The sequence below is a fragment of the Lampetra fluviatilis genome, chromosome 40, assembly GCF_964198595.1.
Source record: "Lampetra fluviatilis chromosome 40, kcLamFluv1.1, whole genome shotgun sequence".
In the NCBI taxonomy this organism is placed as follows: Eukaryota; Metazoa; Chordata; class Hyperoartia; order Petromyzontiformes; family Petromyzontidae; genus Lampetra; species Lampetra fluviatilis.
Window position 1 is genome coordinate 9,401,238 of NC_136314.1, and position 127,766 is coordinate 9,529,003.

General features: G+C 53.2%; 1 protein-coding gene across 1 annotated transcript; it reads right to left on the reverse strand.

The window, feature by feature from the left end:
- Window positions 1–48,474: 48,474 nt before the first annotated feature.
- On the reverse strand, window positions 48,475–107,553 carry LOC144946227 (ras-related protein Rap-1b). The gene is made up of 7 exons (XM_078875089.1): window positions 107,228–107,553; window positions 68,112–68,206; window positions 64,085–64,153; window positions 55,645–55,701; window positions 54,135–54,275; window positions 53,364–53,507; window positions 48,475–52,783 (listed from the first exon to the last, which is right to left on the reverse strand). Exons 2-7 carry the CDS (start codon window positions 68,166–68,168, stop codon window positions 52,694–52,696), a joined length of 558 nt encoding a protein of 185 aa, XP_078731215.1. The 5' UTR covers window positions 68,169–68,206; window positions 107,228–107,553; the 3' UTR covers window positions 48,475–52,693.
- Between the last annotated feature and the right edge of the window lie 20,213 nt (window positions 107,554–127,766).

The following is a 127,766-nucleotide window of genomic DNA, read 5'->3' on the forward strand; positions in this document are numbered from 1 at the left end:
CCCCGTTTCCCTTCGATGGAGGTCCCTGGAGGCGACGGCGATTGGCGATAACTTTGAACAGAATCGTTGAACTGGGAAGACCCCCACCCCCCGTCTCGAACGGGGCAGTTCGCCTGCATTGGGGGTTTGATGGCGTCTTGGCGAGATAGAATCTACGTGCGGCTTCGAGTGTGTTTGGGAGTTTGTGTGTTTGTCTCTCTCTGTCTCTCCATCCCACTGAGCCACGTTGCTTTGTTTATCAGAAGCGACCTGGCCATCACAAACGATAGCTCAGCGAAGCGTTTTCGGCTAATCATCAGCATCATCGTCATCATCATCATCAGCATCATCATCTTCGCGTGGATATTTATAGCAGCAGACAAATGATCTGAACGCGTGACGTTGATGAAAAATCGGAGGACCAGGATCGACCACGTAGAGAGAGACACGCAAACTCCAAACACACAGCAGCAGGCGTCACGGTTGAACCCACGACCTCCCGTATGCCAGTAGCGTCCTTCACGAGCCTCCTCCACAGAGGCCGATGTTGACACCGCTGGTACCAGTCATCGGCAAGTCCACTCAGCTCCACGTCCTTCTGTACCACATCACTCCATCTCTTCTCTAGCCCGTGCCGCGCCCGTTTAGCCCCCTCTATCCGGCCGAACAAAAGCTGTTTAGGCATGCGGTGGCTGGGCATGCGGGCTACATGACCCAGCCAACGCAGCCTTTCCTGCCGGATGAGCTCACCAATGGGACTTTGCCCAGATCTTTGAAGGATTTGTGAGCGCTCCTCACACAATCCAGCCTGGTTAAACCCAGGATGGATCGTAGGCAGGCCAGCCTAAATGTTTCTAACCGGCGAAGATGCTCCATTCGCAAGCGTAGAGAAGGGAGGGAATGACTGTGGCCGAGAAGACCTGAAGCTTCGTGCGGAGCGACAGAAAAGGCAGCTTCCACACAGCGTTACGCAACCGATGAAAAGATATTGCCGCTCGACTGATTCGGAGTGAGATCTCCGCTGCCAAACCGGAGCCGGTCATGAGCATACTACCCAGGTATGGGAAACTTTCCACTAATTCTAGATTTGAAGCTTTCGTGACTGCAAGGATTCATATTTTTAGTTTTTTTCCGGTAAAGTCACGTAAGTAAAAATGTTTGAAAAAATGTTTACCTACGTGACTTTACCGAAAAAACCTAAGAATATTAAACTTTCCACTCTCTCCACAACTGCCCCACACGTACACACACATATATATACACACAGACACACACACATATATACACACAAACACACACAGAAACGATGTATCGCTCAGTTTAACACCGAGTAGTAGTAGGAGGCTATCGTGACCAATATCATCCATTATTGAGGTCTTCAACCCACCACCAACCGACACAGCCAACTAGTAAGGGTTGTCACGTAAACAGAACGTGGTCAGTTCGTCACTAGTACAACACTAGTGTGTAGTGTAGTGTGTAGTGTATAGCATATTATACTAGTACAGCAAACCGGTGTGTTGGAGAGCCAAGCCACAGCATTTACAATCCGAGTCCGACGTTTCGCCAGTAATTACAACCGGCCTCATCAGGCGGACAGCAGCCAGATGTGTGGACAATGCCCCATGTTTCATCCCTTAAATTAGCGCGGACAGATGCGATGGCGTCCCTCACGATGCCTCTCCTCCATCTCCGGTTCTCCATCCTCTTCTCTCGCCCCCTCCACCGTGTCCCGTCCCTCCCCTGTAGCTCTCCCCCCACTCCTTTTAGTGACTCCCCCCCAACCCCCCAAGTGACCCCCGTCCATGCACTGCTGCCACTCATTCCTTGACAGCTCGTAGCCAGCGGCATCGTTCACAGCTTAACACGTGACAGCAGGAGGAGCGGCTAGCAGGCGGAGGCTTTCACAACCAACAATATCCACGACAGAGTTTGTTTTGCAGTTAGATCGCGTAATTGTGAATGCGTCGTTGAACCCGACCGCCATCCGATGCAGCCAATTAGTTGGGTGAGTATGGAATTGGCGCGTTCTGTTGACGTGACGAACCCTTGCCAATTGGCCGTGTCGGGTGGTGGCGGGTTTGACGACACATTCACATTTACGCGACCTCAGCGCAGAAACTTCGACTGTGGACATCGCTTCGCTCTGCGTGACCGCGTCGCGAGCTCAGGCGTTCTCCGTGAATATACAATAATGATGATATTCCATTGGACCCGTGGTTCTTAACCTTTACTGCAGCCTTGCACCTCCAATAAACGTGTCATGTTAAGTGGAGCGAAGTAAGTTGTAACGTACGTGCCCGCGCCTAATTTGTGTTTTCGATAATTGCCCTGCTGAAAATAAAAGTGTGGCCGCGTCTCGTAGCCCCAGGGGGTGGCGTGCACCCCGTGGGGTGAAGAAGCACCCCGACAAACACCCATGGCCCTGCAGAGGTGCGGTGGAAGCTGCCAATGCCCCTCCGCCTGCCCGCTCGCCCGTTGTCCCAGGCGGACGACGCCTTCCACCGTCGGGAGAGGTGGAAACGCCGACCTCCCACCATCACGACCATCACCACGACCACCACCACCACCACCAACTCGCTCGCTCGCCCTGCAGGGATCGTCCGCGCACAGCGCACAGCGGAAGAACAATAAAGCCACCACGGGCAGTGGTTTCTGTTGTTGTTGTAGTCGTTGTTGTTGTTGTAGTTGTTGTTGTAGTCGTTGTTGTTGTTGTAGTCTTTGTTGTGGTAGTCCATCTTCACAGTGGCGCAAAACGATCGGCGGAGACGCGGGGCAGAAGACGAACACCCCCCCTCTCCACCCCCCTCTCTACCCCCCTCTCCACCCCCCTCTCAACCCCCCTCTCCACCCCCCCTCTCCACCCCCCCTCTCCACTCCCCTCTCCACCCCCCTCTACACCCCCCTCTCCACCCCCCCTCTCCACTCCCCACTCCACCCCCCTCTCCACTCCCCTCTCCACCCCCCCTCTCCACCCCCCCTCTCCACTCCACTCCCCTCTCCACCCCACCTCTCCACCCCCCCTCTCCACCCCCTCTCCACTCCCCTCTCTACTCCCCTCTCCACCCCCCCTCTCCACTCCCCTCTCCACCCCCCTCTCAAACCCCCTCTCCACTCCCCTCTCCACCCCCCCTATCCACTCCCCTCTCCACCCCCCTCTCAAACCCCCTCTCCACTCCACTCCCCTCTCCACCCCCCCTCTCCACCCCCCCTCTCCACCCCCTCTCCACTCCCCTCTCCACCCCCCCTCTCCACTCCCCTCTCCACGCCCCCTCTCCACTCCCCTCTCCACCCCCCTCTCAAACCCCCTCTCCACTCCCCTCTCCACCCCCCCCCTCTCCACTCCCCTCTCCACCCCCCCTCTCCACCCCCCCTCTCCACTCCCCCTCTCCACCCCCCTCTCAAACCCCCCTCTCCACTCCCCTCTCCACCCCCCCTCTCCACCCCCCTCTCCACTCCCCTCTCCACCCCCCCTCTCCACCCCCCCTCTCCACTCCCCTCTCCACCCCCCCTCTCCACCCCCCTCTCCACTCCCCTCTCCACTCCCCTCTCCACCCCCCTCTCAAACCCCCTCTCCACTCCCCTCTCCACCCCCCCTCTCCACTCCCCTCTCCACCCCCCCTCTCCACTCCCCTCTCCACACCCCTATCCACCCCCCTATCCACCCCCCCTCTCCACCCCCCTCTCCACCCCCCTCTCCATCCCCCCTCACATAGAGACCCATGGACTCACACAAAGACCCATAGACTCACACAGAGACCCATAGACTCACACAGAGACCCATAGACTCACACAGAGACCCGTAGACTCACGCAGAGACCCGTAAACTCACACAGAGACCCATAGACTCACACAGAGACCCATAGACTCACACAGAGACCCATAGACTCACACAGAGACCCATAGAATCACACAGAGACCCATAGACTCACACAGAGACCCATAGACTCACACAGAGACCCATAGACTCACATAGAGACCCGTAGACTCACACAGAGACCCACAGACTCACACAGAGACCCATAGACTCACACAGAGACCCGTAGACTCACACAGAGACCCATAGACTCACACAGAGACCCGTAGACTCACACAGAGACCCATAGACTCACACAGGGACCCATAGACTCACACAGAGACCCATAGACTCACACAGAGACCCACAGACTCACACAGAGACCCATAGACTCACACAGAGACCCATAGACTCACACAGAGACCCGTAGACTCACACAGAGACCCGTAGACTCACACAGAGACCCGTAGACTCACACAGAGACCCGTAGACTCACACAGAGACCCATAGACTCACACAGAGACCCATAGACTCACACAGAGACCCATAGACTCACACAGAGACCCATAGACTCACACAGAGACCCAAAGACTCACACAGAGACCCATAGACTAACACAGAGACCCATAGACTCACACAGAGACCCATAGACTCACACAGAGACCCATAGACTCACACAGAGGCCCATAGACTCACACAGAGACCCATAGACTCACACAGAGACCCATAGACTCACACAGAGACCCATATACTCGCATAGAGACCCGTAGACTCACACAGAGACCCATAGACTCACACAGAGACCCATAGACTCACACAGAGACCCATAGACTCACACAGAGACCCATAGACTCACACATAGACCCGTAGACTCACACAGAGACCCGTAGACTCACACAGAGACCCGTAGACTCACACAGAGACCCGTAGACTCACACAGAGACCCATAGACTCACACAGAGACCCATAGACTCACACAGAGACCCGTAGACTCACACAGAGACCCGTAGACTCACACAGAGACCCATAGACTCACACAGAGACCCATAGACTCACACAAAGACCCGTAGACTCACACAGAGACCCGTAGACTCACACAGAGACCCGTAGACTCACACAGAGACCCGTAGACTCACACAGAGACCCGTAGACTCACACAGAGACCCATAGACTCACACAGAGACCCATAGACTCACACAGAGACCCGTAGACTCACACAGAGACCCATAGACTCACACAGAGACCCGTAGACTCACACAGAGACCCATAGACTCACACAGAGACCCATAGACTCACACAGAGACCCGTAGACTCACACAGAGACCCGTAGACTCACACAGAGACCCGTAGACTCACACAGGGACCCATAGACTCACACAGAGACCCGTCGACTCACACAGGGACCCATAGACTCACACAGAGACCCGTAGACTCACACAGGGACCCATAGACTCACACAGAGACCCATAAACTCACACAGAGACCCGTAGATTGTTGTCCTTCCCCCTCACCTCTGATTATCACGGTTGGCTACGTACGGTGCGAAAGAAGCTACATGCATGTGGATGCGTGAATTGGAAATTGTTGTGGATATCTCCAAATATATAAACATACGAAAATATAAGGCAGTGTTAAGAAGGATTACACACTAAGTGTCTCTAACACAGTCCTGTCGTACCGATCACAATGATGAGGAAAGTTATAATTGGTGTGTTAGCGGTTGTTGCAGTAGAGATGCGATCCCACCTGATGATGGACGCTTGTGTTGCGCCCGAAACGTCGTGATTTATTTAATTTTTCTACCCACGTGACTTTACCGAAAGAACCAAAGGTGTATGGATTCCTGCAGTCACAAAAGCTTCAGATCAAGATAGTAGAGAAGTTATTTTGTTCAGGAAACGCGCCACCTCAGCCAGGAGTCGAACCTGACTGGGAGGTCCGTGACACATCATCGGGAAACTTGACCAGGCACACATTTTTCGATTTAAAGTTTTCGTGACTGCAGGGATTCATATTCTTGGTTCTTTAGGTAAAATCACGTGGAAGGGAAATCATAAAATAAGAAAAATGAACAATAAAATTCTCACGACGTTTCGATTGCAACACAAGCAATCGTCATCAGGTGTGAAAATCACAGCAATAAAAATAAAATTTAAACGCCACTTTATTTCAGATTTTCTTGCTGTGGTTTTCTCACCTGATGATGATTGCTTGTGTTGCAATCGAAACGTCGTATTTTATTATTACTTAATTTAATTCCCTTCAACGTTACTTTACCGAAAGAACCAATAATACAGGTACACATTTGTTTGCGAATTGTATTTGAGTTGCTCCGGTAACCAGGATTTCTACGGTGTAACCAGGTCCACAATAAAAAAAATGAGCACGTATTGCCCAATGGGTTTATTTTTTTTTACCTGTGCCCAAAATAAACCAAAATTAACCAACACCGAGGGACATTTGCACGCACGCACAGCCGCCTTTGTCTCCCCAGGGGGGCTCCGTGCTTGTTGTCGTTTCCCCACCCCCCTCCCGCACCTCTGATGGGCAGGGTTGACTGCCGCCTGATGATGCTGATTGTTGCTGTTTCTGCTGTTGTCATTACCGGCGAAATGTCACGGCATTCGAACTGTAAATGTTGCGGTGGGTTTATTCTCCAACACACATGCACCAGTGAGTGCTGTACGAGTATACGGCACTCTACACTCTACTATACACTACACTATACACTACACTATATACTACAGTATACACTCCACTGTACACTACACTATACACTACACTATATACTACACTATACACTATACTATATACTACACTATACACTACACTATACACGGCACTCTACACTACACTATATACTACAATATACACTACACTTAATATACACTACACTATACACTACACTATACACTCCACTATACACTCCACTATACACGGCACTCTACACTACACTATACACTACACTATATACTACAATATACACTACACTTAATATACACTACACTATACACTACACTCTACACTACACTATACACTACACTATACACGGCACTCTACACTACACTATACACTACACTATATACTACACTATACAATACACTATACACTACACTATACACTCCACTATACACTACACTATACACGGCACTCTACACTACACTATACACTACACTATATACTACACTATACAATACACTATACACTACACTATACACTCCACTATACACTACACTATACACGGCACTCTACACTACACTATATACTACACTATATACTACACTATACACTACACTATACACTACACTATACACTACACTATACACTACACTATAATTGTAAATGTTGTAGTGGGTTTACTCTCCAACACAACAACCGGTGAGTGCTGAACCAGTATACTACACTATACACTACACTATACACTACACTATATACAACACTACACTACACTATATACTACACTATACACTGCCCTATACACTGCACTATACACTGCACTATACACTACACTATACACTGCACTATACACTGCACTATACACTGCACTATACACTGCACTATACACTGCACTATACACTACACTATACACTGCACTATACACTGCACTATACACTGCACTATACACTGCACTATACACTGCACTATACACTGCACTATACACTACACTATACACTGCACTATACACTGCACTATACACTGCACTATACACTACACTATACACTACACTATACAATGCACTATACAATACACTATACCCTGCACTATACACTACACTATACACTGCACTATACACTGCACTATACACTGCACTATACACTGCACTATACACTGCACTATACACTGCACTATACACTGCACTATACACTGCACTATACACTGCACTATACACTACACTATACACTGCACTATACACTGCACTATACACTGCACTATACACTGCACTATACACTGCACTATACACTGCACTATACACTGCACTATACACTACACTATATACTACACTATACACTGCCCTATACACTGCACTATACACTGCACTATACACTACACTATACACTGCACTATACACTGCACTATACACTACACTATACACTGCACTATACACTGCACTATACACTACACTATACACTACACTATACACTGCACTATACACTGCACTATACACTACACTATACACTGCACTATACACTGCCCTATACACTACACTATACACTGCACTATACACTACACTATACACTACACTAAACACTGCACTATACACTACACTATACACTACACTATATACTACACTATACACTGCACTATACACTACACTATACACTGCACTATACACTACACTATACACTGCCCTATACACTACACTATACACTGCACTATACACTACACTATATACTACACTATACACTGCACTATACACTGCACTATACACTGCACTATACACTACACTATACACTACTATACACTACACTATACACTGCACTATACACTGCACTATACACTACACTATACACTGCACTATACACTACACTATATACTACACTATACACTGCACTATACAATGCACTATACACTGCACTATACACTACACTATACACTCTACTTTACACTGCACTATACACTGCACTATACAATGCACTATACACTACACTATATACTACACTATACACTGCACTATACACTGCACTATACACTACACTATACACTACACTATACAATGCACTATACAATACACTATACACTGCACTATACACTACACTATACACTACACTATACAATGCACTATACAATACACTATACACTGCACTATACACTACACTATACACTACACTATACAATGCACTATACAATACACTATACACTGCACTATACACTACACTATACACTACACTATACAATGCACTATACAATACACTATACACTGCACTATACACTACACTATACACTACACTATACAATGCACTATACACTACACACTACACTATAATAGTAAATGTTCTAGTGGGTTTACTCTCCAACACACATGAACCGGTGAGTGCTGAACTAGCGACGCATTGCCACGTTCTGTTCCCGTGACAAAGCTCAGCAATTGACTTGCGCGCGGCTCGTGGCGGCCTTCACGCGCTAGAACCCAACAAAACCACCTCGATGTTGGATAATATTGGTCACGAAATCATTGCTATGTGTTAGCAAACAAAGCTACCCCGTGTAGCCTATAACAGACTGTTGGGGCAAGTGCTGTTAGAGAGTAGCACCTATGAAGGCCGGCACGGCACACGAGGGGGTGGGTAGTCAACACCACGCCCGACCGCCTTTGTCTCCCCAGTGGCGATGTTTACACACCGCACCAGGTACTCATTTGAGGCTGAGTCGACTTAGGGGAGGCCCTGGGACCGGTTTAAATCATCTTCACCGGTGTTGGTTGCCCTGGGCAGGAATCGAACTCGGGTCGCCGGGTTCGTAGCGCAGCGTAGCGCTAACCGCTGCACCACCGCTCCCCACTACGCATTGTAGATACGCAACAACAGCGTCGCGATGACGCTCGTGCCAGGAGGTGTGCACGTTAAGGTCACGTGATGTGTCACGGGACGGACCCAGCAGGTGCTGTCGGTTGACTGACTGATATGACTGGCCGATGCACCACCTGTGCATATAAGGGGGGAGCGGCGGTGTAGCGCTGTGCTACGAACCTGGCGACCCAGGTTCGTATCCCCATCACGGCCTCCCCTAGGTCGACTCAGCCTCAAATGAGTACTTGGTACGGTGTGTAGTAAGCATCGCCACTAGGGAGACAAAGGCGGCTTGGCGTGGTGCTGGCCACCCACCGAGCCGCCGGCCTTCATAGGTGCTCGCTAACAGCACTTGCCCCAACACTCTGTTAAGGCTACACGGGGTAGCTTTGCCTGCGCACATGCACACGTACAGACGAACGACTTCCGCCCGCGGTTGGCGCTAGGGACCACTTAGCCACTGCTGTGGAATGACCGCCGCTTAATTCCAATTAATTGGCGACGTCTCTGTAATTCTCATGCGGACGGCAGCTTCCAGATGGAGGCTCGCCCCAGCACGCCCGCGGAGCACCTCGATGCCATCACACCGTGCGCGCATTTCTCTGCGTACACGCGCGTCTGTCTGTGTGTGTAGGACGTCTATGTGTGCACAGGGACTCCTCTACTTACGAGCAAGTTGGGTTCCAGAGGTGTCTGTTCGCAAGTGGATTTGTTCGTAAGTCCAACTTTACTCATGTCGATTCCAAACGTATTGTGCGGCGTGTACACTAAACACGGGTTATGTCTTTAAGATTTGTATAATCTCCTGTAGATGTAGATACCACTGGTTCTTCATGTTCTGTAGATGCCATTGGTTCTTCATGTTCTGTAGATGCCACTGGTTATTCGTGTTCTGTAGATGCCACTGGTTCTTCATGTTCTGCAGATGTAGATGCCACTGGTTATTCACGTTCTGTAGATTGAGATGCCACTGGTTATTCACGTCCTGTAGATGTAGATGCCACCGCCGCCATCTACTGCGCGGCGGTTGAACCTACGACTCGCTCCGTATGCGCAACTGGACGTACGGACGAGGTCTGTTCGTATTTCTAAATGTTTGTAAGTCGAATGTTCGTAAGTAGAGGAGCCTCTGTATACGTCCGCGTTGCACAGTAATGGGGCGCACAAGCTGACGCATCTGCCGGTCATCTCAGTCAGTCAACCCATAGCACCTGCTGGGTCTGTCCCGTGACCTCCTGGTCAGCGAGCCTTTGACACTTCACGCTATAGCCTCAAAGTGCACCTAGCCTGGCACAGGCGCCGTGGGGTCGTCACCGTCACTTCGTGGCAAATGGCCGCGTATTGGTGTCGTCTGTATGTGGGGAGCGACTCGAGTTCAAATGCCGCTCACGGCTAACACCAGTGACGAATATCCTGGGCCTCCCCTAGGTCGACTCAGCCTCAAATGAGTACCTGGTGCGTGTATCAACATCGCCACTCGGGAGACAAAGGCGGTCGGGCGTGGTGCTGGCCCCCCACCCCCTCGTGTAGTACTGTGCCGGCCTTCATAGGTGCTGCTCACCAACAGCGTTTGTCCCAACATTTCGTGAAGGCTACACGGGGGATCTTTGTCTATTTTTACGGCTGCGTGCAATTGTGAGGAGCGGTGGCACAATGGTTAGCGCGCTGCGCCATGAACCCGACAAACCGAGCTCGATTCACACTCACGGCAACCCACACCAGTGACGATTATCTAAACTGGTCCCGGGCCTCCCCTAGGTCGACTCAGCCTCAAATGAGTACCTGGCGCGGTGTGTCAACATCGACACTCTGGGGACAAAGGCGGCCGGGCGTGGCTTGGCCACCGTGGCGGCCTCCATCACTGCTCCTCGCTGACAGCGCTTGTCCCAACAGTCGGCTGAGGCTGAACGGGGGATCTCGTGTCTTGTTGCGTGTCCACCTGTGTCCACCTGTGTCCACCTGTGACCACCTGTGGCCACCTGTGACCACCTGTGACCACCTGTGTCCACCTGTGGCCACCTCTGATCACCTGTGACCACCTGTGTCCACCTGTGTCCACCTGTGACCACCTGTGTCCACCTGTGACCACCTGTGACCACCTGTGTCCACCTGTGACCACCTGTGACCACCTGTGTCCACCTGTGGACACCTGTGAGCACCTGTGGCCACCTGTGACCACCTGTGACCACCTGTGTCCACCTGTGTCCACCTGTGACCACCTGTGACCACCTGTGGCTACCTGTGGCTACCTGTGGCTAGCCGCGGCACCGTGATCAGCGTACTGCAACAGTCTGCTGAGGCTCCGGCGGGGATCTTTGTGACTGCGGTGCCACGTGTTGGCAGCACGTACGTTGAACTTCTTTCGCACCCTACGTAGCCGACCGTGGCGAAATGGGAGGTGCGGTCGGTTGGTTAAGTCTGTACTTGTGTGACGCGCGTCATCTGTACGTCTGAAAGTATGTGCATGTGCGTGTGAAAGTATGTGCATGTACGTGTGAAAGTAGGTGTATGTACGTGTGAAAGTATGTGCATGTGCGTGTGAAAGTAGGTACATGTACGTGTGAAAGTAGGTGCATGTACGTGTGAAAGTAGGTGCATGTACGTGTGAAAGTAGGTGCATGTACGTGTGAAAGTAGGTGCATGTACGTGTGAAAGTATGTGCATGTACGTGTGAAAGTAGGTACATGTACGTGTGAAAGTAGGTGCATGTACGTGTGAAAGTAGGTGCATGTACGTGTGAAAGTAGGTGCATGTACGTGTGAAAGTAGGTGCATGTACGTGTGAAAGTAGGTGCATGTACGTGTGAAAGTAGGTGCATGTACGTGTGAAAGTAGGTACATGTACGTGTGAAAGTAGGTGCATGTACGTGTGAAAGTAGGTGCATGTACGTGTGAAAGTAGGTGCATGTACGTGTGAAAGTAGGTGCATGTACGTGTGAAAGTAGGTGCATGTACGTGTGAAAGTAGGTGCATGTACGTGTGAAAGTAGGTGCATGTACGTGTGAAAGTAGGTGCATGTACGTGTGAAAGTAGGTGCATGTACGTGTGAAAGTAGGTGCATGTGCGTGTGAAAGTAGGTGCATGTGCGTGTGAAAGTAGGTACATGTGCGTGTGAAAGTATGTGCATGTGCGTGTGAAAGTAGGTGCATGTGCGTGTGAAAGTAGGTGCATGTACGTGTGAAAGTATGTGCATGTGCGTGTGAAAGTATGTGCATGTGCGTGTGAAAGTATGTGCATGTGCGTGTGAAAGTATGTGCATGTACGTGTGAAAGTATGTGCATGTGCGTGTGAAAGTAGGTGCATGTACGTGTGAAAGTAGGTGCATGTGCGTGTGAAAGTAGGTGCATGTACGTGTGAAAGTAGGTGCATGTACGTGTGAAAGTATGTGCATGTACGTGTGAAAGTAGGTGCATGTGCGTGTGAAAGTATGTGCATGTGCGTGTGAAAGTAGGTGCATGTGCGTGTGAAAGTAGGTGCATGTACGTGTGAAAGTAGGTGCATGTACGTGTGAAAGTATGTGCATGTGCGTGTGAAAGTAGGTGCATGTACGTGTGAAAGTAGGTACATGTACGTGTGAAAGCAGGTGCATATACGTGTGAAAGTAGGTGCATGTACGTGTGAAAGCAGGTGCATATACGTGTGAAAGTAGGTGTATGTACGTGTGAAAGTATGTGCATGACGTGTGAAAGTATGTGCATGACGTGTGAAAGTAGGTGCATGTTCGTGTGAAAGCAGGTGCATATACGTGTGAAATAGGTACATGTACGTGTGAAAGTAGGTGCATGTACGTGTGAAAGTAGGTGCATGTACGTGTGAAAGTAGGTGCATGTACGTGTGAAAGTAGGTGCATGTACGTGTGAAAGTAGGTACATGTACGTGTGAAAGTAGGTGCATGTACACACGTTCATTGTTCGTCACACGTGCTTGTGCACCACTGCCAACACAGCAGCGACGTCGTCGTCGTCGTCGCGATCCACGTGGCCACATCGCCCGTAGTCGTGTGGGTGGGTGGGTGGGTGAGTGTGGGTCGTTGAACGTAGGTGGTTGAGTGTGGGTGGGTGGTTGTGGGTGGTTGTGTGAGGGTGGTTGTGTGAGGGTGGTTGTGGCTGGTTGTGTGAGTGTGGGTGGTTGAGTGTGGGTGGTTGTGGCTGAGTGTGGGTGGGTGGTTGTGGCTGGTTGTGTGAGTGTGCGTGGTTGTGTGTGGGTGGTGGGTGATGCAAGCAAGCATCGTGCTGCTGTTTTATTTTTCCTACGAGCACCGCCTGCCCAAACACAGCTGCCTCGCCTCTGCGCTCCTACATCAACCTCGCGCTCGTCCACGCGTGAAGAGCTGAGACCACGAAGAGCTGAGACCACGTGGAGCTGAGACCACGTGGAGCTGAGACCACGTGGAGCTGAGAGCACGTGGAGCTGAGACCACGTGGAGCTGAGACCACGTGGAGCTGAGACCACGTGGAGCTGAGACCACGAGGAGCTGAGACCACGTGGAGCTGAGAGCACGTGGAGCTGAGACCACGTGGAGCTGAGACCACGAGGAGCTGAGACCACGTGGAGCTGAGACCACGTGGAGCTGAGACCACGTGGAGCTGAGACTACGAGGAGCTGAGACCACGAGGAGCTGAGACCACGTGGAGCTGAGACCACGAGGAGCTGAGACGACGTGGAGCTGAGACCACGAGGAGCTGAGACCACGAGGAGCTGAGACCACGAGGAGCTGAGACGACGTGGAGCTGAGACCACGAGGAGCTGAGACCACGTGGAGCTGAGACTACGTGGAGCTGAGACCACGAGGAGCTGAGACGACGTGGAACTGAGACCACGAGGAGCTGAGACCACGAGGAGCTGAGACCACGTGGAGCTGAGACCACGTGGAGCTGAGAGCACGTGGAGCTGAGACCAGCTGAGACCACGTGGAGCTGAGACCACGAGGAGCTGAGACCACGTGGAGCTGAGACCACGTGGAGCTGAGACCACGAGGAGCTGAGACCACGTGGAGCTGAGACCACGAGGAGCTGAGACCACGAGGAGCTGAGACCACGTGGAGCTGAGAGCACGTGGAGCTGAGACCACGTGGAGCTGAGACCACGTGGAGCTGAGACCACGTGGAGCTGAGACCACGTGGAGCTGAGACCACGAGGAGCTGAGACCACGTGGAGCTGAGAGCACGTGGAGCTGAGACCACGTGGAGCTGAGACCACGAGGAGCTGAGACCACGAGGAGCTGAGACCACGAGGAGCTGAGACGACGTGGAGCTGAGACCACGAGGAGCTGAGACCACGAGGAGCTGAGACCACGAGGAGCTGAGACGACGTGGAGCTGAGACCACGAGGAGCTGAGACCACGTGGAGCTGAGACTACGTGGAGCTGAGACCACGAGGAGCTGAGACGACGTGGAACTGAGACCACGAGGAGCTGAGACCACGAGGAGCTGAGACCACGTGGAGCTGAGACCACGTGGAGCTGAGAGCACGTGGAGCTGAGACCAGCTGAGACCACGTGGAGCTGAGACCACGAGGAGCTGAGACCACGTGGAGCTGAGACCACGTGGAGCTGAGACCACGAGGAGCTGAGACCACGTGGAGCTGAGACCACGAGGAGCTGAGACCACGAGGAGCTGAGACCACGTGGAGCTGAGAGCACGTGGAGCTGAGACCACGTGGAGCTGAGACCACGTGGAGCTGAGACCACGTGGAGCTGAGACCACGTGGAGCTGAGACCACGAGGAGCTGAGACCACGTGGAGCTGAAAGCACGTGGAGCTGAGACCACGTGGAGCTGAGACCACGAGGAGCTGAGACCACGAGGAGCTGAGACCACGTGGAGCCGGGTAAGGGGGAGCTGGGACAGGCGTCTGGTCAACTGAAAGTGTAAAACAAACACGTGACCATCACCACACACACACAACACAGTGTTCACTCGATGTCACCCAGGTTTTCCTTGCAATGTTGATTCACGCTTCTCAATAAATGGGTTCATTTCAATCTCCTCGTTAAATTACATACACGCGTGACTGCGCGTGTGAACACACGCATTGTGTTCACAAGTCCACTCAGCTCCACATCCTCCTGTACCACATCACTCCATCTCTTCTCTAGCCCGTGCCGCGCCCATTTAGTCCCCTCTATCCGGCCGAACAAAAGCTGTTTAAGCATGCGGTGGCTGGGCATGCGGGCTACATGACCCAGCCAACGCAGCCTTGCCTGCCGGAGGAGCTCATCAATGGGACTTTGTCCACATCTTTCAAGGATTTGTGAGCTCCTCACACAATCCAGCCTGGTTAAACCCAGGATGGATCGTAGGCAGGCCAGCCTAAATCTTTCCAACCGGCGAAGATGTTCCATTAGGGTTTCACAAGCGTAGAGAAGAGAGGGCATGACTGTGGCCGAAAAGACCTGAAGCTTCGTGCGGAGCGACAGACCAGGTAGCTTTCCCACAGCGTTACCAACCGCTGAAAAGATAATGCCGCTCGACTGATTTGGAGTGAGACCTCTGCTGTCAAACAGGAGCCGGTCATGAGCACCACTGCCCAGGTATAGAAAACTCTCCACTGCCTCCACAACTGCCATCACCGATATGGAGTTGTGGGGGTGGAGTGTCTGATGCCACAAAATACCCAGGCAGGTGCTTAGTTTTGGTGGGGCTGATGGTAAGGCCCCACCTCTTAGTGGCACGCTCCAGGTTCAGCAGCAGCGCCTCCAACTCCTTCTCTGAGAGAGCAGCAATTACCAGGTCATCGGCATACATTACGTGGTTGATCAATAGGGAGCCATCCCTTGACCGTACTCGAGCATCGATCATCCTCCCATTATATCTGTACCAGATAAAAATTCCTCCGGTACAGCAATTGAATGCTTCTCGAACTACGTGGTTGAAATAGATGTTAAATAATGTGGGAGCCAGAGGAGGTCCTTAATGATCGTGAGCAGAGGGTCAGGGACTCTGAAAGCACGAAAAACAACCAAGAGCCCATGCCTACTGATTGTATCATAGGCCTTGACCAGGTCAATAAAGCAGAGATGTAGGTATTGTTGGAATTCCCTACATCTCTGCTGTAGCAGATGGACAGAAAATATGGCATCTGGGCAGGACCGCCCTTTCCTGAAACCACATTGAGGCTCTGCAAGGCTCTCTTCAGCGTGCCTGGCAAGGCGATGTTGAATAATCCTTGCCAGGACCTTTCCCAGCACATCGAGGAGTGAGATGCCCCTGTAATTGTTACAGTCTGTGCGGCCCCCCTTCTTTAAGAGGGGGGCCACCAGTGCATCCTTCCAATCCTGCGGAACCCGTCCAGTGGTCTGTACTGTTGTTATGATGTAATGTGCGTCAGTCTGTACACAAACGCCACCCTCCCTCAACATTTCGCTTGGGAGATCATCTCTGCCCGGTGCCTTCCCTGGTCTCAGACTCTGTACTTCCTCAACAGATGGCACCTCAGCCAGCCACTCACAGAGCGTGACTTATTCCTCCAATATTTGAGGCACTACAGCCTCAACAGGGCCATCCCCACTTTGTCCCACGTTTTTTTCCAGGCTGAGGGATTCCCCCTCCCCCAGGAACTCACACAAATGCTCAGCAAATCTGCAAACCTGTTCCTGGGGGTCGGAGTTTGGATCATCATTCTTTTCCCCAAATGATGGTAATAGGTGTGGCGCTGCAAGTTACTCTTTTGATGGAATTAAAGAGCGATTTGTGATCGTGCGCCACTGAGGCAGATTCCATCTCCTCAGCAACCCGCGAACACTAACCATCCTTGCAGCGCCTCACGGCTCTCAGAACCTCCGTGCGAAGGCTGCAGTAAGCCTCCTAATTCTCTGACGTGGGATGCTATAGACGATGAGAGTGGGCCTATCGATTTTTCTCAGCCAGCTTGAACACCTCCTCTGTCAGTCTGGGTCTCTGGAGAGGTCTGGACCGTGTACGCAATGCAGCCATTGCAGCTATATTAGCTACAGTCCTAAACCTCGCCCACTTTCCCCTCGACATCAGGAGGAGTGGGGGACGATGCCAACCCCAGCCGCAAACGATGATGAAATTTTCGCTTGCAACTTTCATCAGCTAGCTGAGACCAGGCCACTATGGGTTTGATTAGGGTCCTGGGTATACATCCACCACCAGAGTGGAACAATGGCAGGCGCATCTTACAGATGACAAGTCGATGGTCAGTGGGCAGATCAGCTCCACGGTAGGTCCTTGTGTTATGGACATGGGCCCTCATCCGCTGTTCCGTCACTATGTAGTCCAGCAGATGTTCTTGCTCTGACCCGGCTGATACCGGAACAGCGTGTTGGTAATTACAAGCCCATGGGCTGCACAAACATCGAGCAGCCTCCTACCGTTGGTATTGAGCTGATCTGGCCCATGCCTTCCAATCACTCCAGACCAGATGCCAGCATCATGACCAACTCGGGCATTAAAGTCACCCAACAGGATGACTCTATCCCGAGGGGCCACTTTAGCGAGCACCTGTGACAGGAGGTAATAGAAGGCATCTGACTCATCGGCATTGTCTGCATCCCTCCACGGATGTTCGTCTTCGGTGGGGGCATAAGTAACCACGACCACCACTCCTCGCGTCTGGTTGATTGGAAGGCGAGCCCAAAGTAGTCTGGGGCTTACAGCTTCCCACACCTCACCGCGACGCTCCTACGCCCCCTTCATTATTTTGTTCAGAAGAAGGACGACGCCCTGTTGTTTGGCAGTCTCCTGCCCTGAGTAGAGGACTGTCCACCCCTCATGGTGGCAGGAGCCAAAGCCAGTCCACCGGACCTCCTGAATACCACATAAATCCAGGAGGTACCAACAGAGGAGTGGCAGCCTCTCGTTCGCAGTGAGCGTTCGGACATTCCACGTGGCCATCCGTAGTGGCTTTTTGTTGTTTCTGGAGGAGCCCCGAGGGTAAAGATTAAATCTGGGGTTTGGCCAAGACACGTCATAGACGCCTGTCCTCCCGGGGCCTCCGGCACAAGCTTAATTAAATGTTTATTCCGCGGTATCGTGGTAATTAATTGAAGGTGGAGGGGTTACCAGCCCCTCGCACCCGTCCAGAGCCCCCATTTGGCCGCTGTGGTGACTACAAACGCCATGAGGGGAATGGTCAATCTGAATTGGCCCTCCCCCCACGGCACTGCCCACCACAGCGTTGCTGTCTGGCACCAGATACAGATACACAGATACACAAAGACAAAGATCCCCCGTATAGCCTGAACAGACTGTTGAGGCAAGTGGCCTTAGCGAGTAGCACCTGTGAAGGCCGGCACGGCACACGAGGGGGCCGGTGGACAACACCACGCCCAGCCGCCTTTGTCTCCCCAGTGGCGATGTGGTTTTTTTTTTACACAGAGCACCAGGTACTCAATTGAGGCTGAGTCGACCTAGGGGAGGCCCAGGACCGGTTCAGATATTCGTCACCGGGTTCGTAGTGTAGTGCGCTAACCGCTACACTACCGCTCCCCACACACAGATACACACACACACAGATACACACTGATACACACACACAGATACACACACACACAGATACACACGCACACACAGATACACACACACATAGATACACACGCACACACAGATACACACACACACAAATACAAAGACAAAGATACACACACACAGATACACACACACAGATACACACACACACGCACAGATACACACACAGATACACACACACACAGATACACACACAGACACACATACAAATACACACACACAGATACACACACAGATACACACACACACAAACACAGATACACACACAGACACACACACAAATACACACACACACAGATACACACACACAGATACACACAACAACAACAACAACAACAACAACCGCCATTCGCCACTAAGTGGCGGTGACGTCACCACGACGCTTGTGCCAGGCCAAGTGCACCTTGAGGCCACGTGAAGTGTCGAACGCCCGCTGGCAGGAGGTCACGGGGCAGACCCAGCAGGTGCCACGGGTCGACTGACCGAGATGACCGAGATGACTGGCTGATGCACCACCTGTGTCCCCTACTGTACCAACTTGCTGTGCTTTAACCACCCGGCGCTCCGCTCGTTGTTGTGAGCGTCGCTCCTCCGCCCTCCGTTGTTGTTGGAGGGCGACTGCCTCCAACTGCCCAGTAGCGTCCTTCACGAGCCTCCTCCACAGAGGCCGATCTTGACACCGCTGGTACCAGTCATCGGCAAGTCCATTCAGCTCCACGTCCTCCTGTACCACATCACTCCATCTCTTCTCTAGCCCGTACCGCGCCCGTTAAGCCCCCTCGATCCGGAAGAACAAAAGCTGTTTAGGCATGCGGTGGCTGGGCATGCCTAAACACTCAGATACACACACACACAGATACACACAGACAGATACACACACACAGATACACGCACACACTGCACGTGTGTAGTACCTGTCCAGTGGTGGGGTGAGGGTCATGGTGAGGGTAGACTGTGTCAGTGCTCGTGTTGACATGTGAGGGTGACTGTGTCAGTGCTCGTGTTGACATGTGAGGGTGACTGTGTCAGTGCTCGTGTTGACATGTGAGGGTGACTGTGTCAGTGCTCGTGTTGACATGTGAGGGTGACTGTGTCAGTGCTCGTGTTGACATGTGAGGGTGACTGTGTCAGTGCTCGTGTTGACATGTGAGGGTGACTGTAACGGTTGTGGCGTTTAATCAGCAAACTCACCTAAATCACATCCCTCGTCTGTCCCACCCACCTCACTCACCTCACCCTCCATTCCCCTCACCTCCCCTCACACCACTCCCCCCCTCCCCTCCCCTCCCTCCCCTCCCCCCTCACGCCTCCCTCACCGCCATGAGGCGATCACATTCCGCGCGATTTGAACGTCGCGACTTTCGTGAACCCAAAGCGGCGCTGCTCCCGCCAACGCCAAGCGGTGTGAGCTACTTTACAACTGTAATGTAGTAACTCCACGGGAGACGACTTCACGGGTAACACACTCTTTATTTTATCAAACTTGGTTACAGGTGACTAACACCTACTTTGTATCTCGGGTGACAAACACCCACTTAGCTACTTGGCGACTAACGCCCACTGAGCTACTCGGATGACCAACATCCACTTAGTACTCGGGTGACAAACACCCACTTAGCTACTTGGCGACTAACGCCCACTGAGTTACTCGGATGACCCACATCCACTTAGTACTCGGGTGACAAACACCCACTTAGCTACTTGGCGACTAACGCCCACTGAGCTACTCGGATGACCAACATCCTCTTAGCTACTTGGCGACTAACGCCACTGAGCTACTCGGATGACCAACATCCACTTAGTACTCGGGTGACAAACACCCACTTAGCTACTTGGCGACTAACGCCCACTGAGCTACTCGGATGACCAACATCCACTTAGCTACTCGGCGACTAACGCCACTGAGCTACTCGGCTTCACTAGGTCTTCAGCTCCGTCTTCGGGTCTTCAACTGGGTAACTCTTCCCGAGTGCTCTCGCGCGTCCCCCTTTATACCCCACCTGCGGACGTCGCTGCGAGCACCCACTTATTCGACCAATCGCCGGGTGCTGGCTACGATCCTCTTTTCCCACATCTCATCGTGCCTCACCACTCACTCCGCGCCGCCTCGTCATCTGTCACTCCCGGCGCGCGCGTCCACACCACGCCCACAACGCGTGCCCAACCCCGCACCCCGCGCCGCCCCGTGATCCATCACTGTCACAGTCGGCGCACGTCAATACCACCACTACATCACCCCCTACCACATAGCTCGCAGCCGCCCCGGCTGCTACAAAAATATACAAACCCTCCCTGTGTGCCCCGTAACACAACACAACAACAAGAACAACAACTACACGACGCGAACACCACCATCCGCAACCCTCAACCAATGCCACCGCGACAATAGAACAATATATACAAACCGGCGAGTGACAATAGCAATGTGTATACAAAAAAAAAATAAATGGAAATTTTTTTTTTTTCTTTCGACTCGTGCAGTGTCCCCTTTTCTTCCGAGCGTCCCTACAACGGGACATTACCCCGGCAGAGGGGAACACCGGGCGAGCTCGGTGTAGAGCACAAAAAAAACCGTCCTCATGAAAATTGTTGAGACCTAGCCCGAGTCCGCCTTGCCGGTCCGTCGTACGGCACCAGACGCGGTTGAACGTCCGGTGGTGCCGGCGGTTCAGGAAGACATCGGCCAGGCATCGAGGACTCGTGCGTGCCCCGGGGTTCAGGCTCTCGACGGTCAGCAGCCGTCAAGCCCGAGGCACCTGGGGGTGGGTCAGGTGGAGACACGTGAGGAGCAGCCTGCGACACCTCCCTCCCCGAGTCGACGGTCACATCACACGCCCGGTCGTCACGGCACAGAACGGGGTCACACGGTGCCGCATAGGGCTTCAGTCGGGAGGGGTGCACATACCAACGGCGTTTCCCCCATTTAATCTGTATACTCTGGGGTCGTGCAACCCGCACAATTTCCACCGGTCCCCTCCAAGGTCTCAACAACTTGGGGGACGTAGCCAACGGTGCATGTGGACAATGCAGCCAGGCCTTATCGCCTGGTTTCCAATCATGCGTATGCACCCTCCGCTCACGCAATTTCTCGTTTGCAATTTGCCGTGACCGCGAATTCAACCTTGCCGCCTCCCGCGCTTCAGTCAATTTGGCGATATTAAATTTGATGTGGTCTGCCAATTTAGATTTTGCCCGTGGCTGGGAAATCCCCAGTTGGACGTCCATGGCCGGATCGGCCTCCCGCCCATACATAAGAAAAAATGGGGAAAACCCTGTCGCCGCATGAGGGGCCATTCGATAGGCCGCGAGTACCCCCGGCACCTGTAAGTCCCAATCAACCTGATCGTCGCAGACCTGTTGGCACAACATAGACGTAATCGTTCTGTTCAGACGCTCAACCATCCCGTCAGTCTGCGGGTGGTAGGGGGAAGTACGCACTTTCTTTGTACCCAACAGGTCGCACACCTCGCGCAACAAAACGCTCGAAAAATTCTTCCCTTGATCCGTCAGCAAGCGTTCGGGGGCGCCCTTGTCCAACACATAACCCTGGACAAAGGCGTCCGCCACCGCCGCAGCCGACTGGTTGGCGAGCGGCCATGCCATAGGCCATCGGGTGAAGCATTCCACGCCAACCAGCAGGAACCTATTTCCCCTTGGTGTAACCGGAAAGGGCCCCAAGATGTCCAACGCTACCAATTCGTTTATACGCGAAACCTGAATGGATTGCAGCGGTGGATTAGCCGCCAATGGTGGCGGTTTCCTTTTGGCGCACTCTACGCATCCCTTAAGAATATTCGCCACGTCGTTACCCATCCCCGGCCAATAATAGTCCCGCTGGATTAGGGCGAGCGTTTTGTGAAAACCCAGATGCATGAGCCGTTCATGAGCTGCCAGAACAATCCTACCCCGCATAGCAACAGGCACCACGAGCACGTGACGCCGGGACATGTTGTCCCACCTCATCAACAGGCCCTGTCTGCACACCCAGGAACCGACCCGCGCCTCCCCTTGTTCGGGAGCGCCAACTTTCCGACGCAGCGTAAGTAGGGAGCTGTCGGACATCTGGAGGCGGCCCCACTCAATGAGGGGCAACGACAACAGCGAATCCCTCCCCGTGGGGGCGTCCTCTCCCGGGGTGTCAGTGGCGGCGAGCGCAACTCCCGGGGCGCCGGCGACCGGGGGTTTGCACCGCGCTGATCCCAACAAACATGTGCAGTCCGTGCACGGCGGCAACCGCGACAAGGCGTCCGCGTTTGAGTGCCGCAACCCTTTTCGGTAAATCGTCGTGAATTGGTAGTCTTGAAGGACCTCCAACCATCGGGACAATTGGCCCGATGGCTGCGCCACGCGCATAGCGTATTGTAGAGCCGCATGGTCCGTCCGGACCGTAAAATGACGGCCGTAAAGATACGGCCTGAATTGCTGTGTAAAAACCACAATGGCTAACAATTCACGACGAGTTACGCAATAGCGTTGTTCTGCGGGGGAAAGAACCCTACTACCGTAGGCGACCACCCGTTCAACCCCCCCGACCAACTGTGAGAGCACCCCCCCGATACCCGTATTGCTGGCGTCCGTGTCAAGCAAAAACGGTTGTGTGAAATCGGGGTAACACAAGGGGGGAGCCTGCACCAAAGCGTCACGGAGGGAGCAGAACGCATCCTCCTCCTCTGCCCCCCAGTGAAACCTCACACCCTTAGCCGTCAAAGCGTGCAGGGGCTTGGCTATGGTGGCAAATTGCTTGACAAAACGACGGTAATAGGAGGCAAAACCAATGAAACTACGAACCTCCGTGACCGAGGTTGGCGTTGGCCATGAGCTGACGCAATGCGTCTTAGCAGGGTCCGTCGAGATCCCTGAACGACTCACGATATGGCCCAAATACCTGACAGATTCCCGAAGCAGAAAACATTTAGCCGGTTTAAATTTTAGCTTAGCGGAACGCATCCTGAGGAACACCGCTCTCAGTCGCTGGAGGTGCTCCTCGAAAGTCCGACTAAAGACGATAATATCGTCAAGATAAATCAAACAGGTATCCCATTGGAGGCCTGACAAAACCAATTCCATGAGTCTCTGGAACGTGGCGGGGGCGGAATGTAAGCCCATGGGCAAACGGTTGAATTCAAAAAGGCCCCCAGGTGTGCGGAAAGCAGTTTTAGGTTTAGACTCGTTATCGAGTGGCAATTGCCAAAATCCAGAAAGCAGATCGAGTGTGGAAAAAAACTGCGCTCCCGCCAAGGCATCCAGCGACTCATCCATCCTGGGGAGCGGATACGCATCCGCCATCGAGATTTTGTTTAAGCGGCGGAAATCGACACAAAACCGCAAGGACCCGTCCTGTTTCTTTACTAGGACAATAGGAGCACCCCACGGACTAGAAGAGGGCGAAATGATATCGGCCGCCAACATATCATTAACCGCCGATTGCACATGTTCCTTCTCGGCCGGGCTGAGCCGGAAAGGATTCTGACGAATAGGGGCCGCGTCCCCTGTAGCTATGTGGTGGCGCAACAGGTCAGTGCAGCCGATATCGTACTTATGTTTGCTGAACACGTCAGCAAACTCGATGAGCAAACCCCTCAATGCTCCCAATTGCACCCCGGACAAGTTAGCAGAACCCGCACACAGCGAGTCCAACCACTCAGTCCCCTCATCACTTTGAGGATGCGACTCGACAGTAAAATCTGCTTGAGCCACGAGCCGTTCCTCAACGGGCAGCGGCGCGGCGTGAGCCAGCACCGTTCCCTGCGCAATTACGGCCGGCCGCGACCCCGTATTCAGGACCATTACGAACGGCTCACTGTCCCCTCTCACCATGGTTTGAGCAACCGCTAAGTCGAGGCCCTTACTGGCTCTGTTTGACGGCCCCAACAGCACCCCCTGTGCCTCCGCACCCACCTCGAGTGGCTTCCTGAACCGAAGGGGTACTAACATTTGCGATCCCGGGGGTACCCGTACAGTGTGAGTCGCCAGCGCCTGCACCGTCGCACAAACCGTGCGCACTTTGATAGGGCTCGACAAGAAGGCAACCCGCCGACCTGACGGAAGCTCTATGCAGGCCTGATCAATAAGAATTTTGATGGGCATTTTTGACAAAAAGTCCGTACCTAGCAAACAGGGAACGGCCAGCGATGATGATACAAAAATAGGGCCCGCTAATTTAATGTCCCCAATGCAAATAGTCGCCCGAATCTGGCCGATGATCCCCAGGGATCCCCCATTCGCCGCATAAAATGGCACGTCTACCGGCAGAAGGGGTCTACTTTGGACGGGAAGGATGTTATAAATAAGGTCCGAGATGATGGTGGCCGACGCACCCGTGTCAACAAGCACCCGGACCTCAACCCCGTCAATGAACCCCGTTACCACGGACGACCCGGCTGACGCAGCCACGATCCTGTGGGCCAATTCGGACCACTCGACTGCTTGCGGGCCGCGTACGGACCCCCCCCGCCGAATTGAACCCCCGGCACCCAGCCGCGAACCCCCCACCGCGAAGCGGCGACCCGAATGTGCCGTGTTTGTGGACCGAACGTGTGAGGTGCCGCGACTTGCCGGGTTTTGTTGGGATGACTTGTGGCCCTGGTCGTCGTCCCGACGTGGTCCTGCGGTGCGCGGACGCGGGGCCCGGCACCCGGCTGCGACGTGACCCCGAAGGCCGCAGTTGTAGCAGACGACGGACGTCGTAGGTTTCGGTTGCTCCAGCTTGCGGGGCGAACGTGTGGGCGAACGACCTCCCGTTCTCCACTCCCCCGGACACGGTGCAGCGAAGGCCCGCTCCTGCACCGCAGCTGGCTGAGGTTCGGCGATCGTGGCGGCCAGTGCCGCATTCCCCGGCCATTTGCAGACGACCCCCGGCTTGCGTTTGAGGACCTCGTACGCGTGAATGCTCGTGGCGATCGCCAGGGAGCAGATCTCCATCTCGTCTGCCACGTTGATGGGGACCCCCAACTCGTGGGCCAACACCAGCAGCTGCTCCGTCACCATGGCGTCCTTCCCCTCCTTATCCATGCGGGGAAAAGCCGCGTCCGCCAAGGCGAGCAGTGCCGTGCGGTAGGCTAGCGTCGTTTCCCCAGCCACCTTCCGCCGATCGTAGAACTGGTGGCGGCACGTGGAGGGCGGCCCGAACACCTTCGCCATCAGGTGTAGTGCGGCCTGGAGCGTAGAGCGGGACGACCTTGCAGCAGATGTGAAGGCTGCAAGCGCGTCGTCGTCAAGCATCGCTGGCAACGCACGCAGGGCAGTGGTATCGGACCACCCCGACATCTCCTGATGAGCGAGGAACCTTCGTTGGAAGGCTCCCCAGTCGCCCCCATCCGCCTTGAACGCCGACAGCGCGGGCAATCTTTGCTGGAGGACCCGATCGTCGTCGACGTCGGAGAGATTTTCCCGCGCTCCGCTGGAGTTGTGTAAAATGTCGGCTCGGTTGTCAGGCGCAAAATGGAGGGCTCCGGCGCGCGCTGATGACGTGGGCTGCGCTGCGCGGAGGTGTCCGGCCACGTGGCGTTCGTCTTTCCCGCCAATCAATGGCGGCCCCTCAAAAACGGCGGGAACTTCCAGGCTTTCGGCGCGAAGCGCCGTTTGGCGGGATCCCGCCAGCCTCGCTCCTTCCTCCAACCCCGCAGCCGTTTTCCCGCCCGCTGGAACGGAGATCTCGGCCAAGATTGCAGCGGCGGCGAGCAGCAACTCCGCCAACCGGGAGTGTGCGTCTTGGAGGCTGGTGTCGGAGGCAAGCAGAGCGTCGGCCATCACCGCGAGGTGCTGCATCGGCGGCCACTCCTCGTCCTCTCCTCCCGAGGTCGGTGTCCCCGGTACGCCGTCGTCATCCCGACCTCGCTCGTGGGTACGGGTAGTCTTCCTTGTGTCCATACTTCTTGAAGACAGGTTTACTTCTGACGCCAGTTGTAATGTAGTAACTCCACGGGAGACGACTTCACGGGTAACACACTCTTTATTTTATCAAACTTGGTTACAGGTGACTAACACCTACTTTGTATCTCGGGTGACAAACACCCACTTAGCTACTTGGCGACTAACGCCCACTGAGCTACTCGGATGACCAACATCCACTTAGTACTCGGGTGACAAACACCCACTTAGCTACTTGGCGACTAACGCCCACTGAGTTACTCGGATGACCCACATCCACTTAGTACTCGGGTGACAAACACCCACTTAGCTACTTGGCGACTAACGCCCACTGAGCTACTCGGATGACCAACATCCTCTTAGCTACTTGGCGACTAACGCCACTGAGCTACTCGGATGACCAACATCCACTTAGTACTCGGGTGACAAACACCCACTTAGCTACTTGGCGACTAACGCCCACTGAGCTACTCGGATGACCAACATCCACTTAGCTACTCGGCGACTAACGCCACTGAGCTACTCGGCTTCACTAGGTCTTCAGCTCCGTCTTCGGGTCTTCAACTGGGTAACTCTTCCCGAGTGCTCTCGCGCGTCCCCCTTTATACCCCACCTGCGGACGTCGCTGCGAGCACCCACTTATTCGACCAATCGCCGGGTGCTGGCTACGATCCTCTTTTCCCACATCTCATCGTGCCTCACCACTCACTCCGCGCCGCCTCGTCATCTGTCACTCCCGGCGCGCGCGTCCACACCACGCCCACAACGCGTGCCCAACCCCGCACCCCGCGCCGCCCCGTGATCCATCACTGTCACAGTCGGCGCACGTCAATACCACCACTACACAACAATAACACACTTTCCACAGGAGCTCAGCCTAGGGCCTGTACACAACACCGGCCGTCTAACGCTGACGGCGCTGACTGAGAGAGCCAACTGCTCTCCTTCGTAGCGGAGACGTTTAGGGACGACGACGACGACGAGACGAGTCCCAGAACCGACAGCCCCGAGCTCCCCTCGCTCTCTGCTCCTTTTTCACACTTTTATTTAACTCACTCTGTCTGTTGTCGTATCCTCAAATCTTGTAACTCAATTTTAACCCACTTCCAAATGTGGTATACTTATGTCATACTGATGACAATACTAAATTCTATCATGAAAAAAATTAAATATATTTTTAAACATTATTTTTTATATGTTATGTTTCGGCTTGGGTCTAATTGTCCATGCTCAACTCACGTTGGCTGTAAATCACCACGGCCACTTACGTTATGGCAAGCCTCGGGGCCACTTCCTGGAGTCGTGGAGTTCTGCTATTACTCGTAAGGTACATTTCATTAAAGCGTGTTTAAAAAAAAGTATTTTTAAATATTACTTATTATGCTCCCGGCTCGGCCTGGCTCCGCCCTGACCGCGCCTCCCTTCTTGAACCTCCCAGCAGATTCCAGGGGCCTCCAGACGGGGGCCTCCATGACCCTTGCCTCAGTTTCTCCGCTCTGCCAACACCACGTGCTCACACGCTCACCGGCGTGTGCGCTGTCTGTCCACCACAGCTGCCGCTGCTGTCCACCAGCCGGCGCTATTACACTACAATAATAATAATAATCATGCTGTGTAATGTGTAGTTGCAGCTACGACCACCAGCGCCAATGCAATTGACCGCCAATCCCATCGCAATCGGAACGATGTGCAGCATCAAAATCTGTATTTGTACTCGAGGAATCGGACGAGCTCGTTTGAACCGTCTACAAAATGTCTGTGTACTGCCTCGGTTGTACTGTCGATGTACTGTATTGTTTGTCATGTCGAGGCAGGACTACTTTTGGCGGGAGATCGCCTCAGTAATGCGCTTCGAGGATATACCCGAATAGCCTAAATCAATGTGTAATATAGGACTTCGCCACGCACTGCTTGGTCTCCGTCACAGCGCCACGGAACGCCACGAGTTATTCCTCCGGTGCCCGCTTTCTTTGGACAAATCTACGATGAGCGTCGTCCGGTGGCTCGTATGCTTCCGCCATTTCGTCGAAAGCCCCCTTTAGCGTCGCCTTTCTAGCAGCCGGGATGGAGCGGAAAAACTTCAAAGATGCGTCATCGAGGAGCGTCGGCAGGACCTCCAAGGCCTCCTCATCCGTCCACTTGGCGGAGCGGACAGCTGATTCGAAACGCCAAGTGAATGCGCTCCAACCCCCACCAACGGCAAATTCCTTTATAGTCGTCAGACAGTGGCTGCGGGTCCCGCCGCTGCTGTCACCCGAAGCGGCCGTCCCACGCGGCGGTGACAAAATGGCGGCTTCCCGCCAGTCTGTCGTGACCGCGCCCAAGATGGCGGCGTGTTGGCGCGTGTTTGGGAAAGCGGGAAACCTCGCAGAGGCCGCAATGGCGGACGGCCCGGGCCCACCCAAAGCTTCCCCCCTCAGAGGCCCGACGCAAGGTTGTCCCGGCGCCGTCGCTGGCGCGACCAGTGTGACCAAGTCCAGCAAAACGGCCCGCAGCGAATCAATCTGCTCCGCCACGAGCCGCCAGCTGTCCTCGGCGCCCGAAGATGTAGACGGCCCGGCTCCCGCGACGATATCTTGCACTCCTGCAGTGTCGCTTGCCGCCGTCCCGTCCACGCCCTCCGTGTCCGGGACCGCCACCGCTGGAGGAAGGTCCCCATCGTCATCCGAAGAAGGCGTTGGTTGATTCTTCTTTTTGAGATGTTTTGACATCTCGAACCGCTTCTGACACCAGTGTAATAAAGGACTTCGCCACGCACTGCTTGGTCTCCGTTACTCTTCAATCGGGTTGACACCCGCACCCCGCTGGTCCAGACACCGGACCAGCTGCTCTTCGCGCGCGCCCCGCACGCACTTTCTCGTCAGTCCTTGACGCTCCCGCCCGCTCCGCACACCGCTGGCCGACGGTGTGCTGAAGCCCTGCGGCCACGTGGCTGATGGCGCGGATTCCCTCCGGCCACCCAACGTGGTCCAGCTTCGTGACTCTACCAACTGACCCGGAGCCCTTCCGGGCTCCCACCTATATCCCCTTCACCACGTGACCCTGTTTCCTCCCTCTCAACACGCCCTTCCGAACCTTCCAGATCTGGCCTCCACATTGCGCCCTGCTGGCTCCGCCCCTAGGTTCCGCCCCCATTCACCTCACTTCCGATTGGACCTGAGGTGAACGGCGGACCTTCACATACGCCCCCATACTGGCTCCGCCCCCCAATACCCCGGGCCGTATGATTGGCCCAGAGGCCAGCAGCGAACCACGCTTACGCTCTTATTACAAATTGAACAAAACCCTCAACGATTTGAAAAACTCGACACGGGCGACAGTTCGGGTAATGTCCCTGCTTAGATCGTGTTGTGGTTGACCGGTTCTTGTTTGAGGGCGGTCCATATGTCTTGTGCCCCCTCTCCCCCCCCCCTGCACCAAACCCATTGCAAATCCCTAAAAACTTCATGTAATTTTAAGTAATGTTTAAAAAAAAAAACTTAAATGAATATGTAAAAGGAAAAGCGGTGTTAGGGATCAATCAATCTACTGGACATCAGTGAAAAAGAGCTTTATAGCTCACCAGATTCCTGCAGTATAAATAAATATGATTCTGATCATTGGTGGGGAGGGGCGGGTCACAAGACATCTGGACCTCCCTGTACATTATTGGGCTGCCAAGGGGGGAGCGAGAGAGCGGACTCCCAGCAAGAGCTTTATAGCTCATCGGATTCCTCCAGTACAAGTACATATTTTGACTCTGATCATTGGGGGGAAGGGGGTGGAGGGTCACAAGACATCTGGACCACCCTGTACATCGTTGCGCTGCCCCGGCCGGCGGGGGGGACGACGACGTTGCAGCATCACGCGTCGAGATTGACAACGGGGGGAGGAATCGAGGGGGAGGAAGGGGGCTGAGGACGATCCCCAGAGGGTCGACCCAGCCAGGGGGGGGGGAGGGGCGAGAGACGGTGGTTGAGATTGGCCTCGACACCGTGCGCACGTGCCCAGGTCTCGCAGGAACCGCGAGAGATGTTGGACCACGCCGTAGCAGCCTTGCACCCCCCCCCCTCTATCCCTTTATGGGAGCCAGCGGTTCTTAATTAGCTTTTTTACTCTCGATCGTAAAAGTAAAAAAGAAAATGTCATGTTAATGAATCACGGTGGGTTCGATGGACACAAAGTGAAGTTGTGAACTTAACTAGCCGGTGATTAATTTGTGTTGTTGAATTCGCTTCGAACAAAAACAATCTGCCCATGTTTAGCACTAAGAACCATCGTTATATATAAAAACCCCTGGTATATATGTAAGGCGAGTGCCATCTCCTGCATTATGTGGGGTGTGATGTGATATGCAGTTATGGGTTATCTAGGGGAAGGATTACATCTAGGCCAAAGGTGATGGGGCGGAGCCACCGGGGAAGCATCTGGAACGTGCCCGAAGGTTCCAGGAGGGGCGTGGCCAGAGGCGGGGCTTAGTCGCCAGGGAGCGAATATAAGCGGGGGCCAGAGCAAGGTGCGTGGTCGGTGTGTGAAGATCAAGAGGAGCTCCCTGTCGCTGCTGCGCTGCCATCTCCATCGGCCACGTGGCGGCTCGACCTCCAGCCGCTCAGCCGCTCCCGAGCGCGCCGTCAGCCAGCGGCGTGCTGGACAGTGGGTGAGCACCACGTGGTGCGGGGCGGCGTGCATCCGTAGTGCGAGTGGGAAGAGACGAGAGACAACCAACTGTACCGGAGATTTATTAATAAACTATTCAAGTTTTTATCGTGTCGGAGCCACTCATTACATATATAAGAATCACTGGTATATATAACAAACACTTGTATATATGAGCACCGCTGGTATATGTGTAATGAGATAGTGACATCTAGTGGTTGGGAAAGGAAAGCACGGGTACGGGCACCACTATAAACATCATCCAATCTCTAACGGGGAAGGTATCTGGGCCAAAGGTGAAGGGCGGGGCTGGCCGAGAAACTCCGAGAACCGGCGAGAAAGTTCCACGAGAGAGCGTGGCCGGAGGCGGGGCCTGGGCGCGCCCGCGGCTATATAAGCGGAGGCAGCAGAGGACTCGGGGTCGGTGTGTGGAGTCTTGGGTCCGCACTGCGTCGCAGCTTGCCGTCATCTCTCTCCGTCGTTTGGCCACGTGGCGGATCTCCTGCGGAGTTCCACTGCCCTCTCCGGCACGTCGTCAGCCAGCGGCGAGAGCGGACGGGTGGACGGACGGAGTCCGCCGTGTGATCAACCGTGTGTGTAGTCCGTAGAACGTTAACATCTAAGTCTGTACTTGAAGAGGAAGCCGATAACGTTGGCCTGTGCTGTGCCCGTACGTGGAATAAAGAAGAGTGCCCTCTACACGACATGTTGTGGAAGTCGCTCATTACATATGCAACAACCACTGGTATAAATGTGAACCACTGGTTTATACAACAACCACTGGTTTATATAAGAATAACTGGTTTATATGAGAACCACTGGTGTATATAGGAAGCATATAGGAACCACTGGTGTATATGTTGCGCTGTAGATGGGATGTGTGCATTCACCTGCATTAGCAGACAGGGCCCATCAGGGGCAGTAACTTGCACCGGCATGAGGGTCACTACATTCCCCAGCCCCGAAGCAGGAGAGGGCTGCGGAGTGTCCTGGGATCCCCCGGGACCCCCCCCCACCCCCGGAACTCTCTGGAAGGGAGGCGTGGCCAGAGGCTGACGCACCGGTGCTGGGTATAAAAGCCGGACCTCTCAACGAGTCCGGGGCCAGTCCAAGACAGAAGCCAGAAGACCGCTAGCCAGAACCCTGGGAACCCCCGGCCCGCTGCCCTTGTAAGGGCTTGACTCTGAGGGCCAGTGGTGAGACACTGGGACCCCTATCCACGCTTCCCTTGTAAGGGCCGGGACTCTGTGAGCCAGTGGTGAGACAATGGGACCCCTAGCCAAGCTGCCCTTGTGAGGGCCGGACTCTGTGGGCCAGTGGTGAGACACTGGGACCCCTAGCCACGCTGCCCTTGTGAGGGCCTGACTCTGAGGACCAGTGGTGAGACACTGGGACCAGTAGCCACGCTGCCCTTGTAAGGGCCTGACTCTGAGGGCCAGTGGTGAGACACTGGGACCCTTAGCCACGCTGCCCTTGTAAGGGCCTGACTCTGAGGGCCCAGTGGTGAGACACTGGGACTCCTAGCCACGCTGCCCTTGTAAGGGCCTGGAGTCTGAGGGCCAGTGGTGAGACACTGGGACCCCTAGCCACGCTGCCCTTGTAAGGGCCTGACTCTGAGGGCCAGTGGTGAGACACTGGGACCCCTAGCCACGCTGCCCTTGTAAGGGCCTGAATCTGAGGGCCCAGTGGTGAGACACTGGGACTCCCGGCTCGCTGCCCTTGTCTTGTAAGGGCCTGGTCCGAGTGGCCCAGTGGTCGGGACCCGCACCTTGGCTGGTTCGGGTCAGCGTAGCCTCCCCTAGGGAACTCGTAGCCGGAGGACCTGAGCGGTAGCCCGGCGTTGATACGCGCCAGTCCGGAGGCTGCACCTCCCCAGGTGATCAAGAGCAAAGGTTCTGTAGCCTTGGTGAAGGCTGGGACTGTTGATGTTGAGCGTTTATTGAATAAAAGCGTTGCCTCTACGAGCCGGACAGACGGACAGCCAGATGAACATGTCGATGGACTCACGGACAGGGAGACAGACAGGTCGATAGCCAAGCAGGCGGACAAGAAGTTGGACAGACAGACAGGGAGACAGACGGGTCGATAGCCAGGCAGGCGGACAAGAAGATGGACAGACAGACAGGGAGACAGACAAGTCGATAGCCAGGCAGGCGGACAAGAAGATGGACAGACAGACAGGCAGACAAACAGGCAGACAGACAGGCAGGTGGACAAGAAGATGGACAGACGGACAGGCAGACGGACAGTCCTGACGCATGAGTCGCCGTCACCCCGACGGAGTTGTCGTCCCAACGAGGATCGTCACTCGACCCTCGCCCCCCCCCCCTCGCCCCCCCCTCGCCCCCCCCCCCTCGCCCCCCCCCTCGCCCCCCCCCCCTCGCCCCCCCCTCGCCCCCCCCCCTCACCCCCCCCCTCGCCCCCCCCCTCGCCCCCCCCCCCTCGCCCCCCCCCTCGCCCCCCCCCCCAGCCATGGCCGAGCACCCGGCGCAGGTGGCCCTCTACGCTCTGATCGTGGCGATGGGCATCGTGGGGAACGTCGTGGTCCTCCTGCTGCTGCTCGGCTCTCCCACCGAGGCCCCCGCGTCTGGGCGAGGCGCCACGCGGAACGTCGACAGCCACCACCGTCGTCGCCGTGGCTGTGATTGCGGTGGTGGTGGTGGTGGTTGTCTCCACCTCGTCTGCGGGTGTCCCGCGCTGCTGCGGTCTCGCGTCGCCCGCCTCCCTCCCTGGGGGCTGCTCATCGGGAATCTGATGGCGAGCAACGCGCTCCTGGGGGTGACGCGCAACACGCTGCTGCTCGCCGCAGACGCCGGGTTCGATCCCCAGCTGGGGCCGGGCGCCTGCCGAGCGCTCATGAGCGTGTGGACGCTGGCACGCTGCGTCAACACGTGGAGCTGCCTGGCGCCCTGCGCCTACAGGGTGAATGGGTGGGTGGGTAGGTGAGTGGGTGGGTGAGTGGGTGGGTGGGTGAGTGGGTAGGTGAGTGGGTAGGTGAGTGGGTAGGTAAGTGAGTGGGTGAGTGGGTAGGTGAGTGGGTAGGTGAGTTGGTAGGTGAGTTGGTAGGTGAGTGGGTAGTTGAGCGTGTGGACGCTGGCACGCTGCGTCAACACGTGGAGCTGCCTGGCGCCCTGCGCCTACAGGGTGGGTAGGTGAGTGGGTAGGTCAGTGTGTAGGTGAGTGGGTAGGTGAGTGGGTGGGTGAGTGAGTGGGTGGATGAGTGGGTAGGTGAGTGGGTAGGTGAGTGGGTGGGTGAGTGAGTGGGTAGGTGAGTGGGTAGGTGAGTGGGTAGGTGAGTTGGTAGGCGAGTGGGTAGGCGAGTGGGTGGGTGAGTGGGTGGGTGATTGGGTTGGTAGATGAGTACGTGAGTGGGTGGTCGGTGAGAAGACATGGATAAGTGGGCGGTCAATTAGGTGGTCAGGTGGTGAGTGGATAGGTGGGTGAGTGGGTGGTCGAGTGGGTGGACAGGTGGGTGAGTGGGTGGTCGAGTGAGTGCACAGGTGGTCGAGTGGGTGTGCAGGTGGTCGAGTGGGTGGTCGAGTGGGTGGACAGGTGGGTGAGTGGGTGGTCGAGTGAGTGCACAGGTGGTCGAGTGGGTGGGCAGGTGGTCGAGTGGGTGGTCGAGTGGGTGGACAGGTGGGTGAGTGGGTGGTCGAGTGGGTGGACAAGTGGGTGAGTGGGTGGACAGGCGGGTGAGTGGGTAGCCATCCGTTAATCGGTTTGCTTTTGCTACGCCCATCTCCCCCACTGCGCCCTCTCTCCCTGCCCAGATGTTCAAGATGATTCGCCTCGGGCGCCGTGTCTCCCAGGGCCCACGCCTCAACTCCATGGGCGTCCGCGGCGCGGGCGGCGACCCGGAGCGCTGTGCCATCAAAGTCTCCCTGGCTCTCGTCTGGGGCCTCAACGCGGCCTACGCGGTGCCGGGCCTCTTCTTCACCACGGCCAAGAGGCTGAGCACCGCGCAGGGTGGCAACCTCATGCTCATCAGCAGCACCACGCGGCCGCTCCTCGGCTGCGTCTGGGACTTCGGGCCGGGCGGCCAAGGGGCCGGCTTCGTGTTCATCATGTCCTCCCTGGTGGTCCACGAGTTGGTGCCCATCGTGCTCATGGTGGTCACCAACGCCGCCAGCCTCGTGGCGCTCAGGCGCTTCGCGGCGGAACGGAAGCAGGGGCAGCAGCAGGGGCAGCAGGAGCAGGGGCAGCAACAGCAGGGGCAGCAGCCCGGAGCCGGGGCCGCCGTGGGCCCTCTGGCTCGAGGTGCGGCGGGGTTGGCTCCGGGGCAGGGGCTGCGTCCAGACTCGAGGGCGACGGCCCCGTGGGGCCGCGAGACGCCCGAGAAGGAGGAGGATGAGTCGTGCCGAGTCTACGACGGCGTCCACGACGGAGTCCACGACGGCGTCTACGACGGCGTCCACGACGGCGTCTACGACGGAGTCTACGACGGTTCGGACTCTGGGGCTGCCCGTGACCCCGCGGGGGGCGTCCGTGAGCCGGGCTCGAAGGTCATCGGCGAGCCGCCGGCTTCAGATGTTGGTGGCAGCGTACGCGTTGAGACAACACAGCAGCAACCACCACCACCACCACGATCACCACTACCACGATCACCACCACCACCACCACGATCACCACCACCACCACGATCACCACCACCACCACGATCACCACCACCACCACCACGATCACCACCACCACGATCACTACCACCACCACGATCACCACCACCACGATCACTATCACTATCACCACCACCACGATCACCACCACCACGATCACTACCACCACCACGATCACCACCACCACCACGATCACTACCACCACGATCACTACCACCACCACGATCACCACCACCACCACGATCACTATCACTATCACCACCACCACAATCACCACCACCACGATCACCACCACCACGATCACTATCACTATCACCACCACCACAATCACCACCACCACGATCACTATCACCACCACGATCACCACCACCACGACAACCACCACGATCCCCAACACTTTAACCACCACTACCACCAAGATCGCCACCACCACGACCACCAACACCGTGACCACCACCACGATCACTACCACCACGACTACCACCACGATCACCAACACTTTAACCACCACTGCCACCACGATCGCTACCACCACCACCACCACGATCACCGCCACCACCACCGCCACCACCACCACCATCACCGCCTCCTCGCCCAACCCGACCGCTCGTCATCATCAACATCATCAACGACGACGTAGATCACTGACCGAGGTGCAGTGACCGACTGGGACGAGGAATCGGCGCAGGAATTCTGTTAACACAGCGGGCACGAGTTCGGGCTATGGGCAATTATGATAATACTAATAATACTAATACTACTACTAATACTACTATTAATAATACTACTAATACTACTAATACTATTAATACTACTACTAATAATACTACTACTAATACTACTAATACATATGTGTCAACGGGCTGCTGTGCGATGTCAAGCTGTGCACTGCGAGGAGCTACACTTGCCATGTTGCTGCCGAACGTGGGGACTTGATGCCAACCGAGAGCGCGAACACGCAACGAGGCGTCGTTCACATTCGTTCACATCCGAGGACATCAAACTTTGTGATGAAACCGATTGATTTTTTGGAACTCCGATCACATTTGCAATCCCCCCCCCCCCACACAGACCGGAGGCCCCCGGGCCCTCGCCACGGACCGCCCCACGGGGCCATCGCCCTGCGGCCAGCCGGGGCCTACCGAGGCGGCACGAGGCCACGCGGCCAGCGGGGCCCACGGCGGCGACGGTGACCCCGCGGGTGCTTCCACCGCCGGCGTCCGGCATTCGCCCGGCGGCGGCGTCAGCGGCGGTGGCGGCTTCACCAGCGGCGTCGTCATCAGCGGCGTCGTCAGTGGCGGTGTCGTGGTCTCGGCCACCCCCGGGCTGGCTGCCGAGGTTCGCGCCACGAGGCTGGTGCTGGCGCTCGTCGGCTCCTTCTTGGCGTCGTGGGGCTCCCACATCCTCGCCGTGAACTTCTACAACTTCGGCGGGCAGCGCGAGGGGCCCCTCGCCGGCGCGCTGCTGGCCGTGGCGCGCTTCTCCGCCTCCACGTTCCTCGCCGTGTGCCCCCTCGTCCTGGCGCTGGGACACGCGCCCCTGCGGAGGCGTCTCAGCTGCTGCTGCGTCGCCTCGCCGAGACGGCGCCGCGCGGGGGCCGGTGGCGTGCGGGTCGTCGTGTAGCCGTGGGCGGGGGCTGTCCGCTCCGTCCCACCCACCCCTGCCTACCCCCCCTCACCACCCTCTCATCATCATCATCATCACCACCACCCTCTCATCATCATCATCACCACCACCACACCCATCATCATCACCACCTTCTCATCATCATCATCACCACCACCCCCATCATTATCACCACCACCACCACCACCCTCTCATCATCATCATCATCACCACCACCACCACCCTCTCATCATCATCACCACCACCTTCTCATCATCATCATCACCACCACCCCCATCATCATCACCACCACCACCACCCTCTCATCATCATCATCATCACCACCACCACCCTCTCATCATCAACATCATCACCACCACCACGACCCCCATCATCACCACCATCACCACCACCCCCATCATCATCATCATCACCACCACCCCCACCCTCTCTTTATCCAAGATCATCCCCTCATCCCCTCCTCTCTCCCTGCTGCCCATCTGGAGCCGTGCCGCCCTCCTCCTCCTCTTCTTTGTCCGTCTTGGAGACTTCCCGCTGCTGCTGCTGCTGTGTATGTGGCGTTTGCGGCGTCTCTCTCTCTGTAGAGATGTTAACTCCCTCGCCTGGTCTACAGGAGATCGTGGGTTCAATCCCGACCCTGACGCCTGCTGCTGCTGCTGCCGTGTATGTGGAGTTTGCGGTTTCTCTCTCTCTGTAGAGACGTTAACTCCCTCGCCTGCTCTACAGGAGGTCGTGGGTTCGATCCCGACCCTGACGCCTGCTGCTGCTGTGTATGTGGAGTTTGCGGTGTCTCTCTCTCTCTCTCCGTGGTCGCGTGGGATTTGTCTCGGGGTTTTCCCCTCCACATTTGGAATCGACATCACCACGCGTCTCGAGTATGTGGCTGCTACTCAACATGTCCACGTGATGCTGACGATGAGCGCGCTTCGCTGAGCCATCATTTGTGATCGTCAGGGTCGCTTCTGAAAAAGAGCTGCTGCCTAGCAGCTCAGCGGGGGGGCCTCACCTGGTGGCATGAGAACACCAAAACGTTTCATCTTCTTGGTTCTTTCGGTAAAGTCACGTAGAAGGGAAATAATAAAATAATAAAATAAAACATAATAAAATACAATTCTCACGACGTTTCGGCCACAACGCAAGCAGCCGTCCTCAGGTGAAGAACAGGGCTGTCGGAAAGACAGCGTCTTCACCTGAGGACAGACCTGTTCTTCACCTGAGGACGGCTGCTTGCGTTGTGGCCGAAACGTCTTGAGAATTGTATTTTATTATGTTTAATTTTTATTATTTTATTATTTCCCTTCTACGTGACTTTACCGAAAGAACCAAGAAGATGAATCCCTGAAGTCACGAAAGCTTTAAATCGAAACCAAAGCATTTGTTTGTGAGTTGAGAGCGTGTCCCTCGCCTCGCCAGCAGATGGCGGTGTACGACAACAAACGGCAAAGTGCGGCGCGTACGTTGAACTTCTTTCGCACCGCACGTAGCCAATCAGGAGGTGCGGGAGAAGTACGAAGATTCAGCAGCGGTGACAGCAAGTGGAGCCCGAGACATGGGTGCAGGAGACGCGGTGAGACGAGACGGACAGAGAGAGAGACAGGGAGGGAGGTTCAGATCGAGTCTAAAACTTAACTCGATTTGAAGCTTTCGTGACTCTGGTTCTTTCGGTAAAGTCACGTGGGTATAAAATAAAAGAAATCACGACGTTTCGGGCCACGCTTTCCCACCTGACGATGGACGCTTGTGCTGTGCCCGAAACGTCGTGATTTGTTTTATTTTATACCTACGTGACTTTACCGAAAGAACCAAAGAGTATAGAAAACTAAACTATTTTTAACTTTTTTTATTTTACCAGGCCAGCCCCCACGGAAGCGACCTGGCCATCACGGACGAGGTAGCCCAGACGAGGTGGCAGCTTGTCGTCGTTCATCACGTGGAGGTTTATCTCAGCAGCCAAATACTCAAATCGCCGTGGTGATGTTGTCGATTCGAAACGTGGAGAGAAAAAACCGGAGGACCCGGAGAAAAATCCACGCGACCACGGGGAGAGAGAGAGACACGCAAACTCCAAATATACAGCAGCATCCGGCGTCAGGGTCGGGATCGCACCCACGACCTCCTGTAGACCAGGCGAGGTAGTTAACATCTCTTAAGGGAGAGAGAGACACGCAAACTCCAAATATACAGCAGCAGCAGGCGTCAGGGTCGGGATCGCACCCACGACCTCATGTAGGCCAGGCGAGGTAGCTAACATCTCTACAGGGAGAGAGAGAGAGACACACACGACCTCCTGTATACCAGGCGAGGTAGCTAACATCTCCTAGCCACCCTGGAGCCCAGACACCACCATACAGGCAAATCCTCGTTTAGCGCTCGACAATGCGTTCCTGGAGGACGTGAGCAGCGATAAAGTCGCTCCATGAGGGGTCTCGCGACACCGCCGTGCACGGGGGGGGGGGGGTCCCGACAGCAGCGGTCGTCATTACTTGTGAGCATATTAGATACCGGGACTCCTCTACTTACGAACACGTTAGGTTTCAGGTGTCTGTTCGTAAGTCGATTTGTTACTAAGCCCAACTTTACTCCTGTCGATTCCAAACGTGTTGTACGGCGTGTACACTAAACACGGGGAATGGCTTTAAAAGTTGTATAATCTCCTACAGATGTAGATGCCACTGGTTCTTCATGTTCTGTAGATGCAGATGCCACTGGTTCTTCACGTTCTGCAGATGCCACTGGTTCTTCACGTTCTGCAGATGTAGATGCCACTGGTTCTTCACGTTCTGCAAATGAAGATGCCACTGGTTATTCATGTTTTGCAGATGTAGATGCCACTGGTTCTTCACGTACTGCAGATGTAGATGCCACTGGTTCTTCACGTTCTGTAGATGCAGATGCCACTGGTTCTTCACGATCTGTAAATGCCACTGGTTCTTCATGTTCTGTAGATGCAGATGCCACTGGTTCTTCACGTTCTGCAGATGCCACTGGTTCTTCACGTTCTGCAGATGTAGATGCCACTGGTTCTTCACGTTCTGCAGATGTAGATGCCACTGGTTCTTCACGTTCTGCAGATGTAGATGCCACTGGTTCTTCACGTTCTGTAGATGTAGATGCCACCACCGCCATCTATTGCGCGGTGGTTGAACTTACGTCTCCCCGTCCTAACAGGCAAACTGGTCGTATGGGCAGGTCTGTTCGTATCTCTTAAAGTTCGTTAGTCGAATGTTCGTAAGTAGAGGATCCCTTGTACGCGAATGGGGTTTATTGGGAGTGTCGGTTAAAAGTTTGAACAAAAATGCAGATGGTAAACATTAATTCGTGACTAAAAAAAAGATTAATATCTTGTCGTACTGACTTCGGTGTTACGTACGCGACTGTTGCTGCTCTTGCAAGGCGGCAGCGGGGGGGGGACACGAGGTTGCAGCAGCAGCAGCTGCTGCTGCTGCAGCTGTGGCACTTTTAAATCATCATCGAGACTGAAAATCTCATTAATCTCGAACTGCCTTTTGTTAGTTTCCGTCCTTCCTCACCACCACCTGCACCCCGGATTAGCACAGCGGGCTACGTACGGTGCGAAATAAGTTCAACATACACTGCGCTACACTATACACTACGCTGTACACGAGCCAGTGGTTCTTAAGCCGGGGTGCAGGCCACCCCTTGGGGGTGCGGGGCGTGGGCAGATTTCTTTGAGAAGGTAAATCATAGAAACACAAACTAAGCACAACTTATTTAGTTTCATCAAACCCCTGTGTAGCTATTGACCAGGGGCGGTTTCTTCATTAGGGCGATTGGGCGACGCACCACCAACGTCATTCAACCACAGAGTCACGCGAGCCGTCACTGTCAGCCTCTGGATATAGTCCAATCAGCGTCATGTCACGTTCTGTGGAGTACCGCCTCTTTTTGGGCGATTTCCCTCCGGCTGAGAATCGCCCCGAGTGTTCCCATAGACTTACATTCAAAGATGTTTTTTTTGGAACGGGGGGCGCTGCAATGCATTCTCTATGGCTTCCGGGAGGGCTCACACTAACGTGCTTACGTCATCATACGTAAGCACGTTTCATCCAACAAAATTATTTGTCGCCACCTAGTGGAATCTTTAATAAAATGAATTTGAGTGGATTGTATTAATAGTGAGTATAGAAACAAACAAGATGTATTGTAAGAGTCACTTTATTTTTCATTAATATTAAAGAAGTGAAGTTGCCTTTACACGCTTAAGCTGTTAATTTATCCTTTGCATGGGTGGACCTTATCCTTATCAATCATCCAGACATTTCCCCCCCCTGAGAGATTTTGCAGGAGCCGCCACTGCTATTAACATAACGAAAAACAATCACGAATGAGAAGCAAAGCGATGCAAGGCTGAAAGTAAAAGTTTAAGAACCACTGCTCTAGACATTACACACTACATGGTATGTGTATCGTTTATTGTAAAGTGTCAATCACAGTTCCTATGATCACTGTTACATTGCTTTTATAGCTTTATTTTGGTGATTTCGAAAACGTTTTGGTTTAGCCATATTTGTTTGTTGTAGTACAGAGTTAGTCTGATAACTTTAATCTAAATTGTCTTATGGTTGTTATTGTTTGACTTGCATCCCACTGGGATGTTTGCACACAGCCTTGATACGCGGTGCTTTTTCTGGAAGACTTTGCTGTTTTTTCCTGGACTTTTCTGTTTGCGTGTAGTCACTTCAATATGTTCCTTGTTTATGTTTTTGTTTGTTGCGGTTGCACCCGAGTCAAGAGCCGAATGGCTCACGGGGCAATACCTAATACATGAAACTGAAACACTACACACTGCACTACGATACGCTACACCACTATACTAAATTGAAGACGAATCTCTTTAGAACTTTTTCGATTTAAAGCTTTCGTGACTGCAGGGATTCATCTTCTTGGTTCTTTCGGTAAAGTCACGTAGAAGGGAAGTAATAAAATAATAAAAATAAAACATAATAAAACAATTCTCACGACGTTTCGGCCACAACGCAAGCAGCCATCCTCAGGCGAAGAATGAAACACCCCAAGCTTGGAGCGTATATTTAAGCTGGGTTAGAGGGGGGGGAGGTGGGAAGAAGAGCGCCTAAACAAAATAATTTGCATATCAAGAGGAATTCAGCATATGGAAAATGCGTAGGAGGTGGGCGGGGGGGGTTCCAAATCAATACTATGCCCGTGCATTATGCAGGATTAGCAGCATCAAAGGGGGGGGGGGGGGAAGGGGGGGAGCATTAACAAAGGAAAGGAATGTTAATAGTATGTAGCTGTAGTTACTAAACAACCACGTAAAAAACTACAGTATAAACTGCATGACAAACTAAAGTATAAACTACATAGCATCATCAGTAAACTTACTATACTCTACAATAAGCTGAGTTACTAACAGTAAGTAATACATGAAAAATTCTACGTTGTAAAAAAAATTATATAATATGCTTCCATCTAAACTTTATTCTCTTACATCACACGCGTCTATACCGTACTATATACTTCCATAGGCAAAACCAACATTAAATTACATACTGTATTGCTATAAACCACCCTATACCTTATACATTTTTAATATAACACTATGTATTATTCTACCCACCCTAATGTGTATCAAAATGGTTTATTACGTCCTTCCAGTGATTGCTAAGCCAGAATCCATCTTCTCGGTTAAAATTGTCTCTGTGTTTGTAAATGTGGATCGCCTCATGTACGAATCTCTCATGATAGCCAGATGGCTTGCAGAGAACCTCTGTCTTGGAGAAGTCAATGTCATGTGAGCCCACTGAGTTGTAACAGTGATCTGCCACGGCTGAGGTGTTTGTCCTACAGTGTTTCAGGTCAGCTTTATGTTCACGGATGCGGTCCGAGACATGTCGTTTGGTTTCCCCAATGTAACTGCTACCACAGAGGCAACTTAGTTTGTAGACACCAGGGTACTGTATGTCTGGAACCACATCTTTTACAGACGGTACCAGATCACGGATTTTATGTACTGTGTTGAATCGGACCTGGATCTTGTGTTTAATCAGGATTTTGGAGATCTTTTTTGTGACCCCAGCAATGTAGGGTAAGGTGATGGTCTTGAAAGGCTCCTCAACAGGATCTTTCTTGGTGGTTGGAGTGATGGCTTTGCGGATTGTGTAGTCGGAGTAACCATTAGCCTTAAGAGCTTGGCGTACGTGTTTGAGTTCACTGGAAATGTGTTCATGGTCGGAGATGCAACAACATCATTTCTGCTTCAACCGCATTAATTGATCAGACCAAACAGTTCTCGTTGAAACCTTCTGCAGCCAGGCCACCAAGATTGTACGGCTTGCCAAAGATACATAAAGAAGATACACCTCTTCGTCCCATTGTCTCTACTATCAACTCCCCGACTTACAAACTGGCTCGTTTTTTGTCCGAAATCCTACGGCCTTTCACTGGAAAAACCACCTCTGCAGTACTAAACTCTACTGACCTGGTATCAACAATCAAGGGGATTGCCCTGTCCCCAGACGACCTGCTTGTCAGTTTTGATGTGGTTTCCTTGTTCACCAAGGTGCCTGTGCCTGACACCATCGCAATCATTGAAGACTTGGTTCATCAAGGACTGAATGCTGGGGTACCCCCCCTGGTGAGACACTGCTTAACCAATACATACTTCACCTGGAATGGAACCTTCTACAAGCAAATTGAGGGCACCCCAATGGGCTCCCCCTTATCTCCGGTTGTAGCCAACATCTTCATGGAGAAATTTGAGACGGACGCCATCCAGACTGCGACTCTACGCCCGACCTTATGGAAGAGGTACGTAGACGACACTTTTGTCATCTGGCCACATGGCCGGCCTGCTCTAGACCAATTTCTCGACCATATCAATTCCATACACCCAGCCATCAGATTCACCATGGAAGTCGAAAATGATGGCAAGCTACCCTTTTTGGATGTCCTAATCAAAAGGAGACCTGATGGTTCAATGAGCCACTCTGTCTACAGGAAAGCCACCCACACGGATGCTTATCTAAAACCGGATTCCCACCACCATCCATCCCAGAAGAATTCTCTCATCAAGACTCTATATCATAGAGCCCAATGCATCTCCGACCATGAACACATTTCCAGTGAACTCAAACACGTACGCCAAGCTCTTAAGGCTAATGGTTACTCCGACTACACAATCCGCAAAGCCATCACTCCAACCACCAAGAAAGATCCTGTTGAGGAGCCTTTCAAGACCATCACCTTACCCTACATTGCTGGGGTCACAAAAAAGATCTCCAAAATCCTGATTAAACACAAGATCCAGGTCCGATTCAACACAGTACATAAAATCCGTGATCTGGTACCGTCTGTAAAAGATGTGGTTCCAGACATACAGTACCCTGGTGTCTACAAACTAAGTTGCCTCTGTGGTAGCAGTTACATTGGGGAAACCAAACGACATGTCTCGGACCGCATCCGTGAACATAAAGCTGACCTGAAACACTGTAGGACAAACACCTCAGCCGTGGCAGATCACTGTTACAACTCAGTGGGCTCACATGACATTGACTTCTCCAAGACAGAGGTTCTCTGCAAGCCATCTGGCTATCATGAGAGATTCGTACATGAGGCGATCCACATTTACAAACACAGAGACAATTTTAACCGAGAAGATGGATTCTGGCTTAGCAATCACTGGAAGGACGTAATAAACCATTTTGATACACATTAGGGTGGGTAGAATAATACATAGTGTTATATTAAAAATGTATAAGGTATAGGGTGGTTTATAGCAATACAGTATGTAATTTAATGTTGGTTTTGCCTATGGAAGTATATAGTACGGTATAGACGCGTGTGATGTAAGAGAATAAAGTTTAGATGGAAGCATATTATATAATTTTTTTACAACGTAGAATTTTTCATGTATTACTTACTGTTAGTAACTCAGCTTATTGTAGAGTATAGTAAGTTTACTGATGATGCTATGTAGTTTATACTTTAGTTTGTCATGCAGTTTATACTGTAGTTTTTTACGTGGTTGTTTAGTAACTACAGCTACATACTATTAACATTCCTTTCCTTTGTTAATGCTCCCCCCCTTCCCCCCCCCCCTTTGATGCTGCTAATCCTGCATAATGCACGGGCATAGTATTGATTTGGAACCCCCCCCCGCCCACCTCCTACGCATTTTCCATATGCTGAATTCCTCTTGATATGCAAATTATTTTGTTTAGGCGCTCTTCTTCTTTAGAACTTGTTGTGTTTCGTTTGTTACCACCCCCACCCCACCCACACCTCCGATGAGCACGGCTGGTCACGTACGGTGCGAAAGAAGTTCAACACACATACAGATCTGCCTCTAAGCCCTAAAGCGATGCCCTCCGTCCAACATTCTGTTGCGTGGAGAGCTTTCTTGCAGGCTGCAGCCCGAGACTCGATTCTACCCTCGGGAGAAGAAAATCGATTATTTAAAATAATAATCACGACTTGAAGCGTTGTCACCACTGAGTGTTTGTCGTGCGGCAAGGCCCCGCCTGAGGTGTCATCTCAACATTCACTCAGAGTGAATCCATCATTCATTCACACAGAGTGACCCCCCTTCCACTCACACAGTGAATCCTTCATTCATTCACACAGAGTGAATCCCCTTACACTCACACAGTGAATCCTTCACTCCTTCACACGGTGATCTACTTACACTCACAGAGTGAATCCTTCACTCATTCACACGGCCACCCCCTTACACTCACACAGTTAATCCTTCACTCCTTCACACGGTGAACCACTTACACTCACAGAGTGAATCCTTCACTCATTCACACGGCCACCCCCCTTACACTCACGCAGAGTAAATCCATCATTCATTCGCAGATGAGTCGCACACAGACTCGTAGAGACACGCGAACCCACTGAGACACACACACGTGACACACGCGTGTCACGTGCGTGTGTCACGTGTCGGAAGAGAAGTGGTGGCGAGTTCCCACACTTCACCCCGCCGCACGCGAACTGCCGACCGCATAGGGGCGCCACGGTGGCTAGGAGATGTTAACTACCTCGCCTGGTGTGCAGGAGGTCGTGGGCTCGATCCCACGGTGGCTAGGAGATGTTAACTACCTCGCCTGGTGTGCAGGAAGTCGTGGGCTCGATCCCACGGTGGCTAGATGTTAGCTACCTCGCCTGGTGTGCAGGAGGTCGTGGGTTCCATCCCAGACCCCAACATCACGGTGGCTAGGAGATGTTAACTACCTCGCCTGGTTTGCAGGAGGCCGTGGGTTCTATCCCAGACCCTGACGATGCCTGCTGCTGCTGTATATTTGGAGTCTGCTGTCTCTCTCTCATCGTGGATTTGTCTCCGGGTCCTGCGGTGTTCCCACTCCACTTTAAGAATCAACAGCAACATCACCACCACGCGTTTGGAGTGTTTGGCTGCTAGAAATGCCCTCGTGATGACGACCACGATGAGCCACTTCGTCGAGCCGCCATTCGCAATGGGCAGGTGGCTTCTGCAACACAAGTCGACATCTGAGTGGAGGCGCTCACCTGGTACAGTGGCAATCGTTTCAGTTGCCGGTCTTGGAAGATGGGGGGAGGGGGTGGCTGCGTTGACCATACTTCACCACGCCGGTCGGCGCGGGTCGGTGAAGCAGAAGGCGGGTGTGGGGTGGGTGAGCGGGGGGTGGGGTGAGCGGGGGGTGAGGGGGGGTGGTTGTGGTGTGGGGGCGAGGGGTGGGTGAGGGGTGGGTGACGGGGGGTGTGGGGTGGGTGTGGGGTGGGTGAGGGGTGGGTGAGGGGGGGTGTGGGGTGGGTGAGGGGTGGGCGAGGGGGGGCGAGGGGTGGGTGTGGGGTGGGCGAGGGGTGTGGGGTGGGCGAGGGGGGTGAGGGGTGCGCCGTGGCGCGGGGCGTCGCGCCATCGTCAGGAGCCCCACAAACTCGCCACTTTCAGGACGTAGCCACTGAACCCCCCCGCTACCCCAACCACCCTACCCCCTCCTACCCACCCCTCCCCTAGCCCCCTACCACCCCCACTACCCCCCCCCACTACCCACCAAACTGATAAGATTCCCGATCCATCGATCCGTCGGGGCGTTTGGGGTGGTCTCGAAGAGGAAAATGTTCGGAAATCTCGCAAGAGCACCGCGGGCTCCCCCCCTCCCCTCGTGCAAGTCACTGATGAGAGCCGCGGCAATCTCCGTCTCAACTTTGCTCCACATTTCCTCCAAGGAGTTTCATCTTTTGCTGCTGCCGCCGCTTCCGTGGACGCCGCGAGACCTCTCTTCACTTGGACGCGCCGATGTGTGCGGGGGAGCGGTGGCGCAGCGCTTAGCACCACGCCGCGAACTCTCGCAGCAGCAGCAGCCGCCGGCGTCGTCCGAATCTGGATCTTGAGCCCCCCCCCCGCCAGTCACCCCGAAACCTGGCACTGACCAGCGTGAAGTATGGTCACAAGTCCCCCCACGCACCAACTAGCCCACGGATACCCAACACGGCGTGCGAGTGGGGGGGGGGGGGGTTCCCATCCAGCAGTGGATGAACAGACTGAGCTCAAACACACCTCGTGACACAAGACGACAGGATGAATTTATTGCTCTAATAAATTGCAGACGTCTCTGTTCGTTGGAACTTTAAACCGGGGCTGGTCTCCCTCGCCCGCTCTCTCATCCCGTTAGCGACGAGGCGAGCACCACGGACCACTTTCTCCAATGTGACCCCCTCGGATGTAGCCCCCCCCACAGCCCCAGCCCCTCCCCCCCAAGATCTCCCGCCCCTCCACCACGCGACCCCCTCCCCCCCTTCTCTACATCTAATTCCCCATCTCTCATCCGGCATGACCACCACCACGACCACCGCCTGGGAGCGCATCTCAAGATTCAAATTCCTCCTATCCATTAATTATCCCTCCCCGCCCAGAATTTAATTTGTGCGCGCAATCAGCTTACTAATGAATGACTTAATTGATGAATATGGGGGGGGGGGGCGTGGGTTGGGTCGGTGGAGTGTAAAATGTAATACAATTTATTTGGCATCAAATGTATGTACGGTACACATTGTACGAATATTTAAGTAGTTCGGGGAAAGAAAAAAAGTATTATATCATCAGACATCTACAGTACAATCAGTAGAAACTATAAAGCGGGTTAACGTGTGTGGACTACAAGGCAGAGAGACTTGGGATGCACCAATGAGTTGGAGATGGGGAGCGAATGGATTTCCTGCGGCTGGGTTTTTAAAAATCTCACGACCCCCCCCCCACGCCGGCACCTCTGCCCACAATGGTTTGCCCCATAACCTGACCAACCGAGAGACAGACAGCTTCTCCTTTCAAGTCGGGGCGTTCCATTGCTTCAATGGGGAGAGGGGGGGGGTCAGACTCACGAGATACGGACACGCACACGCACACACATATATGTTTGTTTTTAATTCGGAGCATTCAATTTGTTTTTTTTTTCTGTAGGGGCTGGGGGGTGGTGGGTTGTGTGGTGAGGGGCAATACAAAGCATTTTGAAAGCCTTCGGGGGGGGGGCCTTGCTGGTAACTTTTTTGTGTCAATGTCACGCCTGCGAATGAACTCGACTTGTAAACACAAACAACGGAACACGCACGCGTTCGCTCGCATCCTCTCGTGCCACTGCCAAGCCGAAGTTCAACAGCTTATAACCGAGTTGTAATAAAGGATATTGTTTAAGAATAACGACGATGTCGATTGACGTTGGTGATGACGATGGCGAGAGGGGTGCGGGGGAAGGGCTAGCATCAATAAATGAATCTTGTAGTACGCACGAAAGCATCTTAAATCAAAAGTAAGGAAGTGAAATAAACCATGCAGGAGCGACCCCCCCCCCCAGCGCCGCGTGGCGTCACGCGCGGCCTGGCGAGCAGCAGCAGCGGTGGACAGAGGCAGAGGCAATCACGGCACCCGCGCAAGTTCCACAGCGTGTGAAGTTGTAAAGTCTCGCGCTGCTACAGCCCGGCCGACTGACCAATCAACTGACAGCCCGGCCGACTGACCAATCAACTGACAGACCGGCCGACTGACCAATCAAATGACAGCGCGGCCGACTGACCAATCAACTGACAGCCCGGCCGACTGACCAATCAAATGACAGCCCGGCCGACTGACCAATCAACTGACAGCCCGGCCGACTGACCAATCAACTGACAGCCCGGCTGACTGACCAATCAACTGACAGCCCGGCCGACTGACCAATCAACTGACAGCCCGGCCGACTGACCAATCAACTGACAGACCGGCCGACTGACCAATCAACTGACAGACCGGCCGACTGACCAATCAACTGACAGACCGGCCGACTGACCAATCAACTGACAGACCGGCCGACTGACCAATCAACTGACAGCCCGGCCGACTGACCAATCAAATGACAGCCCGGGCGACTGACCAATCAACTGACAGTGCGGTCGACTGACCAATCAAATGACAGCGCGGTCGACTGACCAATCAAATGACAGCCCGGGCGACTGACCAATCAACTGACAGCGCGGTCGACTGACCAATCAACTGACAGCGCGGCCGACTGACCAATCAAATTACAGCGCGGCCGACTGACCAATCAACCGACAGCGCGGTCGACTGACCAATAAAATGACTACATCGGTCGACCGACCAATCAACTGACTGCCCGGCAGAGTGATCAATCAACCGGCTGACCGACCAATCAATCAATCGTCAGACCGGGCGACCGATCAATCAACTGACAGAACGGTCGACCACCAAAATCGCATCTCCCTCCCCGTCTCACCTGCCCGCCCGCCCGCCCGCCCGGACAGACGGGTGCCTCCGTCTCACAACGCAAAGCGGTGCCGGGGGACCGGGGCCACATCAGCGATGCGAGCGAGCGGGAGAGAGAGAGAGAGGGAGAGCTGCGGTCTGGGGATTCTGGCACCGCCGGACTCTAGCCCCAACAAACCTCTGGCGCCGTCAAGGTCCCCCCCCCCCCCGCTCTCCTCTGGCTGCCAACGGAACCCGCCAAATAGAAAGAACAAAAAAAACCCCAAAAACAATCACTCGTGCGCCCACAAAAAATAATCGAACGCAGTCCCGGCGGCGGCCAGGACGATGTTCCCCCGGCGGCTCCGCTCACGAATCGCCCCCTCTGGGTAAAAAATAAAAAACGGCGAGTTGACAACTCAGTTTTCGTGTTCCGCACCCCCCCCCCCCCCCCCAACATTTGATGGGAGTTCAGGAGCGGGGCCGGGGGGAGTGGCGGTGGGGGGGGGGGGCGGGGGGAGAAGTCGTTTGGAGACGGGGGGCCGGCGGTGGAGGCCGGGGGGTTAATCGGCGGCGAGCGCAGAGAACCGGGCGAAATGCATCGTGCATCTGGAGAAGAATAGAACAGGTAGGGGCAAGGGGGGGGGGGGAGCGCCACCCAGCCCCCACCTGCCCCCTCACCCCCCCCCCCCTCCCCGTTATTTTCTGTTCTTTTTTTTACGAAGTCTCAGCTCCTGAGCCACCACTTTTTTTTATTCTTTACAGTAAAATACAAAAAAATAATGGAGAGGGAAAAAAAATGACAATACAGTATTTATAAAGTCTGAAGAGACGGGTCGTATGCAAAAGTCTCTGTACAAATATTAGTACGGGAGCCACAGGTTAAACGGGGAGAGTGTTAGTTGGGCGCCTGCCTGCACTGTCGAGTGGCGCTGTGCCACTCGCTTGCTCGGCGACTGTCGGAGCGGGGCAGGGGGCAGTGGGGAGTGGGGTGCGTGAGGAGGGTGAGGAAGAGGGCGACAGAAGCCCCAGACAGCCGCAGTAGCTCACAAGTTCGCTCACAAGTTCGCTCACAAGTTCGCTCACAAGTTCGCTCACAAGTTCGCTCACAAGTTCGCTCACAAGTTCGCTCACAAGTTCGCTCACAAGTTCGCTCACAAGTTCGCTCACAAGTTCGCTCACAAGTTCGCTCACAAGTTCGCTCACAAGTTCGCTCACAAGTTCGCTCACAAGTTCGCTCACAAGTTCGCTCACAAGTTCGCTCACAAGTTCGCTCACAAGTTCGCTCACAAGTTCGCTCACAAGTTCGCTCACAAGTTCGCTCACAAGTTCGCTCACAAGTTCGCTCACAAGTTCGCTCACAAGTTCGCTCACAAGTTCGCTCACTCGCTCGCACACGGAACGCACACACGGAACGCACACACGGAACGCACGCGCGTGCACTAGCGTGCACACTGACGCACTAACTCGCACACACTCGCGCGCGACCGCACACTCGTGCACACACACACACACAACGCATTAGCGTGCACATTCACACGCAAGCTCACACGCACTAGCTCGCACGCACAAGCTCGCACGCACAAGCTCGCACGCGAACGCACTAGCGTGCACACTCATGCCATAGCTTGCGCACGCACAGAGAACGCACTGGCGTGCACACCGACACATTAGCTCGCACAACGCACACGGAGCGCACGCGCGTGCACACTCGGGCACACAAACACGCACGCACGCGCACCTGGCCAGCCGCCTACCTGTCGATCGCACGGCGGAGCGGGGCGGAGGGTTAACCAACTCTCACGTGCAACACACGGACCGTTCGAAACATACACACACGCCGGAGGGATAACAAAGGGACAGAAAAAGACAAAAGAAATAACCAGGGAAGGGGGGTGGGGGCTGTGTGTAGGGGGGGGCACTCATCTTTTTCCCACTTCTCAATTTTTTTTTGTTAATTTTTTTTCCTTTTTTTCCCGGTGGACCGATTCCGCAGCCTTCACAAAAGGGCCCCCCCCCTCCACGGCCGCCCCCACCCACCCCCCCCCCCCCTCCCGCCGGCTGAACGTCGTAAAGGTGTCGGCGTCGCGACTCGGTAATTGGTTGCGTGGTGAGGCGTGGGTGGGCGCTCGGCTCTCGAACGCGGGGAAGTCGGTCGCGGTGAGGGACAGCGTCGGTGTCGCTTTCGTCTCCGCACGAATTTCCGACAGACGCCGGTGGGGAGGGGGGTAGCGGCCGGGGGGGGGGGGGGCAACCGACGGACAAAAACTGGCGGTGCGCAGACGGTGGGTGGAGGGGGGGTGGTAGGTTGGGATCGGATCGGGGGGACGTTTCCCTCCTCGCAAAACGCCGAGCGCGACGGAGGACCCCACGCCGGGACCCCCCGGGGAGTTTCAAGGCGTAATAGAAAAAAGGTGGCGGTGGTGGCGGCGGCGGCGATGTTGTTGGCGATGGGGATTGACGGCGGTGGTGGCCGAGGGCGTCTCACAGCAGCGTGCACGACTGCTTCTTCTTCGCCTTCCTCTTCTCAGGCGGCGCTCTCCTGTTGATCTGCCTCACCAGGTCGTAGAAGATCTGCGGCGGGGGGGGGGGGTCAGGGGAGGGTGGGAGGGAGAGAAAGGGAGCGTGAGAGAAGACGGAGGAGGAGGGTGGAGGAGAGGGGTGGAGGGGGGTGGAGGAGGGAGGGAGGAGGGGGGTGGAGGAGGATGAGGAGGTAGAGGAGGAAAGGAGGGGGGGGGGGAACCGCAGGGGGAGAGGCTGTACTTAATACTCGGAAGTATTCGGTGATAAAACGTCAAAGTGATTTCCTCCTCAAACAACAACAACAACGACGATGACGATGATGATCAAGTCGACTCGGGGCATCTGGCCACCGCGGGGTTGCCCCCCCCCTCCCCCCGACGTGGGAGGATATCGAAGCACCCAGAGAAATCGACGCGTGTGAGGGGTCGGGGGTGGGGTGGGGGTGTGGAGGTGGGGGGGGGGTGTGGAGGTGGGGTGGGGGTGTGGAGGTGGGGGGGGGTGTGGAGGTGGGGTGGGGGTGTGGAGGTGGGGTGGGGGTGTGGAGGTGGGGGGGGTGTGGAGGTGGGGTGGGGTGTGGAGGTGGGGCAGGTGTGGAGGTGGGGGGGGGTGTGGAGGTGGGGGGGGTGCCCACCTCGTTGACGTTGATTTTGGACTTGGCGGAGGCCTCCAGGAAGGCGCAGCTCTGCCACTGGCGCGCCAGGTTCTGGCCCTGCTCGCGGCCCACCACGCGCTCGTCCTCCAGGTCACATTTGTTCCCCACCAGGATCATGGGCACCTAGGAGGGCCAGCGGGACAAGCGGGTGGACAGGTAAGAGAGTGAACCACTGGACAGGTAAGGGAGTGAGCGGGCAGATGGACGCGCGAGTGGACAGGTAAGAGTGCGAGCGAACGAGTGGGTGATTGGATGGGCGAGCGAGTGGATAGGCAAGGGAGTGAACGAATAAGTGAGTGAGCGGATGAGCGAGCGAGTGTACAGGTGAGCGAGTGGACAGTCGAGCGAGCCGGTGGACGTCCCCCCGAGCAAGTCGTCCAAACGGACAGAAGGGAAAGAAGATGATCGGCCTCTGTCTACCCACGGCTCGCGAAGCCGTGCGTGACGCTGGCTCCTCCATGGCTTATTTCACTTCAGTAGTTTTTATTTAAGATCATTTCGTGCGTACTACAAGATCCATTTATTGATGCTAGCACTCTCCCTCCCCTCATCGTCATCACCAACGTCAATCGACAGCGTGGTTATTATTAAACAAGATCCTTCATTACAACTCGATTTTAAGCCGTTTCATCACTTCGGGCTTGACAGGGGCACAAGGGGAGACTTGCGAGCGAGGGGGGGCGAGGGGGGGGGCGAGGGGAGGGGCGAGGGGGGCGGGGCGAGGGGGGGGGGGCGAGGGGGGGGGCTCACGTCGTCCGTGTCCTTGACGCGCAGGATCTGCTCACGCAGGTCCTGCAGGTCGTTGAAGGTGGACTGCGCCGTGATGGAGTAGACCAGCACGAAGCCCTGGCCGTTCTTCATGTACAGGTCCCGCATCGCCGTGAACTGCTCCTGCACGTCGTTCCCACCGAGACACGAGCCCGCGCACACGCTCACCGGCACGCTCACCGGCACGCTCACCGGCACGCTCACAGACACGCTCACCGGCACGCTCACCAGCAGGCGCACCAGCAGCCGCACCAGCAGCCTCACACAACACGCACACACCCTCATCGACACGCTCAAGAACACGCACGCAAGCACGCTTTCCCCAAAACGCACACTCACCAACACGCGTGCACGCGCTCACCAACACATTCCCCAACAAAGCTGCTACTCTCGCGGCCGCCTCTCAACAGTTTGACTCCCGCTCACAGCCAACACCGCTGACGATTACCTGTACCGGGTCTTGGGCATCCCCTCGGTCGACTCAACCTCATACGAGCACCCGGTGCGGTGAGTAAACGTCAGCACCGGGGGAGCCAAAGGCGGCTTCAAGGATGTGGTTGCGGCCACACCGCCCCATCCCGTGCCGATTCTGGCCACGCCGCTCCCCTCGAGTGCCGTGAAGGCCTTCAGGGGGGCGCTGCTCGCTCGCCGCACTTGCCCTGAGGCTACACGGGGGACCTTTGTCTCCGCGCTTAGAGCTACGCTGAAGCATGTGTGACTGTGTGTGTGCTTTGTGCGTACGCACACAATGCGGGGCTGTGTGTTCGGCTATGAATGCCATTGTGTGTGGGAGTGCACAGCTGTAAATAACCACGCGTGTGTGCGAGCGTGTGTGCGAGCGTGTGTGCGAGCGTGTGTGCGAGCGTGTGTGCGAGCGTGTGTGTGCGAGCGTGTGTGTGCGAGCGTGTGTGTGCGAGCGTGTGTGCGCGAGCGTGTGTGCGCGAGCGTGTGTGTGCGAGCGTGTGTGCGTGAGCGTGTGCGCGCATGTGCGAGTGTGTGTGCGATCGTGTGTGTGTGCGTGTGTGAGCGTGTGTGTGCGCGTGTGTGTGAGCGTGTGCGCGAGCGTGTGTGAGCGCATGTGTGTGCGAGCGTGTGTGCGAGCGTGTGTGCAAATGCAGTGTACATAACGGGCGCGGCTGCAAGGGCATTTACACAAATTCCTGGAGTGGTGAAAATTCCACATTGCCATGGTGGGGGGGGGGCTAGTCTGTCCATAGGACAACCGCTGTTTACTTCCCCACAACGGTGGTACTCATTTTAGTCGACCCCAGAGAGAAGTATGATGGGCCGAGTCAATCCTTACCCCCCCAGGGTTTAAACTCCTGCTCTTGCGCCGAGCCATATGGCCGTACAGGTGTTAAGCTGTGAGATGATTGTAGGCGTTGCAGGTGGGCGTGTGGGTGATTGTAGGCGTGTGTGGGTGATTGTAGGCGTGTGTGTGTGTGATGATTGGAGACCCGTGTGTGTGCGTGCAATGTGGTGCAGCACTGACTGTGCCGGCTGTATCCAGGATCTCCAGCATGCACTGTGATCCATCCACTTCCACTTGCTGGGCGAGAGGAGGGGGAGAGAGAGACACACAGATTCACTCACTTTAGTCACAAAAAAGCAAAGACAAAGATTCCCCGTACAGCCTTAACGGACTGTCGGGGCAAGTGCTGTTAGCGAGCAGCACCTATGAAGGCCGACACGACACAAGAAGGGGTTGGGTGGCCAGCACCACGCCCGGCCGCCTTTGTCTCCCCAGTGGCGACGCACGCACACGCACACCAACAATACTAACAACAAAGTGGGCGAGAGCAATCTTGGCATGGTCTGCGCGCCGGCACCGCGCGGCACGCCACCAACACGTGTCCGCTCACGCCAACGTCCGCCCCCTTCCTCTCATCTCCCGACCCCCCACCGCCATACCCCACACACCCCCCACCACTCCGGGCACTATTTGTGTTTCCGTGTTTTGCCCCCGGCTAAGAGCGGCGTTTCCAACCCCGCTCGGTTCCTTCGCAGCACCCAACCCACACCGCTCGGGGCCAGCGAGGACCCCCACCCCCCTGCTCCCTCCCCCCTCCCCCCAGGCAGCCGTCCAAACTCGTCACTCGCCCGTCCGGCGAGCGTCGCGTACACACGGAGAACCGGGGGGGGGGGCAGCCTCATCCGACTCACGCCTGGCAAACCACGTCGCCGGGCGGCTACGCCAGGGCGTTGCCAAATGGGAGTTGCCAATGGGAGTTGCCAAACGGCATTGCCGATGGAAGTTGCTTACGAGAGTTGCCAACAGGAGTTGCTAACAACTGGAGTTGCTAACAACTGGAGTTAACCGACACATCGAACAACGCCTTTGTGCACCGCGTCGGCTTTCGTGCTCTCGACAACAACGACGGCACTTGGCCCCCTCGACGGGCCTTGGCCGCGCGTGCGAAACGGGCCACCCCTAGGTCGGCTCGGCCTCAAAAGGGGAACTCGCAGGCCGGCCGGCCCGCCCACGTGGTCGCTCGGACGGACGGAGTTCTATCGGCGGAAGACGCGGACTTCCATATCGCGGTCCCCACGCTCTCATTTCCCACAATAACCCCCACCCTCTCTCACTTCATTTAATTTAAACGCGACATCGGCACTTTCCGTCCGCCTCGCTCAGCGGCACGAGCCCAGCGGCCGCGTGTCGGGGGTCGCCCGCCAGGCGCGAGCCGTTGGCGCGAGCCACAGCGATGCGGACATACGGAGAGCGGGGAAACCCAACGGGCTCGTACCGTGCGAGTCGCACAGATGCAACGCTGTGGACTGTGCGTGCGCTGTGCGCAGACAGAGATATACACAGAGATACATAGATACACAGAGACACAGATACATCATTGCGTACTGTGTGTATGTGTATACTGTGTGCGTGCGTACTGTGTGCGTGCATACTGTGTGTGTAGTGTCTGTGTGTACTGTCTGCGTGTGTACTGTGTGTACTGTCTGCGTGTGTACTGTGTGTACTGTGTGCGTGCTGTGTGCGTGTGTACTGTGTGCGTGCTAGTCGGCAGGCCGTTGTCTCCTCGTGCGGTCCAGTGGTAGGGTGACTGTGCGCTTCACGTGATGGGATCTCGCTTTGTGCGCCCCCTGCTTTGGTACGCGTCCACTACTACTACGACCACCGTGTAGGCGAGTGAGACCAGCACAAGGATGTACCATTCATGCCAAACATATTTGCGTGGTCGATGTCCGCTCGCCATTCATCGCGATGTCTAACTGCGCATTGAAACTATTAAACTAAAATATTTGTATCTTTGACCAGGTAAGGACCCACTTGAGCTGTGTCGCTCTTTGTCAGGAGTGACCTGGCCATCACTAATGGCAGCTCAACCAAGTGGGCTTCTCGTCATCACGTGGAGATTCATAGCGGCAGCCAAATTCTCTAAAAACGCGTGATGTTGACTCTAAATGTGGAGGGGAAAACCCGGAGGAACCGGAGCAAAATCCCCACGATGACGGGGAGAGAGACGCAAACTCCAAATATACAGCAGGCATCAGGGTCTGGATCGAACCCACGACCTCCTGTAGACCATGCGAGGTGGTTAACATCTTTACAGGGAGAGGGAGACACGCAAAACTCCAAATATACAGCAGGCGTCAGGGTCTGGATCGAACCCACGACCTCCTGTATACCAGGCGAGGTAGTTAACATCTCCTAGCCACCGCAGAGCAACATGAGGGGGGGGGGCTGAGTGATAACGGTCGTCACTCAGCCGGCTCCTCCTTCTCACAACGGTTTTAAAGTCTTTGGGTTGTTTTTTTACGTGCTACACATGTTTCCAACCTAAGATAGACATGAAGTTCACTCAAAACTGCTCTAGAGGAGTTGTACACCCCTAGCTGCCAGTGCTATTCAGTGGCCTAAAATAAAATGTTTCGCTCCGGATGACCGCTACAAAGTATGATCTGCGTTTTTTATTTAGTGTGCTGATCTTAAAGGTGCATTGAAAAATTATAATACTCCTATTGATGCTCCTGCTGTTGTAGAGTGACTCATGCAGCCAGCTATGGCAGCAGGGTTTTGGTAGTACATGTTGTTTATGCCATTTATTGTGAAAATTACGTCACAGTTCCTATGATCACTGTTTCATTGCTTTCATGGCTTTATTTTGGTGATTTCGAAAAGTGTATTGGTTTAGCCATGTTTGTTTGTTGTAGTACAGAGTTAGACTGATGGCCTTAATCTAAATTGTCTTGTGGTTGTTGTTGGTTGTTTGACTTGCATCCCACTGGGATTTTTGCACACAGCGTTGGTGTACGGTGTTTTTTTCTGCAATATTTTGCTGTCTTTTCTTGGATTTTCTGTTTGCACTCAGTCACATAGTCACTTTAAGATGTTTTCTTGTTCATGTTTTTGTTTTTTGTTTGTTGCGGTTGCACCCGATTCAAAAGCCGAATGGCTCACAGGGCTATACCTAATAAATTAACTTGAACTTTCCTCAACTCCCTGAGGAAAATCTGTCACATCTTCCGGCCAAACAAGATTTCAAACCGGGACCTGCACATCGAGATCAATTCTAGACGCACAACGCAGGGGGAGGGGGGCATAGCGGAGAGACAGGAGACTCTGGTGTGGCTGGGACACGTGCTGAGAATGGAACCCGGGTCCCATAGCGGAGAGACAGGAGACTCGGGTGTGGCTGGGACACGCGCTGAGAATGGAACCCGAGTCCCATAGTGGAGGCCGCCCTACAGTGGGGGACACCACGAGAGAAAAGAGCACGGGGCAGGCCGAAGGCCTCCTGGCGACGCACCGCTCAAGACCAACCAGAGGCCATGGGGGGGGGGGGGGGGCGCCTGTGTTGGGGTGGAGCAGAGAAGGCCGCTAGAGACCGCACAGCACGGCGAAGAGGAGTAAGTAAAAGTGTTTCCAACCAGGGTCGGAAGCGTTTCAAAGCGTTCGGGGAGCACCGAGGACGACGTTTGCTCGTCGCCGCAACCCTGACGGCGCAAAGACGGTCGCTGCGTTGCGCAGCGCTTGCGGATGCGCTTGTGCGGCCATCTGGAACGCTCATCCCTTTCGATATGAGGAAGCCAATGGAGCTGTGCACTTTCAAATCATCATCTAGATTGACAAACTCACTTCAAGGCTGATTTTAGCATGTATTTAGTTTGTTGTCGTTTCTAATTATAACGGTTGGCTATGTACTGTGCGAAAGAAGTTCAACATACGATGCAGAGGGGTGGCTCGGTAGCGGAAGAGGGAGCGGCTGGCAAGAGAAAGGTCGTGAGTTCACAACCGATATTTGAGGGGGGCGGGCGGCGATGGGTGGCGGCATTTACTCAGCCAACCATCATCGCTCTCTCTCCGGGGTCGTAAAACCGAGAACTACTTAGCGGGAAAGTCTCAACGTTGTGGGGGGGGAAATTGTACAGGTCCGTGCAATGTTCACCACCGGGCCGAGAGCTGCGATCAGTAGAGCGCACTCTCTCTCGACTTTGTAAATCGCGACATTCGTATGGCACGAGGATGGCACACGCACACACACGCACACACGCACGCCCGCGCAACGCACACACATGCACGTGCACACACACGGCGGAGAGGGGCGGTCAAGGGCCCCGTTACTGCCCATGCCTGGGGACGGGGCACTGCTCAGCTGTAACCCCGGCGGTCGGCTGGCGCACGGCTTGCTTAGAATCCCCCAAAAGCCGGCACCGGCGTTTCTCTCTCGCTCCGTCTCTCTCCGCGCGTCTCTCTCGGCGCGTCTCTCTCCGTGCGTCTCTCTCGACGCGTCTCTCTCGACGCGTCTCTCTCGACGCGTCTCTCTCCGTGCGTGTCTCTCGACGCGTCTCTCTCCGCACGTCGCGCTCCCCTTAGGGGCGAGGCAAAACTGCGATGGCTCGCGGCTAACAGGGATACATTTACACAACGCCCCCCAACCCCCCATCACCTCGATAGGGCTCTTGCTGGGGGGAGGGGCTAAATAGTGTAACGGAGCTGCAGGGGGCACAGCGCACACGCGGGCCGCGGTATCTCCACAGCGCCGTTCGCAACTTGAAAATAACTCCACCCCACGAGCACGGAGCGAGACGACTCCGCGGGATTCCTGTCACACCCCCCCCCATTCACTACTTGTCCCCCGGGGGGGGTAGGCCATTGTGAAATTGTGAACCCGCCCCACGCACAAGCGGGGCCCAGTCAAGCACCACGCTTCCTTCACGGTGGCCAAGGGGGAGGTGGGTGGGAGGCGGCCCCGACACCCCCCCCCCCCCGTTCGGAGCGCGCCATCAACCCCGACGCACAGCAACGTGCGTTGCACCTTAAAACGACGGCACGGCGCTACAAAAACCACAAATTTAATTTACGCCGAGCCGCTGGCGTGCGTTCCGAGATTCAGCGGCTGAGCTGGGGAGAAGGGGGGGGGGGACCCCGCACCGTTCAACGTGCAGACGCGACGTGGGGGAACACGGGGTTTAAAAATAATAATCGGCGATCCCCAGCGTAATTAAAGGGGATTACAGCGGTGCTAATGTGCGGCTCAAACGAACAAAAAACTTTGAATTGTTGTCAGCCTCGGGGGTAAACGCTCCCACCCCCCCATCCAGCCAGGCGGAATGGCGCCCGCATGGAACTCGGCACGGCGAAGGCAACGGGAGGGGGGGGTGCCGACTCCCCCGCGCAAATCACTCCAGGCAAGTGGCCTCACTGAGATCCACCGGTGAGAGCTCCTCCCTCAACGCCCCTCGCCCTCCCTCCCTCGTCCTCCCTCCTACTCACTCCCCCCCCTCGTCCTCCCTCCAACTCCCCCCTTCCTTCCTCTCTCCTCCTCCTCGTGTGTGGTGACCGCAAGTCGTAAGTTTATCCAGCAGCGGGCACGTGATGGTGTTGACGATGATGTGGCCAGCAGTGGAGAGAGCATGGCTCGTGGTGGTGATGGTGATGGCGTGGCAAGCAGTGGAGAGACCACGGCTTGTGGTGGTGGTGGTGGTGATGGTGGAGAGTTTATAGAGTAGCTCCAACTTCTATCGCATCTTGGCTCTAGACCTGCCGACTCGCGCTCGAAGGAAATTTAAACTAATCCAGGGTGGAGGTTTTAGGGCGAATCGTTTCGGGATGAGGCAGTTTCAGGGCGAGGGGGTTTAGGGGCGAGGGGGTTTAGGGGCGAGGGGGTTTAGGGGCGAGGGGGTTTAGGGGCGAGGGGGTTTAGGGTCGAGGGGGTTTAGGGTCGAGGGGGTTTAGGGTCGAGGGGGTTTAGGGGCGAGGGGGTTTATGGGCGAGGGGGTTTATGGGCGAGGGGGTTTAGGGGCGAGGGGGTTTAGGGGCGAGGGGGTTTAGGGGCGAGGGGGTTTAGGGGCGAGGGGGTTTAGGGGCGAGGGGGTTTAGGGGCGAGGGGGTTTAGGGGCAAGGAGGTTTAGGGGCGAGGGGGTTTAGGGGCGAGGGGGCTTAGGGGCGAGGGGGTTTAGGGGCGAGGCGGTTTAGGGGCGAGGCGGTTTAGGGGCGAGGGGGTTTAGGGGCGAGGGGGTTTAGGAGCGAGGGGGTTTAGAGGGGCGAGGGGGTTTAGAGGGGCGAGGAGGTTTAGGGGCGAGGAGGTTTAGGGGCAAGGAGGTTTAGGGGCGAGGCGGTTTAGTTGAACAGGAGAGGAGACTAGATTGCCCAGCCGCTTCGGGGGTATTTATATATATTAGTGTTTTAAATGCGTTTACTGTGTGAAATCTGCACGGATAAACATACAAAAAGACAAAAATATCCTCCTGTAATAGGTTACTGTATTCACTGCACCGTACTTACCACTCCGATCTCGAAGCCTCTGCATGAGGCGATGGATACACGTGCAGTATTTTCCTTGTTTAAGTTGCATGTAGTGTATATAATATTTGACAGTGAAATCAAGCGTAACTACTTTGTGTTTTGGAACACACGCTGTGCCGATAGCCGGACTGGTTACAGCCTTTGGAGCGGTTTTGACGGATAGGCCCGGGACCGCCGGGTAACGATGGAATCAGCCGGATAATCGACGGTCAACTCAAGTGGCGGCATTCCTCCCGACACTTGGTCCTAACCTCAAGAGTTACATCATCGTCAGAGAGCATCGCTCATTCCACTGCTGGATGGCGGAGAAACCTCGCGAGGGAGTAATAAGTCCGCCCCAAGCACACGGATGGATGTCAGCAAGCCGCCCTCCCCCCCAGCCCCCCCCGCCAACGCGGATATGAACCCCGACGAGCGAGACGACTCCGCGGGAGGCTTGCTAATTATCACACGGCAGTGATATAGGGGGCGTCAGAATGGCCTGGCACAAGCGTCGTGGTGACGTCACCGCCAATTAGTGGCGAATGGCGGTTGTTGTTGTCAGAATGAACAAACAATTTACGGGCACAACCGAACGAAAGGGCGGACGAATGAAACGGTTTGGCACGTAGTAGTGGGAGGGCTTTCGCGACCAATATGATGCACCATGGCGGTTTGTTTTTGGTTAGGTGACACGAATACAAACGAGTCGTTAAACCCGCCACCCCGACACATGGCCAATTAAGCAAGGTTGTATACTCTTCGGTTCATTCGGTAAAGTCAAGTAGGTAGAAAAATTAAATAATAAATCATATATCGCGACGTTTCGATCGCAACACAAGCGGTCATCCTCAGGTGGAAATAATAACCCAGCAGTGGAACTGCTGAACCAGCGAGAGAGCTGTTACAACACGAGGTTATTTATTTAGTTATCGAAACGTCGTTAAAAATGATTTTTATTTTATTTATTTTTTCTACCAACGTGACTTTACCGAAAGAACCAAAGAGTATGGATTCCTGCAGTCACGAAAGCTTCAAATCACGTAAGTTTAAGTCGTGTAAACAAAACGTGGCCAATTCGCTACTCGCACAGCACACGGCTGCGTGTTGGAGAGTAAAACCCACGGCACAACATTTACAATGAGCCAATGAAGCGGCAATTAATCGGCACGTTCTGCTTGCGTCACACAACCTAACAACTAATTTGGCTGTCGGGTGGTGGCGGCGATCTAACCAAAGGGAAACTACAAATGGAACGATCAAGAACGATCAAGTAAAATAAGTAATATTTTTAAAAACTTTTTTTTTAAACACGCTTTGATGAAACGTACTAGTAATGGAAGAACTCCACGACTCCAGGAAGTGGTCCCGAAGCTTGCCACAACGTAAGGAGCCGTGGTGATTTACAGCCAACGTCAGTTGAGCGTGGACAATTAGACCCAAGCCGAAACATAAAATATAAAAAAGAATGTTTACATTTGTTTTGATAGAATATAGTATTGTCATCAGTATGACATAAGTAGTCGATACCACATTCGGAAGTGGGTTACAATTTAGTTACAAGATTTGAGGATACAACAACAACAAACAAAGTGAGTTAAATAAAAGTGAGTGGTAATCATAAAACAAAGAGGATGCGACGACGACGATGATGATGAGACGGGGAAACTCCCCAAGACACGAACGCGACCAACCCGGCCACTTTGGTGACCTGAGCGGCGCGTGTCAGCGTCCACATCATCCTCGGCGCGTGTGCACGCCGTGCCAACAACAATAACAACAATAACAACGATACCAACAACAACAACAATAAACGCTTTCATGAAATGTACTAGTAATGGAAGAACTCCACGACTCCAGGAAGTGGCCCAGAAGCTTGCCATAACGTAAGGGACCGTGGCCAATTACAGTCAACGTCAGTTAACCGTGGACAATTAGACCCAAGCCGAAACATCACAAATAAATAATTATGTTTAAAAATATGTTTTTATTTTTTATGATAGAATATAGTAGTCATCAGTATGACATAAGCATACCAAGTTTGCAGTTGATACCACATTGGGAAGTGGGTTAAAATTGAGTTACAAGATTTGAGGATACAACAACGAAAACAACAACGAAAACAACAACGACAACGACAGCAGACAGAGCGAGTTGAATGAAAGCATGTAACAACAAACCAGCGCACCTTCCGGTAGGAGTCTTCGATGGTGGGATCGTACTTTTCCACAAATATTCCTTGCACGAACTGTACCGTCTGCGGATAACACAGGGAAAAGGTGTGTAAATGTTAGGCACAACAGCACGAGCATTTCACCCCCGTGTGACAATTAATTTGTATACAGTGTCATTTGTGGGCTTTGCCTGGTAGGATGGGGATGGTTTGGTTGTATTTGTATGTGGGCGATTTGTTTACCTTTCTTGTACTGTGCACTCCTATCGTGTTTTATGTACTGTTTGTTGTTGTCACGTTCTAACCCTGTGCCCCTAGTGGACATCTGTGAGCTTTATAGCTCAGATCCCTCCTGCAGTATAAATACAGATTCTGACCGGCCATGAAAGACAACAGCAAAATATATAAATATCCTGCGCCCTCGCAAGACATAGTGCACCCGAAGCAAGGTCAACTGATTAAAGACCAAAGTAAATAAAAATAAATAAAGGGACTTCAATAGTGGAAGGGGGGGGCTTAATTTGCAGGCTTAATTTGCAGGCTATGGTGAGAGCCGGAGTGCATTCCACCACACTATAAACTATTTTTAGTTTACCTGTTAAGGCCCTACTGTGCTGGTATGTACCTCTTTTACAGAAGCTATCTGGCCAACACAAATGATAGCTCAATGAAGTGGCTTATCATCATCATCAAGTGCAAATTTATAGCAGCCAAATGTAAAAAATGCGTGACGTCGATTCTAAATGTGGAGCGGAAAACCGGAGGACTACGAGAAAAATTTACGCAAACTCCAAATATACAGTAGGCGCCAGGGTCGAGTTCGACCCACGACCTCCTGTATACCAGGCGAGGTGGTTAACATCTCGCCACCGAGGAGCTGCGTGGATGAGGCAAGGTACGCTCCAAACCCAACCACCACCCCTCCCCGTCTTGAAATTTTATTTCAGGCCAAGTTTAAAGCAGCAGCAGCAGCAGCAATAACAACAGAAACGTAATCTCTCCACCGAGGAAAACTGCGGCGGTGGAGGAGCCTAACCCGAGGGGTGGTGGGGAACGCTCCCGGCCGCAACGGAACGACCGGCTCAAATTACCGACGCCAAAGTTTTTCTGGGTACCCCGGGCGCGGCCGTGGGTGGCGGTGTTCCGGCAGTACGATTTGCCGTGTGAACAGACCACAAACATTTCACATGATTGAACTAATATTTTACTGATTTTATCCAGGAGAGAAACTACGTTTTTTTATTTACCAGGTGAAGGCCCCACACACTGGGCTGTGTAGCTCTTGTTCAGAATGTCAAGTAATAGCCCCACATCGTGGCTTATCATCATTAAGTAGCCAAATACTTAACAACGTGAATTTCACTACTGCCACCCGACACGGCCAACCAGTAAGGGTTGGCTGTGTCAAGGTGGTTGCGGGTTTAAACGACACATTTACGTGATCCAACCCAAAAAACCTCCATTATGGATTTCCCCCCCGTCTACAGCGGTAAGCCACCAGACCCCCAACCCCCCCAGCCCTTCCACCCCACACACACACCCAGAGAGCCACCGCTGTCATCGTTTGATGTTTGCAACGGCGACGCCTGTTGTACGCCGTTTCACATTTATCGCAAATCCTGCGGCAGGCGCGCGCCACGGTTTCCAACAAGCAGCAAAATTGCCCTACAGACCTAGAGACTTAACAAGAACGACAGCCAACAACGACCCAATTAACGTGCGGTGAAACGTGCCGGCAAATGCCAAGACAACGTCTAATGAACATTCGGCGTAAGTCCCCCTTGGTTTTTGTGCGATGCGCGCGTGTGAAGTAGAGCTTGTAATGGACGCGCCGACGCATCAATTTTAACGGCGGCACGTACATCCGACCGTCGCACGCGCAGCCAGCGAAGGGCCGCTGTGCGCCAAACGTGTGACCCTCCTCTCTTTGCCACCGCGATCGCGCAAGACTGCTCCCCGGGCTGCCCGTGCACCGGCGACGCGATTAGTTTTATACGTCGCCACTCGTCGTCGGCAAATTCCCGGCAGGTACTCGGAAGACGAGGTCCAGAGAGAGACTGTAGACCGAGACCCATGGACTCCTCTCGCAGAGACCCATGGACTCCTCTCGCAGAGACCCATGGACTCCTCTCGCAGAGACCCATGGACTCCTCTCGCAGAGACCCATGGACTCCTCTCGCAGAGACCCATGGACTCCTCTCGCAGAGACCCATGGACTCCTCACGCAGAGACCCATGGACTCCTCTCGCAGAGACCCATGGACTCCTCACGCAGAGACCCATGGACTCCTCACGCAGAGACCCATGGACTCCTCACGCAGAGACCCATGGACTCCTCACGCAGAGACCCATGGACTCCTCACGCAGAGACCCATGGACTCCTCACAGAGACCCATGGACTCCTCACAGAGACCCATGGACTCCTCTCGCAGAGACCCATGGACTCCTCTCGCAGAGACCCATGGACTCCTCTCACAGAGACCCATGGACTCCTCACGCAGAGACCCATGGACTCCTCACAGAGACCCATGGACTCCTCACAGAGACCCATGGACTCCTCACAGAGACCCATGGACTCCTCACAGAGACCCAGGGACTCCTCACAGAGACCCAGGGACTCCTCACAGAGACCCATGGACTCTGGCTGAGACCCATGGACTCCTCACAGAGACCCATGGACTCCTCAGAGACCCAGAGACTCCTCACAGACACCTATGGACTCCTCACGGAGACCCAGAGACTCTGGGTTTAGAGTATTTGGCTGCTATAAATGTCCACGTGATAAGCCACTTCATGAGCTATCAAACAGCTCAGTGGGGCCTTACCTGGTAAAATAAAATAAAAATTAAATGGCTGGTGGTGCTAGTGGTAAAAAACAGTGAAGGCAAGGAACTGACTATACAAAGGAGCCCCCCCCCCCCCCCCCCAAAAAAAAATAGAAACATCCTGGGCCCCCTGCCTCCCGTAACTTAATCCAGCCCTGAACATCATCATCGTCCTCATCGTCACCGCTGTTGTCCTCACCGGGTCTTCCACAACGTCAATCACCAGCTGCTTGGCACACGCGTCACGGAAACTCGACGTTGCTTGTGCTGGGATGTCCCTGGCTCCCCCCCGGCACGCAAACGTGGATAACCCCCACACGGCGCGGCTTCACGGACCATCGCGCACGTGTGTGTTGGTGGTGGTGGGGGGGAGCGGTAGTGTAGCGGTTAGCGCCCTGCGCTACGAACGCAACGACCCGAGTTCGATTCCCGCTCATGGCCAACACCAGTGACGGTTATCTGAACCGGTCCTGGGTCTCCCCTAGGTCGACTCGGCCTCAAATTAATACCTGGTGATGTGTCTAAACATCACCACCGGGGAAACAAAGGGTGTGGTGCTGGCCACCCACCCCCTCGTGTAGCATTCCGGCCTTGATAGTTGCTACTCGCTAACCAGCACTTGCCCCTACAGTCTGTTAAGGCTATAATACGGGAGATCTCTTCTGTCTTTTGTTGGTGGTGGTTGTTGCAGGAATGTGCGGTGCCGCACAAGACGGAAAGACTGCCCTCGGCGCCCAGCGCAACGTCACTCGCCCAACGCTTCACATCGCCCTGGGGGACACGCGGACGGTGTCGCGGTGAAAAGTCTGCCAGGTCGGCGGTGAGCGGGTGAGGTGGTTGCGTGGGTGCGTGATGGTGTTAAGATCGTCCTCTCTGGAAGAGGCTCGTGAAGGACGCTACTGGGCAGTTGGAGGCAGTCGCCCTCCAACAACAACGGAGGGCGGAGGAGCGATGCTCACAACAACGAGCGGAGCGCCGGGTGGCTAAAGCACAGCAATTTGGCACAGTAGGAGGCACAGGTGGTGCATCGGCCAGTCATCTCGGTCAGTCGACCCGTGGCACCTGCTGGGTCTGCCCCGTGACCTCCTGCCAGCGGGCGTTCGACACTTCACGTGGCCTCAAGGTGCACATGGCCTGGCACAAGCGTCGTGGTAACGTCACCGCCACTTAGTGGCGAATGGCGGTTGTTGTTCATGGTGGGGGGGTGACGCAACTCACCAGTGCGGACTTCCCCACTCCACCAGACCCCAGCACCACCAGCTTGTACTCCCGCATTGTGACACGGGGAAGCCCTCAACTGCACGCGCACACACCTGGGAGACAACACGGACAGAGAGGTAAATACTTGCCGCCTATAGTCCTTCAACAGATTGTCGGATTAAAAATTATTGCGTCGTTCAACCCGCCACCACCCGACACAGCTAATTGGTAAAGTTGTGTCACTTAAACAAAACGCGGCAATTCGTTGCGAGAGCGAAACAGGAGGAGGATTTCTCCACAACTCTGTGGCGGTCGCCTGATGACACTGGTTGTTGTTACCAGTGAAACATCATGGTACTCGAATTGTAAATGTTGTAGTGTGTGTACTCTCCAACACACAACCGGTTACTGCTCAACTAGTAACTAATTGGCACGTTTTGTTTACGTAACAAACCTGACTAATTGGCTGTGTCGGGTGGTGGCGGGTTTAACGACGCATTTATTTATTTATGAGATCCAACCCAAAAAAATGTCTATTATGGGCAAGTGCCATTTGTGAGCACCTATGCACCACCGATTAGCACGGTTGGCTACGTACGGTGCGAAAGAAGTTCAACATCCATACATAACATTTTTGACATGCGTTTTTCTGGATTTTTTTGTTGTTATTCTGTCTCTCACTGTTCAAATAAACCTACCATTAAAATTATAGACTGATAATTTCTTCGTCAGTAGGCAAACGTACAAAATCAGCAAGGGATCAAATACTTATTTCCCTCACTGTACATGGATGCCGGCACGGCACACGAGGGGGCGCGTGGGCGAGGCTACCACCAACTTCTGGCCGCCTCTGGACTCGCCCCAATGCCGATGTTTACACACAGCACCAGGTACTGATTCTTAGGTCGAGTTGACAAAAGGGAGACCCAGGACCGCTTCAGATATTCGCCACTTTGAGCTGGTGAGCAGCGGGAATGGAACTCGGGTCGCAAGGATCGTAGTGCAGCACAATCACCCCACTGCACTACTGCACACCCATACAACAACAACCGCCATTCGCCACTGTGACGTCACCACGGCGCTTGTGCCAGGCTGTGCACGTATACATTCACAAACTCAAGTATGCTTACAGAATAAACTATTTTTATTTTACCAGCTAAGGCCCACTGAGCTATATAGCTCCTTTTCAGAAGTGACCTGGTCACACAAATGATAGCCCAAGGAAGCGGCTTATCACGTGGAAATGGACATCAGCCAAATTACCTAAATGCATGACTATTGATACGAAATGTGGAGGGAAAAAACGGAGGAACCGGACAAAAATCCTCGTGTCCACGGGAAGAGAGACACGCAAACTCCAAATGTATAACAGGTGTCAGTCAAGGTCAGGATTGAAGCCACGACCTCCTGTATACCATCGAGGTCGTTAACATCTCGCACCCAATCACAATGTAGCACACACAAAATCCATCACAATATGGTAGCAAAGATAAAGATCCCTCCCCGTATAGCCTTAGCAGATATTTGGAGTTGGGTCACCGGGTTCGTGGCACAGTGCGCTTTCCACTGCACCATTGCTGTTCCCCACGCACGCAAGCGTCATTCGCCAGTCCACCCACCACTCTTACCACATTATCGTAATCATTGTCGTGTTGTCATAATTGCGCCATCACCACAAACACCTTCGTAATTACCATCGTCACCAGAATCCCCATCGCCCACCATCATCGTCAGCCTGCCCCACTAAATACTTGGTGCGTGCGTTCTCACTCGTGACTCAATCGGCGCGCTCGGCGCTTCCGCGGCAGGTGCGCACGAACGACCCCCAGCCAGCGCCTCGCAGCGTTTATTCACCCGGGGGCAGATATTCGTGAGCCGCGGGGGCCAGGAAGGAGCGTCGAGAATCGTCGAGAAGCGCTACAAAGCGCCAAAAAGTGCCCAGAAGCGCCGAGAAGCACCGAGAAGCGCCGAGAAGCACGGTATCACGGCAGGAAACTGGCACTTCCTTCTTTGCGGCCATCACTCGTGCCACCCTTGTGAGTGTGGTGCTCTGTTTCTGGGCACGCGCGCTAACCCCAGCCCCAACCACTGGGCCACAAGCGCCTGTCCCCATGGCCAGGTAGATCTCCGTACATGTCTATGGCTCTCTACACGAGTCTATAGGTCTCTGCAAGTCTCTGGGCCTCGTTGCAAACCTATGGGGTCTAAGCAAGTCCAAGGGTCTCTGCGAGAGTCCGTGGGTCTCGGTCTCCAATCTCTCTCCCTGCACCAAGCCTTCCAAAGTTGGCCTGCTGGGTATTTCCGACAACATGAATGCGACGAGTGGTGACATACAACGGGCAGCGTGGCCAGGGGCGGCAACGCTCACACGAGCGCAGGAGTGGAGGAGGAAAAATAAATATAAATAGCGAGATGGCCCTGCCTCTGCCCACCTATAAAAAGGCACAAGGTGGGGGGGGGGGTCAAGGCAGGGGACGTGTACACAGCCGCGATGTTGCCGAGCCGGTGGGCGAGCGCCTGTGAGCGACCGCTCAAAGAAGGTGATAGCCGATGGAAGTCTATGAGAATCTATGGGTCTCTGCGTGACGCGTCTATGGGTCTCTGCGTGACAAGTCTATGGGTCTCTGCGTGACGACCCGACAGACCCCCCCCCCCCCGCTGTTCCCCATCCCGTCAACCTTCCCCGACCTCGCACGCGACTCTGTAGCTACAGGATGTTGTCGCCGTGGTAACTCGCCGTCGGCAGACCTTGGACTCGGGGTGGAGTGGGAGGATGGGGCGAAGGGGGGGGCTGGAACCTCTCGCCCGTTATCGCACCGCGGGGGCCGAGGTCGGCGGAAGCCGGAGCCAGAAAGCAAACAAGCGCCAGCGGCGCTAACAGCTGGAGGGGGCGGGGAGCCGCATTTAATCTCGTTCGTAAAAAAATTAGCAACGGAAATATTCGCACGCTTGAGTTTTTAAAATGTATTTTAGTTTCATGCTGATGACTAATTGGGTGAAACTCGTGATGTGTGCCGATGACTCTGCCCCATCCCACCCCTCCTCTCAGCCCCGTTCCGTCCCGTCCTTTCCCTCCGTCCCATTCATCAGTCCCATCCTGTCAGTCTGTCTCGACTGTCCAATCCTTCCCATCCGACTGCTGGTAACAGCGCCGGACCATGCAGGGGTGGGGGTGAGACGGTGTGGGGTAGGGAGGACTTCATCCAACAGTGGATAGACAAAGGCTGCTGCTGCTGCTACTGGTGGTCTAGCGGCGTGGAGTGTGCCGGGGTTACACACGGGTGTTGTAGTGACCTGGCACAGGCACCGTGGTGACAGTCGCCGTCACTCGGTGACGAATGGACGGCTGTCGTGGTTGTTGGCGAGGTTGCATGGCGAGGGCGGTGGGGGTGGTCAGGAAGCATGGGGTGGGGAGCAGAGGGTGACGACAACAAAAGCTTCAAACGTCTCTGGCCAGTTGGTGACGCGCGCAGCCTCGCTGGGTAACTGTGCAGGGCGACCCCGTTTGGGGTGCGCGTTGACAGTCCAGCGGTTGGTGTTCGCAACGTCACTTTTTTGGGGGGAAATTTCCCCACCCCCCCTCCTTACGTGGTTGACGACCACCACGGAAAACGGACATTGCAAGAGCTACCCGCTTCGGGGTACAAAATCAGGATCTCTATTTGTTAATAGCGGAGGAATCCGTTGAACTGTAAGAACGTTTCTCACAGATGTCCAGTAAGGGGGGGCACGAGGTCAGAACATTGACAACAAACGAATCAACAACACCACAGGAGTGTAAAGCATAGGGAAGGTATAACAATCACTTTCAAAATATATATGAGTAAAACTAAATTATTTTTTTCATCTTAAACAGGTAAAGCCCACCGAGGTATGAACTTGTACCTTCAAGGTGACTCCCTGGTTGCTCCCACGGGGGGTGATGCACGTTCCCACTCACCCTGCCCATCACAATCAGAACATTTGTTTACCCTGGAGGAATACGATGAGCTATGACAGTAATAGTCCAAACGGAAGATCCTTCCCTTTTTTACTCCTCCACCACTTCTTTGGCCGGTCCCGTATAACGCGGCCCTCGGCAACACGGCCCACCGAAACTTGACACCGCTGCCGCCACCGTGGTCGCCACGGTGGCTGGGAGATGTTAACGACCTCGCCTGGTATACAGAAGGTCATGGGATTGTTCGCCTGTTTTTTATTTGGAATTTGCATAGCTGTCCGCGTGGTCACGAGCTTAAGAGTATTTGGCTGCTATACATTTCCAACCGATGATGAGCCACTTCGTTGAGCTATCATTGGTGATGGGCAGGTCGCTTCTGAAAAAGAGCTATATAGCTCAGTGGGGCCTTACCTGGTAAACATTTTTTTTAGCCTTTTTAGTTTGCACGCGAATTAAACTGTAGCTCGGACAACACCAGCGCCGGATCGGCGCAGGGGTAACAAAAGCGGCTGCGGTGACGCCAACGCAAGATGATTGGGACTCTCACCAGAGTCCCATAGACTCTGAGACCGATAAACTTCCATATTCTGAGTTGCGATTAAAGCGGTTTCTTGTGTGTAGTAGGTTTATAGTATCAGCCCAGTCACCGATAATTGGATAAAAAGTAGCAGTCTGACCGCCATTGGACCAACAGACGTGGGCGAGTGTAGAATGCCCCCTCGTGTGCGGATACAATCTTAGAAGTGGTTCTGTGACATGTCTTCACATCGGGCCGCCCTCTAACAAGCGGCAGGGTACTGCACAACTGTGTGCGAAAGAGATGCCAACGGACGCCGCATCTCATGACGATCGCCATAAAAAGTGGCAACGAGGCAAAAACATAAATTTGCTCGATTGATTTTGCTCTCCACTTTGTTCCTTTCGCAGCGGGCCGGTAAAGTTGCACACGTGGCACGGACACTCAAAGCAACTTTGTTAACAAAAATCAAATAAGTAAAACTATTTCATAGAGTTTCCCGGACCACAGCACCGCGTCGTCCAGAGGGTGAGGCACGCACGGTGCCGCTTGTGCCCGGTGTCAATGACGACACGCCGATCATCTGGCCGCGCGCACGCACACCAACACGCAGAGCTAGCGGGTGACTTTGGAGGTTGGTTAGCCTTTATATAATGCTAATAATTGGCCCAGATGAATTGCTATTACATTAGAGTAAATAAACCTGTATTTGTTGGAAGCCCACTTTAAATCTGATAGGTTCTTCGTGTTTGTATCGTGACACGCTTATGAAGAAGCCGACTCTGGTGACACGGTGCATCTGACGGCCTGGATCGTTACCCTTCACTTGCTGGCTTTTCCCGAAGATATCCGGCGCAGTTTCAAGCGAACCGCCGCTGCTATTTGCCGAGTTTGGTCGTGAGACTCATTCGTCAGCTCACCGGGTGAGCGAGCTGAAACAATAACTTAAACTATTTTTATTTTGCCAGGTAAGGCCCCACTGAGCTATGTAGCTCTTCGTCAGAAGCTACCTGGCTGCCACAAATGATAGCTCAACACAAGTGGCTGATCATCACGTGGAAATGTATAGCAGCCAAATTATCTAAATGCACGATGTTGATTCTAAATGTGGAGGGAAACAACGGAGGACCCGGAAAAAAAATCCACATGACCAGAGAAAGACACATGCAAACTCCGAATATACAAGCATAATCAGGGTCGGGATCGAACCCACGACCTCCTGCATACTAGGCGAGGGAGTCAACATCCCCGAGCCACCGTGGCATTAACTGTAAAATACTCCGCGCCGCCTGCTTCCTAGTAGTGGTCGCTGACGATCACGTGACTCGCCGTTCGAAGAGACGTTTGCCAAAACTGAAATTTATACTGGAAAAAAAACTCAAATCGAGATCGCGCACACACACACCAACAACGATCCCAGTATAGCCTATACAGACTGATGGGGCAAGTTCTGTTAGCGAGCACCTGTGAAGGACGGTACGGTACACGAGGGAGTGGGTGGGCCAGCACCATGCCCGGCCACCTTTCATCTCCCTAGTGGCGATGTTTACTGGACACCGCACTAGGTACTCATTTGGGGCTGAGCCAACTGAGGGGCGGCCAAGGGAACGGTTCAGATAGTCGTCACTGGTATTGGCCATGAGCGGGAATCAAACTCAGGTCGCCAGGTTCGTAGCGCAGCGCGCTAACTGCTACACCACCGCTCCCCTACACACACTCACAGTGACACAGCCAACCACCCCCCCCCCCACCCCACCACAGATTGTTAAAACTGCCAACTGCGAAACTCACAGCAGAGCCTTCCTCAAGCGGCCATAGCACACACAGCCTTGCGTAGGCCTCGGCAAGGTAAGGTACTTTACCCATTTTACTGGGTAAAAGGGTAAAGGTGTCGACATGCCAAGGGGTAAGGTAAAGGGTAGGGTAAAGGTAGGCTCGTTGCTTTTTACCTTTTACCTTACCTGCTAAAGGGTAAAAAGTAGAGTAGAGTGATTGTATTGTGATAAGGTAAAAGGTAGGGTAAAGGTAGGCTCGTTGTTTTTACCTTTTACCTTGCCTTGCCGAGGCCTAGCCTTGCGCGCAAAGTACAACAGTGAGAATATCGAGTGTGCTAAATTATTTATGTGATTACAGGAGGCTCTCGACAATGACGGGGAGGGCGGCCGCGGATAAAAAAAAAATCACAGATAATCTAAAAGTGTCCATTTTCCGCAGATCTTTATGCCAAAAACCACCAATATAGGTATGTACATTGTGTTTAAGGTCAGAAAATGTAGTTTGTTAATGAACACAACGAATATTTGTAGTCAAGAATCGACCGGTCGATGATGCACGTGCTCCGTGAGAACACTTTCCTGCTCCCACCCCACAACCAAGACTCGGCCCACTCAGCAGACAGCAGCAGAGCCACGCCAACAGCAATCAAACTCCACCACCCACTGCTGTAAAGATATTGCAACTACTGTACTGTAGGGGCAATCACGTGGATTTCAGATTAACCGGAGCACACACATTCATTCGGTTTTAAGCACGCGAGACTTGTAATAAACATTTGCAAGAATAACAACTCAATCCACGAGTTATTAATTTATTCTTATTTTGTCAACACCTCAGGTGCGCGTGGTTAAATCCGCAAGTCGGATAAACCGCACGCGGACAAATACGAGTCAGCTGTGTTATCAAACTGAGGAGTTGCTCCCTCCTCCTTCGTTGCCTTCCTCCGTGGGAAGGGGGGGGGGTGCGTGTGTGGGGAGGGGGGTGGGGAACGGGGAGCGGGGAACGGAGGGGGGGAGACTGGGAGGACGAGTGAGGGGGGGACATGACGCGGGCAACCAAGAAACCGGAATTGCCGGCCTCCGCGCGGGAAAATAATCTACGTACGCCGAACTGGGGTGGGGTTCAACACACAACCGAGCCACCTTCACATAATCAGACGCGTCATCATTCGGTGGTGGTGGTGGTGGCGTTGTCCGTGGTGCACAATTAACACCGGCAACACACTCAGTGCCAATAACGGACACCGTACGGGACTTACAAAAATTAATGTAACTAAAATGATTCAACAGGTGATTCATCGCGCACGCGTTGCGACTTGCGCGTTTAAATGATTGACGTGCTCCGAAGAAGGGCCACCGCCTCAAACGCTGCCCATCACACACACACGTGCTTTTGTTAAAGGCCACAGTGTTACCGACATTCACGCGGGCCGTGACCAAACCGCCCGGAATGCGGCCGATTTCGTCGGCGGGCCGCCCGGAATGCGACGCTAACATCTGACGACGCGCCCCAAATAAAAAAAGAATGATCTGGACGCAGCAGCAGCGGAGGGCGCTTGGCCGAGGTAAACAGAAAGAAAAAAACCCTCCCGGATCGCTCGCAACGGCGTGGCAAGCTTATCACGGAAGCAATAAACCAAAAAAACTATCAAACTATTATTATTTTACCGGGTAAGGCCCCACTGAACTATATAGCTCTTTTTTCAGAAGCGAGCTGGCTATGACAAATGATAGCTCATCATCGTGTGGAAATGTATAGCAGCAGCCAAATAATCTAAGTGCATGTTCCTAAATGTGGAGGGGAAAAAAAAAATCGGAGGACCCGGAGATCAATCCACATAAACACCACATACATGCAGCATGCGTCGGGGGTCGAACCCATGTCCTCCTGCATACCAGGCGAGGAAGTTAACATCTCCTAGCCACCGTGGCGCCCCACAAAACGAAGAGTCGCGAGACGACGCGTGATAAAAACGAGCCGTGCAGCAACGACCAGGGGGCGACGCGGAATGGATTCTCGACCGAATCGTGACCCCTGGAAAGCAAACGAGCAATTGAATCGTAGCGGGGGGATGGGGGAAGGAATGCCCAGTCGCCGTTTTGCCATCGGCAAATCAACTATTTAAAACTACGAATAAACCGTTTGTTTTATTTTACCCTGTAAAGGCCCCACTGAGCTGTGTAGCTCTTCTTCAGAAGCGACCAGACCACAAATGATAGCCCCAACAAAGTGACTTATCACCACGTGGAAATGTATAGCAGTAGCCAAATACTCTAAATGTGCGTAATTATTCTACATGCAGAAGGAACAACCTGAGGACCCGGAGAAATATCCACCGGACCACGGGGAGAACATGCAAACTCCACATATACACAACATGCGTCATCAGCGTCGGGATCTAACCCACATCCTCCTTATACCAGGCGAGGTATTTAACATCCCCCCCTCTCTCTCGCACGGCCCTGGCCGAGCGGTGGAGCAGCGGGAAGAAGGGAGTGGGGCATTAGGGGCGTGCGTGTACGTATGCAGAACTTATTTCGTGCCGTATGTAGCCAACCGTGCTAATCAGAAGTGCGTGCCTGCGGGTTTTTGCCGGGATCACGCGCGCGCAACCTGGCAAGTGCAGCAGCTAGAGTGCAGAAGGGGTGCTGGCAACGAGCGTATGTACGAGGATTAGGGGGTGGGATGTGCAGACAGACACACAAGTTGGCGTGTTCATCATTTGCATGCACGTTGAACTTCTTTGGCACCGTGCGCTCATCGGAGGTGCGGTGGAAGGACAACAAACGAACACGCAAAAAGCAAAATCACAGTGAGAAGCACAACGGGGATTCGATTGGAAGTTGCCGATTCTCCTCCGCTGTCCCCGATGTTCTGGAACAACAGACCCCCAGCCGCCCGTGCTGGTGACTCCCTGCGCCCAGTCAAGTCCAGGCCTCAAGTCCTTTCCCGAACGACTGTGCCTCTGAATTAAATCATTCCCGCAGCGTCTGCGCACCATCTTGAGGTGCGGTCACATTTAGACATAGCAAAATAATTCCACATCGTGTTACAAGTCAACCGTCGCCCATGACTTTTTTATACTTCAAGGCCCACTGTGTTAATGTGAAGGCGTTTGTGGTGCTCTACATTGGGCAGGCGGGGAAAAGACGATCGAGTTTTGGTAATCGGGCGATAAAACCAAAAGAACAAGCAGTTTTTGTTCCTCAAGACACGCAGATAGGCCGCGGTGCTCAGCGATGCATAACATCAGTTTGACGAAGGCTAAGGCAACGTACTTCTCTGTTTTGCTCTAAAAATGTCACTGCTGTGTCAACAACAATCATGATTTCCACTTGTAACAGGCCGAAGAATCGTCACCCACTCAACGCGAGGGAGAACGGCGCGAGTTCCGCGTTATAACGGGGGGGAGGGGGGGTGCGTAAAATTGCTGTGCGGTCCCAATTGGGCGAATTATTTAATTATTTCGTGGGCAACGTTCGACATTGGCAGATTTTGGACGGCAATAGCCCTTACTCGTTGCGAACAACTTCACGCGATGCTGTCCAAGAGCAGTATTAACCAGGGGGGGGAGGTGGGGGGGGGGGTCGGCCTGCTGGTTCTGAACGTCAAACGCCTCCTGCAAGCGGGGGCGGGGGCCAACGTCGATGAGCTATAAAGCTCTTTTTCACAGACGTCCAGCAGACAGCGGCAACGCCGCCGTCGAATCCCGTGAAGCGACGGGACGTTTGGTGCCGGTCTACAGAGGTCGTGGAAGGGGGTGGGGCCGAATTCTCCGAGTCGTGGTTGACTTGACGAGCCTTGCGAGAGGCAGAGTCCCTTTCATATTCGTTTTGTTGGCTTTTGTAAAATATTCCGCCCGTAAAAATCCCTCCTAAAGTGCCCGTGCGTCCGTTTGTAAAGCAGGAGTCCCCCCCCACCGTCCGGGTCGAGGCATCAAACGGCGCTCGCGTTTGCAAAACACGTTCGACAAAAACCAAAGATCTCCCCAGATAGCCGTCAGCAGATTGGCGGGTCAAGTGTCGTCAGGGGAGTAGCGCCTATGAAGGACGGCAGAGTACAAAAGGTGGTTAACAACGCCCGGCCGCCTTGGTCTCCCCCAGTGGCGATGTTTACACATCACACCAGGTATACCTAGGAGAGGCGCCCAGTAGGTTCAAATATTCAGCGCCGTTATATGGTCGCGATGAGCAGGCATTGAACTCTGGTCGCGTGGTTCGTAGCCAAGTACGCTAAATCTCTGCGACGGCGATCCCCACGACACGTAATGACACGCACGTACACACAAGATTTTTAATGTACGAGATATTATCACGAATATCACACCCAGTAAAACACTGTCTTTAAAAGAGGCAGCCCGCGTACCAAACGGAATGCTTCAGATTTGCGCTGCCATCACGTCGGGCTCGATTTAAAATGAAAATCGTAATAAAAAATATATAATTAAATTGCTTGCATCTCATTCCAGACAACTCCAAGCCAATTCTGTCTCCACGATACCCCCCCGCCTCATCCCCCCAAGCCCTGCGGGGGTGGGTACATCGTGTACCCTCGTTAAAAAAAGAAAAAATCAGCGCTGCTCCAAACAGGAATGGCCGATCGGCTCCGCCTGCTTCGGCAGGGCTGTGTCGGGTTTTGCAGTGGCACAGGCCATTGCTGGAGCCTTGATGGCACGTTGCCATGGTTGCTTCGAGAAGGCAGTCGCTCCATTACACCGCGGGAGCAATGGAGCAGAGGTTATCCCTCTAGATCCACACTGCGGGAGTGATGAGCCAGAGGTTATCCCTCTAAATCCACACTGCGGGAGTGATGGGCCAGAGGTTATCCCTCTAGATCCATACTGCGAGAGTGATGGGCGAGAGGTTATCCCTCTAGATCCATACTGCGAGAGTGATGGGTGAGAGGTTATCCCTCTAGATCCACACTGCGGGAGTGATGGAGCAGAGGTTATCCCTCTAGATCCACACTGCGAGAGTGATGGACGAGAGGTTATCCCTCTAGATCCACACTGCGAGAGTGATGGGCGAGAGATTATCCCTCTAGATCCACACTGCGAGAGTGATGGGCGAGAGATTATCCCTCTAGATCCACACTGCGAGAGTGATGGGTGAGAGGTTATCCCTCTAGATCCACACTGCGAGAGTGATGGGTGAGAGGTTATCCCTCTAGATCCACACTGCGAGAGTGATGGGCGAGAGGTTATCCCTCTAGATCCACACTGCGAGAGTGATGGGCGAGAGATTATCCCTCTAGATCCACACTGCGAGAGTGATGGACGAGAGGTTATCCCTCTAGATCCACACTGCGAGAGTGATGGGCGAGAGATTATCCCTCTAGATCCACACTGCGAGAGTGATGGGTGAGAGGTTATCCCTCTAGATCCACACTGCGAGAGTGATGGGCGAGAGGTTATCCCTCTAGATCCACACTGCGGGAGTGATGGAGCAGAGGTTATCCCTCTAGATCCACACTGCGAGAGTGATGGGTGAGAGGTTATCCCTCTAGATCCACACTGGAAGCATCCACGCGGGAGTGATGGGCCAGAGGTTATCCCTCTAGATCCACACTGCTGGAGTGATGGGCCAGAGGTTTTCCCTCTGGATCCAAGTACTGTCTTGCCTCTCGAATGTGCCATGTAATTTACACCATCTGCGATGTCATATGCAGGGTCTTGTTTTTCCTGTCTCAATAAAGTTGTTTGCCCGTACTATTTGTTTAGTTTGCACGAACCTCCCCAAAGCCGCGAATGTATCATCTTACATGCACAGTCTTTGTTTCGCAAGTTTACAGCGCCGTTTAGACTGTGACGTGTGCCGACCATGAGAATTACAAAGAGAAAATATCAAAACCAAATCCTTCGACAATGCGCCCACACGACTCCTTCCATGAACGATGACCGCGAGAGGTCAACCGGCGCTCGCGAAATCAAACTCCGGTTCCTGGTAACGCCGCCGGCCAGCTCCGCATTTCCACGCCAACCCGGCGCTCCTGGGTGTTCCCCCGTGCGTGAAAGAGACGAGCGGTCGGCGGTGGGTGGGACGGGAAGTTTGGACAGGGGCGGGTGGGCGACACCACCCCCACCCACAGAGTCCCCCAGAAAGAAATGTTGTGATCCTGAAGTCTTGCGTGTGTGTGTAGTCACACTGCGGGCAATTACATAACCCAGCGACACTCACACAGAAACCACTGTATATGCCACCATGCACATCACCCATGCGAGGTCACTGCTTTGTCATTGCTATTTGCATTGTTACCGCAATTCACTCCCTCGCAGATCCAACGAGTCCAAGTATTGTCGCGGTCCGATTTAAGGTTTTTTTTTATTTGACTTGGGTTTCTAAAGTTTTGTTCGTATACTGTACATGTCGGCCGTCCCATCTCACTTGACACACTACACTGTGCTCGTCTGTACATCCCGTTTCATTTTGAACCGGTCAACACAATTTCAAGCCTTTTCGATTTATCCAAAAATATTTTGGCGATATTGTTCAACCTGGGTGTTACATCACCCAATCACCCTGGCAACTTTTGCCAGTCAATCTGCAGGAACGCATTTAACCCCGCGTCTCGATCCCTAACGTCTGTAGTCTCTTCCGTGCGATTTGTTTCAACTCGACCCGACCGCCCGTCTCGTTCGTACCGTCAGTCAGTCGCCCCCCCGCCCCCCATCCGCTTCAATGCTACTAATTTGTTCTGAATGTTCATTCTGTTAGCCTAAAGGGGGGGGGGGGGAATGTGCATTTAATTTTCACGAACTGGAAACGACCAAGTCTGAAACGCACTATCTTGAGCGTGTGTGAGAACACATTCGTAACATATTAATATGCACAAGCCTGGAACTTGGCCCCACGTTTACCTGCAAATGGTCTGCCGGTAATCAGGTCGTCATCCGGCGGTGGGAGCAGCAGCGGTTGGCGCGCCGCCGCACAACAAAACGCAACGACGACGACCCCGAGTATAGATTTTCTAGCCGCGATCAACCAGTGGGGCCCAGTGGCATCTGAAGCTGTCCCCTGGACGTCGCCCGCCCCACCCACCCACCACGGACCCATTTCTCCTATAGAGCGTACCAGTAGTCGCGTCCCAAAAGAACACCGCGTTATGGGGAAAAACAATTTCCAGGTTCTAATACATTTGATGTAATAATCGGTGTAACGCACAGTCCACGATAACACGTGAGATGCGTAACGCAGGCCCGAACGAAGACCGAGACGCGCGTGGGGACGCATCTAGAAGCATCCAGCAGCATACCAATGCCCAGTGGGATCGGCCACTCCCGTTTAAAGCGGCGCCGATTTTTAACGGAGGGTACACGATGGTAGGAAAATGAGGGTACGCAAAGCTGGGGGGTACAGGGGAGAGGCGTAAGGAGGTGGGGGGCGCTGTTTGATCGTGGAGATAGAATTAGCTTGGAGATGTATGCCGCACGACCGTAGTTCCGTTTGCTTGATCGCGTTATATATCCAATTCTCATCACGAAAACACACGCAGCGTTATAGGAGAACTGGCTGCGTATACAAGCGAACGACCCCGACAACCCGCCACAATGTTTACATCACTTGCGAGTTCGGCTTAACTCGTATGGGCTTGCAGCCGATAGGGTGTGGACAAGGGCCAAGCCGGGTAACTGCCAAGAAACGTTCGAGTGGCGTTTAGCCGAGCGGACTTGGGGACCACGGTGATCTCCCGCGGCGTTGGTTTAAGCGGACAGAAACCTCCGTCTCAAATCTACCCGCCATCCAAGTCACCCACAAACATTCATCCACTACTGCGCCCTATCCACCAACACAGCATGTCATATAGAACGCCATTAACCCACAGACCCACCAACACGGAATGTCATACATAACACCACTCACCCACCTACCACACTGAAGGTCACAACACCATTCACCCACCCAACACACTGCATGTCAAAACACCATTCACCCATCCACCACACTGAAGGTGACAACACCATTCACCCACCCAACGCACTGCATGTCACATCACTACTCACCCACTCACCACACTGCATGTCACATCACTACTCACCCACTCACCACACTGCAGGTCACAAGACCACTCATCCACTCACCACAACGCTCCACTTTTCGGCTGCTTCCCTCGCGCACTGCCCCACTGTGGAACCTCACTTCCCATGACCGTCTCTCTACACCTCCCCACACCCACCCACTGCAAGTATGAACTGCTGAGCGTGACGCCTGCCGCTTTTTTGGGCCGTCGCTCACAGAAAGCTACAGCCGAGAAACGACACACGACGACGGGTATGGTCAGCCTGCCATTTCCTCAAACGCAAGAGTCGAGGGGAAACGGAGGAGACATTTCGTAAACCGGAATTTTTGTCAGCAAATTTTTCCATGGCAGGGGGGGGGTTAACGCTCTTCTAACCCCAACGTGCCCGACGTTTGACCGTGCTCGCCCGTCCGAGTCACTGCTCGCATTCGCAGAAGGGCGCAAATCACACGGTCGCAACCGCAGGAGCTGCGCATGGCAAAAAGAGGTTAATGTCATCAAGACACGGTTTGTTTCCCGATAGCGCGGCAGTAGATGTGTTCTTGAAAGGGACACCGCTTTATGGAAAATCGCGTTGTGATAAATTAAATATAATATAGGGGGAGAAGCGCAGTCGGTGAGAAAAACACCTGAGATGCGTACGCAGGCCGAACGACTGAGGCAGCATCCCAATGCCCTGTGCGACGATGCTACGCTAAGGCAGCCTACACACAACCAAAATATTACTGGTCATACTCGCTGTCATCGGGCCACGGTCAATCCACTGCTGGATGAAGGCCCCCCACGCAACCCGTACCCCCACCGCCACTCTGTCGCTATTCTTCTAGAAGCATCGCACAGCCGTTGTCCCTTCCAGCCGTGCCGCATCCGGCAAGCCCCCCCCGAAACCCCACTTTGCTTTCTCTTCACCGGGAATTGTAACGCAACCGGTGGAGGAGGCGAGGAGGATGAGGATGGTGGTGAGGTGCGGTGGAAGAATACAGAAAAGCCTAATTAAAAACCCCACACAATTGGCGATGGGATGCGTAACACTCCAGCTGTTTCTCAGGGCCACGCTCTCAGAATCTGCCATATAAGGCCACGTGTGTTACTTCCCCCCACCTCCCACCCGCCCGACGGTATCCCGCCGCTCCGCCCCGCACCACCCCTCCACACCACCCCGCGTCGGAACGAATCGCCTGCGCAGGTGGGCGGGTGGCCACCCGCCGCCCGCCGGCTGCCTGGCTGGCGGTCCCGGCCGTCCGCGTGGCTATCTTAATGGTTCCCACGCGTCCCCAGAACCTCGACCCGCCCCAGCCCAGCCCCGGGCCGGCCGGGGCCAGGCACCGCGGTTCCACCCCGCAGCTGCCCGCCCGCCCGAAACCCCAAAATGTTGCCCGCAGATGTTAAGAAATCCGTGGAAGCGCCGCGCAGGTTTTCTCATCGGGACCGGAAAAAGAGGAGAAAAAATAACGAGGGTGGATATGCCGCGTTCGAGCAACGATGACAGGGCGGCGTGGGGAGTTGCTATATATTTGTTTTAATCTCTGGAACTCCGAAGATTGGAGACGACAATAGGAAAGTAACGGTGTGTGGGGGCTGTTTCGGTTGTGCCGGGTTTGTTGCTCGGCGGGCGCGACGTCCGACGGTTCGCTCCAGGGGCGGGCGTCTCCAGAAACGGCCCATTCGTGCACCAACGATGTGAGCATGGTACCGCCACGATGTTTAGGAGTCGATTTTAAAGCGAACGTGTCGATGCGGGGCCCAAGGAGGCGTCCCGCCGTTGTTTGACCGACTCTCCCTCTCTCACCGTTCACTACAATTGTTAAACCGCTCACGAATAAGCGCGACGGTGGCGAGATGTTGACTACCTCGCCTGGTATGGAGGAGGCCGTGGGTTCGATCCCGACCTTGACGCCTGTATATTTGGGGTTTGCGGTGCATCTCTCCCGCGTGGATTTTTATCCGGGTCCTCCGGTTTTTCCCGATACATTTAGAATTAACATCACCACGTGTTTAAAAGTATTTTGGCTGCTGCTATAAATTTGCACGTGATGATGGTGATAAGGCCACTGCGTTGAGCTATCATTTGTGATAACCAGGTCACTTCTGAAAAACAGCTACATAGCTCAGTTGGCCGTATACCTGGGAAAATAAATATAGTTTCAGTTTAAAAACCAGTCCAGTGATTTGGGCAGCAGGGCCCGAGGGGGAGACACGACCCAACTCTGGTCATTTTATCGCAGTTTCACGAGCAGACAGACTCGTGTCAACGTTCACATCGGTTTATTTTCCTCCTTCACTTAAAACGTACGCGCTCTCTTTTGCCTTTCACGGTGTGTGCGTGTTCGTTCTCCGATACTTGCTAACGGGAAAAACCACAAATATTAACATGCTCGCCATAATTTCGCAGTGTTTTGCAAGGCACCGTCGTTTTCCCACGCCACAGCTGAGCGGGACACCTCTTAAAGAGGGCCTCTTTAGAGAGCGAGTGTTTGGCCTACTCTTCCACACTTGCCAGTCATGGAAGAGGTCGGAGGTACCACTCACACGACCTGCCGATAAGGTCTAACCGTCTACACCGCTGGGTGGACGGACAGACTATAAACAATTACACAAACTATTTTTTATTTTACCAGGTAAGGCCCACTGAGCTCCAAAGCAGCTCTTTTACAGAAGCGACCTGGCCACAAATGACAGCTCAACAAAGTGGCTTATCACGTGGAAAGTTATAGCAGCCCAATGCCATAAACGCATGGTAATTCTCCATGTGCAGGGAAAACCCAGAGGACCCAGAAAAAAATCCACACGACCACGGGGAGAGACACGCAAACTCCAAATATACAGGCATGAAGCTTGGGATCGAACCCACGACCTTCTGTATAACAGGCGAGGTAGTTAACATCTTGCCACCACAGCGCCCCAAGACTGTCAGGTGTGGAGGGGGTGTGGAGCCAGGAGATCGAACCGGCGACCAATGATTTGCACGTCCGGGGCAGCGGTTCCAATGAGCAAGTTGGTGGAGGGGGGGGGTTATTGTAAAAATATGAATAATCAGTTAATTAGCATCTGTTTCCTTTATAAGGAATACAGTTGTAAGGTGTATTACTTAATAATACGCTCCCAGGCCGTATCAAACCTGTAGTTGTCAGAGTGGTTAATATTATTTGTATTTCTCTCAATTTCAATAGATTCTCGAATTAGTCTCGGCCAATAATAATTACTTTTACACAACACTTCAACGTTATCAAAATCAATTGAGTGTCCTTGTCGGCAAGCATGTTCTGCAACTGCCGACAGTTGTTTTTTGTGAGTATTTAATATTTATTTGGTTGAGTTAGCCTGTCACCGCACAAACATCGGCGTTAACGTCATCGGCTTTTAATTGAAGTCGGCATATTGCAACCTTCGAGAATTAAATATTTACTTTTGAGCGATCACGTGACCAACACTTTATAGGGCATCTAAAAGGTGTGCCCCCCCCCCCCCTTGGGTGTGCATGGGGCCAATTTGGGGAACTATAAATAGCTTGGCGATGTAATCCTCCACCAATGTTGTCCAACAATAATCGTCGTCAAGGTGTGGGTTTCCATACCCACGCTAAACCCCGGTTTGCATGAACACATTGAACTTCTTTCACAACCGATCGTACGTAGCCAAACCCCTTGCATAAGCTCATCGTATTCCTCCGGTATGAATGTAATATTATCATTCTAAAGTCCACGTGCACCGATGCTCGACCACTGCGGCGAGGAATGTGGTACTGAAAAGTTCAGATGCTTTATTTTTTCTTCTCAATAAAGTGCAGTAATTCTTTCTAGATCCATCTATCTCCATCAGGCTTCAGCAGTGCAGCCTTACCTTCAGTCACTGCCAGCACACGTTGCCTTTCACAGCGTAAACTAAACTAAAACATTACTGTTAACAGGTACGGCTCACTGAGCTGCATAGCTCTTTTTCAGAAGCGACCTGGCGATCGCAAATGATGATAGCTCAACGAAGTGGCTTATCTTCACGTGGAAATGTATAGAAGCCAAATACTCTAAATGAATGTCGATTTTTAAATGTGGAGGGGAAAACCAGAGGACCCGGAGAAAAATACACACGGCCACGGGGAGAACATGCACACTCCAAAAACACAGGCGTCAAGGGTCGGGATTGAACCCGCGAACTCCTGTATACCAGGCGAAGTAGTTAACGTCTTGACACCATGAACAATGTCGATACAGTGAGGGGGCCCAGCTCGTTTTACAGGAATGAAACGGAGAAAAAAATCGATGCCCCGACATGAAACCGACACTTTCCAAAAGTGCACCAGGAAGATATTCATTAGCAGTAATCACAGACGAGCTTGACGAGGAGTACGGCGGCGAGCGAGCCTGCGCGCACCACGTGGACATGCAGGCATAACCCGCCTTGGGCTGAAGAGGCTCATCCTGTTTGGCGCCGGTGGTTTTGGCGTAAACGGTCAAAAGTTCGACGCAAACCCTTCCACACACCAGCAGTACGAGCCCCCCCCCCCCCCCAGTTTGCTCGGGGCCAGCTCCCACCACTTGCACGGCCGCCCAGCCCGAATGTCGCCGCGCGTAACCCCCAAACCTACGAACCCCACAACTAAGAGCCGCCGTGCCGTCTGATGCTTCTTCAACGGATTGCGGAGAATGCAAAAAAATAAACTCCGCAAACTCTCCATGTCTCTCGACCCCGTAAGCCCTCCTCCTCTTGTGGGTAGCAGAAAAGAATAGAAGGCGGCAGAAGAGAAAACACGGGGGGGGATTCTTCGTGTGTCTTTGCCTGACGCGTAAACCGCTCGAAAGCTGGTGGCGGCGGAGGTTTGCGTCTGGCAATGGAGTGGCGGTGGAGGGTCCGGGAGGAGGGGCCGGAAGGAGGGGCGATGGAGTTACGGATGAGTTGCGGAGGGGGGGGGAGGCGGGGCGGGTCTCCATGCAGCATCTCGCAATCGCGCTGGCACGGCGACCTTCACGCCGGCGAGCCTTATAGGGGGGGGGGGGGACTGTAAACAACAGCCGTGGTGGTGGGGGGAGCCCACCACACGACGACACTAAACCCACACGGAGAGAACGTGCGTCACAACAAACTCAAGCGAGATGGATCCGTAATGGCCAACAGAGAGTAACAATGATGTCCCCGCCGCCGTTGCCGTGCGGAGGGAGCTATCTCATGGAAACTGTGATGCGCAGAGGAGTTCGTTTGTTGGTGGGCGGGCGGGGGGGGCGCTAGCGTCAAACGACACATGGCCCCGGCCCCGAGCGAGTGACAGCACCGACTTTCCGCTCGTGTTGCTACTATCTCGACAACTGCGGCAAAACAAAAAAAAGCTCGCCCAAAATTCCGACAACCGCCGAGGAAATTAACTCAACTCACTCGCCACTTATACTGCAGGCAGAGGGAGCGCGGGGGGGGGGCTGATCGGACAGTAACCCCTCGGTTAAACGGAACTCCATTCAACGAGTCTCGGATTTAAATGGACAAAATCTGTTGAATCAGGAGATTTTGTCCGATGATCAGACAACGACGGACTGAGTCCTGTCCGTAATGGGGGCATCAGTGCACATAATATTCACTTCGTCCGCTTAATGGGTACACGGTGTTTATTACACACGTGTTTTTTTGTTTAAAATAGGTTCAAAATAGGGATAGAAGTGGAAAATTCGTTGTACAATACATTTACAGTACTTAGTTCTTCAAATATATGTTACCGTATTATTAATATACAGGTATTACTACACTATTATTATTACTGTGTTGATTTTTGATAATGAAAAGCATTTACAACGTTACAATTATCCTTACAGAAACACCAGCGAGTAGTTCTGTGCTAGGGTGTTGGATTTAGTGCTCACAATGCGCCATTTACCCATTAACGGCCAATTCGGTATTCTACGGACACCTCGTTCCCCCCATTAGTCCATTAAACCGAGAATGTGCTAATCACGTAAATCAATTTACTTCGCCCACCCCCCAAGGTGTCGTGTTTTTTATCGGTCAACTCACCAGTAGTAAAGGAACTTCCTCTAGTTACAAACGAGTTAGGTTCTAAGGGGTCTGTTCGCAAGTCACGTTCTGCAGATGTAGATGCCACTGGTTCTTCATGTTTTGTAGATGCCACTGGCTCTTCATGTCCTGTAAATGCCACTAGTTCTTCACGTTCTGCAGATAAAGATGCCACTGGCTCTTCATGTCCTGTAGATGCCACTGGTTCTTCATGTTGTGCAGATGTAGATGCCACTGGATCTTCACGTTCTGCAGATGTAGATGCCACTGGTTCTTCATGTTCTGTAGATGTAGATGTCACTGGATCTTCACGTTCTGCAGATGTATATGCCACTAGTTCTTCATGTTCTGTAGATGAAGATACCGCCACCGCCGCCGCCATCTATTGCACGGCGGTTGCACTTACGGACTCTCGGTTGTAACAGGCAACTAGAACATAACGGTCCAGAGGTTTGTTTACACCTCTGAACGATCTTAAGTCGAATGTTCGTAAGTAGAGGAGTGCCTTACACGAAGAAGTTACAGGTATAACGTCGATTTTACGGAAAGGACGCGTGTTCCTGAGAAATAAAAACACGCGTAAAGTGAAATGGCTCTTCCCATTAACTTATTTCTGACAAGAGGGATTTTAATTCCAGTCATTCCAACTACTACCTAATCTATACAACTTTTTGACGACACTTTTCACAATGCAAATATATACATATAAATAATAAAGAACATTTATATTAAACGGATTAAATAATACTTAGTTTAAAAAGTAACCTTTTCAGGGAACTCGCCAACAGATCTGCTGCTGCTGCACGCTGGAATGATAAGAAAGGTGATCTTGATTTAATTTCGTGACTGCAGGAATCCATTCTTTGGTTCTTTCAGTAAAGTCGCGTAGTAATAACCAGGTAAAACCTTAACTGTTTATGGTTGTTCCATCATATCTGCAGGGTACTAGTCTGTTTTTCCCCGAGTTAATTTCCCCCCCCCCGCATCCCCAGCGTTTGGCATTGATGCTTCATTGGCATTGCTGCTGCATTGGCACTCGTGCACCGCCCCGTGCTTCTCCTGCTGTTGTTGGTGCACTTGGGCTACGCCCATCCCCAAACCCTTATAAACAGTTTGCCTTTAGAGGCTGACTCCTTTGCCTGATGACGACCGCTTGTGTTGCGATCAGAAAGGTCACGTGGAGGCGTTCCTGTTGCACTGTAGGGATACCGGGTGCCACGTGGTGAGATGTTAACTCCCTCGCCTGCTTTGCAGGATGTGGTGGGGGTTTGACCCCGACCCCGACGCCTGCTGCTGTATATTTGGAGTTTGCATGTTCAACCCTGTGGTCGTGTGGATTTTTCTCCGGGTCCTCCACATTTTAGAAACACGCCTTGAGAGGATATGGCTGCTGTGAATTTCCATGTGACGATAAGCCACTTCTCGTCGGGCTATCATTTGTGTCCAGGTCGCTTCTGAAAAAGAGCTATATATCTCAGTGGGACCTTACTTTGTAAAATACTTTAGTTGTTTACCATGACGCCGTTTGATCTTACGACACTTGTCTCGTCAAATTTCGTAATAAAACGCGGAAATTCGATTCCGTTAAATCTAAACGTGTCCATAATTTGTCAATTGCCTTCAGGGGAAATTTCCGTCATCTGAACATTCGTAGAAATCGGGGCGATACCTGTAAATAGGGGGGGGGGGGGGATCGTCACCATCTCTAACTTCCCCACCACCCCCAACTAATGTGCCACTGGACTGGAAGTTAGCGTGCATGGCTTAGTGACATCATTCGCATCATCAACCGCACCACGCTGCCCGTTCTATGTAGGCAGGATGTGAGAGGCGGGGTGAAGGGAGTTTGCCATTTTCACGTACAAAAATATTGGTTCAAGCAAGCCTGACACTGCGGATGATACACCGAATGTCGAAACGGGTCCAGTTGGGCCTGCAGTCCCAGAAGGCCGTGCTGCTGGTGTAGCATTTGCATATTTGATTTTGTTACTTAAAATGTAATGGATCGCAATTGCTGCCAATTTACGGACTTAAAACCGACTAATCATCCCAGCTCCAATGAGAACCAGGCCTCACAAATGGGGGGGGGGGGGGGGGGTGTGGGTTGGCACGGCAATTCCCGTAATGGCATTCAAATATCAACTGGACGTTAGCGTAACGTTGAGTTGCTATTGGGGACAAATTCATTGAGAAAACCGGAGCCAAAAACAAACCACACAGCTTTTGCAACTTGCAACGTATAAGGCCACCGCGTTTCCGTCGTGACGGCCGCTCAACGGGCTTCCGTGCCGCCAATGAAGCGCTGCCCAAGACGAAATACGCGTGTCGGAAAAGCGCTAAGGCACAGAATCCATGCGTGTGCAGGATTTTTCTCCCAAATTTTTTTTTATATCTATGGGGCCATTTTTGCCAGTATCAAAGTATGAAAAATAAGAATAGGTTTTTATTTTTACCCTTTCGGGCAATAAAACAGGAGTTGTGTCAAGATGTTCAAAAACCAAATAGATTATACCTTTTGCAGGGAATCAAGTGTGCACTGACCACACACGCAATTGTGGTGAACATGCAAACAAAACATGCTCTGATAATCTATGCATTGTCCTTGAAACTGATTGGCCTCCACAAGAGACAGCCTTCTTTATGGCCTAGTCTCACGAGTAGTGGTACCCCGGAGATCGAACTTAATTCGTTCCAGAAGGCCATTCGAACACTGATTTGTTCGAGTTCTGGTGCGTTCGATCTCCGACGTTCTACTGTACTGTGTGTGCTCAATGCAGACTTGATTCCTTGCAAAAGGTTTCCATTTGTTACTTGAACATCTTAACACAACTTCTGTTTTTTTTTGCAAGAAAGGTTAAAACCCATTCTTATTTCTCATCATTTTTGATACTGGCGTCAAAGGTCCCACAGACATCACTGCTCAAACCGAGCCACAAATGCTCTGATACTTGCATCGTCTTTGTGACCGTTCGCCTTCTGGCACTGTGTGTGCTCTCCGCACTGGTGGTGTGACGAGGACATGAAGGCGGCTGTCTCTGGTGCAGGCTGATCAGTTTTCAAAGACACTGCACGGACTATTATCAGCACATGTTTGTTTGCATGTTTTGCCACAAGTGCGTGTGTGGTTAACGCAGTCTTGATTCCCTGCCAAAGGTTCCTGATTTGGCGTTTGAACATCTTAACACGACTCCTGTCTTATTGCAAGAAAGGGGGTAAAACATTCTTATTTTAACATTGTCGTCGACCCGGGGTCCTGGTTACGCACCCGGAGTGTGTGGCGGCCATGAGGTGCGACGAGGTCGTCGCCGTCGCCGCAAATTAAATCAAAGGCTGCGCCGATTTCGTCTCCGACCGGTTACCCCGTCCCCGGTGAGCTTGGAGCGCCCGGCGTGGCGACGAGTAACAATTCACGGCCCTGCAGGGTGGGGCTCACGAGCCCTGTGATGCGGGTATCAAGATATGGAGGCATGGGCCCCTGCCTCCCCGGAAGCCGATGCCTCCAGCAGCTTCCGCACCAGTAGCAGAAGCCCCACTCAGACTTTCCTCACTTGGTATAAGGTTGCGCTCGATACACGCAAAACACAAAGGAATCACAATTGCCTCGCTGATCTCGTCAAGGAGCATAAACCATCATCACGCAAACTCCGGTCATCCCTTCGCAGCAGCAGTGGCTTTCTGGCTGGCCATCAAACAAAGGTAGTCACCGAATCGCACGTTTTCAGTTGCGCTTCTGCTGCTACCTGGAACGCTCCAACTTCCGATATTAGGAACCCACTGTGAGCTACGTGCACTTTTAAATCATCATCAAGATTGACAAAACTCATTTCTTTACTGATTTTTGTGTGAGTTTGTTGTCCTTCCCCCGCACCTACGCCGCGAAAAGAAGTTCAACATACATACATTATCGACTAGCGGTGGTTCCAGTCACTGTCTTTGCATTAACGGTGACAAGAATGAAAAAAAAAGGGGTGATTATGTACTTATATTGAACTTCTTTCGCACCGTACATAGCCAACTGTGCCAAATGGGAGGTGCGCACAGAGAGACTTCTATCAGGAACCACAACGCGTTTAGCTTGTTAACCGAGCAACAAAGGCAGCTGCCACGATGCAACAGTTATCGAAGGGTTAGTCAATCAGCTCGCTGAACATGCAACGCAGGAGTCGCCGGTTTTCCATCTCCCAGCGTGGCAGTCAAAACAATGGCGGCAAGTTTCTGCCGAGTACACCACAGCAGTGGATCGGCAGGCCGTGTGCGGTGGGGAAAAGTGTGGGTAGCTCACCCCAAGCCGAGAGGAGACTGGTCGATGTGGACGAGTAGACCAAATACCACCCCCACCGCCAAGACCTCCCTGTGGGGGAAGCTCTTCAGCCCGCAGTGGAGTGAGCAACCAACCAAAATAATTTTAGAATCAAACCATCACCATGCAACCAACTGTGACCACTGCATCAGCCGTTCCCCATAACTCCCCCCCCCCCATGCCAGGTGACATCACCACACCGGGTACAGAATGCACGCACGAGTCTCTCCCGCGCCAACTCAAAAGTCAAATGCGAGTGGCCGAGAAGACAGGCGCTCAACTACGTAAAAACGACGAGGAATGTGCCATCCCCGCAAAGAGTGAGGAGCTGAGGGGAGGGGGGGACGCGGGGAGGGTTTATAACAAACAAAGAATGGTAACGTGACAAAATGGGCTCGCACAGCCACAACAGAAGTGACGGTTTCTGTAGGTGGGCAATGTTCAGTTGCAACATTTCCAAATGACAATTTCTGCGGAGCGGGCCGTTTCCGATTGTGTAAGCGTGACGCGAGAACGTGAACGCACGCTCTGATCGCGGGCACAAGCACAAGGGAGCCATTTTTCTTTGTGTTTGCAGCGCAAGACGCAATATATTTGACGTGCCGATGGGGCCCCGCGCAACGCGATATCTCGCAGGAGCCAAATCGTCTGAAACGCGTGACGTCGATTATAAATGTGGAGGGAGAAAAAAATGAAGGACCCGTAGAAAAATCCACGCGAGAACACCACGGGGAGAGAGAGAGAGACGCGCAACTCCAAATATACAGCAGGCGTCAGCGTCGGGATCGAACCTACGACCTCCTGCGTACCAGGCGAGATGGTTAACATCTCCTAGCCACCGTGTGGGCGCCACGTCGAGCGGCGCGTCTCAGCGCTTGCCCCCACCGGTGCCCACTGACAACGAGGGTCGGGGGGGGGCGCTGGGTGCGCCGTACCGATAACGAGCGGTAATGGGCGTAGCGCTTGCTGTAATTGGCGAGTGGGGGGGGGCGTGTGTGCGTGACCGAGATAACCGCACTTCCTTCCAGCCTCCCCGGGAGGCCCCGATGGACCTCTCCCTGACGGTATTTTGCAAGAAGAGTTCGCAGGCAAAGGAAAAAGAGAGAGAGGAAAAACAAAAAGCCGTGATCGCAGACGAGGGGCGAAGGCTCGCGCCAACCAAATTTGGTCAAATGTCGTTCCAGGGGATCCTCTGAAGTTACGCGCGACCACCCCCCACCCACCCAACCATCCAAACACTCAACCAACCACCGACCCCACCCAACCATCCAACCAACCAACCACTCAACGAACCACCCACCCAACCACCGACCCACCCAACCATCCACCCAACCACCCACCCAACCACCCAACCACTCAACCAACCACCCAACCACCCACACCCACCCAACCACCCACACCCAACCACCCAACCAACCAACCACCCACACCCAACCATCCAACCATCCAACCACCCAACCAGTCAACCACCACCCACCCACGCCGCCACGTATCTGCGGCAGGAAGGCAGGGAGGCGTGGAGCAGTGATAACGGGTTTTGGTGCCTCGCAGACGGAAGGTGACCCCGGGGTGGATTAAATTCCCATGCGTGCGGAGTTTGCACGTTTCTCCCCCCCCCCCGATCTGAGTGGGCTTCTTTGGGTTTTCTTTTATAGCTAAATCAAAAACCCACACGCACTGAAACCGGGTATTGGACAAACATCCCAATGCTGAAATGTTACCTGATTACACCTGGATACATCACCCCAAACTGCTAAGTTATTGAAAACTTTGACTAAACAATTTTTATTTTACAAGATAACTGAGCTAGTGAGTTATTTTTCAGAAGAGACCCGGCCGCAAATGATAGCTCAACGAAGTGGCTGATTATCACGTGGAAATTCATAGCGGCGAAATAATCTAAAACGCACGTGGATTCTAAAATGTGGAGGGAAAATCCGGAAGACCCGGAGAAAATTCCACACGACCACGGGGAGAACATGCAAACTCCAAAGATACAACAGGCATCACAGGGTTGGGCTTGAATCCATCACCTCCAGTATACCAGGCGAGGTAGTTAACATATTTACGGGGAGAGAGACACGCAAACTCCAACAAATATTAGCAGGCGCGAGGGTCGGGATCGAATCCACGACCTCATAGTGTCCCAGGGGGAGAGGGTCGGTGGGAATGAAGAAACTTGCCCCGTTGTTATCAACTGCCACGCCATGAGATTGAACCGATACGGGTGGAGCTCTGGGATAGGAGTGAGTCGTGAGCCAAGTCATGAACAACCACGGCAGCATGCCATGCGCAGAAGAAAAGAGTAATTTCCTAGTCGCTAATAATTACATGCTTATTACAGACGCCAATGTTTCACGTGAGGTAATAAAATGCATAAAACCATACAAACAGAAAGTAGCTGGATTTTTTTTTATTGAATCGCGCCCCTTCTCCACCCCCGCAGAAGCATGCCGATTAATTAACTCGTTGAGACGACGTGGCACCCTGATGTACACCTGCATTTATTGACGAAGTAAATCCAAACCGGATTACAGACTAATTTACGCATCGATGGACGTGGCGGATTATTGGTTAAACGCACACCTCAAGCAGAATCCCGTTCTGCGTCTCCGCGTAATAAATAAATAAGTGTTGCTTACGAGCCCGCCGGCTTTCCAGAAGAAATATTTTTTGCGGCGGCATTTGTTCAAGTGGGTGGGGGCCTTACCCGGGTCTCATCGGCAAAGCGAGGGTTTTGTTAAACAAGTTCTGCTCGCTTACTGGACGCTACTGGCTAAGGGACACTTTTCATCTGCTCCAGTGGTTCTTAACCTGGGATGCACGCCCACTCCTGGGGGTGCGAGACAAGGCCAGATTTTTTTAGAAGGTAAATTATCGAAAAAGCAAATATTAAGCACGGGCACATAGGTTACAACTGACTTAGTTTCATCAACCCCTATGTACATATTAAGATTACACTTTTTACACGCTTTTTATTAACTCAATCTGTCTGTTGTTGTTGTCGTTGTTGCATCCTCAAATCTTGTAACTCAATTATAACCCACTTCCCAATGTGGTATCGACTGCAAACTTGGTATACTTATGTCATACTGATGACAATACTATATTCTATCATAAAAAAATATATATTTTAAACATTCATTTTTATATGTTATGTTTCGGCTTGGATCTAATTGTCCACCCTCAACTGACGTTGGCTGTAAATCGCCACGGTCCCTTACGTTAGGGAAAACTTCGGGGCCACTTCCTGGAGTCGTGGAGTTCTGCCATTACTCGTATGGTACATTTCATTAAAGCGTGTTTTTAAAAAAGTTTTTTAAAATATTACTTATTTAAAAATTAGAGAACCCAAGGGGTACAAAGGCTGCAGTAAGGGTTAAGAACCACTGCTCGGGGCTCGTCCCCCCCCCATCCCCTCCGCCGTTCATCGCAAAAAGCAGTACCAAACACACACAAAGCAGTATTAACTTAACTCGTGGGTTTTCACAGCCAAAATCACACGATTATTGATTGTACTGTGTGAGGCCACGTAGAAGTGATCCGGCTACATTTCTGTCAGAAAGACCCCCCCCCCCACCACTCGACAGAGCCAAACAAATGTAGTTCGTCATGCGGAGGCGAAATGAGTTTGATGGCGCGCCAATTGTCCACGTGGTCGCGGGAATTTTTTCTCTCCAGGCCCTCCGGTTTTTTCCCCTTTAGAATCGATAGCATGCGTTTAAGATTATTTTGCCGCAATAAATATCCACGTGATGGCAAGCCAACTGTGTTGAGCTATCATTTGTGATGGCCAAGTCGCTTCTGAAAACGAGCCATGAAGCTCGGTGGGCCTTACAACACCTGGTAAAATAAGAAATTGTTGAGTTTAGTTTATTGTTCCAGCTCGCTCACCCGGTGAGCTGACGTACGATTCTCACGACCAAACTCAGCAAATAGCAGTGGCGATTCGCTTGAAACTGCGCCAAGCATCTTCAGGAAAATCCAGCAAGTGAAGAGTAACGACCCAGGCCGTCGGATGGACCTTGTCACCAGAGCCGGCTTCTTAATACGCGTGTCACGATTCAAACACGAAGAACCAATGAGATTTAAACTGGGCTTCCAACAAATACCAATTAATTTACTCTTAATTTAATTGCAATTTATCTGAGCCAATTATTAAAATTATATAAACGCACTAGCACTTAAATTTCGATTTAAAGCTTTCGTGACTACAGGGATTCATATTCTTGGTTCTTTCGGTAAAGTCACGTAGAGGGGAAGTAAAATAATAAAAATAAAACATAATAAAATTCTCACGTTTCGGCCACAACGCAAGCAGCCGTCCTCAGGTGAAGAACAGAGCTGTCAGAAAGACAGCGCCCTAATGAACACTACTAACTAGCACTTCTATTGCACGGTGCGACCTTGGAAACGATGACAACACCACCACGGGTTCACGCGACTGTGGGGTCAAGCCACCACGGTGGCAACGCAACCGCGGGATCGCCCCACAACAATCGAGATGCCTGGCAATGGCCGATGAGGTCATCGACAAGCAGGTCGGGCGAGTATTAACACTCAGTAATTACACAGCAAGGGGGGGGGGGGCTTTCACAATACGAGAAGCAACCGGTGGATTTCGACAGCGGCGCCCCAGCCCCTAGGCCCCGTCCTTTCGGCCCAACGCAGTAGAAGCCGGCACAGCCGCGCCGCGGCTACGTCACGCTTTTTTCAGTGGAAGTTTGAAACAAACATCGCTTCCCGACGCGCCCCGCCCATCCCGAACGCGCTCAAGAATCCTGCCCAGGCAAGACACCTCTTCCCCCTCCTCCCCCACCACTGCCCTCTTCCTGGGCTCAGAGTCAGGCCACCCCCCCCCCCACATAAGAGGTAGTCGACATCCAACGGGTTAAAAACCGCACCGCGAGGTTGCTCCGATGGATTGTCTGTCGCAAGAGATAACACACCGTGTCACAAAGCAACGGGTGTAGAGCACTTTTAGTCAAGGGTCCCTATCGTTTGTATTTTAGCGTCGCGTTTTTCCCCCGGGTCGGCTTTCTCGCCCGTCGGCATCTCCTTTGCAGAGTTGTGTTTGGTCCCGGTCATCCCCAAGGCAACGCCACTGCATGATCTGCACGGACCACACGACCTGCAGGGTTCGTGCTGTACGTACGGCTATCTGCGCGCGTGGGTCGTGAGAGCGTGCTGGGGGTTCGATCTTGGTCGACGAAACGGAAGCATCGCTTACACGCGCACGCACAGAAGGCGGGCCCGGGCGGAGAGGTGGCACAAGCCGTCAGTGGACTATGAGCCCGGTGCCACAGTGGCGAGGAGATGTTAACGACCTTGCTTGGTATAGAGGCCGTGGATTCGATCCTGACCCTGCCTGCTGTATATTTGGAGTTTGCGTGCATCTCTCCCCACAGAGATGTTACCTACCTCGCCTGGTATACAGGAAGGTCATGGGATTCGATCCCAACCCTGACGCCTGCTGTATATTTGGAGTTTGCATGTTATCTCTTCCTGTGATCGTGTAGATTTTTCTCTGGGTCCTGCGGTCTTTCCCTCCACATTTAGAATCAACTTGGCGCGATACATTTCCGCATGATTAATCCACATCGTTGAGCTATCGCTTCTGAAAAAGAGCTGTACAGCTCAGTGGGGCCTTACGTGGTCAAATAATTGGCTCGATTAACCGCGATTCAAATTGTAACCGACTCCCCCTTGCGTGGGCAGATTTACCCCAGAACACATCCTGCCGCCTCCGCCAGATACAGGAAGCTGCGAGCCGCGCCCAGCGCCACGTGGCCAACGACGCCAGCGACACCGCCAAGCCACTGCCAAGCAACCTCCCGTCCAGCGGCACACGTGGGAACGCAAGAGCCGAGGGAATTCGTTGCCCGATTAGTCGCATAAGAGAACCTGGGATCGGTAACCAAGGGGGGTGGGGGGGGGGCTTTAGGGTCAACAACTCAGAAGCAGGTATCGCTTTGTAGAGAAGATCAAGTGGTTGTTATTTGAAAAGGCTCGCCCCTGCCATAGGAATGTGGAATTTTTGACTAATGGTCTCAGGGCTATGAACAGGAGATGTGAGCATGAAATCACTAAAAAATATATGTATTCCTTAAATAATGAGAGTGTGTATGTGTCCATACATGTTAACGAGATGTTAACTACCTCGCTCAGTATACAGGGCGTTGTGGGTTCGATCCCAACCATGACGCCTGTATATTTGCACGTTCTCCCGGTGGTCGCGTGGATTTTTCTAACATTATAATCAACACGTGATTAGTGTCTTTGGCTGCTACACATTTCCACGCAACAAGCCACTTCGTCGAGCCATCAGCTGCGGCCAGGTCGCTGCTGAAAAAGAGCTACGTAGCTCAATGGGGGGAGCCTTACCTGGTAAAATAAGACAAATGGTATGTTGGACTTTTTTCGCACGTAGCCAACCGTGCTAAAATCAGAGGGGGGGAGGGGGGCGAGAAAACTCAAGCAGCCCAGCACAACAAGTGTGGGCTGGTGGAGCGCCGGCAGGGAAGCGTTGTTAAGAAGAGAGAAGAAACGTGCGGGAAGATTATTTGGATTAATTAACCTGCTATAAATTTCCACGTGATGATAAGCCATTTTGTTGAGCTATCATTTGTGACAGCCAGGTCGCTGCTGAAAAAGAGCTATATCGCTCAGTGAGCCTGACCTGGTCAAATAAAAAGAGTTGTAAATAGTAATATACTGTGTATAAATGTCCAAATGATGGGCCGCTGTGTTGAGCTATTATTTGTGGCCAGGTCGCTTCTGAAAAGCAAGTTAATGGATGAAGGAACTCTGCGGGGGGGGGGGGGGGGATTTGGCATGACCCGGAAAATCACTCCGCTGCTAGCCTGCGGCTCCTGCCCAAAAAGCAATCGTGGGAAGCGCCACAACGGTCGAAGCAGAATCAGATCAGAATGTGTATTTATACTGGAGCAATCCGATGAGCTATAAAGCTCTTTCTCATAGATGGTGCACAGGATAAGCATGTCCCAAACAATCAATACAGACACACGATAGTAGTGCAAAGTACAAGAAAGGTAAACACATCGCCTGAACAAATACAAATAAAACTAAACCATCCCCATCCTACCAGGCAAAGCCCACTGAGGTATTAACTTATTGTTCAAAAACGACCTGGCCACAAATGATAGCTCAACAAAGTGGCTAAACATTTTGGCATTGATAGCAGCAGGGAAAAACCGGAGGACCCACGCGACCACGGGAAGAGAAACACGCAAACTCCAAATAATCAGGCGTCAGGGTTGGGATTGAACCCCCACCAGCCTCCTGCACGGCACCCGCGGGCGAACGCAGACCCCACCCCCTGCCACCCCCCCCCTCTCCAGCACCACAATGACACCAACAACGGTTTTGGTTGCTGAAAAATGTCGGTTTAAAAATAAATAAATGTAGGAGTAGTGGTGGTGTGCGTCAGTATGGAAGGGAACCACGCTGCCACACCCATCATCGATCACCCGTTTCCCCTGCGGGGGGGGGGGCTGATATAACTTGACGGCGCCACGTTGCGGTGGAAGGTTTTTGTTGCGCAGTAGAACTGCGAAAGGGGCAGCGGCAACTTGGGGAGGGGGGTATTTCATCTAGCAGCGGACTGATCACGATCGATGGCGGTGATGGTGGTCGCGTAACCTCCGTGATCCGCAACGGCGGGCAGAAGCCCTCATGCAGCAGTGGGTCATACGTGCGCACTTCTGAGAGAAGTCTCAACAGTTGCCACGCTGTGGCAGAAGACTGGCTCTTGCCAGGGGAATGTGGAATGTACAGACCGCGGGGATTTTGATTAACGGCCACCCAGCAGAGACGAGCGACAATGCTGCCGTTCATTCGATCGCGCACCATCGATGAACTCTCGACAAATGTCAGTCAAACTCCGGTTGACTTCATCATCCGCGGGGCGGGTTATCCTATCTCACTCAACGGCACGTGGGAAGATAAAAAAAAATCCCAACGCACGCGCCGCTTCCAGTATCAGCAACTCCTCACTCGTCGAGGGTCGGAGACTGGGTGCCCGCGTGACCGTGAGCACGTGGGCAAAGTGAATCTATTACTCCTGAGAACTGACTGAGACACAGAAACCGCGTTCCACCGCGTTCACTCGCACACTCTCTCGCCGCAGCTGCACGGCGAATGCGTCTTTGGCGGAACAAGCGGCGGTCTCCCGAGCGCCTCTTTAAACCAACCCACACGCCGCTCTTATCTGAGGGGGCATAAGGTAGAACACGCAATCACAGTAGCAAAGGGTAATGAACGTCTCCCGTGCTGTGCCGAAAAATGTAGAACTACTTGTTGGCTCTGTTACAGGTTGGCCACCCCTGGTATATAGGATAAGTTACCCACGCGCGTGTGGATGTGTGTGCGCGTGTCCTGCATTATGGGTAGCTGTAGTGCAGCAGTTAGCGCGCCGCGCTATAAACCTGGCAACCCGAGTTTGAATCCCACTCACGAGCCAACACCAGTGACGGTTATCTGAACAGGTGCTGGGAATCCTCTAGGTCGACTCCGCCTCAAATGAGTACCTGTGTGGTGTGTAAACATCACCACTCGGGAGACAAAGGCCGTGGTGCTGGCCACCCACCCCCTCGTGCGCCGTGCCGGCCTTCATAGGTGCTGCTACTCACCAACAGTACTTTCCCCAACAGTCTGTTAAGGCTATGCTTGGGGATCTTTGTCTTTGCTTACGTACGTGTGTGCGTGCGCGTGTTCTGCATTATCCGCGCGGTTTTGTTTTGTCCGGGGGTCGCCCAATCCTCCCTTCCACTGACCCGGGTAGATCAGCAGTTCAGAGTCCTTGACTACGAGCGAGCATCCATGGCGCGAGAGCGAGGGAGCTGTGTGACTCGGCTCGCTTACCACTCACGGTTGAACGCGTTTACGCAGAAGAGCTCCGTCCGTCTGCCCGCCCACCCGCCCGTTCGTCCGCGATAACTCTCGTGCTAAAAAATCGGGAGGGACTCGATAAGGAGTTGAAATTAAACCACGAGATCATGCGGCATTTGGCGGGGGGAGGAACTCAATCGTTATAGAAAACTGGTCACATTGATAAAAAAAAAGTTGCGTTGCTTTTCAGTGGTGGGGGGGGGGGTACACAAGAGTGAAGCTGCCTGGTACGCGATAATCGTTATTTAATGCGTAGTCGGCTCTGGCGACCGATATTATCCGCAACGGAGGTTTTATTTGTTAACAGGTAAGATCGGCGTACACGAATTGCAAACGCTGCGCGTTTGACTCTCAAGACGCACAACCGGCGAGTGCCGAACTAGTAACTGATTGGCGCGTTTTGTTTACGCGAGACAACCTCACGAAAAAAATCGGCCGTGTCGAGTGGTTGGCGGCTTTAACGACACACATTTATTATTTACGCCAACTAACCTGGAAAACCCCCCCCCCGCCCCCCCCCCCCCGGTCTGTCGGTGAGTGATCGGTGTTGTCGCAGACGCCGAACGTCGGCGAGCAAGCGACGAAGGTGCGCCGACGCTCCCTTCGAAAGGCGGCATCGTCGGAGGCACCCTCCCTCCTCCTCGGGGGGGGGGGGGGATCTGCACGCGTGCAGACGCTTCCGGTTTAAAATATATATAAAAAATTTGGCTCAACAGATCCGGCGGAAAGCGACGCCCACGGTCCTTCGCCAGAAGCTCTCCGGGCGCGCAGCACGGGGAGAGGGAGACCGAGGCTGTGGCCGCCCGCCAGGCCGAGTTAAAAACGGGAAGAGATTGTGGGACTCCGGGGGTTGGGAGAACGGAGAGGATGGGGGCGCGGCAGGGGAAGTGATGGGGCGGACGGGCGGCACTGGGACCTTGGAAAGAGGCCCCGTGATGGGAACAGAGAAACGCGGAAGCCGTTTAAAATCGAAACTTCCCCCTCTCACCCCCCCCAAATGAAGCGCTCAACCGGCCAGACCCCCCCACCACCACCAGCGTGTCCCCGGCCACCCCGATCCTGGCCTCTCACCAAACAAACACAAACTGCCGGCGAAGGAACTTCATTTAAAGTGCAACATCCCCCCAACGCCCCCCTCCCCTGCGCACTGCGACTCCCCACCACTGTACCGCTTACAAAGACAAAGAGGCCCCCCCCCCTCCCGGGTATAGCCTGTAACAGAGTGTTGGGGCAAGTGCTGCGGCTGCGGGTCGCAACCTATGAAGGCCGACACGGCCACACGAGGGGGTGGGTGGCCAGCACCACGCCCGGCCGCCTTTGTCTCCCCAGTGGGCGGTGTTTACACACCGCGCCGGGAACTCATTTGAGGCCCGAGTCGACCTAGGGGAGGAGGCCCAGGGCCGCTTCAGAGAACAGGTCACTGGTGTTCGGCCGTGAGCGGGAGTGGAACTGTCCGGCAGGTTCGTGGCGCGGCGCGCGAACCGCTACACTACCGCTCCCCACACACACGTGCACCCCGTGCTCAAGGTTCAACGATGAAAGTTCCACATCCCTGTGGCAGGAACCAGAAGCACTCTTGATAACGAACGGCGACTAATTATGGACAATGCCCGGCTTGATCTCTTTTTCTAATTTATTTTAAAACAATTTCCGAGCACACAGGATCCAAGACCCAAAAAGTCACGCAGCCAAATAACAGGCAGCACTGTGTCCCATCGATGAAGAAAACTCATTTCGAATCTCAGTCGTCGCTAACTTAGGCACATCATCATAAAACTGGACAGGATTTGAAGATCACCACGTGGTATACTACACAACTTCTTGGGAGTAAAATCGGGGGTGGTGGTTGTGGCGGTGGTGGTGTTCATAGGTGCAACAACAAGTGGAAAGCCGGGCGGCTAAAATACAGCAAGTTGGCACAGTAGGGAGGACAGCTGGTGGTGCATCTATCGGTCATCTCAGTCAGTCACCCATGGGCACCTGGGGTCTGTCCCGAGACCTCCTGTCAAGCGAGCCTTCGACACATCACGTGGTCTCAGAGTGCACGTGGCCTGACACAGGCGCCGTAGTGACGTCACCGCCACTTAGTGGCGAATGGCCGGATATTGATATTGGTTTCCGAGGTGCTCGCTAACGGCACTTGCCCCAACAGTCTGTTAAGGCTATGCGGTGATCTTCGTCGGTGATGATGACAAGTCTTGTCGTCCAGACAAAAACAAAGCACGTGCCCGCTCATCCTCTCAACATGAGGCTGATCAGAGGCATTAGGGGGTCATGACAAAAGCACCCCAACCCTTAACAAATTAAACCACTCGTCGACTCACTCACGGAGTCAAACTGACCCCTCTCACTCACCCATCCCACATGCCCTGTCACAACCCGACCCACCCATATAAACTCACTCACCCCACCGCTTCAACTCATTCACCCTCCTCCAAAACCCACCCCCCAACGCACTCACTTCATTCCACAAACTCACTCACCCACACACACTCTCGCCTACAAATTCAATGGCTAGTCTAATCGCTCACGGACTCACAAACTCACCCCTCTCACTCACCCACCCACTCACCCATCCCACACACCCTGTCAACCCAACAGGGTGTGCGGGATGTCAACTGGAGTTCGCCGAGCTGACCCCACGATCGCACCAAGCGAGAGGAATAACGCAGCTCACAATGCATTTGTTTTGATACGTAATCGCCACTACCTGTGCTGCGATGTATATGTTTCCAGATGACGATGGAGTCGTATATGGGCACCCCCCCCGCCCCCTTGACACTCTGCTGCTGGATGGAGGCTGTGTAGGTCGTCAGTGATTGTTTGACCATACATCACCGCACAGGTTGGTGCAAAGGGGAAGAACCATTGCCCGCGGCTTCTTTCAAATGAACAAAAATCTCGACGCATTTACAGTACGGAATAAAAGGGAGGTTCGTACATTTTTCATTCCGTGCAAGAGTCGGCAAATTTCATGCTCCAGCAAACGTTCGATTTGATTGATTGTCCGGAAATCGTTTGTTCTTATGAATAACAACTACTGGAGTTACGGGTGACGTTAAGGCCTGGTACGAGGGATCCTCCTTTAAGAAAAACCAGTTGAGGTGAATGCCAAAAGAAAGTTACGATTAGTGTGGTCGGGACGGAAATCCTTTGAGAGGCGGGCTGGCGGGTCACGACTAAAAGACGCCACCCAACTTTCAGAAACTCCAGCCTGGGGAGGCGATAACTTCAGGTGCAAGAGAAGATGTGCAGTGAGACGACAACACAAAGACAAGGGGCCTCAAACCCACTCCCAACTACCGATGGACGGGGACTGCACACATAAGAGCCGGAGATGGAAGATACTACACGAGCCAAGGCCCTCTGTGACCTCGAAAAACTGACGTGCCCTGCGCCACCCACCCGTTCTGAACCCAACCTGGAACCAATGACGGGAACAACTTACTGTACTCTAAACGTCTTCTAGATGGAAGCCATAATTAGGAACAGCCCATCGTGGGAATTCAGCACCGAGGGAGAACCACGGGTTACTTGACTGTAGGTAAAGTCACGTAGGTATAAAATAAAAGAAATCACGACGTTTCGGGCGCAACACAAGCGTCCGTCATCAGGTGAGAAAGCATGATCTGCTGCTGAGGCAGACTGTCGAATCCAGATTGACTGTAGAGTATTTACAAATGACGTGCCCCTACCGAGTGAGGGAAACGTCTCGCCCAGCACCTCACCACAGTCCTTGCAGTGCCTCACCTTTGGCACCCGAGTTGTGAGCAACCTCCCCCGACAGCTCAAACGGAGTCCCCTCCCCTCCTCACCGACTTCATCCAGCTCCTCGCACACCTCGACCGATCACTCACCTACCTCGCCCGACACCTACGAGACCCTCCCCCCACACGTTTGGTACTCACCCACAAATTAAATCACTCGTCTACTCACTAACTTGCCAAAACTCAACCCTCTCTCACCCCCCCCGTCAACCCGACCCACCGACTTTAAACTCACTCACCCCCCCACCGATCCAGCTCATTCACCCTCCTCCAAGCTCACCCCAGGCACTCACGTTGTCCACAAACTCACAACCCACACTCACCCACAAATTAAATCACTCGTCTACTCACTCTCGGACTTAAGACTTGCCAAACTCACCCCCTCTCACTCACTCAACCCACTCGCCCATCTCACACCGTCAACCCGACCCCACCCATATAAACTCACTCACCCCTCCTCCCAAACTCACCCCCACGCACTCGCTTCGTTCCACAAACTCACTCACCAACAAATTAAATTGCTCGTCGACCCACTCGTCCACCTTACTCAATCAAAATCTTGCCAAACAAACTCATCCCTCTCACTCACCCATCCATCCATCCAACACACCCCGTCAACTCGTCCCACCCATATGAACTCACTCACCCTACTCACCCGACCGCTCAACTCATTCACCCTCCTCTGAAACTCACCAACACTCACATTGTCCACAAACTCACTCGTCTACTTACGGACTTACAAACCTGCCAAACTCACCAAACTCACCCCCTCTCACTCACCCATCTATTCAACCGACCCACCGACTTCACCCATAAAAACTCACTCAACCCAATCACCCCACCGATCCAACTCATTCACCCTCCTCCCAAACTCACCCCAACAACTCACCGCGAGACACTTGGGACCGAACTCAAAAATAATTATTATTACAACTCGGGTGGGTGTATCGATCGTTTAAACTTAGGCCGCCAAACACCTGTGTGTGAGTAAACTCAACAACAATCATCCGCATATAAAACCAGACACACACACAGACACGCACACAAACACGAACGTGGAGTTTGTCCGTAGAGAATGCCACGGTGTTTTGGGGTGGGGCTGCACAAATATCAACCACCACCGTCATCACCACCACGGCCACCAACAAAACAACTATCACCAAAGACAAAGATGCCCCAGCATAGTCTTAACAGAATGTAGGGGCAAGTGCTGTTAGCGAGCGCCTATGAAGGCCGGCACGGCACACGAGGGGGTGGGTGGCCAACACCACGCCCGGGACCGGTTCCGATAATCGTCGCCGGTGTTGGCCGTGAGCGGGAATCGAACTCGGGTCGCCAGGTTCGTAGCGCTAACCGCTGCACCACCGCTCCCCCCCACCACTATCAACTACCACCAACCACCACCACCACGACTATTACCACCACCATCACTACCACCACCACCATCATCATCACTACCACCACCACCATCACTACCACCAACACGACCATCACCACCACTACAACCACCACCACCAACACGACCATCACTACCACCATCACCACCACCACTTCAACCACCACCACCATACTCTCGCTCGCTCCCTCAACAAACCGCGCACCCCCACACGGTCACAAATTCGCCCAGAATTAAAATGTTTTTAAAAACCCACAAAACCGCCGGGGCATAATCGTAAATCGCCAAACGCTGGACGAGTAAACGGAGAGCGAGAAACAGACAGCGAGAAACGAGGGAGCGAGAGGCGAGGCGGGCGGGCGGGCCAGGAAGAGGCGGCCGCCATTTTACGGGGTCCCGTCATCACCACCACCACCATCAACCACCACCACCATCAACCACCACCACCAACAACATCAACCAACAACATCAACCACCGCGGCGACGAGGCAAGGGGAGGGAGCCCCGAGAAAACTTACGTTGTTTTACCGCACACGGTGAGCGAGAGAGAGCGCGAAGAGGCGGCAGACCCGCGGAGCAAGGCGATGGGCGGCCGGTTGGAGGTGGTAGTTTGGGGCTGGGGGGGGTAAGAGTAGCGACGAGGCTCTGGCGGGCCGAGTAGAAAGTCGAGGATGGCGGCGGCGGCGGTGGGGGAGGTCCGCGATGGCGTTTCTTTTTCCCTCGAGTCGATCCGCCCCGCGCGATTCTTCGTGTCGCTTCTCTCTCTGAGGGGGGTGGAGACGCCGCCGCGCGCTTCGCTTCTCTATCCTCGCCTCAGCCGAGACTTGGGCGAGGTCACTTGCGCGGTGACGTCACCGGGCGAGACCATTACACCGCGCGCGCGGGGGGGGTGGTGGGGGGTGGTCCGCGGTGGTCTTCTGGAGTCGATCCGCCCCGCGCTTCGCTTCTCTACTGACGCCCCCCCCCTCGTCAACGACTTGGGCGAGGTCACTTACGCGGTGACGTTACCGGGACGAGACCATTAGCGCGCGGCGGCGGGGGTGAAACTGGACTGTTAAGCAGCCCGGGCGACTGTGGTGTTAGGGCGGAGGGAGGAGGAGGGGTGTTAATGTGAGAGAATGGTAGAGTCCAACACTGTTGGAACTTTTAAATGATTCAGAATTAGAAAACCGTACAACGTTGAACTTCTTTCGCACCGTACGTAGACAAACCGCGCTAATCTGGGGTGCGGGGGGGGGACAACACTAAACGCACAAAAAAACGAGTTTCATCAATCGAGATGATGATGATTATACTGATAGGAACCTCCTGGTTACACCAGCCCACAGGGGATTATTGTGTCCGTCCGTCGTGCAGGGAGGGGCTGGGTGGGGAGGGAGGGGCTGGGTGGGGAGGGGAGGGGCTGAGTGGGGATGGGCTGGGTGGGGAGGGTGGAGAGGGGCTGGGTGGGGAGGGTGAGGTGGGGCTGGGTGGGAGGAGTGGGGCTGGGTGGGGGTGGGAGGGGTGGGGCTGGGTGGGGAGGGGCTGGTCACCCCGTGGTGCCCTTATAAAACTCAACGTTTAACCTACTCACACCGGCTTGTGCCCGCCCTCACAGTCGGGCATATTTGCGGAATACACCACGCCGCCGTTGACCCTGGCCATTAACCGAGCAACCCAACGTTCCTACCAGCTCCCTCCGCAGGAGGAATGTGTTTTAAAAGTGCAGCATAGCTCCCAGTGGCTTCCTAACATCGGAAGGGAAGAGCGTTCCAGACGGCCGCAGAAGCGATTCTGAAAGCGCCACGCGATGATGCGGTGCAGCCAAAAGCCGCCGCCGCTGCTGCTGCGAGGATGGCCGCAGTTCGCGTGATGGTTTATGCTCCATAATATAGGGGAGTTCTTTTGGGGTTATAATCGCGTGAATTTAAATGTGTCGTTTAACCCGCCGCCACCACCCGACACAGCCAATTACTGTAGTAAGGTTTAGTGTCACGTTAACAGAACGTGCCAAATCGTTACTGGTACAGCACGCCGGTTGTGTTGCAGAGAAAATCCACACCATTTACAATCCGAGTACGACGTTTCGCCAGTAATTACAACTTGTATCATCAGGCGGACAGCAAGATTTGTGTGCTGGCGTGCTGTACTAGTAACGAATTGGCACGATCTGTTTACGTGACAAACGCTACTAATTGGCTTTGGCGGGTTTAACGACACATTTACGCGATCTAACCCAAAAAAAACCTCGATTATGGATGATATTGGTCGCAAAAGCCTGCTACTGTTTTATGCTCCTTGATGAGAACAGCAAGAATCTGAATATGTACTTAGAACTGGAGGAATCCGATGAGCTATGAAGTTATTTTTGCCACAGATGTCCAATCGGGGCGGGTAAGGACGTCACATCAACAAACAATACAAAAGCACGGCGCCACTCGCTTCGTCAAAGAAACGTTTAACCTGAATCAGAATATGTGTAATGCGGGCGAAAGCGACCTTCCGGATGTGACGTCACGAGGAGGCGGAGCCAGGTGACGTGGGTGAAAGGTTGGGGTCCTTAAGCGGGTAAACCGGAAAGAGAGTCAGTCGGGTTGTGAATGGAAAAGGGTGAGGCCACGAGGGCGAATGAGAGGAGGGGGGCACCGCCGGCGAGCGGGAGCCGACCCCAGAGTACAGCCAGGAAGGCTGTGTGTTAGAGGCAGCGGTGTGGCTGCAGAGAGTCGCAGGAGCGACGAAGAGAGAGAAGAGTACAGCCAGGAAGGCTGTGTGTTAGAGGCAGCGGTGTGGCTGCAGAGAGTCGCAGGAGCGACGAAGAGAGAGAGACAGCACGAGTCTGTCAGAGCGCTGCGGAGTGAGCAGCAGCGATTACAGCCAAGGGGGCTGAGAGTGAGTAACAGCAGCGGAGCTACTGTGGGGCTGCAAGAGCGACAAAGAACAGCAGCGGGGCTGCTGATGGTGACTGGAGTGACATCGGAACCAGCACTGAGAGAATAAGAGAGACAGCCGTGTGGGAATGCAGTACGGACCGAATAAAGGACACTGAGCCAGAGATCGTGGTCAAGTCTTTTATTACATATGTATTAACACTGATGAGCTATGAAGCTCTTTCTTTCCACAGACCTCCAGTAGGGGCACGGGGTCAGGACGTTACAGCAACTGTGGTGCCACAACCGCGGAGCGAAACTCAAGCGCCGCAATTGTCCACTACCCCCCACCCTGAGCACACACACAACAACAACAACCGCCATTCGCCACTAAGTGGCGGTGACGTCACCACGACGCTTGTGCCAGGCCAAGTGCACATTGAGGCCACGTGAAGTGTCGAACGCCCGCTGGTAGGATGTCACGGGGCAGACCCAGCAGGTGCCACGGGTCGACTGATTGAGATGAGTGGCCGATGCACCACCTGTGCCCCCTACTGTACCAACTTGCTGTGCTTTAGCCACCCGGCGCTCCGCTCGCTGTTGTGAGCGTCGCTCCTCCGCCCTCCGTTGTTGTTGGAGGGTGACTGCCTCGAACTGCCCAGTAGCGTCCTTCACGAGCCTCCTCCACAGAGGCCGATCTTGACACCGCTGGTACCAGTCATCGGCAAGTCCACTCAGCTCCACGTCCTCCTGTACCACATCACTCCATCTCTTCTCTAGCCCGTGCCGCGCCCGTTTAGCCACCTCGATCCGGCCGAACAAAAGCTGTTTAGGCATGCGGTGGCTGGGCAGCCTTGCCTGCCGGAGGAGCTCACCGATGGGACTTTGCCCAGATCTTTCAAGGATTTGTGAGCTCCTCACACAATCCAGCCTGGTTAAACCCAGGATGGATCGTAGGCAGGCCAGCCTAAATGTTTCCAACCAGCGAAGATGCTCCACCAGGGGGGTCCACGTTTCGCAAGCGTAGAGAAGGGATGGAATGACTGTGGCCGAGAAGACCTGAAGCTTCGTGTGGAGCGACAGACCAGGTTGCTTCCACACAGCGTTACGCAACTGATGAAAAGATATTGCCGCTCAACTGATTCGGACCTCTGCTGTTAAACTGGAGCTGGTCATAAGCACACTGCCCAGGTATGGGGAACTCTCCACTCTCTCCACTACTGCCCCATCACCGATTGGGAGTTGTGGGGGTGGAGTGTCCGATGGTACAAAATACCCAGGCAGGTGCTTAGTTTTGGTGGGGCTGATGGTAAGGCCCCACCTCTTAGTGGTACGCTCCAGTCTCAGCAGCAGCGTCTAAAATTCCTCCTCTGAATGAGCAGCTATTACCAAATCATCGGCATACATAACGTGGTTTACCAATAGGGAGCCATCCCTTGATCGCACCCGGGCATCGATCAGCCTCCCATTATATCTGTACCAAATGGAAATTCCCCTGGTACAGCTATTGAAGGCTTCACCAACTACGCGGTCAAAATAGATGTTAAATAATGTGGGAGCCAGAGGACATTCCTGCCGCACCCCAAGGTGTACAGGAAAAGGCTCTGACTCCCAGCCACGTAGTTTTACCCGGGCCCGCTCACCATCATGAAGGTCCTTAATTATCGTGAGCAGAGGGTCAGGGACTCTGAAAGCACGAAGAACAACCCAGAGCCCAGGCCTACTGACGGTATCATAGGCCTTGACCAGGTCAATAAAGCAGAGATGTAGGTCTTGTTGGAATTCCCAACATCTCTGCTGTAGCAGACGGACAGAAAATATGGCATCTGTGCAGGACCGTCCTTTCCTGAAACCGCATTGGGGCTCCACAAGCCTCTCCTCAGCGTGCCTAGCAAGGCGATGTTGAATAATCCTTGCCAGGACCTTTCCCGGCACACTGAGGAGTAAGATGCCCTTGTAGTTGTTACAGTCTGTGCGGTCACCCTTATTAAAGAGGGGGACCACCAGGGCATCCTTCTAATCCTGCAGAACCTTCCAGTGGTCCAGACTGTTGTTATGATGTCATGTAGGGCAGTCTGTGCACAAACGCCACCCTCCCTGAGCATTTCGCTTGAGAGATTATCTCTGCCCGGTGCCTTTCCTAGTCTCAGACTCCGGATCGCCTTCAGTACTTCCTCAACAGATGGCACCTCAGCCAGCCACTCACAGGGGGTGACCTCTTCCAATATTTGAGGCACCGCAGCCTCTGCAGGGTTATCCCCACTTTGTGCCATAATGTTTTCCTGGCTGAGGGATTTCCCCTCCCCAGGACCTCACAGAAATGCTCAGCAAATCTGCAAACCTGTTCCTGGGGGTCGGAGATTGGATCACCGGTTTTTCCTCTAATGATGGTAATAGGTGTGGCGCTGCAGGTTACTTTTTTGATGGAATTAAATAGTGATTTGTGATCGCGGGCCACTGAGACAGACTCTATCTCCTCAGCAACCCGCGACCACCACCCATCCTTGCAGCGCCTTACGGCTCTCCGAACCTCTGAGCGAAGGCTGCGGTAAACCTCCTCATTCTCTGACGTGGGATGCTGTAGCCAATGAGAGTGGGCCTGTCGCTTTTTCTCAACTAACCTGAACACCTCCTCTGTCAGCCAGGGTTTCTGGGGAGGTCTGGACCACGTACCCAAAGCAGTCATTGCCGCTGCATGAGTAACAGTCCTAAACCTCGCCTATTTACCCTCGACATCAGGAGGAGTGGGGGACGATGCCAACCCCAGCTGCAAGCGATGATGAAATTCTCGCTTGCAACTTTCATCAGCTGAGACCAGACCACTTTAGGTTGGAATGGGGTCCTGGGTGTACACCCACCACCGGAGTGGAAGAATGGCAGGTGCATCTTACTGATGACTAGTCGATGGTCAGAGGGCAGATCAGCTCCACGGTAGATCCTGGTGTCAAGGACATGGGCTCGCATCCGCTGGTCCGTCACTATGTAGTCCAGCAGATGTTCTTGCTTGGACCCGGCATGCGTCCATGATGTTGTGTGGATGCGCCGATGCCGGAAGAGCGTGTTGGTAATTACAAGCCCATGGGCTGCACAAAAATCTAGCAGCCTCCTACCGTTGTTATTGAGCTGATCTGGCCCATGCCTTCCAATCACTCCAGACCAGGTGCCAGCATCATGACCAACTCGGGCATTGAAGTCACCCAACAAGATGACTCTGTCCCGAGTGGCCACTTTAGCCAGCACCTGTGACAGGAGGTCATAGAAGGCATCTGACTCATCGGCTTTGCCTGCATCCCTCCACGGATGTTCGTCTTCGGTGGGGGCATAAGTAACCACGACCACCACTCCTCGCCTCCGGTTGATGGGAAGGCGAGCCCAAAGTATCCTGGGGCTTACAGCTTCCCACACCTCACCGCCACGCTCCCACGCCCCCTTCATTCTTTTGTTCAAAAGAAGAGCCACACCCTGTTGTTTGGCAGTCTCCTGCCCCGAGTAGAGGACTGTCCACCCCTCATGGTGGCAGGAGCCAGAACCGGTCTACCGGACCTCCTGAATTCCACAGAGATCCAGGCGGTACCGGTCCAGCTCCCGACAAAGGAGTGGCAGCCTCTCCTCCGCTGTGAGCATTTGAACATTCCACGTGGCCATCCGTAAGTGGAGGAGCCCCGAGGGTGAAGATTCAATCTTCTGGCTCCGCCAATTGGGGTTTGGCCAGGAGACGTCATAGACGCCTGTCCCCCCTGGGCCTCCGGCACAAGCTCATTTGTTACAGGTTTATGTTTAATTCGTAGTTTCGTGGTAATAAATTGAAGGTGGAGGGGTTACCAGCCCCTCGCACCTATCCAGAGCCCCCGTTTAGCCACTGTGGTGGTCACAGATGCCATGAGGGGAGAGGCCAATGAGGCATTGGCCCTCCCCCCACAGCGCTGTCCATGACAGTTTTACCCGTCCGGCACCGTGAGGAGGTAGGAGGTTGTTTTGCCAGACACACGCACACACACACGCGCACACACGGAGTGTCCTGGCGGGGGATTGCCTGGCACATCGGGTTTTAATCTGAAGGGCCACTAGAGGGAGAGTCCCATGGTTTCCCGGTGCCAGGAGATTGGCCGACCCTCGCAGGGCAGGTGACATTGCGATGCCCCTAAAATTGGTTTAAAATTGTGTGTGCGCAGAAAGAAAAGGTTCCCTGGGCCAACCGCAATGAGTTACTTACAACACTGGGGGAAGACGGAGGGCGGAATATTAAGCAAGCAAAAGCGCAAGAGCCCTTCCAGACAAGGGGCAACGAGGGACAACGGGTGGCCACTGCCGCGCAGCACTCGAGGGAGGACACGGTAACGGGGGGGGGGGGGGGGGGCGATAACCACAGGTAAGCACACGATTGGCCACGGAGTACAATGGCACCCTGGGCCTTTGAAGTTAAGGGAATAAAAGAGGAGCCCGGGACAATTTCTCTCTCTTGTCTTCAACCTCCGGGCCGTCAAGACCCACTCCCTGCCGTCTTGCCTCTTCGAGCCGCTCGCAGCATCCGTGTGATGCCAGCGAGTGCTGCTACGAGGCAGTGATAGGTAAAGTTTTCTCTGGTCCTTCTCCCTCTGACTCTCACAGCGTCCGTGTGACGCCGTGAGTACAGCTTCGAGGTGCGTGGTAGGACGTTTGAGTGACTGGGTTCGTAGGCAGACTCAGGCTAAGCTCTTCTCGCTAAATATTCCCCCCAGGTAGTGTGTATGTGCGCCATTAATAAACTTTAGTACAGAGTATCGGTGCGGTGTGATCTCTGTGTGTGTGGGTAGAACATCGGCGTGGCATCTGCAATTTGTGTGTGGTGCGACTGTGCGGGGGGGACGGTGTGCGCGAGAGAGCGAGCGCAGGGCTGCAGCGTCGGTGCGGTCTTGGTAATTTGAGTGTGTGAGGCGCGCGTGTGCTAAACATTGACGGCCGCCGACACTCGCGCGTCCATGCCACGCGAATATTAGGGTGGGCGAGGGGTGCGTTAGAACCCGCTCGCCGACGCTCGCTCGTGTTCACGCAGCAGCAATAGCATTGACGGCGAGACGCGCGCGCAACTTCGCGCAGCCCTTTAGCGCTAGCCTTTGTGTATAAGCAGATTAGGGCTTAACCACCCGGAGGTGCACGCGCATATTCATACCGCCGCTTTAGCGCTCGCCTTCATGTGAAACGAGCGCCTGCAGGGGCACGCGTGTGCACGCAGCCGCCTTCGTGTCAGTGGTGGTGTACGTGGGCGTGTGCGGAGTAACCCCGTGAGGCGGTGAGCCAGCGACTTAGCTATGTCCCTCAGAGGGGGCGCTAACGTGGGGGGGCGATCATCTGAACGGTGGAGGCCCGGCGGGGGCCGAACGGCGCGGCGGAGGAAGGAGCGGAGGAGGGAGTGGAGGAGGAGGGAGGGGAGGGGGAGGGAGTGGAGGAGGAGGGAGTGGAGGGGGAGGGAGTGGAGGGGGAAAACGTTGCGCTCCACCTGCCCAGCGAGGGCGGTGGGGCGGACGTCGGCCCCCACACAACAAACAATTACACAAACAGGATAGGAGTGCAAAGTGTAGGAAAGCTAAACACATCACTTAACACGTATTCACATACAACTAACACCGTTTTTGTTTCTTTTACCAGGTATAACCCCCTAAAAGTATTAACTTATTTTTCAGAAGTGACCCGACCATCAACAAATGATGGCTCAACAAAGTGACTTATCACGTGTGGAAATGTATGGCAGCCGTATACTTTAAAGGCATTTTTCTAAATGTGGAGGGAAAAACGGGAGGCACCCGGATACAAATCCACGCGACCACGGGGAGAGAGAGAGACACGCAAACTCCAAATATACAGCAGCAGGCATCAGGGTTGGGATCGAACCCATGACTGCCGCTTACCAGGCAAGGGAGTTGTTTAACATCTCGCCACCGCGGCGCCCCTTGCCATGGTCAATCCACTGCTGGATGAACGCCTCCCCAAGCGGGTCACGTGATTAATAAGTTATTTTTCTATTCCGTCGGATCGCGTGAGTAGAATGTGTGTCATACACCCTCCTCCACCCGACACGGCCGGTGAATGAAGTTGTCGCGTTCGCATACTTGGCTAACATGTTACCATTTAACACGTTTAACACATAATGCGTTGGCTTTCGCGACCAATATTCGTAACGAAAGGTTTATTTGGGTTAGAGTGCGTGAATATAAACGCGTCGTTAAACCCTGCACCAACATCCGATTTCCCGCACCTCCGATTAGCAAGGTTGGCTACGTAGGGTGTGAAAGAATTCTAGATTTGAAATTTTCGTGACTGACTGCAAGGGTCCATACTCTTTGGTTTTTTCGGTAAAGTCACGTAGGTAAAAAAAGAAAGCAGATAAATTAAATCACGACGTTTCGGAGGCAACACAAGCTTCCGTCTTCAGGTGGAACCGTCACAGCAAAATTGCTGTATCAAGTGCTGTATCAAGTGATACAGCAATTTTGCTGTTACTTGATACAGCAATTTTGACGGTTCCACCTGAAGACGGAAGCTTGTGTTGCCTCCGAAACGTCGTGATTTAATTTATTTTGCTTTTTTACCTACGTGACTTTACCGAAAAAACCAAAGAGTATGGTGCAAAATAAGTTCAACAAACATACAGTGAGGGAAAAAAGTATTTGATCCCCTGCTGATTTTGTACGTTGTAAGAAATGATCAGTCTATAATTTTAATGGTAGGTGTATTAGAACAGTGAGAGACAGAATAACAACAACAAAAATCCAGAAAAACGAATGTCAAAAATGTTATAAATTGATTTGCATTTTAATTAGGGAAATAAGTATTTTGACCCCTCTGCAAAACATGACTTAGTACTTGGTGGCAAAACCCTTGTTGGCAATCACAGAGGTCAGACCTTTCTTGTAGTTGGCCACCAAGTTTGTACACATCTCAGGAGCGATTTTGTCCCACTCCTCTTTGCAGATCTTCTCCAAGTCATTAAGGTTTCGAGACTGACGTTTGGCAACTCGAACCTTCAGCTCCCTCCACAGATTTTCTATGGGTTTAAGGTCTGGAGACTGGCTAGGCCACTCCAGGACCTTAATGTGCTTCTTCTTGAGCCACTCCTTTGTTGCCTTGGCCGTGTGTTTTGGGTCATTGTCATGCTGGAATACCCATCCACGACCCATTTTCAATGCCCTGGCTGAGGGAAGGAGGTTCTCACCCAAGAGTTGACGGTACATGGCCCCGTCCATCGTCCCTTTGATGCGGTGAAGTTGTCCTGTTTCCTTAGCAGAAAAACACCCCCAAAGCATACTGTTTCCACCTCCATGTTTGACGGTGGGGATGGTGTTCTTGGGGTCATAGGCAGCATTCCTCCTCGTCCAAACACGGCCAGTTGAGTTGATGCCAAAGAGCTCCATCTTGGTCTCATCTGACCACAACACATTCTCCCAGTTGTCTTCTGAATCATTCAGATGTTCATTGGCAAACTTCAGACGGGCATGTATATGTGCTTTCTTGAGCAGGGGAACCTTGCGGGCGCTGCAGGATTTCAGTCCTTCACGTCGTAGTGTGTTACCAACTGTTTTCTTGGTGACTATGGTCCCAGCTGCCTTGAGATCATTGACAAGATCCTCCCGTGTAGTTCTGGGCTGATTCCTCACCGTTCTCATGATCATTGCAACTCCACGAGGTGAGATCTTACATGGAGCCTCAGGCCGAGGGAGATTGACAGTTCTTTTGTGTTTCTTCCATTCGCGAATAATCGCGCCAACTGTTGTCACCTTCTCACCAAGCTGCTTGGCGATGGTCTTGTAGCCCATTCCAGCCTTGTGTAGGTCTACAATCTTGTCCCTGACATCCTTGGAGAGCTCTTTAGTCTTGGCCATGGTGGATAGTTTGGAATCTGATTGATTGATTCCTTCTGTGAACAGGTGTCTTTTATACAAGTAACAAAGCACTCCCTTTAAGAGTGTGCTCCTAATCTCAGCTCGTTACCTGTAGAAAAGACACCTGGGAGCCAGAAATTTTTCTGATTGAGAGGGCGGGTCAAATACTTATTTCCCTCATTAAAATGCAAATCAATTTATAAAAATTTTGACATGCGTTTTTCTGGATTTTGTTGTTGTTATTCTGTCTCTCACTGTTCAAATAAACCTACCATTAAAATTATAGACTGATCATTTCTTTGTCAGTGGGCAAACGTACAAAATCAGCAGGGGATCAAATACTTTTTTCCCTCACTGTAAAAGGGAAATTTGTGAATGTGTGTCTCTTCGAAATGTTGAGCATACTTCCCAACATGCAACAAACTTGAAATTTGCCATGTGGGTAGATTCCAGACTGTACACAATGCAAAAAGTATAAAATAGACTTTTGTATTTTAGGGGGTGGGGGGGGGGCGCAATAATGGATATATTTTGCACGGCAAGTGAGCGGTGACGTCACATCTGTGATGTCACCCGCATGCGGCAGCGTCACGCAGTGTGCCTGCTGACGTCATGCATCCCCTCCCACCCTCCGCGTAGGCCGTGTGTTAATCCAAGACAAGAATCCAAGTCCCGGGCGAAGCCGGCTAGTAAAGCTAGTTATGAATAATTACTATAAACGTAACTCGTCATCAATCGGCTGAGAACATCTTACAAATAAGACCTCATTGCAGCAGGGGCAGTAGCAGCAGCAGCAGCAGTACCCTCCTGATAACGAGTCGTAGTACGACTAAGCGTGGCACTCCTTGATAAAACATGTTTGACTTCATTATTATTGTAGCTACAGTGATCACCGGTGATCAAGCGCCCGATTACCCGGCGGCTTCCAACATTATGGGCTGATCCGGCAAAAACCGATCCACAGGCTGTAACCAGTCCGGCTATCGGCACCGTGTGTGTGACAAAACAAAGTAGCTTATGCTTGATTCCAGTGTTAAATATTATTAACAATACATTATACACTACATACAAGTTACACAATGAAAATACTGCACTTCATAGATCACCCCATGCTGAGTCTTCGAGATTGGAGGGGTAAACACGGTGCAGTAAATGCAGCTACTTTGTTTAAAGTAGGCTGTTTATTTTTCGTCTATTTATGCCAATTTCATATCGCAAACAAATGTATCACACTACAAACAAATAATAACCCTTACAAACATCCATAATAGGTTTTGTTTTGTTATATCGCATGAATATAAATGTGTCGTTAAAGCCGCCACCACGCCAAACAGCCAATTAGTAAGCGTTGTGTCACGTCAGCAAAACTTGCCAATTCGTTGGAGAGTAAACCCAGCTCGAATATAAAGAATATCGGTCGCGAAAGCCGACGTGTTAAACTCACTAAAAGCATAATGTCATATAACAAGAATGTGCAAAAGATAAGCTATTTAATGTAGTGATTATCGGGCGTTTCTTTAAAATCCAGCACCCCCCCTCCATTCCTCCCTCCCGAAGCCGCTGGATAATCGACAACCTACTGCAGTTCAGTGTCTTCTCAATCGATGATCTACTGTAGTTCAGTGTCTTCTCAATCGATTATCTACTGTAGTTCAGTGTCTTCTCAATCGATTATCTACTGTAGTTCAGTGGCTTCTCAATCGATGATCTACTGTAGTTCAGTGTCTTCTCAATCGATTATCTACTGTAGTTCAGTGGCTTCTCAATCGATGACCTACTGTAGTTCAGTGTCTTCTCAATCGATGATCTACTGTAGTTCAGTGTCTTCTCAATCGATGATCTGTAGTTCAGTGGCTTCTCAATCGATGATCTACTGTAGTTCAGTGGCTTCTCAATCGATGATCTACTCTAGGTCAGTGGCTTCTCAATCGATGATCTACTGTAGTTCAGTGTCTTCTCAATCGATGATCTACTGTAGTTCAGTGGCTTCTCAATCGATTATCTACTGTAGTTCAGTGGCTTCTCAATCGATTATCTACTGTAGTTCAGTGTCTTCTCAATCGATGATCTACTGTAGTTCAGTGTCTTCTCAATCGATGATCTACTGTAGTTCAGTGTCTTCTCAATCGATGATCTACTGTAGTTCAGTGTCTTCTCAATCGATTATCTACTGTAGTTCAGTGTCTTCTCAATCGATTATCTACTGTAGTTCAGTGGCTTCTCAATCGATGATCTACTGTAGTTCAGTGTCTTCTCAATCGATTATCTACTGTAGTTCAGTGTCTTCTCAATCGATTATCTACTGTAGTTCAGTGGCTTCTCAATCGATGACCTACTGTAGTTCAGTGTCTTCTCAATCGATGATCTACTGTAGTTCAGTGTCTTCTCAATCGATGATCTACTGTAGTTCAGTGGCTTCTCAATCGATGATCTACTGTAGTTCAGTGGCTTCTCAATCGATGATCTACTCAAGGTCACTGGCTTCTCAATCGATGATCTACTGTAGTTCAGTGTCTTCTCAATCGATGATCTACTGTAGTTCAGTGGCTTCTCAATCGATTATCTACTGTAGTTCAGTGGCTTCTCAATTGATGATCTACTGCATTCAGTGGCTTCTCAATCGATGATCTACTGCAGTTCAGTGTCTTCTCAATCGATGATCTACTGCAGTTCAGTGGCTTCTCAATCGATGACCTACTGTAGTTCAGTGTCTTCTCAATCGATGATCTACTGCAGTTCAGTGTCTTCTCAATCGATGATCTACTGCATTCAGTGGCTTCTCAATCGATTATCTACTGTAGTTCAGTGTCTTCTCAATCGACGATTTTCTGCTGCTCAGTGGCTTCTCAATCGACTATCGGACCGTGTACGAATGGGGCACCAGGGGAGGCGAACGGCATTAGGGTAGAAGTCCTCTCCCTCAACAAGGCCCGGAGACCCGCACAGTTCAAAGTTGAACGCGCGTCTGACGCGTGCGTTCCCAGGGGACACGGAGCCCGCTACAAAAACACAGCAGCACCAACAACATCATCATCATAATTGCACGGCGCCGAGAGAGAGAGAGGGAGACCGCATTAGCATGTCGAGGAACACAGGGCGATGTACCCTCCTCGGCGGTGGCGGCCGCCTTTGATTTGGCCATCGCATTATGAAGCCGACGTGATTTCCTGCCCAATTAATAATAATTATAATAATAATGAAAGCATTGAATTTATATCACGCCCACGAATGTGCTTCACTCACTCGCTCGGAGAGACAGAGAGAGAGAGGAGGGATGACTCAGAGGCATGGAAAAACCCACACAGCGGAAAGCTACAGCCAATAATTTGCCCACGTTCTGCGGTCCTCTATTGGGGACGTTGGGCCAACTCAAGGACTTGAGTTGTGTGTCCGTGCGGCAGTAAACGGGAGCATCGCGAGAAACCAACAGCTGTCAACCCAATATCATTGCCCCGAACTTAACACATTCCTGCGGAAGAAGCTGGTAGGAACGTTGGGTTGCTCGGTCAATGGCCAGGGTCAACGGCGGCGTGGTGTATTCCGCAAATATGGCCGACTGTGAGGGCGGGTACAAGCCGGCGTGAGTAGGTTAAACGTTGAGTTTTATAAGGGCACCACGGGGTGACCAGCCCCTCCCCACCCAGCCCCACCCCTCCCACCCCCCACCCGGCCCCACTCCTCCCACCCAGCCCCACCCTCCCCATCCAGCCCCTCCCCACCCTCCCCTCCCCACCCAGCCCCTCCATCCCCACCCAGCCCCTCCCTGCACGACGGACGGACACAATAATCCCCATTGGGCTGGTGTAACCAGGAGGTTCCTACCGGTATTACAAACCTTATTGGTCACCCCGTGCCCTCATAAATCTCAACGTTCATCCGACAAAGTCCCATCACAAGGGAGAAACACAATCAAATAGACGCAAATAATAGTTTTTTTTGCCCGAATTGAAACGTCTGTACGCCGTATGGACCTGAAAACTAAATTTCCCTGTACAAGAATACGGGGTAAACCGTAAGGGGTTGGCAGCTATGGAAACCTTACGCATGCATGCGGGCGGTGGGGGGCGCTCCGCTCGTTGTTGAGCGTCGCTCCTCCGCCCTCCGTTGTTGCTGGAGGGCGACTGCATCCAACTGCCCAGTAGCGTCCTTCACGAGCCTCCTCCACAGAGGCCGAACTTGACACCGCTGGTACAAGTCATCGGCAAGTCCACTCAGCTCCACGTCTTCCTGCACCACATCACTCCATCTCTTCTCTAGCCCGTACCACGGCAAGAATCTCACTCATGCACTCACTCATCCACTCAATCATTCACTCACTCACAAAATCATTCACTCACTCACTCAATGGTTCATCCACTCAATCATTCACTCACTCAATCATTCACCAACTCAATCATTCACTTACTCAATCATTCACCCATTCAATCATTCACTCACTCACTCAAACATTCACACACTCAATCATTCACTCACTCAATAATTCACTCATTTACTCAATCATTCACCCACTCACTCACCCACCCACTAAATCATTCACTGACTTAATCATTCACCCATTCACTTACCCATCCACTCAATCATTCACTCAATCATTTACTCACTCACTCAATCATTCACTCCACCCACTCGTTCTTGCAAATGAGACTTTCTCCTGGTCTTGTCAGTTCTCTCGCCTGGTAAAACGAAATAAAATCGACTGCAACTATCGCTGGGACAATGGCTCCCTCTGGTGGTGGCGATTGGCAAGCAAAAGTCGTTAATCTGCGTTAACAATACAGGGACTCAACTTACGAACGAGTTAGGTTCCAGAGGTGTCTGTTCGTAAGAGATGTATAATCTCCTGTAGATGCCACTGATTCTTCACGTTTTGTAGATGTAGATGCCACTGGTTCTTCACGTTTTACAGATGTAAATGCCACTGATTCTTCACGTTCTGTAGATGTAGATGCCACTGGTTCTTCACGTTCTGCAGATATAGATGCCACTGGTTCTTCACGTTCTGCAGATGTAGATGCCACTGGTTCTTCACGTTCTGTAGATGTAGATGCCACTGGTTCTTCACGTTCTGCAGATGCCACTGGTTCTTCACGTTCTGCAGATGTAGATGCCACTGGTTCTTCATGTTCTGCAGATGTAGATGCCACTGATTCTTTATGTTCTGCAGATGTAGATGCCACTGATTCTTCATGTTCTGCAGATGTAGATGCCACTGATTCTTCATGTTCTGCAGATGTAGATGCCACTGATTCTTCATGTTCTGCAGATGTAGATGCCACTGATTCTTCATGTTCTGCAGATGTAGATGCCACTGATTCTTCATGTTCTGCAGATGTAGATGCCACTGATTCTTCATGTTCTGCAGATGTAGATGCCACTGATTCTTCATGTTCTGCAGATGTAGATGCCACTGGTTCTTCACGTTCTGCAGATGTAGATGCCACTGGTTCTTCATGTTCTGCAGATGTAGATGCCACTGATTCTTCATGTTCTGCAGATGTAGATGCCACTGATTCTTCATGTTCTGCAGATGTAGATGCCACTGATTCTTCATGTTCTGCAGATGTAGATGCCACTGATTCTTCATGTTCTGCAGATGTAGATGCCACTGATTCGTCATGTTCTGCAGATGTAGATGCCACTGGTTCTTCATGTTCTGCAGATGTAGATGCCACTGATTCTTCATGTTCTGCAGATGTAGATGCCACTGATTCTTCATGTTCTGCAGATGTAGATGCCACTGATTCTTCATGTTCTGCAGATGTAGATGCCACTGATTCTTCATGTTCTGCAGATGTAGATGCCACTGATTCGTCATGTTCTGCAGATGTAGATGCCACTGATTCGTCATGTTCTGCAGATGTAGATGCCACTGATTCTTCATGTTCTGCAGATGTAGATGCCACTGATTCTTCATGTTCTGCAGATGTAGATGCCACTGATTCTTCATGTTCTGCAGATGTAGATGCCACTGATTCTTCATGTTCTGCAGATGTAGATGCCACTGATTCTTCATGTTCTGCAGATGTAGATGCCACTGGTTCTTCATGTTCTGCAGATGTAGATGCCACTGATTCTTCACGGACAATTGGACATACGGACCAAGTTTGTTCGTATCTCTGAATGTTCGTAAGGAGAGGCGTCCCCGTACGTTACATTATAGCCACGCCATCTATCCATGCGTCCCATCAGCCACACGACTTCCTCCTCCTGGGTGTACATTGCAGTATTTCGGTATCATTTGGTTCGGCAAAAGTGAGATGTGAAAAGTGACATGTCAAAAGTTATATGTAAAAAGTAACATGTCTAAAGCGACATGTCAAACGTGATATGTCTGGACCGGTCTCGACACTCGGGGGCCTCATCCAGCAGCGACGAGGCTCACCATGAACCAACAACGTTGGCGAACCACTCCACTGTCCCGTCTGCATGCGAGTGGTACCCCTTTGAGTGGCACCCCTTTGAGTGGCACCCCTTTGAGTGGTACCCCTTTGAGTGGTACCCCTTTGAGCGGCACCCCTTTGAGTGGTGCCCCTTCGCACGTGCGAGGGTTTCCTCTCACATGTGTACACTCATGAAATGGAAAAAAAACACCTTCATGTGTAGAGAACCGCAGAGCTTGGAGAGCAATCGTTGGGTAGCGCCGGCTGCTCGTCACCGCGTGGCTGCTGCTGCCTTCCCACTCCTCGTCTGTGGTTCCTCCTCCTCCTGGCGACTCTGAGTCGTCCTATCTCTCTCTGAGTCGTCCTCTCTCTCTCTCTGAGTCGTCCTCTCTCTCTGAGTCGACCTCTCTGAGTCGTCCTCTCTCTGAGTCGCCCTCTCTCTCCGAGTCGCCCTCTCTCTCTGAGTCGCCCTCTCTCTGAGTCGTCCTCTCTCTCCGAGTCGCTCACTCGAGACCCACGTCCCCACTTCCACGAGGCTCGCGTGAGACCCACGTCGCAGCTTCCCTGTCCACGCGAGCCTCGTGCCTCGAGCAAAATCACAGCCAAACGCCGGTGCACTTGATTTATTATATAAATTTTTTTATTGCGAGACGATTTATATATAAATCAAAATGAAAGCTAGTGCGACGCTCATTCATCTCTCTCTCTCAATTAACAACGCGTCATATTCATAGATTAGAGGCGTGATTAGCAGCTCTCCCACCACCACCACCACCACATATAGCGACACAAAGTCTGTTATTGTCAAGCGACGCAACATAAACAACACAAACAACAACAGTTCAGTGGTCATCGTCGGATCAACTCGGGTAAACGGACTACACCAACACAAACACCACAACCAACCCGGCCACACCAACCACCACCACAACCACGACCACCACCACAACCACCACCACGATGGTCCGTTAAGTGGCCCCGGGGGGGAGCCAGGGACATCCCAGCACAAGCGACGTCGAGTTTCCGTGACGCGTGTGCCAAGCAGCTGGTGATTGACGTTGTGGAAGACCCGGTGAGGACAACAGCGGTGACGATGAAGATGATGATGTACAGGGCTGGATTAAGTTATGGGAGGCAGGGGGGCCCAGGATGGTTCCACCACCACCACCACCACCCATGCCTAATGATGGTGAACCCAACCTTGATACTCGCATTGAAAAACTATAAACCATTTTTGTTTTATTTTACCGGGTACGGTAACCAACTGAGCGATGTGGCGCTTTCTCAGAAGCGACCAGCCCATCACCAATGACAGCTCAAGAAAGTGGCTCGTCACCGGCACCTGGAAATTCATCGCAAAAGCCAAATACTCTCAACGCCATGACACTGAAAATAAATGGAGGCAAAAAGTAAAACGGCGGACCCGGAGGAAAAAAAATCTACGCGGCCATGGAGAGAGAGAGACACCGCAAACTCCAGATATTTGATCTGTTTTTGTTTATTCTACCAGGTAAGGTCCCACGGAGCTGTGTAGCTCTTTCTCAGAAGCGACCTGGCAGAGTGGCCGATCATCATCATCATCATCACGGGGAAATTTACAGCAGCAGCCAAACACTCGTAAACGCCGTGAGGTTGATTCTAAACGTGGAGGCAAAAAAAACCGGAGGTCCCGGACGAAAAAATCCACGCGGCCACGGGGAGAGCGAGAGACACCGCAAACTCCAAACAGACAGCAGGCGTCGTCAGGGTCGGGATCGAACCCACGCCCTCCTGCGTACCAGGCGAGGGAGTTAACATCTCCGCGCACCCTCACTGATTATATTATTCCACGTCCGGGTTTTAGTTGTCAATGGAACGGGTGAGGGGCAGCAGCAATCGTCACCGCCCCTCCCCACCCCCTTTGCATCGGTGATCATCAAAAATACAGACGGCACTCACGCGCACACACAGACACACACGGGCAGGCAGGCAGGCAGGTTCACCAAGACAGCGATCCCCCGTATAGCCTTCACCAGACTGTTGGGGCAAGTGCTGTTAACGAGCACCTATGAAGACTGGCACAGCACACGAGGGGGTGGGGTGGTCAGCACCACTCCATGGCCACCTTTGTCTCCCCTGTGACGACGTCTATACACCGCACTAGGCGCTCATTTGAGGCCGAGTCGGCCTAGGGGAGGCCCAAGACCTGTTCAGATATTCGTCACCGACGTTGGCCGTGAGCGGGATTCGAACTCGGGTCGCCGGGTTTCGCAGTGCGGTGCGCTAACAGCTGCGCCGCCGCTCCCCACTACACAGCCAAAGACACAAACACACACAAACATGGGCAGGCGCGTACACACACACACACAACGTACAAATGTGAAAATACAAATTATTCTTACTCTGTTGATCTATTGCATTGTGAGCGACACAGCAGGTTCGGCAGAGTCGGTCCACCTTTGTACAGAGTGCACGTCGCGTAGCGACGATCATCACGCGCGAGTGGGAGGTTTGATCTTTGTGCACACGATGGCAACGATGAGGGCGACGACGATGGTGAAGATAGTGACGATGGTGACGATGATGAAGATAGTGACGATGACGACGATGATGGTGTTAATGATGGTGACGATGATGGTGTTAATGATGGTGACGATGATGGTGTTAATGATGGTGACGATGATGAAGATAGTGACGATGGTGATGATGGTGACGACGACGATGGTGAAGATGAAGACGATGGTGATGAAGACGATGGTGATGATGACGATGGTGATGACGACGACGATGGTGATGATGACGATGGTGACGATAATGGTGACGACGATGATGGTGACGACGATGATGATGTTGACGATGATGTTGACGATGATGATGTTGACGACGATGGTGAAGATGAAGACGATGGTGACGACGATGATGATGGGGACGACGATGATGGTGACGACGATGATGGTGACGACGATGATGGTGACGACGATGATGGTGACGACGATGATGGTGACGACGACGCGGCTCCTTCCAGGAGGAGCAGCTCCTCCCCCTCCACACTCCGGAACCAAACGCACGGGTGGGAGGGAGAGGCTCTACTCGTCACACGGCAATGATACCCCCCCCCCCCCACACGGTGCACGTCTAAAGCGTGGGGTGAGCGAGGGGTGAGCGAGGGGTGAGCGTGGAGTGAGCGTGGGGTGAGCGAGGGGTGAGCGTGGGTGAGTGAGTGTGGGTGAGTGTGGGGTGAGCGTGGGTGAGCGTGGGTGAGCGTGGGTGAGCGTGGGGTGAGCGAGGGGTGAGTGAGGGGTGAGCGTGGGTGAGTGTGAGTGGGTGAGTGTGGGTGAGATGTGGGGTGAGCGTGGATGAGCGTGGGTGAGCGTGGTAGCGTGGCTGGGAGGGGGGATGCGGTGCGCAGCGGCCGGTTGTCTCAGTGAGTCGACCTCCTGGCGGGAGCGAACTCTCCACGCCCCCTGCGACAGCCTCAGAAGCGCACCCAGCCTGGCACCGTGGTGACGTCCATGCCACTTAGCGGCGAATGTCGTCCTGTGGTGAAGGGGAGACGAGCGAAGTTGCCGAAGGGAATTTGAGAAGTCGTCTGAACACGGCAGTGCGGCGGTCCCTGCTCATTACAAATCGAGCGCACGGCTTGTGTCGTTGTTGATGCGTGATTAGTTTAAATTTAAACTCAACTGTGCACCATCTCTTGTTCCACCTACATACGAGAGACAGATCCCCCGTTGTCGCGTACACTGGGCTGCTGGGGCAAGCGCTGTTAGCGAGCACAAGGCCGGCACACGAGGCAAGAGTGGGGATGGTGTGTCCAGAATCACGCTCGGCCACCTTTGTCTCCCCAGTGCTGATGTTTACACACCGCACCAGGTACTCAATGAAGGTTAAGGCCGAGTAAGCCTAGAGGAGGCCCAGCACCGGATCAGGTATTTGATGATGGCTGTGAGCGGAAATTGAACTCGGGCTGGCTGGGTTCATAGCGCAGTGCGTTAA

Bases quoted from the DNA above. Each gene is read 5' to 3' on its own strand.
- LOC144946227 (XM_078875089.1), bottom strand. From the start codon at position 68,168: ATGCGGGAGTACAAGCTGGTGGTGCTGGGGTCTGGTGGAGTGGGGAAG. The intron at 54,276-55,644 runs GTCAGTGCTGCA...AACGACGTGCAG, and splicing joins TCCTGGATACAGCCGGCACA to GAGCAGTTCACGGCGATGCG. The intron at 53,508-54,134 runs GTGAGCCCCCCC...TGGCCCTCCTAG, and splicing joins GCGTCAAGGACACGGACGAC to GTGCCCATGATCCTGGTGGG.